This window comes from Sus scrofa, chromosome 17 (genome assembly GCF_054392235.1).
Source record: "Sus scrofa isolate SSC_HxYL_T2T_F1_AM1 chromosome 17, Sscrofa_HxYL_maternal_Yorkshire_Landrace_v2.0, whole genome shotgun sequence".
Lineage (NCBI taxonomy): Eukaryota > Metazoa > Chordata > Mammalia > Artiodactyla > Suidae > Sus > Sus scrofa.
The window spans coordinates 65,297,918-65,440,512 of NC_139399.1; the positions used below are offsets into that span (position 1 = coordinate 65,297,918).

Sequence of the window (142,595 nt, forward strand, 5' to 3'; positions counted from 1 at the left end):
CCCCGCATGACTCAGGAGTTAAGAAATGCAACTAGCATCCATGAGGACACAGGTTCAATCCTTGGCCTCACTCAGTGGGTTAAGGATAGTGCATTGCTGTGGCTGTGGTGTAGGCTGGTGCCTACAGCTCTGATTGGACCCCTAGCATGGGAAACTCCATATGCCATGGGTACGGCCCTAAAAAGACACACACACAAAAAAAAAAAAAAAAAAAAAGAAGAAGAAGAAAGAATGCGTGCCTATAAAAGTGCTTTGCTAATAAAGACAAATAACTCGATTGAAACACTCACAAAGGATCTGAATAGGTATTTTTCCAAAGCAGATGTACCAGTGGCCAATAGGCACATGAAAGGATGCTCAGCATCGCTAGTCACCAGGGGAATGAAATCAAAGTCATGACACGACAGCATCTCACACCCACTGCAATGGCTAGAATTAAAAAGACAGACTATAGCAAGGGTTGAGGAAGAAGTGGTGAAACCTGTACCATTTTTGTGCGGCTGGTGGGTATGTAAAATTGCACAGCCACTTCGGATCACAGTCTGGTAGTTCCTCAAAAGTTAAAACATAGGAGGGAGGTCCCGTCCTGGCGCAACGGAAATGAACCCGACCAGGAACCATGAGGTTACGGCTTCAACCCCTGGCCTCGCTCAGTGGGTTAAGGATCTGGCATTGCCGTGAGCTGTGGTATAGGTCACAGACACAGCTCGGATCTGGCGTTGCCGTGGCTCTGGCATAGGCCAGCAGCAACAACTCCGATTAGACCCCTAGCTTGGGAACATCCATATGCCATGGGCATTGCCCTAAAAAGACCCCCCCCCCCAAAAAAAATAAATAAATAAGGTTACTATATGAGCCAGCAATCCCACTCAGTCTATACCCAAGAGAAATAAAAAACATCCATCCCACAAAATCCTGTACATGAGTGAGTTTCCTGTGCACAGCAAGTTAAGGAACCAGTGCTTTACGGGCCATGGCCTGGGACTCTTACATGCTGTGGGTGCCACAAAAAAAAAATCTGTTCGTGGATATTTATAACAGCATTATTCATAATAGCCCAAAGTGGAAACAACCCAAATGCCCCCCGATCGAGGCGTGGATAAATACAATGTGGTCCGTCCATACAATGGAATCTATAATTTGGTCATAAAAGAAATAGGGTACATACTGCAACGAGGATGACCCATGAAAATATTATTCTGCATGAAAGAAGCCGGACAGAGCCCACCTCATGTAGGACTTGACTTACATGAAAGGTCTGGAAGAGCTTAACCCACAGACGCGGCCGCAGACAGAGGGGGTCAGGAGTTGGAGGTGGGTGGGGGAGAGGCGGCTGATGGGAGCAGAGCTTGTTTTCGAGGCAAAGGCAGTATCCTAAAATTGATTGTGGTGACGATTGCCCAGCTCCGTGATGTACTAAAAATACTGAGTTGTGTACTTTCAGTGGGTGAGTTGCAGGATGTTATATTTTTGAAAAGGTGCTTTGGAAATTCCAAAGAGCCAGACAGTGACGGTAGGATGACGGTGGCAGCACAGTGACCCCGCCCACACGCATGTGCATACACGCTCACACCCACGTGCACACACGTGGTCCCAGCTGCCTGTGTGCCAGACCCGCACCACTCCCCTGCTGGAGTCTCTGTGTTTATTCTTTTTCTTTCGGAAAACACATCTGCTGCCAAGGCCTCTAGGGAGAGGCCCCAAATCAATACACCCACCCAGGAGGACTCCCTCCTCCCCGCTGCCTACTCCATCCTGCGTTCCAAAGCAGAAACAGAGGTCAGAAAGGGTCTCTGGTGGACAGGTGGTGCGAATGCTCCAGAGCCTCCCCAGGGCAGGGACAGCTTTCTGACCTTACCAGGAGGTGAGCAGCCTTCTCACCTTAGTTCAGGCCATAAAGGATGGAGGGCCAAGGACAGTGGTGCCCAGATGGCGGGGCTCCCCAGAGCAGTCAACATTCAGATAAAGTGGCGACTCATGGGGCCATCTTCTCTCCACCTCTTGCTCTCTTTTCCTCTCTTTCCCCCTCACTCTTCTCCTAGATTTTGTGTGTGTCCATCTCGCACCCTCTGATTCTCTCCCTTTCTCTTCCCATGTCTCCCTTCGCTGGCATGTTTATCACCTCACAGTTGCAAGATGGCGGCTGTGCCTCCAGACATCACACCCACATTCCAGGCACAGAGGAAAGGCAGAAGGATCATTAAGCAATGCCTCAAGATATTTTCCGGGTGTTTGGGACAGAGACACAAATCAATAAAGGTTTGAGTACTGCTTTTATCTAAGCATCCCCGAACCACCACCATTGAAGAGAATTTTTACATTTTGCCTGCTCAGTGTCTGCTCCCCGCACCCCCCGCCGAAATGGAAGAAGGAGAATAGACAGACGCAGAGGGACTGGCGACTCAGGAGGCACAGGAAGTGGGGAGGGAGGGACTGACTCAGCTTGGGACGTCCTGGTAGTTGTGGCAGGTCTGGTCCTCCAGCCCTGTGGCCTTCTACAAACCTGCACTTACCGTGCCCGCATCCCTGGAGAGGGAGGCGCCTAGTTCATTCACTCACTCATTCATTCAATCATTCCTCCTCTCACTCCCCCCCTGATTCCCCCTCTCTTTTGCACAAGAACTAAGGGGCTCCTCAGAGGGTGATATGTTTGCCTTGGATGTCCCACTTGCCCGTGAGACTGAGCTCTCTGAGTCCCTGCCCGATTGCTAGACAAAGGAAGGGACGCAGAGATGTGCCCTGATGCTTCTCAGACATGGACCCCGGGGTGGGAAAGCTCAATTCATGGGAAATCTCTGGGCCAGAGGAGATGGAGATAAAGAACATAGCTGGTCAGCTTTTTCCACGACCCCTTCATGCCGGACTCGTGCTGCCCTTCCCTCGTCTGGTTCTCCACCACTTTCAGGACCACAAAGCTTGATGGGACCTCCCTCTAGCACCTGTGCTGCTACAGCGCTGGAGCATCACCTTGAGTGATGGAGGCAGTGGACGTGCTTCCAGGTCGGCTGGGTCCCCGCCCTCTCCCAGGATCTGCTGGGCGAGTCCTTGCTTGTTCCCTTTGTGTTATGCAGTATAGACGTGTCGCGGCTGGGGGCAGCAGATCGGGTTAAGGCTGGTTAGTTGAATTCCAATGAATTATGGTCTCATTCACTCAGCGGAAGTTTGGCTGAAGGTCTGCTCTTTTCCTGGGTGTGCCTCGAACATCTCAGGCAGTGGCGACAGCAGGGTGGGGACGATTCCCTTGAAGAATGGCAAAAGAAGCCCGATGATTATAACACCAACCAGCAAGAATAACACCCATCACTGTACAGTTATTTTGTTCCACCTTTTCATAACATGCCAAGCACATGGTATTTATTTTTCTTTTTAATCTTTACACAAGAGCTATGCAGTAGATGCTAGAATTACATCCATTTTGCAGCTAAAGAAACCGAGGCTCAGAGAGGTCAAAAACACCGCCCATAAGAGGGTGGGGCTGGGACTTAAGCACGGGGTACCCACCATCAGCCCCTCCTCTGCAGCCTCCCTCCTGCCTGCCCTCCAGCCACTGCCTTATGCTGGGCTGCCCTCCCACTTTGCGTAAATTAACTTGCTCTAAAGGGTGAGGGATTGCTAAGCTCAACTCATCATAAAAATATCTGCCTTTTAATTTTAAACATGCCAGTTCGTCCAAGTGCATGCTTAGTTGGTGGAGTACAGCGTAGCATCAACCCAACAAAAGGGCACCTTCCTCATGCCCGTTCCTGGGGGTGAAGGCAGATCGGGGGTGCTGGGGAAGGCCCGCTGACTCCCCTACAAATGCTGTTGCTGCAGAGACAGTGAGCACCTCACCGCCAGCCCTGCCCTGGGTTGTGAGTAAACCCTTCCAGGCTCCTCCATGGAGACTGTTAATCTCCAGCCCTAACGACCAGGCTGCTCTCTGCATTTCCAGGTCTTGTTTGGACTGGAACAATTTAAAATGCTCTCTTATAATTACAGAGGTTGTGCAGGCGGGGGCTGCGCCGCCAGGAGGCCACTGGACTTGCACGTCTCCGCTGCAGCCAGCAATTTCAGTAATGATAGTCGTGCATGCCGTTTATCTTTGGGGTTTCCAGAAATACAGGGACTTTTCCAGACACTTGTGAGTGTCTGCGATATGAGTGATTTGGTCTGCGTCATTCTGGGAGGCTGTGAGGACCTCCCCACCCCGGGTGAGCTGGGGCGTTTTCAGTGGCTGTTTGGGGACCCCCAAACGCAGATGGGTTCAGACGACAGGAGGGGCGAAGGAGTCTCCGAAGCTACAGCTGGAGGAAGACAGTTTTCCCAGGACTCAGGGATTTCCTGGGATGCAGGACTTCCTGTTTTAAAACCAAGAAAGTCCTGGACAAACCAGGACAAGTTGGTCACCTTCTTCCTGGTGAATCCAGGGAATTGAGCATATGTGTGTTTTTCTTTGCTCCATCCAGAGACTGTGCCAAACCTGTAACCAAGGAAATTTTAAGTAAAGGTATAAACCTAAAGAACAATATGAATAGAAGAGGGGACCACAGCAGCTGAAGGACACCCACAAAATGTTCAAAAGCTCAGGAGAGCCTACATAAGAAAAGCTGACCTCTAGGAAGCTTGGGTGGGCAACATCAGGGGCCCCAGAAAAGTGGACACCCTAATAATTCTAGTCCCTCTCTGGAAGGAGGGAGGTCAGTCCTGCAGAGATTAAACCTGAGACTCCCAAACCATGGAGGCCAGCACAGAGAAAGACGGAGGGAACCTGCTGTGAAAACGGGGATGCTTAAGCAAGGGGCACTACGGGAAACGGGGAGCCTCACCCCTTCCCATCCCAGGGGCCACCTCGATGTCAAAACTGGAAACCAAAACGAGCAGAAAGCAACAGAACTACAGCAGAAAGGATCACAACACTGCAAATCTACTATACTTTAATAAAATGCCAAAAAAAGAATAAAGAGAAAACAACAGGACATGAGGAGACAGACCATGCAGAGAGAAGAAACGCGCTTAAGAGAAAAACTAAAAACATGGTTAATAGTACCACAGAGCTACAAGACTGAATTGGTGAAACCAGAAGAAAGTGCTATTTAAAAAAAAAAAACTTTCAGAGAAGCAAGGATGTACTCTTGCCAAACTGTCATAAGCGAGTCAGTGGAATAATTGAGAGATAAAGTTGAAGAAATACCCCCAAAACTTGGCATAAAATCACAGATACGGAAAACTCGAGGTAAGAGATAAGAAAATTAAAGGTTCCATCCTGGGACACAACTTCCATTTAGCAGGAATTTTAGAAAGAGGAAATAGAATAGAGGGAGAAATTATCCTAGCGTTAACATTTTTCAGAAAACTGGAGATAAATAAAAGATGCTCTAAGTTTCCAAAGAGAAAGAAGGGGGGAAATTTCCTATACAAATGAACAGGAATCACAATAGTATTACTTCTTAAGAGTAATACTAGAACTATTGCAGCTATGAAGCGCATAACGCCAAGCCTTATTAACTTTCAGACACCTGGGGGGAAATTCTTCTCAAACTAGAATTTTATATTGGGTTAAACCACCCAAGTGTGAACTAGAATGATGATGTTTCAGATATCAGATGTTTCAGAAAGTTGCCTCCCATCTACCTCATCCCAGGAAGCTCCAGGGAAACTTGATTCAATCACCCACCAGTGTAAACCATGAAAGAAGAAGGCAGAGGAGCCTGGAAAGGGGGCCCCTTTGCAGAAGGGAGTGAGGGCAAGTCCCAGGCTGGGGTGAAGACAAGTCCCAGCAGGGACTTCCAGACCATCTTCCAAGTCTGAAGCCCCTGTGTGGGAACCAGGAGACCACACTGAAACAACGAAAACAAAAAGAAAGTCACCCAGTAGGTTACCTGATGTGTTTTTGCTGAGGAAAGGTTTAGAATTGTTTCCCGGCGTCTTGGAGAAAGACACATGATGGATACAAAGAAAACAGAGGGGATTATTTTCTAAAGGCGTCTTGGAGAAAGACACATGATGGATACAAAGAAAACCGAGGGGATTATTTTCTAAAGGCAACTATAAACTCCCGGAAAACAAAAGTGTGGACAGGGCAGGAAATGACGTCGTAATATCCTACACGGGGTGGAGGCCAACGGTATTGACAAAGCCGTAATTACGTGAACCCTAAAGATTCACTGCACCAAAAACTGGGATCAATCAATAGACCGAGAAGATGTGGGAGAAGAAGTCTCTGCAGGAAAGCAGTGTGAGGTTTCCAATGCTCATGTTTCCATACGAAAGGTCAATGGTTAACGTCTAAAACAGGAAATCAAGAAAGAACAGTATGAACATATTTTATGTAGAAAAACAGAGGTTGATAGGAAAAGAAAGAGCTCAAAGAGTAAAACGAACAACGGGTTTCTTCTGGAAGGCATTAATGTCCAGATTTCACATGCCCGTCAAGTAACTAGAACAATAAATTTCAAAATGATGAATATCAATCTGTATCCCACTGGGAGCAGGAGTCAGTGCGGGGCGGGGCGGGGGGGGGGGCTAGAGCACAGCTGCTCTTTATTATAAACCTCATATTATAGCTTAACTTTTTATTTACCTCTGCACAAATAGCAATTAAATTTAATAAGTAACAAAAGGATACTTTTCTATGGGTTAAAAAAAAAAGGAATAAAAAGAATTCATTGGTATATACATCTGCAATGCAAGCAGTAGGGTGGACGGGTGGGGTGGTTCACGTTCAGATGCAGCTGGATTCAGCAGCCTCCGTGATGTCACCAAGGGCGAGGGTGACCGACTCAACCCAGCTTGCTCAGGACTTTCTCAGTTTTAGCATAGAAACGTCCACACGCCAGGAAAGCTGTGTCCCTGGCACACCAGGGCAGTTGGTCACCTGAGCAAGAGCCCAGCTTTTCTGAGTCTCTACCGTCTTCCTCGGGGTCAGCATTCCTGACCCAAAGGTGGCCCCTCGAACATCTGTGTCGTCCTCCCAGGCCAGGTGCCCCCCACCGCTAACTTCATTACTTCAAAACAAAAACCAAGCAAACAAAAACCAACCCTCCCTGACTCCAGTTTTATTTGTAATCTTTGTATTTTTCACGTGTTCAAGTTTTTTTGGTTAAGCCTCCCACAAAACCTGTTTTGGGAAGCAGTCTAAATAAATCCTAAATAAATCAATCCCTCGGCGTCCTCGCCACAGCCGTCCCGGCGCGCACGGCGCCCGCGGCAGACCTGCCAGGCTTCCTGGTGGGGTGAGACCAATAGCAAAGTGAATTCTTCAGTCTGGATGATCGGGTTCGCCCTTCTGGGGCGTCAGCGAGCGGGATGCCGCCAAGTCCCCTCTTTGTGCTGCACTTGCTGGATGACCAGTGAGGTCACTTGTTTTTGTTTTAATTCATCCACATACGGGTTTGGGCAAGAAGCTCCTTCCCTGGACTCTGGTTCAAGTTCTCAGACGGTGGCCCCCGCATGGTGCGGCTCGTGGCCTTGGGCAGATGCCAAGAGAAGCAAGAAACAATCCTGGGTCTGGGAGTGGAGTCATCTCCGTCTCCCCGACCTGGGCCGGGGGCGCCTTTGCGGGGGCAGGAGAGTGCCAGGGTTTGGACGAGGACAGACCTGGGTTCCAGTCTCTGCCTTTAGCTGTGTGACTGTGGCAATCACGTACTTTCTCTGGGCCAAATCCTTTTCTCCAGGGCTATGGCTAAGTCTGCCCAGCGTCCCTCTGTGTGGGTAGGGGGAGTAGAGGGGGCCCTTCCCACAGCATGGGGGCCGTCACAGCACCTCTGTTAAGGCGTGGACTGAAGGGCAAGTGCAAGGACCCAGGCCAGCTGCAGGTGCACAGGAGGCCTGCAGCGCACAAAGCCACGGCTGGCAGAGCTTTTCTCTCTTCCACTCCTGGTCCTGCCCCTGCCGCTAAATACTTCGAAGACTTAATTCAAATGAGCAAATTCGAAATTTAATTGAGGAGTTCCCATCGTGGCTCAGTGGTTAACGAACCCGACTAGGATCCATGAGACACGGGTTCGATCCCTGGCCTTGCTCAGTGGGTTAAGGATCCAGCGTTGCCATGAGCTGTGGGGTAGGTCGCAGATGCGGCTCGGATCCTGACTTGCTGTGGCTGTGGCGTAGGCCGGCTTCTGCAGCTCTGATTAGATCCCTAGCCTGGGAACTTCCATGTGGCTCGGCTGCAGCCCTAAAAAATAAAAATAAATACATAAATAAACAAAATTCAGTTGAATAACTCACCAGCATATGTAAGATGAAAAAAACAAAACAAAACAAAACCCCAGATATATTAAGGGTTGGCAAGGATGTCCAGCAAATGGGACTCTCACCTGCTCCTGGTGAGGATGGAGCTTCAACCACCTTGCGATGCAGTCTGGCCAAATCAACCAGAGCAGGCAATTCACATGTCCTGCGACCCGGCTATGCTGGTCCATTCTCAAGACTAGATCCAACAGAGACATGTGTCTCCAAAGGCAAGAATGTTCACAGCAGCATTTTCTTTCTTTTTCTTTTTCTTTTCTTTTCTTTCCTTCCTTCCTTCCTTCCTTTTTCTTTCTCTCTCTTCTCTTTCTCTCTCTCTTTTCTTTCTTTCTTTCGGGCCACACGTGAGGCATATGGAAGTTCCTGGGCTAGCGATAGAATCAGAGCTGCAGCCGCTAGCCTACATCACAGCTACAGCAACGCGAAATCCAAGCCACACCTGCGACCTACACCACAGCTTACAGCAACACCAGATCCTTAACCCACTGAGCAAGGCCAGGGATTGAACCCTTGTCCTCATGGATACCAGTCTAGTTCATTACCACTGAGCCACAACAGGACCTCCTTTAAAAAAAAAAAAAAGGGACCAGAAACTACCAAATGCCCATCAACAGAAGAACAAATAAACAAATTTGCCAGGTTCACAGAGTGGAATATTATACAGTTATGAAAAATGAACAAACTACAAATAAACACAGCAAGATGGGTAAGTCATAATATTGAGGCAGAGAGGCCAGGTGCAACAGAACAAGTATTATACTATTTTGTTTGCATTATTTTATAAAACAGACAAAACAGTTTTAGGCAGTGGTTACCCTGGGGGTTGGGGGAGGACTAGAAGGGGGCCTCTGGGGACCATGATGCCATTTCTTGATTTATTCCAGGTGCAGAAACTGTCCCTTCATGTTCACCTTGTGACTATTCTGAATGAATATCATCTTTCAGCAGAAAACTAAAAATAAATACAATCACATAATCTTTTTTTTTTTTTATCTTTTGTCTTTTTTAGGGCCGTACCCACAGCATATGGAGGTTCCCAGGCTAGGGGCTTAATCAGAGCTACAGCTGCCGGTCTATGCCACAGCCACAGCAACACGGGCTCTGAGACCCGTCTTCGACCTACACCACAGCTCACAGCAACGCTGGATCCTTAACCCAAGGCCATGGATCGAACCTGCAACCGCATGGCTCCCAGTTGGATTTGCTTCCACGGCGCCACGTCGGGAACTCCACAATCACATAATCTTGATTGTGTTTCCTTTGCCCAAGGGTTGTGGGGACAAGGCTGCTGGAAACTCCCCATCATCCTGTCTCTGCAGAAATACAAGGAGCCTTCTCTGAAAACCTGTCCCACAGTGGCCAAGGCACCACCACCGCCCCATGAATGTTGACCGTGTCGCTGTCTCTGCTGGGGCCGCGTCCCCTGCCTGCTGGGTGGTCTCTTGCTTGTCTGGCTCCGCCGGACTGTCTCACCCTTCTCGCCCCCCGGCCCGTGAGTGTGGGAGAGCAGGTTCCTGTCCACCTGCCTCTCTGTTTCCAGGATAGCGCCTGGCGCAGAGGCAGAGCCGAAGGCGTCCGTGCAGGTGTCGGCCACCAGGGGATGCAGCCACAGAGCAGAGTGGAACTGTGCCGAGTGGTCACAGCCCGGGGGAGGAGCACACTGGATTGATGGGTGATTGTTCACCTTTTCCATGTGCGGTTCTTTATTTCCAAATCTAGCATCGGGAATAATCGACCTTTGCAAAGGTCGAGGACGAGGCGAGGACAGCCAGAACGAGGCCTGAAGAGTGACCTCGAAGGTGAGCTCGCCGCAGCCAACGGCAGGGACAGGAAGTCACAGCTGGGAAGATGTGCCCACCGGGTGAGCCCCCCACCCCGTGACGTCCCCGGGTCCACAGGCCCCGTCTGGATGGGGACAGGTGGCCAGGAGCCGTGGCGGGTCTCGGTACCCACGTGACTCTTGGTGGGTGTCATGGACCCTGCCACCAAGGTCACGCCTGCACACGCAGGCCTCCAGACCGCCAGACTATTTATACCCCTGGAATGTCACCAGGTCACCGGGAAGCAAAGACTTTTGCAACACGTCAAGGCCACGGCCACCGCCCCGTCTCGGCCCGGGGCATCCGAGAGGCCCCACTCAGCGTTATCAGCAAGCCCCTCTGAAGATAAGGGGCTTGGCCCCACTAATGGTATTATTTTAGGGACCACTCAGAAAGACAGGACGGGATGGAGGCCCGGGTCATCTGTCATTCCTTCCCTCATCAACACACAGAACAAGAACGGAACAAAGACCAGGGCTTGTTTGGGGGGCGGGGGGGAGGAGGCTCCACCGAGGGGAATATCAGCCCCCCAAAGGCACCTGGGAAAGGAATTTGCTCAGAACGACCCTCCTTCCCCCTCATAGCGCTTCTGGGCAACCCACCCACCCACCAGCCAAGGTGCCTTGCCAGCTGGAGGGGCTGGACCAAAGAAGTAGGATGACTGCGGCTGAAATGTCCTTGACAGAGAGATGACGGATCTGGATTCAGTTAGAAAGGGTCAGAGCTCAAATATGTCATTTCTCCGTCGGCTTTAGCCATTGAAACCAATTGTATTCAGCATCTCTCTAACTTGCTTAAGTTGGATGTGTACCGTCAAGGGTCAGGGACAAGGGTGTGGGCCTCGGAGCAAACTGAGGCAGCGTCTCCTCTGCCCCCACCTCCACCCCCACCCCCACGCCCATGCCCACACGCATGCACACGCCCACACGCGCGCGCACACACACACACACACACACACACACACACACGCTCTCTCCTGGGAATTACTTTGTTACTCGGCAGCTCGCTCGCCATCAAATAATGACGTGTGTTTGGGAAAACACGGATCTAAGTCAGGGTTATTGCTCCTAGTGCCCCAGCCACTTCCCTTCCTAGACCAGGAAAAGTGAAGACGACTGCCGGGTTTGAGGTGAAAGTCAGAGGGTCACTTGGCTGCTGCACAAAAGCACGTTTCTGGGTACACATGGTCCCCAAATGCTACCCAGATGCCAAAGGGGCCGGTCAGGTAGAGCAGACAGCGAGCCCGCAGCCCAGCCTTGATCTGCAGGGCAGGGGTCAGGGGCTGGGGGCTGAGCCCTCTCCAAGGCCCCCAGAGGCAGAGCCCTAGTCTCCTGATTCCGGGCTCATGAATGACAGTACAGGCATTTATTCATGGCATCCCGTCAAGGAAGCTCTGCTGCGGGCCAAGCCTTGGGCTGGGCCCTGGAGACCCCGCAGCAACCAGAACAGACAAATCCCTCCGGAGGGCCAGATGGAAGAGAGCCCACAGGTAACCAACACATTCCGTTTGCCAGGTGGCCAGGAGCTTGATGGAGGAAGACGAGCAGGAAAGAGGCCAGAGAGGCCGGGATGGAGGCTGTGGTTACCAACGGGCATCGGAGGAGGGTTCACAGACAGGGGGATGTGGGGCAAAGATCTGAAGGTGCTTAGGGAACAGCCTGCGCCTGTCTGGAGGAACAGCATACCTGGCGGGGTCCGGGAGGGGACCAGTGCAAAGGCCCTGAGGCAGGAGTGCACACCTGAGATGGAGACCAGCGAGGCGGGTGGTGGGTGGACTCTGTGAGGAGAGGGTGATGGGGTTGGGGTGCAGGAGGCTTGTGATGGCCCCCGAAGATGGCCGAGCCCCAGTTCTCCCAAGCTGTGACTGTGTCATCTTACCAAAGGTGACGTAAATTATCAACATCACTGTATCAACCACTTTCCCTCACACTTCAGACACCAAATGTGGGATGGGGCCATTTCTCCCCATGCCAGCAGGTGTCCAAACCTCTGGACAGCAACAGGATGCTCCACAAGTCAGTTTTGACACGAATCCCTGGCATCAGCCCAGACCCCACTGGTTCGGGCTCAGACACCAAGTGCAAACCCCAGGTTGTCACTTGTACTTGTAACCAACTAGTTATAAATCAGGGGGGTTTCCATAGCCCCCTCCTCAGGCTTGAGAATTTGCCAGGACCTTGGAGAACTCAGGAAGGTGCTTTACTTCCTATCACTGGTTTGTTAAGAAGGATACAACTCAGGATCAGCCACGGGAAAGAGCCATGTGGGGCGAGGGCCAGCGGGGAAGGGCACGCGGTTCCCAGGCCTCCAGCACATCCTCCCTGCACCTCCGCACTCCGCCCACCTGGAAGCTCTCCAAGCCTCTCCTGCAGCTCAGGAGGTGGGGCTGAAAGTTCCAACCCTCTCGTCACGGGCGGTCCTCTGCTAAGTCAAGCACCGGCTCATTAGCATAAACCCAGGTAGGGATGAAAGGAGCTGGTTATAAAAAATAAGACCATCCTAAAACTCCCACACTTCCCATCACTCAGGAAATGCCTTGGCTTTTAGAAGCTCTGTGCTGGGAAATGGACACAAAGACCAAATAGTTACTTTTTTTTTACTGTGTCCTGCCTTGCGAAAGGGACTTTGCAGATGTGACTAGGGATGTTGCGATGGGGAGATTTTCTGGGCTGTGTGGGCGAGCCCAGTGTAACCACCAGGATCCCAGGAAGAGGAAGGAGGGTCCACTGAGCATATCGTCCTTGCTCAAGACCTTGACCACAGCCCAAAGGTGCTCAAATGTCTTTGGTGAACAGTGAAGGTGGCAGAGAACAGACTGGACCCTGGGCTTGACACCAAAGTTCTTGTTTGGACCACTGGGCACCGGATTGGCTACAGAAGCTGTGGGACCCAGAGCAACATGGAAACGCAGGGCTTTTTGAAGCGCAGAGCCCCATGTGGGCCACACACGCACGAAGCCAGCCCTGGCCAGGGGTAGCTGGGACCATCTTGGACACTGGCCAGTGGTGCTAGGCCACGATGGTGGCCACGCTGCACGCCCACAGCACTCACGTCGGGCCAGCCCTGGGCCTGTGCTCCCTGGCCCACCTGGCCACCTCCTCTGCCACCATGTTCGTGGGTGGGTGGGTCGGTAGGATGTAGCATCGGGGAAGGCAGTGCTGCCTCCCGGCCCAGTCTGCTTTGCCTCCGTCCAAATAGCTGTCACGACTCCAAAGACTCTGGAGAGTTCTGTGTTTTTCCTCTTCTGTTTTTATTTCCTCAAATCTAAGACCAAGAGAACTTGGTGTCAGAGCCCTGATGGGGTCTGAGCCAGAAGGACCTGACCCACAGGGAAAGGGAAGGCGTGTCTAGCAGAAGTCACATGAGTGTGCTTAGAAGCGACGCACAAAGGGATGGAGGGGGTCCAACCTGAGTATGGGGACAGGGCCCTGAGAAGGGCTGGGTCCAGTGAAAGGGGGTCCATCCTGCCTTCGGGTACCCCAGCCTAGGGCTGGGCCAGGGCTGCCTCTTCGTGGTCCACCCTGGAGGGACTGGGTGCACGGCGCCTCCTGGAGGTGTGCAGCCCTGCACCTGCTGACATCGGGCAAACACCTCCCTGCATCTTCAGCTAACGTGGGAAGGGCGGTCAGAGGACATGACTCCCAGGCTGGTCCCAAAGATTCAATGAGCTCAAGCTTAAGGCACTTCATGTGACTTGGGCAGGGGGCCCAGAGGGAGTGTTCAGCTTGTGGTGTGTTTTACGAAGATCCAGACCCATCATCCCATCATCCTCCCCAAGCATAGGGGAGTAGCTGGGGTGACCAGTGGCTTTAGGAAGAATTTTGGACCATTCCCACTGTGGTACAACAGGATCGGCAGCGTTTGGGGACTGGGATGCGGGTTCGATCCCTGGCCTGGCAGAGTGGGTTAAGGATCCGGCGTTGTCACAGCTGAGGCTTAGGTCTCGACTGTGGTTTGGATCTGACCCTGACCCGGGAACTCCACATGCTGCAGGGCGGTCAAAAAAGGAAAGGAAGGAAGGAAGGAAGGAAGGAAGGAAGGAAGAAAATTTGGGGACTATGGGTAACGATTCAGGGCACATGAGGGTCACAACTCAAACTGTTCAGCTCCTTTGGTGGGGTGGGGGGGTTCTTTTTGGAAGGACCCCTCTATTCGGCTGTAGCCACTAGCTTTTGGTTGTGCATCGGCCACGTGCCTGGTACTTTCTATGTACATAGTGTTTCTAACACTTCTCTAGCCAGGGGTGTGTAGCACAGACTGGGTTTTGTGCGAGGCAGAATTCTAAGACAGGCCCCAGGATTTCTGCCCGATGTGTAATTATCACTTGCAAAAGCGAAGGGATTTTAGAGTTCCCTGGTGGCCTCGCAGCTGAAGATCTGGTGTTATCACTGCTGTGGTCCGAGTCTGATCCCTAGTGCAGGAATTCCCACATGCCATCGGTGTAGGGATTGTGCAAATATAATCGAGACCCCGAATCAATTGACTTTGAGTTCATCAAAGGCAGATCATCCTGGGTGGGTCTTACCTAGTAGGTGAGTCCTTAAAAGAGTTAGGCCAGTTCCTCCTGCTGGCTTTGAAGAATGAGGCTGCTGTGTCGTGAGATGGCCACACGGGAAGGACTTGATGGGGGCCTCTGGGAGCGGAGAGTGACGGGTGGCTGACAACCAGCAGGAGAGTGGGAACCTCAGTCCTACAACTGCATGGAGCTGAACCTGGCCCGAAACCTCAGTGGACTTGCGGGAGAACCCCAGCTGCAGGTGAAGGTGCAGCCGCGGATGCCTCGATTGTGGCCTCGTGAGATCCTGAGCAAAGAACCCAGCTACCACGTGCCTAAACTTCCGATCCACAGAAGGCATAATGAATGGCTGATGAGTGAAGCCACTGGGTTGGTAATTGTTACGCAGCAATAGAAAGCTAATACAGATGGCTAGCTGTTCATCTTTAGTATCCACGAATTTTTCACAGTAATGGGATCCTGATTGCTGATTTTTGACTGTGCAGCTTGTCAGCCAGCATAAAAGCCCATGACTCCTAGTCTTTCCTGTGGCTAGGTGTGACTCTGTGACTATATTTTTGCTAATGAGCAGTGACTGGATATTTTGTCTGCTCTCTGGGATGGCTGTTTAAAGGGAGCGCGCAGCCTAGAGTAGAGATATGATGGCTGGTGCTCCAGCAGCCATACTGAACCGCAAAGGGAATTGTGACGAGGGAAGCCATGTGTTAGGATGACATGGCAGAAAGACAGGAAGAGACTACATTCTGAACGGCACAGTGGAGCTGCCATCTTGACCTTGGATGACTGGCCTTCAGACTTCTTTTAAATGAGCTAAAATAAACTTCTATCTTGTTTAAGCCACTGTTCTTCTGCTGTGTAGTTAACATACAGCTGATTCTCACCCTAAATAACCGTGGTGAGCACCACACCATCTCCCAAGAGAAGAACCGGGGCCCAGAGATGGCAGGAAGTACACAGGGTGCCCCAGCTAACTAAGTGAGCTGGGCTTGAGCTGGAGCTGATCCTGGGCCCCTCTGCCCAGCACGCGCTCCTTCTGGGGCGTGAGAATTCACCTCTACCTCGAATAAATATTTGCGAGACGGCAGCATGGGTCTTTTCCTGGGGAAGTGGCTGAGCGTGCTCTCAGCTGCCTCCACGTGTGACCTTGACCGGACACCACTTCCCATCCCAAACACCAGATGGAGGGGTGCCAGCGCTCACCCCACCTCTGGCCTCTGCAGAGGAGGCCACAGGAAAGACTCCACTGGGGCCGGAAAGACTAAAATGCCACCTCCTCCTTGAAGGCTTCCCGCACTCCCTGGCCCATCCCTTAGCTCTTGCTGTCTTAAGACGTCCCCTCCCGCTCTCAGAGCTTTCCTACAACCCCACAGCAATGTCCTCCTGCAGCCCCCAAAGCTGTCCAGTCCCCCCCGCCCCCGTGGCCACCTCGCTGACCTCATTCCTGCCCGACTCGCTCTGCTCAGGCCACACGGGTGGGCCTCCTGCTTGCTGATCGTCCAACCTGCCCAGCAAGCCTCAGGTCAGGGCCTTTGCACCTGCCAATCCTTCAGACCAAAAACCTCTTCCCTATGGTGACCCTGTCGCCTTCCCTTCAGTCCTCCTCTGCCCACTCGCTCCAAGAGCTTGGCCTCTGTCACCACCCTCGCCCCCACCCCCGTTTCTTCCTAATGCTCATCATTCCTCTAAATGGCTGCACAGAATGACTCACCCTCAGAGCCGGCTTGCCCATCAGGCACAGGAGACACTGTGCCCGGGGCCCATGGTACTTTTAGGATCCCACAAAAACATTTTAACATCTTTTTTTGCTTTTTAGAGCCACACCTGCAGCATATGGAGGGTTCCCAGGCCAGGGGTGGAATAGGAGCTGCAGCCGCCAGCCTACACCACAGCCACAGCAATGGCAGCTCCCAGCCGCATCTGCGACCCACACCGCACCTCGCAGCAATGCCAGATGGTTAACCCACTGAGTGAGGCCAGGGATCAAACCCGCATCCTCATGGATACTAGTCTGGTGCGAAACCTGCTGAGCCACAATAGGAACTCCCTATTTCAACATCTTTTAAAATTAGTCGATAAGAAACCAAAGGATGCAGCCTGGTTTATGCACACCTTTGTACCGACGCAGTCCTAGAATAAGATCCGATTTCTTTGTACGGAGGAAGAGGCACACACAGCTGTGGTGCTGTGCCAGTTACCACTGGATTCCTGTGCTGCCGAGCACAGGTGCCCCTGATGCTCTGCCCTGCTCCTGCGTCTCCTGTGCCCGCAGCCTGGCCCACAGGCTATGCAGTGAACCAGTGAGTGAGCGAATGAATGAATGAAGGCTTCTAGCCAAAGAGGAAGGCTGTGCTGTCTTCAGAGTCACCTTTGTTCCCGTGAAGGGCACTGAGGTGTGGTCACCCCCAGCGGTGGCCACGCTTGCTTAGGTCAGCCCACTCCTCTGCGGCTGACCCAGCCTGGCGTTCCTGCATCTAGCCCAGTGGGCCCAGAGTGGCTCCAGCCCATGTGGGTGAACTGGTCAGGGTGTGGGGAGGTGCTGGGCTGGGCTCCCACAACCCCCTTCTAGTCGTGGGACAGGGCGAGGAGCTGCTGGACTCAGACTTCAGCACAGAGGCAGCCGGGGGCACTGCGCGGACCTCGGAGGCTGCCTGGGATCCTCTCCTAGGTCCCCAAACTCGGAGGCAGGAGAGGGGGCAAGGCCTCAGGGGAGGGACCTGGGGGTTGAGTGATGGTCGCCCCCAAAGGTATGGCCTCGTTCTGGTCCCTAGGACCTGTGACTGTGACCTTATCGGGAAAAAGATCTCTGTGGGTGTAATTAGGGATCTCGGGGAGAGGCCATCTGGGATTATCTGGGTGGACCCTAAGTCCACTGACAAGTGTTCTCAAGTGAGACGCACGAGGAAAGACAGAGAAAAGCGGAGAGGCCATGTGAAGGCAGCTGCAGGAACTGGAGTGGTGTGGCCGTAAGCCAAGCAAGCCGGCAGCCACCGAAGGCTGGAGGAGACGTGAAAGGTTCGTCCCCGGAGCATCTGTAGGGCGTGTGCGCCCCCCACCCCACCCCCGACACAATGAGTTTGGACGTAGAGTCCCCAGAACTGCGAGCGTATGTGTCTGTGACTTTACGTCACTAATTCGTGCTAGTGGCCCGTACACGTGGAAGTGTGCCAAGCGGATGGCCCCAGTGACCACCGCTAACCGCCCCCCATCTCCCAGGGCCATGCATATGGTCACCAGGCAACGGAGCAAAAATCGATGGCGCGGCAAGTGGGTGGGTGGGTGGGGGAGCTCAAGTTGGCATCGCCCCACAGACGGAGGCCCTCGGGCTGCTGGGAGGCAGGGGAGCCCCAGGCTCGAGCTCGCGGCCCCGGAGCTCGGCACGGATTCAGGGGCTGAAGAGGGAACTGGGGAGGGTTGCTTGGAGAGTCAGGGCTGGGGGCCAGCAATCCCCACATTTCACGAGCAGACCCAGGAGACTCCACGTTAGGTGAGCCCAGGGTCGAGCCTGGCTTGGGGCCCCAATTCCAGCGCCAGCAATTATAAGCTGCTGACTTTGGGTAAATGCCTTCACCTCTTGGCGCCCTCTCAGCACGGCCGGCGGCGACCTCGGGGCAAGTGTGGGAGTTACACCCCTGACACAGGTGCTCCTGAGCCAGGCTGGGGGGAGAGGCACCGACAGGGGATGCTCAGAGCAGAGCGGGGGCGTGGGGGGGCAAGGTGAAGGCCAAAGACGAGGCCACTGGTGGCGCTGCAGCCACAAACACACCTGCCCACGGGGACCCAGTGGGGAAAGTGCCCCCGAGAGAAACAAAAGGCTTGTCCTCTTTCCCCTGGAATGTATGGCCTTCCTAGCCCAGTTTTCACTTTCCGACTCTGGACAGAGACAGGGGTACAAATCAAGAGAGACCTGCAATTTGTAAAATGGCAGCTGACACTCACACCTTCCTGAGACAGACAATGGGGAGCAGTGGAGACTGCGGCCAACGATGGTGCTTTGGCTCCGGCTGGGAGCGTCTACGCAGGAACGGGGCCAGGCGTGGCCAGATCTGCCGATTGCTCAAGAGAAGCTGGAATTTGAGGGGTTTTTTTTCACCCCCATCTCCTGATTTTCAAAAACGTGTTGGCAACGAACTCACTTCAAAAAAATGCATAAACACCGTGCAGGAGGGGCAAGGCGCGTCTGCAGGCTGCATCTGGCCCTCTGGTTGGCGACTCGTCTCCAGCCTGGAAACAGAACAAGAGCTACATCACGCATCGGGACAGTGACAGCAGGGTTTGGAAATCACGGGGGCTGGAACTGGTTAGGAGCGGCCGCTTCATCTGAGGCAACGGGGGACGAGCCAGCAGCCTGGCCAAGTCATGGGCCCAGATCCTAACATCCGTCAGGTGACCTCAGTACGCACTTCAAAGCAGCAAGGGACCCAAGAAGCTGCTCCAGGCTGTGCGGCCGCGCACTGCTCTGCGCCCAGCGGGCCCCTGGCTGCCTTCGCCAGGCCGGCTGAGAGCCAGCTTCGGCTCAAGCTGGGAGCCAACGGCAGCCCCCAAACCGCTGAAATAATTTGCACCGGACACTGTCGGTTCTGGGGCTTGCGCTGCTTTCAAGTTTGGGGTGTTTACTCCCCCACTCCCACGACTATTTTTCTTCTTTCTTGTGCCTCTATTTTACTGGGATGACTAAACCTTTCAACTATGTTAGCAGTAAACACGGCTAATTTACCCCCTGCCTCTGTGAAACAGCTGCTGACAGCTGCACTGTAATTCAATCAAAGATCTTTGTAGTCGGGCCTACCAAATTTACATGTGCTGTTTGCTTCCACTTCTCCTGCCCGGAGCCCCACACAGCTGCACCAAACATTGACGGGCGCCCCTTGCCCCCCAGGACCCGGATGATAAAGAGCGTGTTAACGGTGGAGGCCAAGGCAGAGTCCCGGCAGACCGAGACGACTCCAGGGTCCGGGCGTTGAGGGAAAAAAAAACAACACAGACACACACACACAGGCCCCAAACCAGAACCAAATGTCTCCTTTTATTGCAAAGTCCAAACCCTTTTTATTTTGTCTATTTATACAGCGTTTTCTCTGAGGCCTGCTCGATGCCACAGCTGAAGGTACATTGGTCTGACCGTTAATAAATAGTCTTAAATACGAAAATAAACAGGTCGAAGGGAGGCGAGCTCCCCCTCGTGAACGAGGGATCCGAGAGGGTCTCGAATGGGCTTCCGATGGACATAAATAATTTCTTTGTCTTGTAACAACTATTTACATGTTTCAATGTACAAATGACACTAGCCAGAGGTCGGCTGCGGTGGACAGGGTGAGAGAGCGTGCATCAGGACGGAAGCGCACCAACATCCCCAAAGTTGGCAACAGACAAGACGAAATATAACAAAAAGAGCAACTCTTTCCCCTTGATCAGGCAGCATAAAGGCTGCAGCCCAAGCTACTGAAGAAGAAAAAATAAAAGAAAATTCAACCCGGGGCCTGGGGTTTCTAGGGGCCAAGGTGATGAACATGGAGAAGCAGGTCCCCGCTGGACCCGATCCCAGGGCCACTGGCCTCACCTGGGCAGCCCTGCTCTTTAGCACAGACAGCCCAGTCGTCTCCAAGGCCCGTGCTGCTGCTGGAGGCTGGGGCACACCACTTAGGGGACGCACCAGCTAAGGCCAGGGAGGCTGGTGCCAAGAGCCGTGTCAGAAACGGCACCTTGGAGTCGGGACACTTGATCAGGCCGTCAATCTCAAGACAGCTTCGGAGTCCTGGGTTTGCGATCCACATCGGCACCTCCTGCACCCAGCAGACCTCCCACCGTGTCACTGGTCCCTTCCTTTGGGGCCCATTCTTTCACAGAGTCCTCCGAGAGGGGTCTGTGAATGAGCAGAGGTGACCACGGAGGCCCTCGTTGGAGCCCAGACCCCAGGACGCTGCCACCAATGACCACGGCAAGCGCCTCCGGGGTGAGGGACCGAGCCCCTGCCTCTCCAGCCCTGCCAAGAGCTAGGTTCCTTGGCGCCTCTTTACACAGGGCCATACACTGGCCACAGCTCAGGGCGGAGCTCAAGTTCTGCCACTTCTCCCTGGCTTCCTACGGCAGCAGGGTTGGAAAGCTAGTGCCTAGCCTCTTCGGGTGCTTCCGACGCTTATCTGGATCTCTGCCACCACACACCCTGCTGAACCATGGAACCTCTTTTTCCTTCGAGGTCAACACACTCCCAACTCCAAGCAGAAAATTTCCCTCTCCCCTCCCGGGCCAATCCTGGATTCTGGGTGAGTCTCCATAAACAGTGAGCCTCGGCAGGCCTCAGAATGCAACCGGGATGGCGTGGAGAGGGGGCCTCCCTCCCTCCGCCGGCCGCAGCTTCTGTTTATGAAATCGGAATAAACCAAGAAATAGGGATAAATTGTTTAGGAAAATATATCTGTAACATCCTAACCATTTTCATTCATTCGTTTTATTGTGACATGTATTACAGGAGCCTCCGCATGAGTCTTCCTCTCGCACAGACACAAACGTGCCCACCCCCAGCCGCACCCTCTTCCTCCCACTGCCGGCGGCCTGGCTGACGGGCGCTCCTCATTACCCCTGGGACGAGTCGGTGCATGGCCGCGATTTCGCAGCCAGGGCTCGTGGCCGGGCGACTTTCCTTTAGCTACATGTCCTGCGGTTGGGTTTCGCCTGCAGCAACTTGTAGGATCTCGTCCGTAGGACGCCGCCGACGAACCACTGATCAAAAGCCACTCGCCTCCCAAATACCCTCACACGCCTGCACCGTTCAGGTTGGGGAGGGGGACAGACGGTCTGGCAAGGCAGCCGCTTTGGTCTGCGGGCTCCTCGCCACGGCGGTGGCCCTGGGTGGCCGGGCCTCGGGCAGGGCTAGTGGCAGCCGCAGGCCCGGACCACCATGTTCCTGTACTTCTTCAGGATGACGTTGGAGCTGTCGTCGAAGTAGAGGACGGAAATGGCGTTGAGCTGAGTCGGGGCGCAGCAAGGCTTGGGCACCGTCTCAGGGTTGATGAAGTGGACCTGGAACACACACCGAAACGTTGGTGGGCTGCGACCGGGCATCGCCTCGGCCTGGCCCCCGCGCGTCTGCTGGGACAAAAGCCACGGAGACAACACGTACCTGGCGCCCCCGGTTCTAAGCACCTGATGGATAACCAGCTCGGCTCCAGGCTTTATCCTTGGATCACACACAGGTGGGAGAACCCACGCACAGGGGTTTACGCAGCCGACAGCTAGCAAGCGGGTGGCCAGGTCCCGCTCTGTCTTGGGGCTGCCCTGTGCACTGTGGGAGGTCTGGCACCCTCGCTGGGCTGCACCCACTCAACGTCAGAGGCACTCGGACCCCGGCTCCCAACCCTGACAACTAAAACTGCCTCCAGACACTGTCAAACATCCCCCAGGAGGCAAAATCGCCCCAAGTCAAGAAGCACGGGGCTGGACCAGGGTTGGCCTACAGGCCGAGCCCTGCCCCGCCGCGTGTTTTTACGAATACAGTTTTATGGGCACACAGCCACACCCATTCATCACCACAGCATCTCCTGCTTCGGCATCGCAACAGCAGAGGCGGACAGCTCAACTGGGGCCGTTGACTCTCAAAGTCGAAAATATTTACTATCCGGCCCTTTTCAGAAAAAGGGTGCTGACCTCTGGGCCAGATCTGTCCTGCCCAAGAAAAACATCAAGCACATCACACAGGCCATTTAATGTGTTTTAGGAGCCACATTTTAAGAGATGGAAAAGAAAGAGGTGCAATTAATTTAAACAATCTATTCGATTGAGCCCCATATTTCAGAAATATTATCATTTCAACATATACTTAACCTCAGATATCACTAATGAGATATTTTATCTTTCTTTTTTGTTCTAAGTCTTCCAAACCCAGCTGCAAAACATCTTGGTTCCGACTGGCCACATGTCAAGTGCTCAAGAACCACACATTAAAAGTGGACAGCACTGGAGGGTGCAAGTCTAGACTACACGAGACGATTCTGCTTCTTGAGGAATAAAAATAAGAGGAAGAGAATTTCGGCAAACACTTGGGTGCACATCAGCAAGGAAGGAGAAGGTCCAGAAGCTAAGAATGAAGAAAGAGGAGTTCCCATCGTGGCTCAGTGGTTAACGAATCTGACTAGGAACCACGAGGTTGTGGGTTTGATCCCTGGCCTTGCTCAGTGGGTTAAGGATCCGGCATTGCCGGGAGCTTGGTGTGGGTTGCAGACGCAGCTCCTGTGGCTTGTATCCTGCGTTGCTGTGGCTGTGGCCTAGGCCGGTGGCTACAGCTCTGATTAGACCCCCTAGCCTGGGAACCTCCATATGCCACGGGTGTGGCCCTAGAAAAGATAAAAAATAAAAATAAATTAAAAAAAAAAAAAAGAATGGAGAAAGATGCCAGCCGGTTGCCCAGGTTTATTACTCCTTCTTGCTCAAGGGCTTCTGTGCACCTTCCGGAGGGTGAGGGTTGGAGGGAAACAAATTCAAATGCCGGCAGGGGCCACACGAGTGCCACTGATGACCACACTCAGTCAGGAGTCAGACAATAGGGGAGAGTGAGGAGTGGGGCAAACTAAAAGGAGACGGCCACTGCTGCCCACAGCCACCCAAGGCAGTGCCATCGGATGCGCCGAGGGTTCAGGACAGGCTGGCAGTTCAGCCCTGTTTTGTTTTTATGTGAAACTTCCAGGTTCCCAACACAGCGTGTGGACCGAGTGGAAACGCCACAGATGACCGCCTGCACTCCAGCCCCAGTCGGCGACCTCTCATGCCAGACGGCACCCTTCTCAGAAGGTTTGGGGGACAATTTCAAACCTTACAAGTCTAAACCTTCCCCCACATGCTCCGGCCTCGGATCATTTTACAGTAAACCCCAGATGTTAGCTCATTTCTTCTCTATTTCACTCGGATTCTCGGGAAGGCAAGGACTCAGATATGACCCTCGAGTTCCTGTCATGGCGCAGTGGAAACGAATCTGACTCGCATCTGTGAGGACGCAGGTTCAATCCCTGGCCTGGCTCAGTGGGTCAAGGATCCAGCATTGCCATGAGCTGTGGTGTAGGTCGCACACGTGGCTTGGATCTGGCGTGGCTGTGGCTGTGGCGTAGGCCAGCAGCTGCAGCTCCGAGTGGACCCCCAGCCTGGGAATTTCCATATGCCACGAATGCAGTCCTAAAAAGCAAATAAATAAATAACCCGCATTTTAGAATCATCAAAGGATTCATTCTAACCCTAGAGCTCACGGGTGAAACGTGGATTGAGTGTGTGGTCACTGGGCCGTGGGGCTCCTGCTCGTGGACCAAGAACGCAAGGCTCAGTGGAGGGTGCCGGGGTGCTCCTGGTGACCCGCGAGACACCCCCATCACCTCCGCTGGTCCTGGGACCAGGACGGAGCAGGGACGCTGGCACAGGGGACAGGAACAGGCTGGGGTGACTATTCTTGTCCAGCCTGACGACCGTCAATCCTGGAGAAGGTCTCAGAGTTTATTGTACTGGGAGGAGGCTCTGGCAAAGCGATGCTAACAAAGGGCAGAGCCTGGTCCAAAGAAAAGAAGTAGAGGAACTTTTTCCCTAAGAAGTAACACACATGGGGCAGGGACAAGGGAAGAGGGAGGCAGGTCACTAAATGAAAAGAAACACAGGAGTTCCCGTCGTGGTGCAGTGGTTAAAGAATCCGACTAGGAACCATGAGGTTGCTGGTTTGATCCCTGGCCTCACTCAGTGGGTTAAGGATCTGGTGTTGCCGTGGGCTGCGGTGTAGGTCGCAGACATGGCTCGGACCTGGTGTTGCTGTGGCTGTGGCATAGGCCAGTGGCTACAGCTCTGCTTAGACCCCTAGCCTGGGAACCTCCATATGTCGCGGGAGCGGCCCTAGAAAAGGCAAAAAGACACACACACACACACACACACAAAACCCCACCAAACAAACAAACAAACAAAACAAAATGAAACGCAGAGCTCCGGAGCAAAGAGACCTGCAGGATAGAGGGGGTGGCCTGGGTAGTGAGCTCTCTGTGCTTAGAAGTATTCATGCCGAGGAGGTTGACCAGTTGTCAGGAAAGGCCTAGAGAATGTTCACAGCAAGCAAGTATCTACCAAGCTCTCGGAAGCTCAGGTTCTAGGAACCAAGTCCCTAACCAATACCAGCATTGTTGTTGGTAAAGTGGTAAGAATAACAGGTCTTGAGTGTCGCTGGGCAGCTGTTAAGAGTGTTGATCTCACCATCACGGAATCCCCCAAGGACCCAGTGAAGGCTCTCAGAGCCCCATGGTAGCCTCACCTCTGTCCCATCACCCCTCACCTCTGTCCCATCACCCCTCACCTCTGTCCCATCACCCCTCACCTCTATCCCATCACCCCTCACCTCTGTCCCATGTCCCTCACCTCTTCCCATCATCCCTCACCTCTGTCCCATCACCCCTCACCTCTATCCCATGTCCCCTCACCTCTTCCCATCATCCCTCACGTCTGTCCCATCACCCCTCACCTCTGTCCCATCATCTCTCACCTCTGTCCCATGTCCCTCACCTCTGTCGCATCATCCCTCACCTCTGTCCCATCATCCCTCACCTCTGTCCCATGTCCCTCACCTCTTCCCATCATCCCTCATCTCTGTCTCATTGTCCTTCCATCTTCCTATCACTTCCCCTCCCTTTCCCTCAAGTTTCCTCATTTGCTTACTTGACCGTTTCCTCCCCTGGAAAATGAGGCTCTGAGGGCAGCGTCCTCATCGGTGCTGTTCCCTGTGTGCTTTTCCCTGCGGTGTCCCCAGTTCCCAGTGTGGGGTCTACATGCAGTGCTCAATAAACATCACTGAATGGCTGAGCCGTGAAGTTCAAGGCGAGGAGGCAAAGACAGGCGCTCTGGGAGGGAATGAGCTCTCAAGACTGCCCACCGAGGGGAAGCTCCGATGCTGGGGGACGGGGTGGGGGAAGCCTGTGGGCGTGGATGCCGACAGCCAGGAACAGCGGTACCCAGATGGAGCCGGGGCCAGGGCCACTTTGTCATGAGGCACAATGATCTCTGCCCAATACACCTTTAGGAGCCCATGAAAGCATTCTAATTTCTTTTAAAATTAGGAGAACTACATGAACTTTGGGGTTAAAGATCATGCATGAAGGTTATACAGGCACGTTATTAAATGCCATTTTTAATCTCATTTCATGGAGGAAAGGCCCACAAAAGCAAAAGTGCCCGGGGCTCCAGAGAGTCACCATGTGGCCATGGGCAGAGCTCTGCCGTGGGCCAGCTCACAGGAGCCCAGGGCAGGATCTGGAGGCCTCGCTCCCGCCAGCTGACCTCACCCCAGACGGCACCAGGCCTCACTCACCAGCGTCTGCACGATGGCATGGTTGGTGGCGTTCATGTACGAGTTGAGTGGGAAGGCGCACTCCCCCTCGCAGTAGTAGGCGGCATAGCCTTCGGGCGCGATGATCCAGTCCTGCGGGAGAGAGGGGAGGCCGTGGGGGGCGTGCTGAGGGGAGGGTGGGAGCGGCAGGGCTGAAACCCGCCTCCTGTGGGCCAGACTCCGAGGCCCCCGAGGTCAGAGGCACGGCCCACCTCCTCCCGGGCGGCTGGGGCTCCTGCAGAGGCAGGGGAAACAGGCAGCAGAGCCTTTCGTGGCCCCAGCAGACGGCAACATGAGGGGACGACCATGGGGCTGGGCTGAGCCCGGAATGGACGCTTGCTCTTCATTGGAAGCGGCACAGGACAGGGTGGCATCAACCTCACCCCTACAAAGTGGTAACACATGGGCGGTTTGCTTTAAACCAAACCTCTGGGCCTCACTTCACCCACCCGGGAGGCAGGTGACAGGGGTGCCTGGACCACACGTGCTGCTCGACAAAGGATGCATGTGGCGGGGTTCGCACAGAAACGTTCTGGCGAGAAGGACATCCTCAGTGACCCAAGGGCATCGGGGGCTTTGTTCCGGCACTAGAACGTAAGCACGGCCTGGCACCCCTCAGACCATGGCTGTTGTCGTAGGAGTGCTGACAGAATCACAGGAGAGCACCCAGCTGGCTGTGGGCACAAGCGCCCTGAGGGCAAATCTGGGACCTGAGCTACCAGCTTGCTGAGGGGACAACAAAACCAGAGCAGGTGCTCAGGCTCCGTGAGGGCAGGTTCACTGCTACACCCAAGGCGGCATCTCCGGTGCCTAGAAAAGGGCCTGGAACCACACAGGCACCCATGAATAGTTGCAAGATCCTTTGACCTTCATGCTTTTCCTAGGATTCACCCCCCCATCCTTGACCTGCTCCAGTCAAATGATTCCAGAGGGGGGGCTGTGGCCCTGTAACATGATCCCGCCCCTAAAACTGATGATTGGTTCAGGGACAAGCACCTGACCTGAGCTAGGCCAATCAGTGCCTTCCCTGGGAATCTTGTTTTTTTTTTTTTTTTTTTCCCCTTTGGTCTTTTTAGGGCCACGGCTTATGAAAGTTCTCAGGCTAGGGGTCAAATTGGAGCTGCAGCTGCTGGCCTACACCACAGGCATAGCAACCTGGGATCCGAGACACGTCTGCGACCTACACCACAGCTCGTGACAATGGCTGGATCTTTTAACCCACTGAGCGAGGCCAGGGATCAAACCTGGTCCTCATGCCTACTGGTCAGGTTCATTACCACTGAGCCATGATGGGAACACCTTCCCTGGGAATCTGAATCACAGGAGGGGAAGGAGGGGTAGACAGGGCAGAGCAAGGGAGCCACGTCCGCGAGAAGCAGCCAGCGCAGGGTGGAAATGGGGTTCACGTGGAGAATGAGGTTCATAGCGCACAGCGTGTGCGTTTCTGGTTCTAGCTGCTCTTGGGTTTCACGAGGCAGCCCTAGAGCCGGACCCTAAATCCTCTCTCCTAATTAGGGCTCTTGACCATGGAGTCTTGATGCTGGAGTCAGTCTCGATACCGACGTAGGTGAGAATCACAGCTCACTGCACATATGGAATGAAGCCCCCCTGCCGTGGGGAGGGGGCACGGGGGAGCCCACAGCCAGCCGCCACCTCCACTCACCTGCCAGCCCAGGTCCCGGAAGCTGACGTAGAGCTCATGCTTCTTACAGGCCTGCCGCTGGTCACTGCTGCTGTTCTCTGCATTGACAAGGACGGGAGGAGCAGAAGAGCGGAAAAGAAAAGGAAACACACCCGCATTAAAGCCTCCTCTGTCCAAGGCAGTGGTGTGAACACCGTCAAACGCTGAAAGTGGGATGGTGGCTTTCCTGACAAAATAGCCGTTCAAGCACCTGCAGCCTCAATCCTCAGCAAACAGCCTCTGGGAGGGAGGCAGCAGTGCCCCAACCCTCTCACGCAGCCTTAGCTGCCAGCTCTCTCTGTTCTCTCTTGTTTGGAGGCTGACATCTGCCCAGCTTCCCCATGGGGGGGTCCATCTCTAACCAGAGCCCACCACGCTGGCTGCAAGAGCCCAATCAGGGGCACCGCCTTCCCTCAACCTCCCCCCACCGTGGGGCCAGCCCCCCACCCGAGGCTTAGCGCTCTGCCCGGGGCAAGAGGGGATGCAGACAGGGCCTGCGACAAAGCCCCAGCCACCAAGAAGGAATGAGAGGGCCAAAGTCAGATCCCACTGACCTTCCAGAAAAACCCAAAGAATGAAAATTACGCCCTGGGGTTTTCCAGAAGTATGAAGAGTTTGTAGGCATTTGAGGTTAGGAACTGAGTGCTTGTAAACATGCAGAAATCTGTTTCTCTCTCTGTCGCCCTGTGTCTATGTCTCTTTTCTATCGTTCTCCCCTCCACCGCACCTCCCCACCCCCGACTGTCGCCACTGCACAATCTTCCCTGAGCCCCAAAGCTAGGGGGATTCATCTTTCCTTAACCACAACTTGTCTCTCCTCCACCTAGAACTTCCCAGAGGCCTTCTATCACACTTAGAGCAATGTCTCAGCTCCTATCCTTGGCCTGCAAGGCCCCACATGGCCCTGGCTCCCAAACCATCAACCACCAAGCTCCAGTCCCGCCAGCCTTCTTTCCACACCATGAATGTGCTGCCAAGACTATCCTGACCCCAGGGCCTTTGCACCTGCTCTTTCGTCTGCTTGGAATGCTCCTTCTCAGAATCTTTGTATGTCTGGCTCCGACTTGATAGTCAAGCCTTGCTCAAACGTCACCTCTTCAAAAGGGCCCTGTGAAAGCATCGTTGGACTTCCAAGTCCAAGGCCACCAGGACTTGCGGAGTGAACACACACGTAAGGGAGGGCCCCACGCCTGAGCTTCTTCCACTGCCCTGGCCTCCTCACGGCCCAAGTGTCCCCAGAAGGAAAGGAACACTCTGGGTGAGGGGCCCAAGAACTTCTTGCAGGACCTCGAGGAGAGCCCAGGAGATGAGTTGGGGCTGCCTGCTCACCAGACCTGCGCTCGGCTCCCCAGCCCAGCGGCTCTCTCTGATGGCCTGGCGGGTGGTCCTCCCAGGAGCCTGGGGTCGTCATGGCAACCCCAGCCCTTGCCAGTGATGAGTTTAGAGCCCAGTCCTGAGTTCAGGAGCTCACCTCCTGTCCCGAGGAGCACGGTGTCAGTTCAGGTAAAGGGCAAGTGGCCCAATCTAAGGACACAGGTGGAGGCACAGGTGGGGCCACTGGAAAAAGTCTCCTTGGGCCCAAGAAAGACCCACGGGAAGAGCTGGTCGTCTCCTCCTGGGAAGAGCTATGGCAACGGGAATCCACAGCCTTGAGGTGAAGCCAATGTGGATGGTGAGGCTGGGATGGAAAGACGAACCCGCCCCCCCAACCCAACCCCGCCTTCCCAATGCTCCAAGCCACTGGCCCTGGGCTTCCGTCACCTGCAGCCAGCCATCCCAGTGGGTCCCACCTATGACCGTCACCCCAGTGAGGGAGTGGAAGTAAGCTTGGGTGCAGGTGTAGACTCTGGAAGTGTAGGCCCTGAGCTCCCGAGTAGGGCTGGGTGCACAGCACACCATCCGTTCATTCATTCACTGATGCAAGTCCTTCCTGAGTGTCTGTGAGTTTACAGATGCTGTGAGTTTAGGCACTGGAGCTAAAAGTGTGAACAAAACAAACTCCTGCCATCGAGGGGCTTAGTTTCCAGCGAGAGAGGCAGATGATAACTGAACGAATACACAGATTACGTTCCGTCTACCTGGGCAGCGCGGGGACTAAGGGAGGCCAGGAGGCCAGGAAGGGCGTGTGGGGGCTGCTCTGGGATGGGCGCTAACCTGGGCCCGCTGAGGAAGTGAAGTCTGTGTAAGAAGCAAAGGAAACGAGAGGGAGGACGGGGGGGAACCCAGGAGGGGAGAGTCCAGCAGGAGGTCGGGTTAGCTGGGTGGGAGGGCTAGGTAGGACCAGGACAGGAGAGGTGGCTGGTGGAGGGATGGGTGGCTGGGCCCTGGAGCCTTCCAGGCACGAGGAGGAGGAGCTGGGGTCAGCGGCTGGCAGTGCGGAGGGGGCAGGGAGGATGGAGCCGTGATGGGGAGTCCTGGGTCCCCCTTTCCCACCTGGGGACCTAGCCTGAGGGCTATGAGAGAGAAAACCAGCTCTGGGGAGCAGGGCTGCTGGAGGGCTGGGTGGTTGTTGGCATGCAAAGGTCAAGGCCAAGGTCAAGGGAACCATCAGAGAAGAGCCTGGGCACCTCCTGGGCCATTCACTGCACCATCTGGGAGGCACAGACACTGAGCGGAATCCATCACTGTGACCACACCTGTGGCCCCAGGTAGCAACGTCAACCCCTCAGGCCTTCTCCCCCTCCTTCCCTGGGACGTAGCACGAGGCAGCCTGAACAGGACACAGCTCTGAGCACATTAGTTTGGGCTACGGGTGTAGCAAAGAAGCTGCATGTCGAGTGCCAACATTACTCTGAAGCTGTGTGAGGGCTGAGTGAGAAGAAAGCGCCATGATTGCTTAGTAATGTCTGCCACGAGCAGAGGAAGGGCGAGTTGGTGGCCTGAGTGCCACCTTGCCCAACCCTTTCTTAAAACGAAGCAATGATATTTGGCTTGACGTCAAAACCCAAGGCCCAGCAGACCAAGGCCCAGAGCAGCTCATGAAGCTAATTGTTGGCATGTCACTATCGGGGGCAGGGGACTGGCCCTGCCATCAGGGGCCCCAGACACCTGTCTCCTCTAGGTCTCCTTGGAACGTGGCTGCTCTGGGAGGGAGTAGTGGGAACCCCTAATTCACTCTGACTTCTTCCTAGCAGAGAGATGAGAAAAGAGAAGGAAAGATGCTCAGGAAGCAGGCGCCCAGCTGCCCTGTCCCTCGGGCCCTGCCCCCTCCGCCCTTGCAGCAGCGGGCGGGCAAGCAGGAGCCGACAGGCCGCTTCCTACACCTCCGCAAGCCTGGCCTGCGCAGCTAACAAGTCAGAACTGGTGCTGGGACTCGGCTCCACCCGCATGGGTCATCTGGCGAGATGGCTAGTGACCAGGGAGTTGGGGCCAAACGTGGGTGGGGCGAAGGAAGTGGAACCCAGTTTCTCAATCCCCAAACCGCGCCGTCTGAAGAGCAGTCCGAGGCCTCTGGGGGGCGGGGGCGGCCTGCAGGCACGCTGGCGTGTCCCCCGGCACCAGGGGCGCCGACTTGTGTGGCCCGGCAGCGGGACTCCCAGCCCAGCACTTGAAACGGGGCGGGCGTGTGTGCACAGCCACACTCACTCAGGGATTGGGGTTTACTAAGCCTGCAGAGCGGTCCAGGCACTAAACTTCCCGGGGAACTTCAAGCAGGGCCAAGAAGTGGAAATCCAGAGAAGGAGGCAGACCTCAAGCCAGGCCGAACAGCTGCCACGTGCGGTGGTGAGAGCCCTGGCCCGGGGGTGATGTAAGTGGCGATTGAGGGGGGTTTGGTGAGGACGTGGTGGGGGGACTGGGTGTCCAACGCTAAGATTCTGAGACCAGGTCCCCCCACTTCCTTAACCCAACAGACCCTGAGAACAGGAGTCTTTGCAGGGATGAAGTTTGCCAGCCCTTCCTACTGATTGATGAGGAAAAGCCTCTAAGGACTCCCCACACGACCCTCCCTGAGCGCCCCGCCCTGCTGCTCCCCCCTCACCCCGTGCTCAGAGCAGCCAGAACAAGCTTCTTATCAACCCCGCCCCACATCACAGCTTGAAACGCTGCAAAGCCTTCCAAATTTGATTTGGATGAAACTCAAAACTCAGGATGCGGCTCCGAGAGAGGACACTTGGCCCTGCTCACTCCCCAGCCCCACCCTCCCCACGCGTCCCAGCCACATGGCCTCTCCCCCTGCCCCCACCCAAGCTGCCACGAAACCTCCCTCCCCAGGCCTCACACCTGCAGGCCCCACTGCCTGGAGCGCTGGTCTCCAGCCCACCCAGCCTGGCCTCGAGGCACCAGCTGGCCCTCAAGCTCTCTGCTGGGAGGTCTTCACTGACCCACCCCCTAAAGAGTCCTTGTCACCGTCTCCTGACTCCCCGGCCTGCTGGTGTGGCTGTGAGTGGCGGCCACTTGCCCCTCCAGCCCGTGGCTGGGCTTTCACTGTCAAACCCCCTCCCCCAAGTGGCCAGCATAGAGGAGGCTCCCAATACAGATGAAGGGATCCGGTTGGTTTTTAATTTGGGGGAATCACAGGTCCCCTTTGAGTTGCCTAAAAAAGAGTGGATGCACCTGCCAGAAAAGAATTTGTACAAAATCTCTGCCCGCAAACTCTGGAGCCATTGCAGACCAGCCAGCAGCAGCCAGCAGGGAGCCCTGCTCTTAAAAACGACACCAGCCACAGAAACCATACTTTTTCTCCCCCTGGAAAAGGAAAAACGATCGGAAATGTCAAAATTGGCCAGGTGAGGCGAAGAAGCTGTGGACAATATAAGGTGACTCTGAGGGTGGGGCTGTTCTGCCATCTCCCCGCCCCCCTTCTCACATCCCCACCCCAGGCCTCTTCCGGCTCAATGAACCCAGAGCCAGGAAGCCTTCACAAAAAACCCTCCCGCCCATATTCAGCCAATTGTTGAGACCTGCCAGGAGTTTCAAGTGATTTTTCCTTGAAGAAATAAAATGAAAGCTACAGCAAAGCCCCGAATTTCCCCCTCGCCCCTCCCCGGGCACGGGTCAGTGGCTGGCGTGGCGTCTTTCCTCCCACGCATATTTTCAGTTTTCCCTCATTTACTGTTTTGTCTGTTTAGAAATTTGCAGGATTGGGGTCTTGCTAGACTCGTGTTTTGCCACTTGCATTCGAAATGAATTTATGGCACCGTTTCTACGGTGAAGCTGGTGCACTCCGTGCAGGAAGGGACTTGGGGGTTGTGCCTCCGGCTGCACTGGGTCCAGAACCATCTGTTGAGCACAGGCGTGGATTTCGAGTCATGCCTTGGCCGGGGTCCCGCGGGCGGGCCCGACCCTCCCGCCCGGGCATACCTGCGACGTTGGCCACCCGCAGGGCTTCCTGGTTCTTGGGCGTCTTGGAGCGGTTCTGGCTGCGCTGCTTGCCACCCGTGGAGCGGGTGCTGCGGAGGTGGACCTCAGTGGCCTTGAAGAAGGCCACCATGAAGGGCTGCTTGTTCTGGGGCCCTTGCCGCCCAATCAGGCCCGCCAACTTGGGGTTGATGCTCTGCCCTAGACGGGAAGCAGTCAAAGGCACGGGAGAGGCAGTTAGTGGGGATGCAAGCCTCACAGTTCACCCACACCCTCACCACTCGTCCATCACAAGTGTCCCGACGCCAGAAGGTTTTAGGAGCTTGGAACACAGCGGGTACCACAGAGAGGAAACTCCCTGGGCCCTGGGTGTGCACGCTGGTGGGGAAGGTGGGCAGCAAACACACGGGGCAGACAGACCAGGTGACACCTGTGCTTGCAGACAGGGGAGGGGTGGGACTCGAGTTTGCAGGACAGGCTGCTGTTCCACTCACTTCTCATTGGCCACATCAGGTCATGTGATCTACCTAAGCCCAAGGGGTGGGGGCAGTCCTGCTTGGTGCCAAGGAGGGTGGGAACAGGCAGCCCTAGGGACTGCTGCCTTCTGCACGGAGGGGCCATCTGAGCAGAGAGCCGGGTGGCAGGGAGGGAGGGAGCCCCTGGATGTCAGGGGAGAGGGCGCTCCAGGCAGAGGGCACCACAAAAGCTGGAGATGGAAGTGGGGTTGTTCCAGGAGTAGTGGGGAGACTGACTGCACGCTCGGGGAGAGACTGAGGGTGAGAAGAGGGGTGGGGACAGTGGGGGGGCCCAAACAACGCAGGGTCCTGTGGACCTTGGCTGGTTCTCTGCCTCCACTGTTTCCTGGATTGAACAGTGTCCCCCAGGTTCATGGCCACCCAGAATCTCAGGATGTGTGACCTTATCTGAAAGGAGCATCTTTGCAATTAGTTAAAGTCTCACTGGATTAGGGTGGGTCCTATTGCAATGACTGTGTCCTTAGAAAAAGGTCTCACACACACACACACACACACATACACACACACGCGCGCACGCGCGAGCAACTGGTGTGTGTCTGGTCACAAGGAGAGCAGGGACACCCTGGTTTGAGATCTCCAGCCTCCTGACTGGGAAAGAATAAAGTTCTGCCATCATAGGCCCCAGAACACACTCAGCCTCTGCAGGAAGTGGAACCACAGGCAGTCAGCTAAGGAGCAGGCAACTTGCTTGTTTGTGAAAGACCCCCCAGGCCCCCCCTGGAGACTGGACTGCAGGGGTCAAAGACAGAAATGGGACAGTCCAGGGAGAGGTGACGGGGCATGGACCCCGGGCAGTGGGGGCAGAGGTGGCCATAAATGGTTCGATTCTCAATGGTTCTTTTGTGTGTGTGTGTGTGTGTGTGTGTGTGTGTGTGTGTGTATCTTTAAGGCTGCCCCAGAGGCATATGGAGGTTCCCAGGCCAGGGGTCTAATTGGAGCTGAAGCTGCTGGTCTACACCACAGCCATGCAACGGGGGATCTGAGCTGTGTCTACAACCTACACCACAGCTCACAGCAATGTCGGATCCTCCAGCCACTGAACGAGGCCAGGGATCAAACCTGAGTCCTCATGGATAGGAGTCAGGTTCATTACCACTGAGCCATGACAGGAACTCCTCGATGGTTCATTTTTAAGTCCACTTTTAGAATGTATTTTATTTCCAATGCCTTGTTTTGAAGTAATTGCAGATTCACAGGAAGTTATGAAAAAAGGCATATGCAGGAAGGTCCCCTGTACCCTTCGGGAGGTGGGGAAACCAAGGCAGAGTTGGGGTGGGGAGGAGAACTGGTGGAGGGGGCGGCAGGGGACGAAACACAGCGGGAACGAGAGGCTCCTGTTTGAAATTCCCACCTGACGACAGAGGGAAGTGGGCAGGAGGGCAGCGGGCCTGGCTCCTGATCCGGGGGGACACACAGACTTGGAGGCAGACCTGTTCTGGCCCAGGACCTGCCTTCCCGGGCTCAGGTCCCGCTTCTGCCACTCAACACACCAATGCTTCTCCCAGCAAAGCTTTGCACAAAGCTTTGCCCAGTAAACACCAGCTAAGGGCAGTGGTCCACGCCGGCATGGAGACGGGATGCGCTGATCTGGGGAGGGCATGTAGCTGGGCAAGCACCGAGAGGTCTGGGAATGAGGCTGGCGGGGAAGGATGTGGGAAGAGCTTGAAGAGGAGGAAGGGGACGCCCAGAGTTACAGGGCCCTGGAGATGGGGCAGGGGGGCGGTTAGGCAGACGAAGCAGTCACCGCGCCCCCTGCTCTGCCGGTGGGTGGAGCGCGATGGGGGCTGAGAACAGGCTACTGTCTCCCGTAACGATGAGCCACTAGCCAATATATACCGCATACCATGTCTGCTGGGCACAAGTATTCTAAAGAAAGATAAAGCAGAAGGACAAAGGACGCCCATCTCACTCATGACAAGACAGCTCAGAGAGACTGAATAACCTGCCCAAGGACACCCAGCTTGGAAGTTGCATCTGAACCCATGTCAGGCTGCATAACCACAAGACTGGTGCCTGCACCTTGTGTGGGAGGGTCAGAGGGCAGTGACAGCAGTGCTTCCGGAGGCCCCGGGCTCATCTGCATCTGAAACCCACTTCACCCTGTGTCCCAAAACCCAGCCCCACAGGGACCAGGTTGGCAGCATGGGTTTGCTTTGCTTGTTCGACAACAAATGCTGCGAAGGACGAGCTCCCTCCCACCACTGCTTCCCCTTGTCCCCGTTCACGTTGGCTTCCGCCGCATTCTTGAGCAGGGTTTCCTCGAGTTCACTCATCTATAATTTGAACAACGATTCTATAAAAGAAACCATTAAAGCCAAGCCCCAAGGAATTGTGTCCCCCCTGGAAAGCTTTTAGGGCAAAATAAAAATGCCTCCCTGAAAACATGATGCTGTTCCAGACCCAGTAAATCCAAGCACTGCGAGCCATCACTGTGCCTCGGAGGGAGGGCGTCTGGCTGGCTCTGGCCCATGTCAGGACGGCCAAGGTGGGGACCCACGGCTGCAGCTGAGAAAGGGGCAGATGGACAGAGGGCGTGGAAGAGGGTCTCCCAGGGCTTCAAACCCACATCTGCCGCTGGTCAGCCTGTGTGGGCTGAGAGAGGTGGAGCTGCGGGCTTGCGCCTCCATTTCCTCACCTGCAAAATGGGATGATGCCATTTGTCTCACAGTACCTCCCTTTCTTGGTGCCCGACCCAATTTTATTTAGGCAGCTGTGCCTTAAACTGACTGCAGCCTGAACACAGGGGTGGAGCCTGTGATCTAATACTCGGCAACAATCCTCCAGCTACAATGATTGGTTCAGGGATGGGCACATGACCCCATTTAGCCAATAAATGGAGGAGAGGTATCCTGGAAGCTTCCAAGTCTGGGGTCCAGAGCAACCCTCTCTATCCCTGGACAGGACTAAGGGAGGAGGGATGGAGAGAGAGCGTCAGAAACTGCCACCACCTGGCAACCATGAGTGGACCACACTTCCAAATGGGGCTGACCTGGAAGCAGAGAGACAGACAGACATGCAATCTTTAGTGATGTCATGGAGCTGCTGGATCAAACCAGTCCTGATTCTCACCCCGACCACCAAAAGGAATAAACCTCTGATTGTTTAGTCTGAGTTGCCATCTCAGGGTTGTTCTTGCCCCTTTTTTAGAGGCTTGAGAACTAGAGAACATGGTGGCCAGCCGTCATGGGCCTGGAATAGGGCAGGCACTCAGAGGGCAAGAATGGATTAACCCCCTTCTATCACCAAGTATGAGAAATGATCAAGGCTTTCAAGGTCAACGCCGAATGTCGCAACAAGAGACGTTCACCTTCAACAACAAACAAGGATATGGAAATCGACAATGAAATATCACTTCACCCCCACTATGATGGCTAAAACAGACACAGACAATACACAAGTATTGGTGAGGATGTGGAGAGAGCAGAACCCTCATGCACGGCTGATGCGGTTATAAAAGTGGGGCAGATACTTTGGAAAACAGTTTGGCAACTCCTCCAAAGAGTTAAACACAGAGTGTTCATGTGACCCAGCAACTCCACCCCAGGCATAGACCCAGGAGAGCTAAAAACATAGGTTCACAAGTGTTCACAGCAGCATTATTCATAATAGCCAGGACGTGGAAACAACCCAAATGTCCGTTAGCCAATAAAAGGATAAACACAACGTGGTACCTGGGCACAAATGGACTATTACGCTCCGTAAAAAGAAATGAAGGACGGATCCATGTGACAACATGGGTGAACTTCGAAAACAGGCTGTGTGAAAGGAACCAGTCGCAAGACATCACGTACTGTATGACTCCATTCACATGAAATGTCCAGAGTAGGTAAATTCACAGAGACAGAAAGTAGACTAGTGGCTGCCAGGGACCGGGGACCGGGCAGGGGGCGGGGAGGGAGGGAGACCAGCGCTAGTGGACACCGAATTTCTTTGGGGGCGGGGAAGTGTTCTGGAATTAGACAGCGGGTGGCTGCACAACAGGGCGAGGTAGTAAAAACCACTAGCTCGTGAAGATCATGTTACGTGAATCATAGCTTTTTTTTTTTTTTTTTTGGTCTTTTTAGGGCCATACCTGTGGCATATGGAAGTCCCCAGGCTAGGGGTCCGATAGAAGCTGCAGCTGTTGGCCTACACCACAGTCACAGCAACACGGGATCTGAGCTGTGTCTGCCTCCTACACCACAGCCCAGGGCAACTCTGGATCCGCAACCCATGGAGCGAGGCCAGGGATTGAACCCACGTCCTCATGGATACTAGTCGGGTTCATTACCACTGAGTCACAATGGGAACTCTGTGATTTATATCTTAATTTCCCTTAAGTACAATTAAAAAATAAAAACACAGGCAGGGATGACCCATCAGCTGAACCCTGGGGGACAGTGTTTGCTAATACATAGTATGGACGCCTATTATAGTGTCTGGCACTCGTGGGCTCTTAATGACCACTTAGTAAATGAATGACTACTCCCCCCACCCCAGCCGACAGCAGACAGGGTGCTCATGGCCCACTCACCCCTCCCCAGGGACCCGCAGGGAAGCCAGTGATGTCACTTTTCAAAGAGGAACAAGGCTCCCGGGATGAAGGCCTTGCCGTGGGTCAGTGGTGAGGCCAAAATGGGTCAGAAGCCAAAGGCCGCATTCTCAGCTGTGATCCCACGGCATCTTGGAGCTGCAAACACCCCCAGCCTCTCTCCTGGGCTGCCCCATGTGCTAAGCCAGGGGTCAAGACCCCCCCCAACATGGGGTGGGGGCTGCACGTGAGCCCAGAGGTCCCCTTGACCCAGGACCACATCTCAAACAGCCACCCAGGGCTGTGGAGGAGGCACTTTCTGCCCAGGCTGGACGTCACCTTCCTGGTAGTTAGTCCTTAAACATCAAAGATGTGGCCACGGTCACTTGGAAGAATCTGGGAAAACGGACTCTGAACTGGGTCCCCTCCCCGCCCCCGGGCTTCTTGGGGTGGTAAGGTTACGCCAACACTACCTGGTATCTGCAAACAGCCAAGTGCAAAGCAAAAACTGTGTCCCTCGGCACCTCCTGCACAGAGGCCACCTGGGGTCCTGCAGGATGGATCCATCTCCCAGCCATCCCTGGGCACCAGGACTGGCCGCAGAATCTGCTGGGCCCAGGGCAAAACGGAAGTGCAGAGCCTCTTGACCGAAAGTGAATAAGAATTGCAAGATGGAAAAAAAAAAAAAAAAAAAAAAAGAGTTCCCATCGTGGCGCAGTGGTTAACGAATCCGAATAGGAACCATGAGTTTGTGGGTTCGATCCCTGGCCTTGCTCAGTGGGTTAAGGATCTGGTGTTGCCGTGAGCTGTGGTGCAGGTCGCAGACGCAGCTCGAATCCCCTGTTGCTGTGGCTGTGGTGTAGGCCGGCGGCTACAGCTCCGATTCGACCCCTAGCCTGGGACCCTCCATATAGCAGGGGTGTGGCCCTAGAAAAGGCAAAAAAAGACAGAAAAAAAGAATTTCCAGATGGGGATAGCAGAGCATCAAACCAAGCACGGGGTCCGAGGTACACGGTCCCAGGCCTGTGACGCCAGCCCGTCACGCGTGTACAGACCCACAGAAACACACGTGTGCAGCCCTCACGGTCCCTAACGAGGACTGTGCGGCCCTTGCTTCACATCAGGCTGGTTTGGGGCGACATCCTGCGGACACCTTTCCTCATCAATGAAACAGGTTGACCTCATCGCCTGCGGCTGCAGAGGAGCCTCCCATCTGGAAATTCTTTGCCTCACCCTCGTCTGTCCCGGGCTTGAGCAACCAATTCATTTTTTCATCTATTAGTTCATTCGACAACCATCTAAGGTGCAACCATGGTGTGCAGGTGCCAAGCTGGGTGTGGGTACAGGGGCGCACAAGAGCTGACCAGAGAGCGAGAGGTGCTCAGGGACGAGGGGGGACCGGGCATGTTCTGGGTGGGTGGGGAATGAAGTGGGCAGAGAGGAACTGAGCGGGGGTCCGCCAGGGAGCCCCTCCCTCTGTGCCCTCCTCTGGGCCCCCATGGCACTCAGGGCAGCCTCTCTGGCCCTGTACGCAGGGCCTCCTCCTCCTAAAGCTTGGCAACGCAGGGCAGGGATGGTCCCCATCCCTGGTGGCCCTGCACAGGATAGCGCGCCAAAATCGGGCCCAAGCCACTTGCCAAGCGAGCAATGGCAAACACAGCCGGCTTCCTCCCAGGGCCCTGGGCCCTGGGCTGGTGCTTCTCTGGGGCCCTCATGGGTCCTAAGGCCGCCTTAGTGCAGGGGGTTGGGTGGCAGCATCTCTCTGGCTGCTCCCAAAATGCAGCCCGCCAAAGTCTCCAGAGCCTTCCGATGTCCCCTGGGAGGCAAAATGTCCCAAGTCGAAAGCCAGGTGTCACAGACACTCGCTAAAGTAAGCCCGCGTCTAGACAGACACACAGACGTAGGTCAATGTGGTCAAGTTTTCTCACTGCAAAAGACCCAGGGACAACGTGATGCTTTACTGACTAAGAGGGCACGGCATGAAGTACCAAGCAGCCACCCAAACAATGTCTTCACTATTTACAAATATTCCTGGGCCACCTGCCCCGAACCCAGCATCCCTCTGCACCCTGGGGGTTCAGACGGGAACAAGACAGGTCCTGGCAGCGAGGGGCAGAACATGATACCGTGTGATTCCACACGGGAGAAGAGAAATCTGAAGCATCTACAACATATGCGGCTACGTATATACATACATAAAGTTTATTTTCGTTTTAATACGCCCCACAAAGGGCGGAGAAAGTGAGGGAGCGGACCGGACTGGCTGGGAGAGGAATTCCTCTGTTTTATGATGTTCCGCTATAGAGGCTTTACTTCACACCTGCAAGTATTTGTTGTGATAATTTGCATCCCCACGTCCAGGGCAGGCAGCACAGACTAGGGAGCCAGGCCAGCGTCTTTGGCAGGGGGATTGAGGTGCTGAATTAATGGATCAAGGCAGGAAGAAGAGCTAGACATAGTATTTTAACGCAAGTTGATATCTTTGGGAAACTGAAAAAGATGTATATTCTAGACAAGGATGAATAGGTTAAAAAGAAAGACCACGAAGACTTGCCCAAGGATAGGGTTGTCGGATTTCTGCAAGCAAATCTACAGGATGCCCCGTTAAATGTGAATTTCAGATAATTGAAGCGTGTTCTCAGTATGTGGGAATACGGAGATTCAGCAATTCCTGGCTGTCTATCTCTATCTTATCTGCCAAGGGGGCTCCTAAGAGAGCCTTTCCCGACAGATGAAGATAACTGACCGCTGGCCTCTGGCCCAGCCAACAGGCAGGTGACGACTTTGTCATTTCTTTGAAGAACTCACAGTCTGCCTCTCTGCAGGGTGCTTTGCTTCTATTTCGGTTTTTCGGCTTTTCTTAAATTTTAGTTTTCAAATTAACATAGAGTAAGACTGACTTTTTTCTGTATGCAGATCTGTTGGTTTTAGCGCGGGCATGGGCGGATATGGAGAGCCCCTCCCGCGTCCCCAGAGCTCCCTCCTGCTGCTTTAGCTCAGGACCTCTGGGTGAGCCTCTCCCACGGGACACGTGGCCGCAGTGGGAGACATCTTCCATCTTCACACACTCGGCCAGGGTGGCATCGAGTGGGTGGTGGTCAGAGATGCTGCTAAACATCCCAGGGCACCCGGGACGGCCCCTCCCCGAAAGGTCCACGGCGCCGAGGTGGGGAACTTGCCTCTCTGCTTCCCAGCCTCTGGCAGCTACCGACCCCTTCTCATACCTACAGCTTGGTGTTTTCTAGAATTTTCATAGACAGGCTCTCCCGGTCTTTGGCATCATCTTGTGTCCTCTTTGTGGGTCTTTAAGATTCACGGGGGCTGCTGCGTGTTTCACGGTCCATTCCTCCTGTATGTTCCACAGTGTGGAGGTACGACACCTGGTGACCCATTCAGCTGCAGAAGGACATCTGGGTGGCCTCCAGGTGGCTAAGTGTGAACATCATGAGAAACACTCGGGCACAGGTTTTCACATGGCTCTCCACCTCACATCTGGGACGTGAAGCCAAAGTGAACACTTGGCGCTGCCTGTCCCCACTGTCTCTGCACACTCAGAGTCCACCGGAGCCAGAATCCACACGCCTGCCATCCGAAGGGGCCAGGGAAGCGGGTCAGCCACTCTCGCTCCCCATCTGAGCAGAGGCCTGGTCCTAGAAGCGTTCAAAAAGGCTGACACCGCCACCGTGCAGCCCTCCATGCCCTGGACCCCTGCCACCCGAGCAGGCTGACAATCAGACCCCTCCCAGCCTCACAGGCCACCCCTTCTAGAATGGGTGCTACAGGCACCTCCCTAAAGAGGCAGAGGAGACCCTCCCTCATACAGCCCACCTGCTCCCCTCCTCCAGGCCGGGCACGGAGGCCGCTGGCCTGCCAGCAGGGGGGAGTCTCAGGGCACTGCCGACACACCCACGGCGGGGCCAGGGCAGGGGAGGGGGTCTTGACTGCTGTGGATGCCCCAACCTAGGGGCTGGCAAACTATAGCCCGTGGGCCGAAGCCAGCACACCGCTTGTTTCTGCAGATAAAGCTTGACTGGATCTCAGCCTTGCACTTCTGTGCCCGTCTTTACTGCCAATACAGTGGCCGAGCTGAGAAACTCGACAGAGGGTCTGACCCACGAAGCCCAAAACATTCACTGTCCAGCACTTTCCAAAAAAGGTTTGCTGACCTCTGCTCTGACCAACCCCAGATCCACTTCCTTCCAGACTTGTAAAGAAAACCATAAATGCCCCCATGAGATAAGACACACTTTAAGGTCTTTTTTTTTTTTTTTTTTTTTTGCTTTTTAGGGCTGCACCCGTGGCATATGGAAGTTCCCAGGCTAGGGGTCGAATCTGAGCTGCAGCTGCCGGCCTACACCACGGCCAGCAACGCCAGATCCCCAACCCACTGAGCAAGGCCAGGGATTGAACCCACATCCTCATGGATACTAGTCGGATTTGTTTCCGCTGAGCCACGACGGGAACTCCCTACTGTCTATTATTAAGGAAAGTATTCCTGGCAGAGCTGGTTCTGCCCGCTGCTGCTGCACAACAGGGATAAGCAATAAGCATCACGGAATGTGGGCTCTGCTCCACAGCGGAACTACGGACCCCCTGTTGACAGAGGGAGCGGGCTCCAGGCCATGGAACCTTCGCTGGGTCAAGGTGGATGGATGCAGAAAGGAGAGATGGCCCAGGTCCGGTGTGGACAATCTACGGGGCCTCCGAGGGAGGGAGGGATCCACCTCGGAGGGGAGGTCCTTCCAAGAGGCGAGCCAGGTGGGCAGTGGTGTGGATGCAGGACCCAGAGAGGTGAGCTGAGGACAGGGACGAGCCAGCGCATCAGGCCACCGCTGGCAGGCCCCGGGAAGCATGAGCAGAAACCACACACCCGGCCCAGAAAAGCCTCGAGAGCAGGCAGGGAGCACAAGGAGGCCTCTTGGGAGAGGAGGGGACCCAACAGCCCACGTGCATAGGGGCATCTTGGTTTCTCGTGACTTCTCTGTTTTCCAGGCCTAGAGCCATCAGGCACCCCCCGGGGGGCCAGAGCATAAGAGTGTTCCTCTTTAATTGTGCAAAACACATTAATCCAGCCGCTTCTCTCGATGGACCAAGGCCCAAGTGACAAGTGAGAAGGCCGTTAATGCTCGTGACATCTGCCTGGCCCAATGACCCACAGCCATCCTGGCCATCACTGCCCACCGGCCCTGGAAGGACCCACCCCAGCCTCTGGGTCACCGAGTCCTCTTGGTTACTCTCTTGCTCTGGCTTCTGGACAAACAGGATGTGACGCCATGGCAAAGCTGAAGGCACCTGGGAACCCGCTGCGCCGAGGCTGGGAGCACTCGCTGGCCTCGGCTGCATGGGGTTTGTCTCCACAGGCCCCGCGGGCGAAGAGCTCCCTCCTGGGCCCTGTGCCCAGCCGCCTCGGCCAGCGTCACTCTTGCGCAGCACCCGCCCTCAGTCCCTTAAATGCCCTGCAATCCCGTTTGATCCCATCCGGTATGGTACGCTCGAGGACAGAGATGCGTGCTCTCAATCCCCAGGAGAGAGGCCTGAGGCCCTCTGTGTACACAGACGTCCAGGGCGTGCCTGCCTCTGACTCTGGGGGGTCGGGGAGGGGCCAGCCTGGTCTCAGAGCCCGGCAGATGTGCAGCAGCAGCTGGAGGCCCCCAACAAGGGCGTGCGAGGGGGAGGTGAGGCCCCCATGCGGTTTTCTTGGATGGGAGAGGCTGGGCTGACGGGCGCTTCCTCCTGAGCCTCCCAGGGCATGAGGGCGAGGAAGAACTTGCAAACCTGGACAAGGAGCTGGAGTCCTTGTCTTGGGAACAGATGACTCGGGGCTTCTATGTCTGCAAAGACGCACGTCTCCAGGCCAATGCAGTCTTCCCCGCCCCGCAGCTCCGGGATGGAAGGCGGCAACAGGAACCGGTGCGTTGATCCTGAGAGCAGCAGAAAGCCCGGCGCCGGCCTCGGAGCCCAGAACCAGCCTGCACGGCCTCATCCCTGCCCTTCAGCTTGTGGTCCCCTGATGGTCCCCTCTTCCTGCGAGAATGTGAACAACACGACAGCCGAAGCCTGGTCCTGCTCAGGCTGTGACCCCGGTGCCTACAACCGTCCCTGGCACGTTGTAGCTCCATGCAAATGTTTGTTGAGTGAATAGATGTGCTTTCGAAGCAGGCAAAGAAGCTCTTGAAGGTAGGAGCCTGGCTCTGACAACCAGCGCTGGGGACAGGGAGGGTTTGGCATGGCTCTCCGGGCTGGGATGGGGGCCCAGCGCCAACCTGTCCTCAGGCACAGTGCCCAGGCCATGGTGCTTTCAGAGGCCCATGAAAAGATTTTAATGTCTTTTAAAATCAGAAGACAAAGCGTAAACTTTTTAGAGTCGCGGAAAATGTCTTAATATTGAGTCCCGTCAAGGTTACCTTCACTGTTATACCAAGATGGCCATAAACCTAATTTACAGTATTTTTGAAAGGAGGGAGGACCCGTGGCCATTCTGTGATGCTGGCTCCTCCAGGTGGTCCTGCGGGAAGTGAACTCTTTCCTCCCCAGGAACGGGGACATGGAGAGGGAACCAGGGTGCTGCAGGGGCCCAGGCTCTCGGCCCCCAGCAGGGGCTTGTCAGTTACACGCTGTCCCCAGGGCTGGTGCCTGGGAACCACTTTCCCAAAAGGCTCCCCAGCAAGAGCAACTCTGGGGACAGGATCTGCAGCAGAGACCTGGTCTACCCTGGGAGACGAGCAACTCCAGTCAAGTCGCTGGGCCTGGGTCTCCTCCTCCGTAAGGTGCTGGGATAACGGACATGCTGCCCGGGCGGGGTCGTTGTAAGAATCAAACACATCGATGGCAGCAATAATACCTAAAACTCATGAGCACGGACAGGGCGCCAGCCCAGGGCTCCGTGCTTTCCATGAATTCACTTCTCTTCCTCCCCAACCAGCTGTAATTATGGCCGAGGAACAGATGTAGGGACTAGGCAGCAAGAGGTTGGACCACCTGCCCAAGGTCCCGGGAGGCTGCCCCGAGGAGCAGCGGACTATTGGGCCCTGAAGTCCACTTCTGGCCCCGCCTGGGAGCCCAAGCTCGGGGCCTGGCCGGCCACGAGGGCTCAGCTCTCAGCAGCACCCGCAGAGCCCCCAGTCAGCTGGAGAGCCCTCCAAGCTGGCGTCAGGGTCCCTTCCGCTCAGGGCACCTCTTCTCCCCTCTCCCACTGCCCCGGGGAGGAGACAGAGCTGCCTCTTGTCTTCCCTACAGGCAAGGCCAGCAGGTGCCGGCCCTCCTTCCCGAAGCTCCCTGTCCTGGCTCCTGATGGGCCCCAGGTACCGGGGGAGTCTGTGGGCCTCTCCAGCTGCGCCCTCCAAGGGCTGATGAACACCCAGAGGGGAAGCTGGAGGAAGAGGGAACAGATACCGGCTCCCTGGGTGGTCTCAGGTAGCTTTTGGAGATCCTCAACCCGACCCAGGGCTCACCCTGTCTGGCACCAAGCACCAGGAAAGAAGGTCGTGAGGTCTTTGCCTCACCAGGAGGGAAGCGAGCTCCCTGTATGCCCGTCACCAACATGCCTGTTGTGTGGGTGAGCAAACCAAGGCTGAGGGTGTTGTGGCTGCATGTCCCGGCAGCCGCCCAGGGGCTGCAAGATGTTGCACCCCCAACTCGGTGCCCCACCTTCTCCCCTGCCAGATGGCGCCCTGGGAGAGGGCGTGGGTGCCAGGCACGAAACCCTTCCCTGGGTGCTGGCGAAGGTGGTGAAGCTCACTGAGTTTATGTTGATGCTAGTAGGTGGTCCCAGGGCAGGGCTCTGGCCATCTCTACAGGTGACGCGGGGCTGGCACCCAGTATGTTCACACCAGCCTGACCATCAAAAGGACCCCAGAATCCACGGGCTACCTAGCAGGCCCTGCTGGTTTTTAACCTACACTGGCACCCAGTGCAAAAAGGTTTACACTGAATGGGGCTTATAAACAGGGTACCCTAAACCTGGGGCAAGACCTTGCCAGGGTGTTGTCACTGGGCCAGACCCCAGGTTACCAAGGAGCTTGTGAGAAAAGGCAGATTCCTGGGCCCATCCGCAGGGACTCGCCATCAGGGGGCCCAGGGGTGGATCCCGGGAATCTGGATGCTCCACGTGCCACCCAAGGGATTCTGACGGACGTGGGGATGCCAGAGACTGGAATGTCAGGATTTCAGGAGTCAATGCGGAAAGCACTTACTGTGTGCTCAGCAGCCACTGCCTGTTAAGCAGTTAAGCTCTTCACTTGCGTGAGCTCATCTAATCCTCTGCAAGCACCCTGAGAGGTGGGAAGAATTATTAAGCCCATTTCCCAGATGAGGGACATGAAGGGACTCACCTGGGTCATGTGTAGAAAGAGCAGAGCTGGGATTTGAACCAACAAACGTTGAATGATTCTACTACCAAATAAGTTTGGAATCCTTCTATGATATGGACCCTATCAGGAGACTCACAATGGACACCAGCAAAATAAAGGCTCTGATAAGTCCTGCAGGGAAACCTATTTAGTTTATCCAACCTAGCATTTCTTGCACTTAACTGATCATGAACCCATCCCGTTTCCCCAGTGATACCCACGGACACTTCACGGAACACAGTTTGAGAAATTCTGGTATAGGCCAGAGGTTGCAAACTTTTTCCTGTAAACGGTACTTCTGAAAATAATATTTTCGGCTTTGGTGGCCATAGCAGCTCTGTTAGAAAAACTCAGCTCTGCTGGTACAGGACAAAAGCAGGCCCAGGTGATCCATAAACCCATAGGTGTGACTGTGTACTAATAAAACGTTATTTATGGACACCAAAATATGAATTTCATATAATTTTATGTCACAAAATATATGGGTTTTTTTTAATTTAAAAAATTTAAATTAAAAAAAAAATTCTCAACCATTTAAAAATGTGAAAACTCAAGAGTTCCCGTTGTGGTTCAGCGGAAACGAAACTGACTAGTATTCATGAAGATGCAGGTTTGATTCCTGGCCTCACTCAGCGGGTTAAGGATTTGGCATTGCCGTGAGCTATGGTGTAGGTTGCAGACAAGGCTTGGATCTGGTGTTGCTGCGGCTGTGGTGTAGGCCAGCAGCTACAGCCCCGATTCGACCCCTAGCCTGGGAACCTCCATATGCCGGGGGCGCAGCCCTAAAAAGCAAAAAATAAAATAAAATAAAATGGAGAAAAAGACTAACACCCTGTGTGAACAATGGGCAGAGGAGATGGGCTGAGGTACAAGGGGCAGGAAACTACAAACAGGGCACATGAGAAAGGGCCCAGCCTTGCACAGAGGAAAGAAAAGCAAAGCAAAACTGCAAGACCCCATGTGTCATCTATCAGATTAGCAAAGCCAGGTAAGTCTGAGAGCTTGTGCTGACAAAGAAGGGGACATGGGTGCCTCATGTGCTGCCGGTGGGGGTGCAGAGGGAAGGACCTCTCAGGAGGGTAAACTGACGACAGTGATCCAGGCCACAGACGGACCATGGCACTCTCAGAAACCGTTCCTTGAGCTACATCCACTCGAATGGCTGAGGACACGTGCACGGAGGTGTCTCACCACAGCCCTGTTCCTAAGAGTGGGCGACCCGGAAACACCTGCACGTCCATCCCCTGAGGACTGGCGAAGTCACTCTGGGTGGCAGTCACCATAACAGCAGCAGCAGCAGCCGCCACTCTCACTGAGGGCAGGTGTATTATGAGCTGGGTCCGTTCTCAGTCCTCACTACTCAAAGCTCGGTTCTGGGGACGGGCCGTCTCAGCATCACTTGAGGGCTGCTGGGGCCGCAGCCTGCCCTCCGCCCCAGACCTGCTGCACCAGAATCTGCATTGTGATAAGAAGCCTAGGAGATGCCTCGGTACCTCGGTGCCCTGTTTTTCAAACTCTTCCTGTTTTAATCTCAGAACAACCCAGTGGCCCAGACTCTCCTGTACCTGAGCGCTGGAGAGGAGGAGCCGAGGATCTGGGGCCTCAGGGAAGCTGTCCAAAGTCACGCAGTGAGTGAGCTGCTGACTCCACTCTCCCCACATGGACGCAAACATACAACAGCCTTTAAAGAACAAAGGAGCTCCTTTTTTTTTTTTTGGCCTCACCCATGGCACATGGAAGTTCCCGGCGAGGGATCGAACCCGTGCCATAGCAGAGATCTGAGCCACTGCAGTGACAACACTGGATCCTTAACCCCCTGCGCCACAAGGGAACTCCAACAAGGAAGCTCTTTCACAGCGGAAAAGGTCCCACCTCCGAGCTACACTGTCAGGTGAAAAAAGCAAAGCGAAGCACACTGTGTATGCTGTGCCGGGATTTGGCGGAGAGGGAGAAAAAATGGAAAACAGAATCTATATACAACTGCTTAAGAAGGCATCTCTGCAAAGAAAGATACCCCAAAACATGGAAATAGCTGCCTCTGGAAGGGGGAACTCAGCAGCTAGGGGAAGGAATCGGAAGGAAACCATATACCATTACACACGCCTGTGACTTTGGGATTTTGAGCCAGAGGCATGTATTACTTACTCTATATTTTTTAAAACTGGTGTAAAGAAGTTACTCGCCCTAAAACCACCCCCACTTAATAAGAAGTACACTTTGGGAAGGAGAAATGGCCCGCAGCCCAGCCCCCACTCGCCTTCCTGCCTGCCCTCTGAGAAGATGGATGCAGGTGTGGGGTGGGAGGTGCCAGGGTGGGGGGGTTCGAACAGCGGGTTCTCCAAGCACGTGGGGCTCAGTGCCACACTCAGGCTCTGAGAAGAGGGTGATGCTTTTGCACCAGTGTAGTGGTCCTTAACTGGGGTAATTTTTTTTTTTTTTTTTTTGCTTTTTAGGGCTGCACCCACGGCATAAGGAGGTTCCCAGGCTAAGGGTCCAATTGGAGCTACAGCTGCCGGCCACAGCCACAGCCACGCCAGATCCGAGCCGCATCTGTGACCTACACCATAGCTCATGGCCGGATCCTTAACCTACTGAGCGAGGCCAAGGATCGAACCTGCAACCTCATGATTCCTAGTCGGATTCATCTGACGACAGGAACTCCACTTAACTGGGGCACTTCTGCTCTGCAGGGGACACTTGGCAATGTTGGAAACATTTCTGGGCTGTCATAAGGGAGAGATGCTACTGGCCTCTCGTGGGTGGAGGCCAGGGGCACCGTTAAACACGCTGCAATGCCCAGAACACCCCAGAATGTCCTGTGTCCTGAGTGTGAGGAGCTGTGCAAGCCCATCTCAGATGTTTGCGTTTGGGCATCCGCTGGGGCTCAGTGAAAGTGCAGGTTTGAAGCGGTAGGCCTGGCACGGCCAGAAAGCCTGCATTTCTAACGGGGGAGGCCCCTAGCGCTGGTGGGGGCCTCCCTTTGAGCACCAGGGCCTTTCCCAATCCAGCTCCTGCCCACTGCGTCATCGTCTTATGCAAAAGGGGAAGGGACTGGTTTCCATTTGGGATCAAGAGGCTGGGCTTCACTGACTGGGCAGGCAGGAGGGGAAGCCTACCCTCGATGGAAGGGAGCGGGGGCACTGCTGCCATCCGCCCTAAGTCCACGGCTGAGGGCTGCACGGGCACGAGCGGGGGTGGCAGCTGGGGACTTACCATCCAGTGTCTCCACCGAGAGCTGCAGGCCCAGGTTGTGCCGTGGGTTGACCACCCAGTGGTTGCTGGTGGCCGTGATGTCGAACACCAGCCAGCCCTCCTCCGAGGCCCAGAGGGTGCGGCTGTCGAGCAGGAACAGGTCCGAGTCCCTGCAAGAGAGCAGAGAGAGGTGGGCTCCAGGTCAGCAGGTTGCGGGTCAGGCCCTGGACGAGCCAGCCCGCCGCACTGACGGAAAGGAGGGCCTCCTGAGGTGGGGGAGGTAGGAGGAGGCCGGCCAGCCCCCCAAAGGTAGTTCATCAGGCGGGGATCCCGCCATGGAGACCCCTGAGCAGCAGCTGGGGTGAGGACAGGCCGTGCAGGAGACGGAGCTGCTATGAGACAAATGTGTCCTTCAAATCTGTCAGCAGGGTGCCAGTGGGACAGAGTACAGGCGGCAGGAATTATACAGCCTCCACGCCTGGCAGTCTCCGGGCAGGGAGTCCACGTGTGCTGCCTGAGTCGCCTCTTGCCGGGCACTGCCCCGAGTGTTCCACGCACATCGTCTCATTCAAGCCTCATTGCCCTGAACTGTGGGGACGTTATCATCTCCAGGGCATCCGCGGTGAGACCATGACTGGCCCAAGGTCAGTCAGCCGGGAAGGTGCTGGACTGAGGGTGTGCTGGGCACTGGTGCACACGCTCCTCACGGCCCATGAGCCCAGCCAGCGTCATCATCAGCAGAGGGGGCATTCAGTTCTCTCTGCCTCAGAGAGGTGTACCAAAAATGGATAAAATCACAATTGGCCTTGTAGTGGATGGAAGATGGATGGATGGATGGGTGGATGAGTGGATGGGTTTTTACATTCCTAGATAGCACGATGCTAGTATATGAGCTATCCTAACATCTCTTTTGCACTTTTAATTATAAGGATTCAAAGTTTAAACTTTTGTCTTTGTAGGGCTGCACCCTCAGCATACGGAGGTTCCCAGGCTAGGGGTCCAATCGGCGCTGTAGCCTCTGGCCTGCCCTACAGCCGCAGCAACGAGGGGTCCGAGCTGCATCTGTGACCTACATCACAGCTCATGGCAATGTCCAATCCTTAACCCACTGAGCGAGGCCAGGGATGGAGTCCACGTCCTCCTGGATACTACTGGGGTTCGCTATCTCTGAGCCACGATGGGAACTCCTCGAAGTTTAAATATTTTGAGTCCTTTGATAGTTAATTAAAATAGCTGAACTCCTACGCTGTACCAGGCAGTGGGGTACAGTGATGAACAGCTCCCAACCAGCCTCTGCCCCAGGGTACTGTCAGCATCTATCCTACCCAGAGGGATCTAATCTTCCTGGGGATTAGGAGGAATTTCCTCTGCTCTTACATTATCAGATGAGCAACTATTTCCTGAGCACTGACCACGTGCTGGACCCTGGGTTGAAACGCCTGCCCAGACCGTGTCATTGAGTCCTTGCCTGAGGTGGGTAATATCAACTGCGCCGCTGTGCAGAGTGCACAGCTGAGGCTCAGAAAGGCACCCCTGCCTGAGGTGAGGACACAGCTGAGGCAGGACTGGAACCCAACCAGGCCACCTGCAAGGCTGGCAACCATTCAAGAAGACGGGTCTTCCGGACACTACCTTTGCTCAGATGTAGTTATCCTTTCAGAGCCTTTAGAAGTCAGGCTCACTGTAATATAACCCACTAAGCCATCAGCCAAAGCGAGCAGCAAGTACCCCCTTTAGATGAGGCACCCATCTCCCCCCTAACTGCGTCCCGAACTCCCCCTCCTCATACCAGCACCAGCCATCCCCCTTGATGTTTCCTGTGTGGCCAGGAGACCCCCAGATTTAGGAGGTTTGTCAAATTATAACTCGTTGTCTGCGGTAGCACCTTAGACATGTATGGACCACACCGATACGTTCAAGATTCAGAGAAGCATGCAGAAAACAAATCCATAACGTTAGCTAATGTCTCAAATTTACTTTAACTCAGAACCCAGTGGAAATGGACTGGTAGATTAACAGCTCACCCAGAGAAGTCCACACGGGGGTGGAGAACGGGGCTGAGAAACAGGAGCCAAGGCAGGGTCGAGGGTACAGGGCTGTCTCCTCAAGGCACAGTCATCAAAGGAATGAACTTCAACTCCATTTCCCTCTTTCAATATCTCCATTCAAAAATCTGAGAGCAGAGGATCTCATTGGCCTCGTCAGGTCCCTGCCACGGGAGGGCAGGACACCCAGGGTGATGGACAACATGAGCAGGACCACGGATGGAGGTCACTCCCCACCCCGCGTGCCCCCAAATCCCACATGTGAAGTGATATTCAGGGACTGCTGGAACCCAGCTGAGAAAATGCTGAATTACGCTGTGCCACGTGCACGGATGAGATGCCACTGCTGATTTGATGTGAACGAAACGTAGCCACAATACAAGACAGCACAACTGTCCCTCGCCGGCCAAACGGAAGTCCCCTCGGATGGAAGGACACTCACTGCCTCCCCAGTACAGAGGTCAGAGGAGCAAGGCCGTCTTTTCAGAGCCACAGAACATTTTGTGAGGCCAAGTTCGACTTCCACGGCCAAAGAGAATTTAAACAAGGTTCGTGACCTGTTTACTTGCATTTCCTCCTGGTGCCTTTTCGGAGGTAGTTTCAGAACCAACCTGGCGGGGTGGCGTCCACACAGATTTGAAACTTACAAATGAGGCTCTCTTCATCTCCAGTTTGCCTTGATGGCTTCCTGGCTATGAAGAGTGACCACGACTGTCCATGAACCAGTTAGTGGGGCTCCACAGTTATCGGATGAAAGAAGAAAGACCACTCCGAGTCAAAGCAATCCCCTCACCCACTCAGGCTCCCAGGGCCCCGTAGGCGACATCCGGATCACAGCACAGAAGTCACAAACCTGGGGGGTGGCTTTGCCGGAAAATTGTGATTTGTAGGAAAATGTGACCAGATATCCGGAGAGGCCCTGATGGACGGGAAAACAGTGAATAGTAACTTGGGGAACAGAACTGGGCCTTTGAAGGGTGCACGCCTTGCCAAACGATACTCAGCGTTCTCCTATTACAGCCCGGGACAGCAGGGCCAGATGTTACAGGCGAGCATTGACTCATCATGAATCAACACGCACGCCCGGACTCCGCTCCCGGGTCCTAGCTGGCGGTCTGTTCCAGGCTTGCTGGGAAGAGCCGAACCTTCGTGGAAGGCACGGGGGACAGGAAAGCCCTGTTGAGGCGGGAGGAGGGAGTCGCTTTGCCGCTGGACTGGCGGCGGGAACGGGACGGCGGAGAAACCGCTCAGCAGCCGGGTCCAGGCTGTCAGCTGGGAGCGTGGGACCTTGTCCCTGCCGCCTCTGGCATCTGTGAGCGTAGAAGCACAACGGTCTTCACACCTGAGACGGATGACAAGCCCCTTGGTGCTATCTGTCCTGACCTTGAACGCACCGGCCTCCGTGACCCCGCCCAGGTGACGGCAGTGGCAGGAACAGCTCGGGGTGGGGGCTCCAGGGAGCTTAATGCATTCTCTCCCCTTCCCCTCTGCTGGGAATCTGGGTGCTTTCCGCGCACCAATTCCCCAAGCTCCCCAACAGTCAGGGTATTGTTCCCATTTTATAGATGAGGAAGGGGAGATTCAGAGAATCGAGGCCAACTGTCCACACGGATAAACCTTCTAAGTCACAGAACCAGGACACAGCACTGGAAGTGTGACCTGAGCCCTTGGGCCCTTGAGTCAGTCCTGTCACCTCCCTAACGCGCCCTCTCGCCCAGGGGCCAGGAGACCCAGGGGGCTGCCGAATCCCACGTGATGCATGTTCCTGTGACAACACTGTGTGCAGCAGGGAATACATTCATCCAGGGGGCAGGGAATAGACAGGCGAGTGGGCACGGCAGCTAACTGGAGGCCGAGTCCCTGCTCTGCAAGGTGGCGGGAACATGCCATCTCCTTCAGCCCTGCGGAGGTCGACCCAAGACCAGCCTGGTGACAAACGCCCAAGGCACCTGCAGCATCGCCCTGGTCACTACCGGTCACTACCAGTCATGGAGGTGTCGCCGCTCGCTCCCTGCTGGACAGCAGGACATTCTAGGAGGGACTTCATCTCTCTTGGTGCCGGTCGTTACGCAACTTCCCAAGAGGCACCAACAGAGGAACAGACCCACGTCCATTTGCCCCGTGTTCGCCTCCGACCCCAACACTCACCAGATGAGTGTATCGGGATGTTCAGGGTTGTAGATTTCCTGCAAACGTCGCATCAACAAGCTCCCGCGTGAGCTCACTCGCACCTCTCAGGTCCGGGGTTATCTGACCTGCTGTGCCCAGTCATGGAGGGAAGCCCCTGCCATGTCCAGGGAAAGCTCTGTTCTCTCTGGCCTGTGGATGGGGGACGTGATTTTGCTGCCGAAGGAGATCACAGAGAAGGGAAGGGGGCAGAGGGTGTGGACAGGAGGAGCTGTGAAGGGAGACAGAGAGACCAAACCAGCCCCCGATGATAAGGTGCCCTCTTGGGCCCTCTGGCCTAGCCCAGCTCCCTGCTTCATCAGTGCAGGCAGCAGGTGCTACAAAGAGGAGAAAAACTGCCCGGCTGAGCCCTGCCCAGATTCCTGAGCAATAAAATGATTGTTGTTTTAGCCGCTGCGTTGTGGGTGGTTTGTTCACCACAGAGATAGAACCCAAACAACAGTCATACTGTGTTTGGAGCAGAAAAACTGAGAACGAGTCGTCTCCTGGGAGGATTGGTAAAAACATATAGTCCATCCAAGGGCCACAGGCTGTTGCAAAGGACAGACCTCCTGCCATGAGGGAAACGTGGCATGAAGTAAAAAGGTGTTATAAAACAGGATGGGCAGTATGCAAATTTCTGGGAAAACACAAAATGCTAAAAATGGTAAAAAAAAAAAAAAAAAAAAAAAACCAGAAAATATGAGTCACCAAATATGCATTAACAAATTGAAATAGGAATAAAAGGCCTTTCCCATCCCACATCCAGATGATTTTGCACTGTACTTTTTACCAAATTTACCAACTTATCAAGAGAGAATTCTTTCTTATTATGCAAATTGGTCAAGAAAATGGAAGCGGACAAAGTGAAAACCTGCAAAGTAAGGCAGCAGGTTGCCAACTCCAAAGATGGATAAGGCGGGGGAGCCCCTGTTGTGGCACAGCAGAAATGACCCCGATTAGTGTCCATGAGGACACGGTTCCATCCCTGGCCTCGCTCAGTGGGTTAAGGATCCAGTGTTGCCGTGAGCTGTGGTGGAGGTCGCAGATGCAGCTCGGATCCCATGTTGCGGGGATTGCAGGCTGGCAGCTCCAGCTCTGATTCAACCCCTAGCTTGGGAACTTCTATATGCTGTGATTGTGGCCCTAAAAAAAAGGCCAAAGGAAAAAAAAAAGATGGATAAGGCCAATTTGAATAGACAGTGCTCTAAAGATATACGAATGGCCAGTGCACATTTGAGAAGAGGGTCAACATCATTAGGCCGTAGAACACGCGGATCCCAGCCGCCAGCACGGCCAAAACTGAAAACGCAGACAGCAGCAGGTGTTGGCAAGGACGTGGAGGTACTGGAACCCTCAGACGCTGCTGGTGGATCGGATATAAACGGGGTGCAGCGACTTTGGAAACTAGGACAACAGTTTTTCAAGAGGTAGAACACAGAGGTGCCATATGGCCCAGTCATTTTACTACCCAAGACAAATGAAAGTCCTATACATGAATATTCAGAGCAGCATTCCTCATAAAATGCCCCCAAAGGGCAACAACTTAACTATCATCAAATGACAAACACATAACAAAACAGGCTAAGTCCATACAATGGAATACCATTTGGCAATAAAAAGCGCTAAAGCCCTGGCACATGCTAAGCTTACAGCCACCCACGGCCAGCCTGGGGCGCACACTCTGGGGTGGCAGCAACAAATCCCTCCAGCATGTTTCTCCCCCTCCACACACATCAACACAGTCTCAAGCAGATGCCCGCGACATCGCTTACATGTAGGATCTAAAATACGGCACAAATCAACCTATCTGGGAAACAAAAACAGACTCCCAGATGAAGAGCACAGACTTAGGGTTGCCAAGAAGGTGTGCGGGTGGGGGAGGGAAGGTCTGAGAGTTTGGGATTAGCAGAGGCAACTCCACATGGGATGGATAAACCAGGTCCTGCTGTACAGCACAGGGAGCTAGAATCAGTATTCCGTGAGACCCCATAATGGAAGAGTCCGCAAAAGAATGTGTGTGTGTGTGTGTGTGTGTGTCTGTGTGTGTGTGTCTGTGTGTAACTGAGGTACTTTGATGAATAGCAGAAATGAACAAAATCATAAATCAACTACACTTCAATAAAATTGCAAAAAACATTGCCTTAAGTTAGCAAGCACATCCTATTTCTGAAGAGACCGAACGGGGCCCCCATATTTCCACGTCGCCCTTGGTCTGTGGTACAAACACGGGCAAGGTGGCTGGCCTGGTGTCCCCCCTTCCCCGATGGGTGGGGACAGGTGGACCTGCTCTTCCAAGTTCGCACTGAGGCAGCAGAGCTGGGGCACAAACCTCGCCTTCCTTCCACCTTCTCCTGCTGCTCCCGATGAAAGGAACGCTGAAGCCCCCAGGAGGGCCTCTCCCCTCCTGAACCCAGGCTCCCCAAAGCCCTGCTCTCTGCCAGGCGTGAACCACCGGTGACCCCAACACCGGGGCGGGAGGGGTGGTAATATTTAACCAGCAGCCTGGGGACAGCCTGTCCCTGGCGCTTTCGAGCCCCTCCTCCCAGGGACACCGTGAGAACGGGCTGAGATCTAACCCACAAGGAGAGGCAGGACGCACACACATCACACACATCGTCACCAGACCCAGTTTCCAGCATCTCAGCCCACCTTCGCCTGGAAAGTTCCACTGTGACGGAAAAGTATTTTAAAATCCCAACGTGGGAAGGTGGAAACTCTTTTTTTTTTTTTTTTTTTTTTGCCCTCTGGCTCCTTAGAGGCTATTTAGAGACTGTGATCTCGAGGGCCTTCACCCAGGATGCAGGCTGCCACCCCCTCAGACCAGGGCCTCAGAGGAACCATTAACGCTTTGCATACACTCAGCAAGGGGGATCACAGCCCTGAAACCGGCAGGATGGGGCCCAGATTGGGAGCCAAGGATTCCTGGCCCCAGGACTCTGCAGGCAGGAGCCTGAGAAAATGCAGATTCCGACGGGGTCGCCTGGGACTGGCCCCTGTCCAGTCTCAGGACCCAGTGTCGTTCTTCTTCTCTCCGACCTTTTAGGACTGTGGGGATGACGCCTTCTTCCACCTGCGGCGGGGGGAGGGGGGGGAGCCATCCCAGCATCCAGGGTCTTCACAGCCAAACCGGGCCTTGGGTATCTATCCAGCTGCTTTAACTTTCAGCTCGGAGGCCCGAGTCTTGTGCAGAGGCTACTGGTGGCTCATGGGAGTTAGAACCCAGTCCCAGGCCTCAGTCAAGGGCAGCATGATGGAAAACACTCTTGCCATCAAATGACTCCCTCTGGGGACTGGAAGGGCCACATTCGGGGCCATCCAGGTCTCTCCAGGTCTCTCCAGGAGGTCTGGCTGGTGGCCGGGAGGCAGCAGCGCCACAGCAGGGCATCCTGGGCAGCTGCTGTGTGCGCAGCTCTTGAGCGAACATCCTTACCAGGGAGCGCCAGCCCCCGGTGGGAAGTGACATGAAGCCCAGGGGCCCATCCTTCGCCTCAGGGCCCCGGCCAGGGATCCCTCCCGGGCCTTTGAGGAGGCAGAGAGAACCCAAGAGAGAAGGTGGCTGGCCAGTGACAAGTGCCCTCCTCCCCCGTCCATGCCATCGAAGAAAGGGGAACTTGGGATTATGTGGTGTGCAGAACGATACTCCCCTCAGAGACAGGCACATCGAATCCCCAAATCTTATTCATCAAATGGTAAAAGGGACTTTGCAGAAGTTATTAAATTAAGGATTTTTTGGGGGGAGTCTTTTTAGGGAGGCACCTGCAGCATAACGGAAATTCCTGGGCCAGGGGTGGAATCAGAGCTGCAGCTGCTGGCCCATGCCACAGCCACAGCAATGCAGGATCAGAGCCACGTCTTCGACCTACGCCGCAACTTGTGGCAACGCCAGATCTTTAACCCAAGGAGCAAGATGATGGAACCCGCATCCTCATGGATACCAGTCAGGGTGTTAATCCACTAAGCCATAACAGGAGGTCTGAATTAAGGATTTTTGAGACAGAAGATTATCCTGGATTACCTGGGTGGGCCCCATGTAGTGACATGGGTCCTTGTAAGTGAAAACAGGGGACCAGGGAGTCTGAGAAGGAGATGCTGGGACAGAAGCAGAGGCACAATGATGCGACTGCTGGCGGGAGCCACAAGCCAAGGAATGCAGGTGCCTCTAGAGGCTGGAAAAAGCCAGGAACAGAAGGCCGGCAGCCCCAGGGCACACCTTGCTACTAGCGCAGAGACCCTTCTCAGGCTTCTGACCTCCAGAGCTAAAGAGAACAAACCTGTGTGCAGCCACTAAGCTCGCGGTGATTGTTACAGCAGCCAGAGGAACTAGTAGACTCACTCCTAAAACCCACTCTGCACACCTCCTACATTCAGCAGCCCCGCTGGGAACAGAGACACAAAGGCATCAGAGACAGCGCTCTGGGCCAGGGGCTGTGAGTGAGCCGCACAGTGACAATCAACACTGACTTGCAGGCGGGGAGGAGAGGAAGAGCCCTCTGGACAAGAAGACCAAGGAAAGCCCTGGAGTTGGGGCTGAGGCTGTCCGGCCAGGACCTTCTTGGGGAAGCATCTCCCAGGGGAAGCCAGAGGGGTAAGCAGGGCTGATGCAGCCAGGAGGGCAGGAAGGGTATCCCAGCAGAGGGAACAGAATGTGCAAAGCCTCCAGAGAGAGGCTATGGAGGAGGGCGCAGGTGCTCCGTGAGCTCAGCGGTAGGCAGGAACATGAAGCTGCAGGGTGGCCTCTGGCCACGGGAAGGTTCAGATGCTGGGGGAACTGGCGGCCGGGAACAGTTTCTTTTTTTTCTTTCTTTTCTTTCTTTTTCTAGGGCCACACTTGCGGCATATGGAGGTTCCCAGGCCAGGGGTTGAATGGGAGCTGCAGCTGGAGCCTACGCCACTGCCATGGCAACACCAGGCCCAAGCCCTTCATGGATGCTAAGTCAGGTTCTTAGCCCACTGAGCCACAACGGGAACTCCAGGCTGGGGAGAGTTTTAAGCAGCGAGTGCAGATGACTGGCTTTGGGCAATTCTCCTGGCCCCTGCTCTGACCCTACCATCACCCTCACCCTCTCTCTGCAGCTCTTCCAGCTGAAGGCTGGACATTTTACTTTTAAAAGCCTGCATGTTGTAAACTGCTTCTGGGCCTCGAGGACATTCCTCAGAAGACAGCGAGCGACGGAGAAGCCAGGGCTTTCCCAGGCTGACATGATGTCACGGAGGGGGGCAGGCCCGGTGCTGCTGAGGGTGAGTCAGGCTGGGAAGCCAGCAGCCCGGCGCACCTGGAGTCAGCCCAGCGCGCAAACACCAGCCCCTCAGGGAAGCCGGGAAGGAGATCAAAGCAGCCCACAGAGGAAGCAGGCGTGGCCGCCGCCGGGCTCCCGGTCCAGGGCGTGCCCCTCCTGGGCCCTGAGCAGGGGAAGGCCCAGCCTGGGTCGGGCAGCCCACCTGGGGCTTCAGGGAGTACCCGGCCTTTCCTCCAAGTCACCCAGACAGTCCCTGGCGTCCCCAGGACAGGAAGATGAAGTCAGGGAGTCCGAGGCTTTTTTAAAACACTTTTTAAGGTCTTGCATGTCCAGGAAGACTAAAATTAAGTCATTGGGAAGAAAGGTGGAAAAACACACAAAGAAGCACAATGTCCTCCTCCCGCAGCCGGACTGCGAGTCACCAGCCCACAGCTGCCCACACAGGACCATCTGTCTGTCTGTCTGTCTGTCTGTCTCACCCTCCTCTCTTCCCTTCTTCACCCCCCACCTGGGCGTTCACAGGAAGGTCAAGAACACTCCTGTCCAGGGTCCAAGAGGCCTGTGATGTCAAAGTCAGGAAGCAAGTCAGCAGCCATGAAGGTCTGGGTCTCGGTTTCCCCAACTGCAAAAGCAAGGGTCCGGGGTTTATCGAGGTCCCGAAAACTACCTCCCATGAGTAAGACATCCAGGAGAGGAAAATAAAAAGGGTCAAAAATCAAAAAGGCTCTGTATTCAGATAAGATTGGGAAGCATCACATGACCATTTCTTCTTAAGCGATTTCATAATGTACATTAGCTCTTTAAAGGCTCTGAGAAGTCCTGCTGCAAAGAAATGTCTATCCCAGCCATGGAGTGTGCTTGAAGAGCCTCTCAGACTCGTGTGCACGTGCAAATCACAGATCACAGGGGCAGGAGGTGGGGAGGGATGAGGGCTGCAGCTAAAAATGGGACGCAGCTACCAGCAGGAGAAAACAATCAGGAGGTCTAAGTGGAGCCCAGGATCCTCTCTGTGACGCAGTTCCCAGGGTGGCCCCTGGGTCACACTTTGACGGGGGGCGGGGGGGTGTCAGGGACGTAGACACTACAACACAAGGCATTGGGTCCTGGGAAAGTTGAAATCGAATCCCCATGGAGTGACCCTGGGCGAGGCAACGTCTCCACTTCGGGTTCTTTAGTTTGTAAAGTGAGGATAATGAAGAGGATTATTCCGAGGCTGCCTTAACGGGGATGGTTCAGTCAAGATGCCAGCGTGCAGCTGAAGGCTGAAGTCTCTGCGCCGCAGCGGACCACACACACACACTCACAACCGCCTCGTTCTGACCCTGACTGAGGTTAGCACAGCCCGGCGTGGAGACAGCTCTCCGAAGCCTATGATACCGGAGAGGGAGGTGCTGCTGTCCAGTCGCAGGTGGGAGGCTGGGGCTCAGGGAAGTCGGGCGGGGGCGGGGGGGGCACCTGGAGGAACCTCGGGAGCCCTTCCTCCCTCCTTATCCCCCAGGCCCCCGTCCCAGCAGCCTGTAACCTGAACAGGTAACCGCCCTGCCCTATACCCTTTGTGAGCTCTGAGGATAAAAAGCCAACATTCCCTAAGGTGTTCCATAATAAGGGAGACCACGGAACCATCCGTCCAAGGCAGGGAACTTTGGGGAGAGGAGGAAGGCAGTATTAATTCCAGGTGGGCACACAGGGGTATTCAGCCGCCCTACCTTTCAAGCTCTGGTGGTCTGGCCCCGTGCCTCCCCGAGGGCTCCTCTCACCCAGTCCCCTTTCCGCCCGGCCCCCAGTGCTCCCGCCACCCGGGGCCTCCTTTCAGGCTCTCATCTATACCAGTCTTCAGCCCACTCCAGCCTTAGTACATGCCGTTCCCACTGCCTGGAACACTCTTCCTTATCCTTTTAGCTCCGTCCCATCCTGCAACTCCCCAGAGAAGCTTTCGCCGATGCCCTGATGGACACGTGCTCATCAGACAGACGCCAAGCCTCCCCTTTTCAGCTCTCAGGCTGGAGTTTAAATGTGTCCGTATGGTTCTGCGGGTCTTCCTCTCCCCATCACATCAGGACCAGTCCTCCATGGCTCACCACAGCCAGAGCCCCAGCACCGAGCAAACCATGTAACACATAGTCGGTCTCAAGGGTGTGGACTGAATGTGCTGGTAGCCTTGGTGTTTCTTACCAACAAGGAGGGTTTCGGTTGTCACCGGCTGCAGTCGGCGTTGTTTAAAAAGGAAGAGAGGGGGCTTTTTCAAATGACTCAGGAGCCTCCAGAGACGGATCTGGCTCCAGTTCCCTGGGCCTCAGCGCCCCTCCCCACTCGTGCCCAGCAGGAGCCCCCTCCCACGTCATGGGCACTGGGTCCACTCACACGGGTCCGTCCCCAGGCCCCTCCACGCCTCCCACCTCCCACAGGGCCTGCCTGGGTAACCAGAGGGTGGCCAGGCACCCCAGCCGCCCCCCAGTTGGAGGCTGCCGGCTGCCTGGGCTTCACCCCCTCCAAGTCTGTGCCCTCAGCACTTGGTCAAGGGCACCTCCTCGATCCGCCTGTGTCAGGAGAAAGTAAGAGGATGCACGGGCAGGGGCTGCGGCTGGGAAGAAAGTCAATCTCAGATGCACTGTGGGACCCCACTCCCGTTCCTCCTTACTCAAGATTCCAGGTTTGGGCCCCAGAAGTTCCAGAAAACTGGAGGCCCTGCCATTTCGTTCAACCTGAGTGGGATCCATAAAGAAACCAAAGGATGAGAAGTGAGCCACACTGGGGATTTCAGCCCTCGGGGAAGGGAACGTAAGGTCCCCTGGTGCCCCCCACCCCTGGACCCCCGAGCCTCCCAGGCCTCGCAGGGAGCGTGTGGAGCGGCGGAGGCAGCCAGGAAATCCCATGGGGCCGGGCGGCTGCCCGCATCTGGCACCGTGGAGGTGGGCGGGCGAGACGCCGAGGATGCGGACTCATCTTTCGAGACTTTCCCCGGTTGCCCCATTTCCTCCAGCTCCAGACCAAAATAGCACGAGGTAAATTCAGCCTCTTTTACGAACACTCAAGGATTAAACACACCAACACAAACACAGTCTTCGTGCTGGGTCGTCTTTCCTACGTTTTTTTTTTGGAACCACAGACTGTTTTAAGATTCCAAACCCAGACGCACAAAAGTTCAGTGAAGCAGGCGGACGAGGGAGAGAGGAAGTGACCGCAGCAGTGAAGTCTGCGGACAGAAGCTAGTGCGGCAAGACCCGCAGTCAAGGTTTGTGAAAACAAAAGCCAATCGGGACAACTCAGGGTGCCGGGGACGGAGGGGGAGGTCTGAGACTGTGGCTCCTTAGAGCAAAGAGTGGTGGCAAGGAAGAGGGGAGGCTGGGGAGCTGTGGGCATCTGTGGCTCACCCCCACTGGGCCCTGGGATGCTGCTGGGGTGCGAGGAGCGGGGCTCCATATCCACCTGCCCCTGCCCACCTGCACGGGAAGGATGCTCTGAGGGCCTTGACTCCACAGAGGGTGGCACACATTCATAGGGTCAGAGAGGCTTGGGTGGGAGAGGCCAGGGCTGAGCAGAAGCAACCAGCCTGCGGCTCCAGTCGGCCCTTGCAGTGAGAAGAGACAGAGGCCCCGTCTGAGGTCACGGCTGGTGAGGTCAACACGGTGGGAGTGGCCCACCCTGGGCGGGAGCAGACCTTGCAAGAACCCCACCCATGATGACCTGTGGGGGTGGGGCCTGTGAGAGACCCCACGATGAAGGGGAAGCTGGCGGTTCCTCTTCCAGCCCAGGAATCAAGACTGTGGGCCTCACAGGTTCTTCTCCCAGGAACTCTGGGCCCCAGAGGTGCACCCTGAGCTCTGCACATGTACCGTGTACGGCCTGAGGAAGCAGGGCTCTGACAGCAAACCCTCCCAAGGAGAGGCCCCATCTCCTTTCCTCTGACAATGACAGGTTTCTCTGGGGGCCCCTCTTCTAACCCTTAGACCCACTTGAAAAGGTACAGGAGAAATCCCTGTACCTTCCCTTCAAGTCTGCCATGAACCTGAAACTGTTCTAAAAAAATCTTTTAAAAAAAGAAGAGGAGTTCCCGTCCTGGCTCAGTGGTAACAAACCCAACTAGCATCCATGAGGACATGGGTTCACTCCCTGGACTCACTCAGCGGGTTAAGGATCCGGTGTTGCCGTGAGCTGTGTGGCTTGGATCCCATGTTGCTGGGGCTGTGGTGTAGGCCAGCTGCTGTAGCTCCGATTCGACTCCCAGCCTGAGGAACTTCCATATGCCCCAGGTGCAGCCATAAAAAGCAAAACATAAAAATGAAAAGAAATAATAAAACAAAAACTTAAAAAGAAGAAGAATACTAACAAAGACTGCTAGCCCTACACCAGACAGGCTGGGGTTAGACCAGGAATCTGTGGTTTTCTCTTCGAATGTGGTTCTAACAGGTCAGCATGGGCCCTCCCATCCCAGACCTGGGCCTGATGGAGGCCTGTGAGCAGGTGCCGGTGGGAGAGCAGTGAGCAAGGCGAACAGAAAGGCGGGAAGGTGACAGGGGTGGGGAGGGAGCCTCCACTCCATGTCTGGGTCAAGGCCAGCAGCACCCTGGAGCTTGTGCGCAGGTGCAACATCTCAGATCCTTCCACCTGGGCCCCACGGCTCCCCAAGGCCTCCCCGCCCAGGCGCCAGCACCCCCTTCACCTGTGAGCGTCCAGAGCAGAAGCGCCCCTCCCCTTCCCCGGTGCGTCTCAATCAGGGGCCATTCTGCTCTAACAAGGGACCTGTGACAATGTCCGGAGACATTTTGGGTTCAGGGACCCCTCATGAGGGAGGTCAGAGAGGCCACTAAACACCCTCCAGAGCACAGGGGTGCCCCAAATGTCAGTAGCGCCCGGGCTGAGAAACCTGACTGGGGCAAGGGGCCCCCATAGGAGAAGCCAAAGTCACCTCCATGGGACTCAGCACAGCATCGCCCCTTGCCTGCTTCCTTCTTTTCTTTCTTTCTATTTTTGTCTTTTGAGGGCCACATCTGCATGGCATATGGAGGTTCCCAGGCTAGAGGTCGAATCAGAGCTGAAGCCGCCAGCCTACACCACAGCCACAGCAAATACAGGATGCGAGCCGTGTCTGCAACCTACCCCACAGCTCATGGCAGCGCCGGATCCTTAACCCACTGAGCGGGGCCAGGGATTGAACCCACAACCTCATGGGTGCTAGCTGGGTTTGTTACCACTGAGCCACGACAGGAACTCCTGGAAACATTTTCTAATCATTCACTTTCACACACAATTCTCTCTCTCTTTTTTTTGTCTTTTGTCTTTTGTCTTTTTAGGGCCACACTGGAGGCATATGGAGGTTCCCAAGCTAGGGGTCGAATCGGAGCTGCAGCTGCCAGCCTACACCACAGCTGCAGTTGCCGGCCTACACCACAGCCACAGCAACATGGGATTGGAGCCAAGTCATGAGCTACACCACAGCTCATGGCAACACCGGATCCTTAACCCACTGAGCAAGGCCAGGGATTGAACCTGCATCCTCATGGATGCAAGTCAGATTCGTTTCCACGGTGGGAACTCCCACACACAATCCTCATCTCAGCACCTGGCTTCAGGGAAACCTGACCTGAGACCACAGGCCAGCAGGCTTCACTCGATGGCAACTTCACTCAACTAGCAGTGGTTGCCTCACTTAGTGGGGCTGTACTGAGGATTCAGGCCAAGTTCAGGTGAGGCAGAAGGAGCACTGTGATCCATTAGCAATGCCTGCCCTGGGTCCCTGAGGGGAGGCAGTGGTATGTGTGCTGGATTGCAGGCCAGGAGTCAACTATCCTTCCTCCATTCTGAGTGACACAATGAAAAGCCATGGGCATTATTATGGGGGAAAAAGCAGAAAACGGTGCTGACCACGGCTGGCAATCAAAAGACAAAGGAAGAACCAGTGTTTGGAAAGAACCTTGAGCATTTACCCAGACACAGACTCCCACCCTGAACGTGAAACAAAGGGCTTCCCTAACAAAGGGCTTCTTTAACTCCCTGGTGAACTGCATGTCCCATCCTGAGTGCAGATCTGAGCGGGCACTTTTCTTCCCAGCTACAGATGATCGCTCATGACCAAACTGAAAAATAGTAATTCTCTCTGTCTCCTGCCAAAACGGCTAAAGCAATTACAGGCCCTGATATGAAACACAGATGTTAATACATTTGGAAAAAGAGACTCCTATGGACGAGCAGAGGTCCAAGTATGAAGTGCTTTTGGAATTAAAGTGCGGGGATCAAGTTATACGGCCAGCCCCCAACCCGAAAGCCTGTTCTTCCCAAATCCATTCCAGCGTCGGGAACCGAGGCCATGGCACACACGCTGACATGTCCCCTGTTTGCAGGCGAGAACTGATCCACCCTTGGGTACCCGCTGGCATGTACACTCGAAATAATATAATTAAAATCATCACAGGGAAACTTCCCTAGGATCGAGAAGTATTATAATTATGGGCAATTTTCACTTTTTGGAAATTGGGCTCAGATGCTGCAGAAAGGTCACAAATGAGGCATTCTCGGGTTTCAGCTCTGGAAGACAAACACTGTGGAAGGTTTGCTAGGACAGACGGACCCAAGGCTGGAGATGCAGGAAGTGGGCGGGGGCAGTGCTCAGTGGCCAGCGCTCCCTCGGCCAGCAGGTGCCTGTTTCACAGGCCTCATGCCAGCCGCCATGCTTGGTGCTGAAACCTTTCCATGCAAGGCGTCGCCGTGGTCTGCCGATTCAGGAAGCCCACGGTTAGAAGGCCAGGTCTTCCTCATTCATTCATGCACACATGCTTTGCTGAGCGCCTGCTAGAAGCCAGGTTCCAGGTACGAAGGATTCAAAACACACCGGATGCCTGTCCTCATGGAGCGTCCGTCCCTGCCCCTGCTGCTGGGCCACCGTCACGGTCACCACAGCTCCGACTCGTATTTTGCCGAGGCCCAGGGAGGCCCAAGTTCATGCAACTTCCAAGTGGGGGGCCAGAGGCGAGTCCAGTTGCTTCCCAAGTTCCTGATCTTTACTGGCTGTCCTCACAGCATCCCTGGGGCAGGCAGGGCAGGGCCTCCGTCTTCGCGGCCTCGGCCTCCTTGTGCGCAAAACACATTTCCTTCCCAGGCCCTGACGCCCAGGAGTGCCGCAAAGGGGAAGGGAATGCGCATCCACCAGCCAAGGAGGAAACCTTGCCTGGGCACAGAGGCAAATGTCCTTTCCTCAATCCCTCACCTGCTGTTGGGCCTCAGTTTCCTTGTCTGTAAAATGGGGTGGGTGATGGTACCTCCTGGGGGGCGGGCTGGATAGTACTGCATGCCGAGAGCTCAGGACAGTCAGCTTTGTCATTGTCACTGTGGGTGAAGGCAGTCCACCCTTCTCTCTGCTCAGAGGTCTTAACCAAACGGTTAACCAGTGCGGGTTACATCATGCATTTGGATGTGGCGTGAAGAGGCAGCCCTTTCCTGCGGGGCGGGTCGGCAAGGGGACCCCCCACGGGACATGTGGTCACCTTGCTCTTCAGGGTCATTAAGCCTTAGATCCACGTGCGGTGATGGGAACGGGGCCGACACAGAAGAAGCGCCTCATAAATGCTCCCGGGCGTGGTCACGTGCAATCTCCTCTCCCAGAAAGGCACCTAGGCCGCCACCGGCTCAGCCTGGCATCCCACGCTGGCACCCGCCAGCATCGTCCATGGCCCCCGCACTCCCGGGAGTTGCCACCCCCACTGAACGGAGGACGTGACTCCCGCAAGGCCCCTCAGCTCCTCGAAGGACCAGGACAGAACAGGGAGCAAGTCCACACTGGGGACTTAAAAAAACAACCCCGTGTCAAGGCGATACTGGGACCTGCTTCATCAGAACTCTGGGGGTGCGGCCCCAGCGCCTGAAATTTTACTTAGTGCCTGGTTTTGACTTCTACCTCTAGTGTGTGACCTTGGGAGGACCCCTTGACCTCCCTGAGAATGCGGGCGTCTCAAGGTTATCGTGAGGACTAAGGGAAGCGGTGGGCACCCCGAAAGCACTGGACGGACAGAACGTGTCAGCACGGGCTCCCTGACCACCACCCCTCCTCCCCTACGAGGCTGCTGTGGGGATGAAGTAGGGAAGGAAACGAAGGCACCAAGGCCCACAATGGACTTCGCCCGAAGGACAGGAAGCCAACGGGCATCTGGACGTTTGGTCCCGGCTGCCAAGCATGACAGGCAGCTGCACGTGGACCGGCACCTCCTGCACTGGGTCACGGCGGCTTGCCGTCTGCTCAGCGGGGCGCTGCTGGATGCAGGCTTTCTCCGGAGGGATCCCCTAGGACGTGTGAGTGGTCCCCAAGGGCTCTGGTCCTGGGATCTGGAGGGGCCCCTGGAGGAAGGCAGCCAGGACGCGGGCCCGGGTGCCCTTGAGCAGGCCGCTCTCCTATGACCTTCCAGGACTTTCGGGCCATCCCTGGGCAGCCAGCATCCCCTCCTTGCCGTCTAGGGAGCTGACCCAGCAACTTCTGAGAAAGCAGCTCAAAATGACAGCACACACCCTGGGGCTCATTTGTAGCAGCACGAGGTGAAAGCCAAGAGATGTGGAACTGGGCAGAGAGGCTCTGGAAGCCTCCAGAAGCCTCTAGAACCGGAACCTGACAGGCTCTGCACCCTCGGCCTGCCCCTTCCCTGTGCCACTGTCACTCGGTACCTGGACCACGTAGGGGGGCTCAGTCAGAAGGAAGAGAAACAGCCTTCTTGAAGAGATCAAGCCACAGGGAACCTGGCAGCCTTTCCAAAAGAAATCTCTCTGCTTCCCTCTCGGGTGGAGAAGAAGACCCACAGATGAGAGCAGTGACCCCAGTCAGCTGTGCTCTGCTCTGGCTACACAAGGAGTCACCTGGGAATTTCAAAACTACGGATGCCCAACCCCACCCCAGACTCTGGTGTATCCAGAGTCGTCAAAGCCCCCCAGGAACTCTAACGCCCAGCCAAGGGTAGGACTTGCTTGGGACTCATGGTCGCCCAGTTTGAGCCTGCTGCCTCCAGGGGACGAAGCCCATGCAAGCAAGAAGCACCAAGAACATGAGCCCTGGGATCTAAGAGACCTGAGGTCGAGGCCCGGCGCTGCCATGTTCGAGCTGTGTGATCTCAGGGAAGTTGCGGCCCCTCTCTGAGCCAGTCTCTAGGCCTGTAAATGGGGCATCGTCTTCCCACGCTCACTTCAAAGGCACCCAGCGAAGGCCAAGGGCCTGCACACGGTCGCATCCAGGAAGCACCAAACAAGAAGCCTCGAGTACCCTGGATGGTGACCACATCCCTTGGTCCAGACATGCTCAGGAGACTGAAGTCCAACTAAAACTTAACCTTGACTTGACATGACAAAGACTCAGAAAGGGGCCGAGGCCCCGCCGCCGCTGCCCTGGGTTGCCCCGGGGTGTGGGGACTGCGAGGGTCCCCAGTAAGACCTCCTCTCCCCCCAGCACTTCCCCCCGACCCCAGCTTGTCAGAAGCGCAGAAGCTCAGGCTGCACCCCAGCCGTCTGACCCGAAGGGGCGTTCTCCGCTGATGCTGGGAGAGCCGTTAAAGCTCCAGGTGAGCCCTGGAGGCAGCTCCTTCTCAAGAGGTGAGAGCTGCAGCAGGTGCACCTCCCTGGAGGGCTGGGGGTCCTGGCTGAGGAGACCCATGACCCCCCCTGCGGTGGGGGTGGGGTGCTCCGGGCTACAGGTTACAGAGCCTCCCCCGCCCCTGCCCCAGGGGCAGCAGGGCACAGCGCCTGCCCCACCCTCCTCTGCGGCCCTGGGCTGAAGGAACAGCCTGCAGCAGCAGCCCCTACCCCGCCCAGGCCCCTCCCGGGGACACTCACTCTTCCTCAGAGTGACTCAGGCTGTGCCTGATCCAATCTTGGCCCTGGAGACCACTCTGAGGTCACCCTCCTGGCAGCCAAAGTCCCTGAGACAGACCAAGGGACATTTTTTCATCCAGCCGCCAACTTCAGCTTGACCTTGGCAGTGGCTGATTCCCCCAGGCCAGTTCTGCTGGCCTGGCTGGCCTGCGGCTCCCAGGGTGTCTCACTGACCAACTGCACCCCTACAGGTGGGGTAGCACGGTGTGGGGGGGTGGTTGGTGGGGGTTGGACCTGCGAGGAGAGGGAGGGGGAGGAAGGAGGATGGAAATTGCCATCGAGTCCAAATTCCACGAATGAAACCCAGCGGGCTGCAGGACCCCCACCCAATCCCCCTCACCTTGAGCTGGAACTGGAGTTTGAGCCACTGGGGACAGAAGTCGGACGAGCTCCTGGAAGCTGAGTCCTGACTGGTCAGCCGCAGGCCCAGGGAGCAGAAAAGGAGGGCAAGACTCGATCCTTTAGCCCCCTGCCCACCCCCCCCAGCAAAGCTCCTGGAGCCAAGGCCACCATCCCCAGGCCTGCCTGGCAGCCCCCTCACCCCACAGCCGCCAAGGGCGGCCCCGCACGCCTCTCCAGCTGTCCGGCCACGATGCAAGCGGAGCCCGAGGGCCATGGAAGGCCTCCAGCTCGGCTCATTATCGGAATTTAATCTGGATTCCAAGAGATCAAGAGGACTCTGTGGAAAGTGGCTGCCACAAGGAGGGGAGACGCGGAGGCCGATGCAAAGCCAGCTAAGCCCCGGCACCCCCGGGGCTTTCCCGGAGCTCAGGCGGAGGCTCGCCAGAGAGCCAGATGTTCCAGCTCCGAGCTCTGCACAGCTGGCCAGCCGGCATCAGGGAGGCCTCAGCTCCCTTCGCAGAGGGAGAGGCGGCCACACAGCAGGGCGGGGGGTGGGGGGGGGGCAGGACCAGGGCTCTTCTCAGGGGCCCAACTGGCCCGAGGCCTTCGGCCTGAAGAGGACGCGTGGCCCAGGCTGGGGGAATGCAAACAAGCGTCCACTGCAAGCAGGCTCAGGCCTCCACCTCCACCAGAGACGGCAGAGTTAGCAGATGCGCCACAGACGGCCAAGGCGGCACCACGGCCAAGCCCAGGCCCTTCACCTACCTGAGAAGGGCTCTGCGGGGAGTTCCCGAGGTGGCTCAGCAGATTACAAACCTGACTAGTAACCTTGAGGACACGGGTTCGATCCCTGGCCTTGCTCAGTGGGTTCAGGATCTGGCGTTGCCGTGAGCTGTGGTGTAGGTTGCAAATGCAGCTCAGACCTGGGGTGGCTGTGGCTGGTGTAGGTCGTAGCTCTGATTTGACCCCTAGTCTGGGAACTTCCATATGCCGAGGGAGCAGCCCTAAAACAAGAAGCAGCAGCAGGGCTGGGCACTGCCAATGCTGAGGATGCGGGTGGTGCCGTGAGGATTCGACACGAACAGCCAGTAAAGCTTTACTGAGTGCTTACTACGCCAAGTGGACTCCCTTTATCCTCGGCACCCCCTGGGGGGTGAGCCCACCGTTATCCAGTCTACACGGAGGGGAAGCGAGGTTCTGGGGGTGGCTTCCAAGGCTACACTGGCATACGGGGTTGGGATTTGAATCCACCCGCTTCATAGCTGGGTCATCGCATCTGGGGATTACATAATAGGATCATTTTGCTTCTAAATTCAAAAATAAAACCCAACTGGGGAAAAAAAAAAATCAGTTGTTTTTTGGGGGAAATTTTTAATCCTTCAACTTTTGGAGAATAAGCGTCTTGCTTCTTACAAGTTCAGACAGAAAGCTCAGAACCCAAAGCCAGCAGCCCACCCGCCCCGCCCACCTCCCTCAGTCCCCTCCCCGCTCTCCTTTATACCCTGCACCGCACAGCACACTGCAGGTGCTCAAACATTTGCTGGCGGGGGACTGGGTATCCCAGCAGAGCCCAAAGCCCACGAGGCAGGAGCCCAGCGCTGGGCTGAGCATTCTTGGAGGAGGCTTGTGGCCAAGCTGCTGGTCAGACAACCCTGCCACAGCTGTCTCCCCTGTCCCTCTTCCAATGCGGTGACATCGGCCTCCCCCGCTCCCAGGGCCCCTGGATCCACCCCCAGGGATCTAAGGCAGGGTTGAGAGGGTGGCCACTTCAAACTGTGACAGGAGCAGGTGCCCATGAACCCGCAGGTTGACACAGGCAGAGAGACGAGGAGCCCCGTGTTCCATCTAATAAACAAGGACCAGGTGGCGCCCCATCCTGGCATCATCACCTCCCTCTGCCCTCCGACGACCCAAGCTGGTCCCCGCCGAGGACGGTGACCCTTCCAGTTCCCTGAAACCCTCTCCCCAACCACATTGCTCAGATCAGTGGGTCCATCATTTGCTTGCTTGTTTCTTTTTTTCTTTTCTTTTTTTTTTTTTTGTCTTTTTAGGGCCGCACCCGCGGCATGTGGAGGTTCCCAGGCCAGGGGTTTAATCAGAGCTATAGCTGCCAGCCTACACCACAGCTCACGGCAATGTCAGATCCTTAACCCGCAGAGCGAGGCCAGGGATTGAACCCCCAACCTCATGGTTCCTAGTCGGATCCGTTTCCACTCCGCCACAACGGGAACTCCCTGCTTACTTGTTTCTGCCCGTCTTCTTCCGCCCCTGCTGTGGGTGGAATCAGATCTCCTAAAAAGGTGCACTCAAGCCCCACCGCTGGGACTTCTGAATGTGACCTTATTTGGGATTAGGGTCTCTTCCGACCTAATTGGTTAGGTAGTGAAGTCAGACTGGAGCAGGGCAGCCCCTGATCCAGAAGAGCTGGTCTCTTTATCAGAGGAGGACAGAGGCACACAGAGAGGGCGCCAGAGACAGAGCCGTGTGACAACAGAGGCAGAGATGGAGTGACGCCGCTGATAGCCAAGCAAGCAGTCGGCGGCCACTGCCAGAAGCTGGCAGAGACAGGCAGGCCCCGCCCCTGCACACGGCCCCGGCCCTGCGAGAGGACACTGCTACTGTTTCAAGCCACCCTGAATCTGCGCTTTGCAAGGGCAGCCCCAGGAACCCGGCACACCCCTCACCCTCGTTCAGACAAGGCGGCTAGTTTTTCAGCGGTGGCTGAGGAAGCGCCTCTCGGGGCTCCCCCAGGGCTCTCCGAATGCGGTGGCCTCTGACCCCGCGAGGGAGGCAGGTGCCCGCCTGGCCCATCCTGCCAGGTGCTGAGTCTCTGCTGCTCTTCCCAGTACGTGGAGCAGAAGAGTACACAGCAGGTGTGGGACCCATGGGCCGGATGCCCCCCCACATGCAGAGCAGTGCCCCAGGGTGCTCCAGTCCCACTCGCAGGAAGAAGGGGCCCACATCACCAGCCTCCCAGCTGACCCTGGTGGCCTGGGCCGGGGAGGGCGACCAAAGCCCTGTTCAGAGAACTCGGGGGAGAAGCCTCGCAGGCGACACCCATCAGCCCTTGGGTCCTGCTCAGCCAAACCCATGTGGCGCAGCTACATTCCTGAGGATCAGCCTCCTAATGGAGGTTTCTTTTCTTTTTCTTTTTTCTTTTTTTGCTTTTTAGGGCCGCCCCCATGGCATATGGAGGTTCCCAGGCTAGGGGTTGAAGTGGAGCTACAGCTGCCGGCCTACACCACAGCCACAGCAACATGGGATTCAAGCCGTGCCTGTGACCTACACCATAACTCACGGCAATGCCAGATCCTTAACCCACTGAGCGAGGCCAGGGATCGAACCCACAACCTCATCGTTCCTAGCCGGATTTGTTTCCACTGAGCCACGACGGGACCTCCTGATAGAGGTTTCTGAGGCAGGTTTGGGGAGCCTACCAGCAGACCTGGGGTGTGAGCTGGGCTCTGAGTTTGCGCAAGGGGGCTGATGCAGTGCTCTTGATGAATCATAGCCTCTGGGTACGTGGCTTGCCTCCTGCTCATCAGCCTTCACGAGAAAAGTTAAACTCTTGTTCAAGAGTCCTGGGGGATTCGTCAGAGTACAGAACAAACGTAAGTCACCCTGAGGAATGAACTCAGTGCTTCTTGTCATCACTGGGTCTGGGGGCCAGCGCCCAGCCCGCCAGGGTTAATGGGGGCACCTGAGTGCCTTTCGTAAGATTCCGAGGTACCCAGACACTGGCGGTCAATTAATCTTCGACAAAGGAGGCAAGAATGCAAAATGGGAAAAAGACAGTCTTTTCAGCAAGTGGTGCCAGGAAACCTGGACAGCTGCATGCACATCAATGAAACTGGAACACGCTCTCACACCATGCAAAAAATAAACTCAAAATGGCTTAAAGACTTAAACATAAGACGAGGCAACATCAAACACCTAGAAGAGAACATAGGCAAAACATTCTCTGACATCAACCATACAAATGTTTTCTTAGGTCGGTCTTCCAAGGCAACAGAAATGAAAGCAAAATTAAACCAACGGGACCTCATCAAACTGACAGGCTTTTGCACAGCAAAGGAAACTGTAAAAAAAAACCAAAAAGACAACCTACGGAATGGGAGAAAACAGTTTCAAATGATGCAACTGGCAAGGACTTAATCTCTAAAATATACAAACAACTTATACAACTCAACAGCAAAAAATACCAACCACCCAAATGAAAAATGGGCAAAAGATCTGAACAGTCATTTCTCCAAAGAAGATACACAGATGGCCAACAGGCACATGAAAAAGTGCTCAACATCACTGATTATTAGAGAAAGGCAAATCAAAACTACTATGAGATGACACCTCACACCAGTCAGAATGGCCATCATTAACAAGTCAACAAATAACCAATGCTGGAGAGGGTGTGGAGAAAAGGGAACCCTCCTGCACTGTTGGTGGGAATGTAAATTGGTATAATGACTATAGAAAACAGTATGGAGATACCTCAGAAAACGAAATATAGAACTACCATATGACCCAGCAATCCCACTCTTGGGCACATATCTGGACAAAACTTTCCTTGAAAAAGACACACGCACCTGCATGTTCACTGTAGCACTGTTCACAATAGCCAAGACACGGCAACAACCTAAATGGCCATCAACAGATGAATGGATTAAGACAATGTGGTATATATACACAACGGAATACTACTCAGCCATAAAAAGGAACAAAATAATGCCATTTGCAGCAACATGGATGGAACTAGAGACTCTCATACTAAGTGAAGTAAGTCAAAAAGAGAAAGACAAATACCATGTGATGTCACTTATATCTGGAAACTAATTACAGCACAAATGAACCTTTCCACAGAAAAGAAACTCATAGGCCTGGAGAACAGACTTGTGGTTGCCAAGGAGGAGGGGGAGGGAGTGGGATGGACTGGGAGTCTGGGGTTCATAGATGCAAACTATTGCATTTGGAGTGGATGAGATCCTGCTATGTAGCACAGGGAACTATATCTAACACTTGCGATGGAACATGATGGAGGATAATGTGAGAAAAAGCATATGTATGTACGTGTCTGTATGTGTGTGTGTACGTGCGCGTGTCAGAGAGAGTGGGTCACTTTGCTGTAGCGTGTGTCAGAGAGAGTGGGTCACTTTGCTGTACAGTAGAAAATTGACAGAACACTGTAAACCAACTATAATAGAAAAAACAAAAATTGTTTATTTGAAAAAAAAAAAAAAAAGATTCCGAGGTGATGGCCAAGGCTGTCAGCCACCTCCCCTGAGCCACACTCCCATTCCAGAAAGGTACCACCCCTCCAGGAGGGTCTGCCACCCTCTCTCCAGGGGAGCAGTGCAGGGCAGGGCATTCAATCGGGGACTCTAAAATGCAAATTTAATCCTCACTGAGTTGCCATTTGTCACCCACCAGACAGACCAAAATCAACACAGTCTGATAAGAAAGAGCCTGTGCACGTGGGAAAACAGGCCTCCTGTGTGGCTGCGGGGCTATAAACTGACAGAACCTCCTATCAGAGTTACCGATGTGAGCATCCCATAACTGACCCCACAATTCTGTCTCTAGGACTGTATCCCATGTTATCTGCCCCCCTCCACACCTTCACATCGTCTTAAACTGGAAAAACTGAGAGCCCTCCACCGCGTGGGCACACAGGACACAGGTTAAACTCCTTACAGCACAAGCCCCACGATGGAATTGAGTGGGGATTAAAAGACAAGGATGCCCCTGGGAAGTGACACAGAAGGACCATGCTGGTTTACTGCCAGGGTGTACTGTCAAGATGGGCAGCTTTCGTGACCGAAGTGGTTGCAGAGAGACTAGACGACGAGACATCATCTGTGGACATTTTTAAACACAAATATTTTTGCTGATTTGAGAAAACTCAAGAAACCCAGGGCAGAGGCAATTAACGAATGCAAAACACTAGAAACACTCAAGAAAACTTGGTTTTCTTAGTATTTAAGATGATCCCCAAAGGACCGTGTCCGCCAAATGGGGCGCTGAGTTCCTATGTCCCCAGATACGCCAACAGTCCCCTTTCCAGCCGAAGATGGTAGACGCCCAGCATAAGGGAGCGTTCACACCACCTTTCTTCCGTTTAATGAGGAGGAGTGGCAGGGGGTGGTGAAAGTCCCCCAGCCCTGACATCCCCCTTAGTCACATCCACTGGGGACCACAGAGGGTCCTTGTTCGATGCTCCGGCTCACTCGCTAAGCCTCTGACCTCTCAGAGGGCTTTGAAACTAAAGGGGCTCAAGAAATTCAAGTCTTTCAACACAAGCTTTTGGTTCCTGACCTCTAGAGTCTTGGAAGGCTAAGAGTCTTCTGCCTGTTTATCTTTGGTTTGGGGATTTTTATCCTCTAACATTTTATTATAAATGTGGCCACTTTCGTTGGTGGCCTGACATCCTGTGCTGGGCTTCGGCAATGAACGGGAGCAAGGGAGACGGTCAGAAACGGTCCTTCCTCTTCCTCATCCCCTAAACGCATGCACCACTGCACCCACATGAGGCCACGGAACCCCAGGCCCACCTGGCCGTCCCCTACACCTCACTCCATCTGCTGATCGTGACTTTTTTTTTTTTCTTTTTAGGGCTGCACTGTGGCACATGGAAGTTCCCAGGCTAGGGGTCAAATCGGAGCTACAGCTTCAGCAACAGCAACATGGGATCTGAGGCATATCTGCAACCTACACCACAGCTCATGGCAACGCCGGATCCTTAACCCACTGAGGGAGGCCAGGAATTGAACCTGCGTCCTCATGGATGCTCATCAGATTTGTTTCCACTGAGCCACGACGGGAAATCCCATGACCATTTTAAGACATATCTTTCAACAAGACACAGGGCCTGGCACAAGGCTGGTGCTCCCTGGGGGAGGCAGCCGTGTCTGCCCCTGCCCCTGTGGGGCCGTATCCTCTGGCCTCCACCTCCTCTGCAGCTGGAGAAGCTCGGGACCCCTCCCAGACACCGGCGACAGCACCCACCTGCCCAAGTGCTCCTGCAGCACCTGGTACACGCTGATGCGGAAGGTCTCGTTATTGAAGTGCTCCCGGATGTAGTCCTTGTAGATGCGGAATTCGGCAGCAGTCACGGCTTCCCCTTCCGGGATCTTGGACAGATCAAACCGGAACTCCCGGTGGTGGTAGCGCGGGTGGAAGAACTCTTTGTCGTGCTCCACTGGAAAGGGAAGAAAACACACATGGGCACTGACGGTGCATCAGGGCTGGGCTGCACCCTCCCGGCTGCAGACCAGTGGGTCACAGGCTCAGACCTGTGGTCACGTGGACAAGAGCAACGACTCTGCGGCGACCTGCTGGGGCGAGTGGGGCGCTGACCAAGGCAGTCTGAACATGGGCATCGTTATCCTCCCTCACGGACGGCTGGGAGCGTTACAGGATCTAACTCACATAACAGGTTAACCTCTGGTAGGACTAGATTACTGAGCTACACTGGTAAACATAAACCTTCCCGTGCCCATCACAGGGAACCGCAGGCCCCTGGTGCTCAGCCCTGGCCGCGGGTGAGAATCACCAGGGAAGCTTTGAAAAAATACGGATACCGGAGTTCCCGTTGTGGCTCGGTGGGTTAAGAACCCGACTGGCATCCATGAGGATGTGGGTTCAGTCCCAGGCCTCGCTCAGCGGGTTAAGGATCTGGCGTTGCCACAAGCTGAAGTGTAGGCTGCAGATGTGGCTCAGATCCAGCATTTGTGGTGTAGACCTGCAGCTGCAGCTCCAATTCAACCCCTAGCCTAGGAACTGCCATATGCCACAGGTGTGGCAGAAGGACGGAGGGAGGAAGGGGAAAAAAAAAGAAAATATTGATGCCACAGCCCAGAGGTGGGCAGGTAAATGTTTAGTAACTTGCTCTCTGGGACCCGATCTGTAGTGTTTGCCAGTTTCCATCGTGGCAGATTTCAAGCTGCCAAAGGGAAGTCACTGAGGCTGGAGGCGGGAATACCGGCCCACAGTGGGCTCCAGCGCCCCGCTGCCCTCTCAGAGCCACATGAATCGGTACCTTAGGGGAAGGGCTCCAGAAACCTGTACTTTTTAAAAGCACCTCAGATGTTTCCAATAGCAGCCAGGGTTTACAAGCAGTCTTAGACTAAAAGCAGAAAAAGAGGTGAATGGCAGTGGGGGGGGGGTGTCGGGAAAGACAAAATAAGTCAAAGGGACTCAGCCCCTCTCCCTCATCCTAGCGGTGGTACTAGATTTCATTGGTGATAAGCGCCAAGATGGATATAAGTCCAAGAACTCTGCCTCTTAGACCCCAAGCATCATGCATCCTTTGGACCAAAGTGGAGCCGCCACGGAGGCACACGTCAAGTGCCTCAAAGACGCAGAACGGTCAAGGTTATTTGCAGCATCTGCAGAGAGCTTTCACCTCCTGGGAGATACGGCCCCGTCTCCACTTCCCGCCTGGGGTGGGGAACCAGAGACAGAAGGAGAGAAGGTGGAACCGGCTTGGCCAGAAGAGAGGAGAACGCGAGCAGCCTGCTTCAGCTCTCCGAGCCCTGAAAGCTCCCCTGCTGGGTGAGGGTGGCCAGGGTGGGGGCAAGCAGGACGGGAATGCCTTTGAGGAAGGAGGTTCAGAGCACGGCGGCCCAAAGACCTTTGTGAAACCCAAATCTGTTTGAAACTTTAATCATAGTTCCTAAAAATATTGGGCTGAGGCCAGGGGAGCTGGGGAACCCTCCATTCATCAGGCTTCTCCTCACGGGACAGAAGAGACGGGTGAAGTCCTCAAGGGAGGGGACTCTCCAGAAACCCGTCCCACTGGACGGTGCCATCCTCCTCACACCCGCCCAGCTTTGTACCCACACGGGACACTCCTGCCCCATCCACGGATGGCAAAGAGTGATGGCGGGAATGCCACTGGTCCCCACACTGATCTATGGAGGGAAGTCTACTCTGGCACCTTCTGTGAGGGGCGGGCCTCGGGAGGGGACCCCAGGGTGAGGGGCCCTCGCTCACTATGGAAATGCCCTGGGCCAGTCCTCAGCCACCCTTCAGCTTATCCAACCTTCCCGTCCCCCGAGGAGGAGAGCACAGTGCCACAGTGGTAGGAGGTGCACCTGACGCCCAAAAGGTGTGGAGGGGCTGCTGGCCAGATGGCGGAGAGCTGGGACTCGAACCCGGGTCCACCCAACCAGAAGACTTAGCCATGCCTTTCAGTGGCTGTGCTGACAGTTCGGCAAGGAGAGTCCCTTTGCTTGGCCGTCAGAACTTTTTCACCGCGTGACAACAAACTCATAGCACGTACACAACTGTACGTGTGCAGCTCAGTGTGCTGTCATGGTGAACCCACCTGCGGAACCTTCTCCCAGGTCAAGAAACAGGAAGTGGAATCCCCATTGTGGCGCAGCAGAAATGAATTCAACTAGTATCCATGAGGATGCAGGTTCGATCCCTGGCCTTGCTCAGTGGGTTAAGGATCCGATGTTGCCACGAGCTGTAGGTCACAGACAGGGCTTGGATCTGGTGTTGCTGTGGCTGTGGTGCAGGCTGGCAGCTGCAGCTCTGATTCAACCCCTAGCCTGGGAACCTCCATATGCTATGGGTATAGCCCTAAAAAGCAAAAGCAAAGCAAAGCAAAACAGGACGTCTCCAGCGCCCACTTCTCAAACCGGAAGTTAGTTTTGCTTGCTTTGGAACACTATGAACAGAGACTGGACCAGCATCTATCCCCTGAGCCGGGCTTCTCTTACTCGGCAGCGTCTGTGTGATGCATCCACGTGCCATGGATGTTCCTGCTTCCTCACAGCTGCATGACATCCCACAGCTGGATCACACCACAGTCCACGGGTCCATTCTACAGGTCATGGGCACTGGGGGACGTTCCAGTTTGGGGCTCTGGGGCAGTGCTGCTTGAACACCTGGGCACCCGTGTTTGGGTGGGTGGGCACCCCCAGAGGTGGAATTGTGCGTGTTCAGCATTGCCCCTGGGTGTGTTATAAGAGTGAGCCAGGAGGAGTGGTGGGAGACAAGCCTGTCCTGTGAAGGACACGGGTACAGTCTGGGGACGACTCCTGGCTTCCTCGAGTGCTCTTCCACAAGGGACCAGGGGATGGGGGTGAGGCCGCAGTGAGGCCACCACTCCTGGAGAGAATCCCCGCACCCCCACTGAACTCACCAGCACTGCCCCAGCCACCCCTCCACCCCCACCGGCCAAGGTCAAAGACCATCCAGCACCAGATGAAGGGACATCCCATGGTCGTCATCTTGCTGGGCCTCCAGCCAGGAGCAGCCAACGCTTGGCTCCTCCATCCTTCCTACAGCTCCCTTGCCCCCCATGAACGCTTAGCTCGCCCCCACCCTTCATTCTGGCCACCCCTTGAAAATCCCCTCAGACATTCCCATTTCAGGACTTGACATGAGCAGTGGAACATGGAGGGGTCCCCGGGCCAACGCCCCTCCCCGCATGCTGACAGGTGCAGAGACAGTCTCCTCTGCAGCCACCTGCTCTGCTCCCCCAGCAGAGCCAAACCCCGAAGGCCAGGAAGAAGTGCTGAGGTGTGCAGTGCTTCGACATTCGGCAAAGAGGGGTGCTCTGCATGGTGCACGGGAGCCCCAAGCACCAGGCCTGGGACTCAGCAAGACCCCCGCTAACCTCAGTCCCCTGCTCCCAGAGCGGGGCCAGACCATGCCTCACAACAGCTCCCACGGGCTAACAGCCATCAGCCTGAGCAGAGAACGGGGGTGTGGGCGTCCAGTACAAATGAGGAGGGCTAGAGAACCAGAAGTGCAAATACGCAGGCTGACCGAGCGCGTGCTCCGTGACGGGTCCCGCGCTGAGCCCTGCTGGCCACCCCGGGATGGAACCTCATGAGCCAGCACCAAGCCCCATTTCACAGATGAGGAAGCCAAGGCTCGGGGAGGCCAGGTCACTGGCCCAAGGTCACAAGTTAGGTGAGCGGCGGAACTCTGAAACTCACACCCTTGACCTCAACTCTCCCTGGAGCCAAGGGGCCTGAGGTCAAATCTCAGCTGTGCCACTTGCGGTCTTGGCCAAGTCACTTAACCTCCACGGGTGTTCCCTTCCTCCAGGGGTATACTTGCCTTTTCTCAGAGACTGCTGGGAAGAACACCGGAGGCGGCACTGACAACAGCGCCCGGAAAATGGAAAGTATTTGTGTCTGTCGCTATTTCGGGGCCTCTCCAACAACGAGCTATAAGAGTGACCATCAGGAGTTCCCATCGTGGCACAGCAGAAGTGAATCCAACCAGGAACCATGAGGTTGCGGGGTGGATCCCTGGCCTTGCTCAGTGGGTTAAGGATCTGGCATTGCTGTGAGCTGTGGTGTAGGTCCCAGACATGGCTTGGATCTGGCATGGCTGTGGCTATGGCATAGGCCGGAGGCTATAGCTCTGATTAAACCCCTAGCCTGGGAACCTCCATGTGCCACAGGTAAGGCCCTAGATAAAAAAAGAAAAGACCAAAAAAAGCATGACCATCAGTGCAAAAGAAGTAATACGTGCATGTGAGCATATACATAGTTCGGTTACGATAACTTTATTGGAAGAAATAACAATAGATCAAACAGAAAAGAAATGTTTGAATAAGCATGGTATTAACACAGGTATAATCACTAAAGTCCCAAGCAAGGAAGAAAGAAAATCTCGAAGATTGTCTGTTGCAGCAGGTGTATATAGAACTTTTTTTAATGAGTTAGCTAAAATGTATCTTATCTGCTAAAACAGTAAAGATATCAGGGTTATACGGTTTCTCTCTCTTTTTTAGTAAAATATAAACGGATAAAGTGTCCGACTAAATTTCTTGCAAACATTTGCAGATGCTTTCGGATGGCTTTCTGAGTGAATTTCTTTCCTAATTATTTTAAGACAATGAGAGGCATGAACCATGTCACTATTCTGTTCTTCCTAAAACCCACATAATCTTGTGATTTATCAAGCAAGAACATTTAAAAAAGAAAAAAGAGGGAGTTCCCTTTGTGGTTCAGTGGTCAACGAACCCAACTAGGATCCATGAGGTTTCGGGTTCGATCCCTGGCCTCGCTCGGTGGGATAAGGATCCGGCATTGCCATGAGCTGTGGTGTAGGTCGCAGACATGGCTTGGATCCTGAGTTGCTGTGGCTGTGGTATAGGCCAGCAGCTGCAGTTCTAATTCAACCCCTAGCCTGGGAACCTCCGTATGCCGCAGGTACGGCCCTAAAAAGGAAAAAAAAAGAAAAAGAAAAAAGAACAGTGACTAGTTCCAAGCTCAAACTAAATCCCAAATCTCATCTCCCTGAGGATTCTATTTTATCTGTTTGTTTTTGGCTATGCCTGTGGCATACACAAGTTCCCGGGGCAGGGACTGAACCTGTACCATAGCAGCCAGATGGGCCACCGAAGTGAAAATGCTGGCTCCTTACCCACTGTGCCACTAGGGAACTCCCCAAGGATTTCATATCATATGGAAACCACCGCAGTGTGGAATCTACACCGTTTCAGTCTCAGGGATCAAGACGGTTTAACCGTCACCGTTAAGGCTGATAGAAGCATGCACGTACAGGGGGAAATTACCCCTTTACAGCTTATTGTTTAAATTACCATCACTGAGGACCCAAGACTTGAGGTTTTTTGGTTGTTTTTTTTTTTTTTTTTTCTTTTTAGGGCCACACCTGCAGCCTATGGAAGTTCCCAGGCTAGGGGTCGAATTGAAGCTGCAGCTGCCAGCCTACACTCCAGCCACAGCAACACCAGATCTGAGCCCTATCTGCGACCTACACCATAGCTCACAGAAATGCCAGATCCTTAACCCACTAAGTGAGGCCAGAGATCAATCCCGCTTCCTCATGGATACTAGTCGGGTCCTTACCCTGCTAAACCACAACGGGAACTCCCCAAGACTTGAGTTTTAAAATAAATGTGTAGAGTTGATATTTCCCTGAGCCCACTAAGAAAAGATACTTAAGGAAGCCCAGAGCCCAGGAATCCCACTTTTTCTCCTATCACCCTGTATTATTATTATTATTGGTCTTTTGTCTTTTTAGGGCCATGCCCGTGGAATATGGAAGTTCCCAGGCTGGGGTCTAATCGGAGCTACAGCTGCCGGCCTACACCACAGCCACAGCAACACTGGATCTGAGCCGCATCTGTGACCTATACCACTGCTCACCGTAACGCCGGATCCTTAACCCACTGAGCGAGGCCAGGAACCGAACCCGCAGCCTCATGGATCCTAGTCGGATTCGTTTCCCCTGAGCCACCTCGGGAACCGCCCCCCCTCATATTCTAGAACACCTCGGACAGAGAGGACTCACAGGCATGAACAGAGACTTTCATCCCCAAAAGACTAAAAGGCCCAAAGACCTGAGGCCAAAAGATAAGTCCAAAGAAAAGAGATTCTGGCAACACCATCCTCACAGCAACCAGCCCCATGACTGTCCCCAGTGCCAACTCTAGTGTCCTTCTTTTATGGAAGCCTGAAACAAGAACCCTAAGGCTGGCCCTGGGAGGGGACATTCTGGGCTACAAGGGTCAGTAAAAGGTAGAGGTCACTCACCTGCGTGTCCCCTCAGGACCCTCTGACATGTCAGGCAAGGCCTCTGATCCCTGACGTCACCCACACACTCTCACCTCCTCTCAGCATCTGAGGTCCCCTCCCATGTAGTCCCACCAAATGGACCGGTGTGCCTCTCACTAAGTCAGCATCCTCTGCATAAGTGGATTACAATAGTCAAACGCAGCTCGCTGTGTAGACGTGTGAAGGGCAGCAGGCATTTAAAGGGTGCCTAAGGGGAGGCATTCAGAGCTATGCTTTAAAGAACTGTATTTAACACCCTAAAAATTAGGAGTAACACACCCCCATATACACATGCTTAAGTGCATACAGAGCAATACAAAAAGACAAATGAATACAATAAACTCTTACACCCATGAGAAAAGGTATTCAGAAGATAGAGTATTTCTCCCGCTCCCTAGGGGGTCATTTTGTGTTGGGACAGACCTCACTGGGATGTCACCAGTAGGTGCCACCTGCATGCCCTCTTGGAGAGTCTCAGCATGGCCCTTCCTGTCGGGCCAAATGGTCCCAAGGGAGCCTCCGTCTTGTCCCGTGACCCCTTCCCCAGAGGTGAAGGATGGGAGGGAACAGGCCCCAGCCGGGCCAAACACAGGACCTCTTTTCTCTTCACTGGCACCGCGGGGGAAAGAGCGCTGAAGGTTTTCTCTGCCTTGGACCCTAGGGATATAGTGCAGCACGCTGGGCAGCCACTGGCCACTGCTGTGCCAAGAAAGCCGGTCGATGAGAAAGCAGACCACAGGCGGGGAGGGCAGAGCTCCGAATGGAGAGGGGCGCCTTCCAGGTTCGATGCCCTGGTCTGGTGGTCCCCATCCTTCCTCAGGTGTGGAGTTTGAGTTCTTCTAGTTTGTGAGTGATGCAGAAACCCTTCAGGCACGTGCCCTTTCGCGGATGAGAGGCAGGTTGCTAACCCGTGCCACCGAGGCAGGTCTGAGCAATACAGCCGGGCCCCGTTGCTTGGACACCCAGAAATGGACGGGCGGGAAACTCGCCCAGGTAACTGTGGGTGTCTCCGGGTGGCCGTCGGCTGAGAAAGCTGCTTTCTTCTGACCTGGAGAGTTGCCAAGTGTGAGAGGACCCCTCGCCTGAGCTCTGGGGACACAGCAATGACGGTCTCTCGATCGCGCACCTCCAGGACCCAGCGCAGAGTGACACTTAGTAGGGCTCCGTTCCTCCATTGGAGTCAATGTTTTACTCTCGGTGTCATCCCTTTCTGGTCTTTCAGTCGCTACTGTCTTGATTAACATCCGTGCAGTAAAGCACAGAGACCCTGAGTGTCCGTGACGCTGGATGAACTGTCTTCGCACAAACATCCGCAGAGCAGGACACAGCAGGTTTACTACGAGCACCAAAGACACCCCGGCAGGGCCCTCTCCCGAACACCAGCCCCTCGCTCATCCCAAAGGTGACTGCCATCCGAACACTCCACACACAGGCCCCCTCTGCCTGCCTGGCGCGTCCCCTCTGCCTCTGCCTCCTTCACTCGTGTTCCCACCCAGCCCCGTGGCTGCGTGCAGTGGCAATTCGTTCATGTCCATTGCTGTATTGGCCCCACTGTATCAAGAGCCCACAGTTGGTCTTTCTATGGGCATGTGGGTTGTTTCCAGTTTGGCACAATTACAAAGTGAGCTACAATGAACACTCTGGCTTTTGGGTGAACACAATCCTACTGGGCAAACACTTTGAAGAAGTGGGGGTGGACGGAAGTCAGAAGATGGGTCACAGGCCAGCACTGGGAGGGAGGGAAATTGAGAAGGGCTGCCAGCTTGGAATGCCTACTGGGCAAGAATGCCACCAGCCCGGGGGGAGAACTCCCTGGGGGGAGCCGCAGGAGGAACGCACCAGTGGGTGCAGACGCCTAAGCCCAAGGTGACCTGCAGAAAATTCAAGGGGATATTTCACTGGACAGTTGGTAAGAGAGACCTCTGGAATGCTGGCGAGAATGTCCAGTTAGGGGCTGGTGAGTTGTGCATCTGGATGAAGTTTCGTGGGGAAAAATGCACATACGCAACGAGCAAGAGGAGCAGAGCCGGGGCCATAGTGTGGCTGCGTGCGAGATAGAGGACACGCCCACTGACCGCCGGGAGAACTGAGTGCAGGAGAAGAAGCAAGGCCAGGGACAGGCAAGAGGCGGCCAGACAGTGGCCAGATTCAGGTAACAGGGACAGGAAGGCCCTGCGCTGGGTTTGGTCATCAGCTGCTCAGGGGCCCCAGGAAGTAGTAAAGGGTGGGGACAGTCAGGTGGGAAGGACTCTTCAGAGCAAGACCATGGACAGCTGCAGAGGAGAGACGGTTGCATGGGGGAGGGCGACTGTCGCCCTCACCAAGCTGTCCATGTGCCCTCCTCGAGCTGCCGCCCTGGCCAGGCCCAGGAGGAGCTGCTATCACCCAGCAGCTCCTTCCAAAACTTTAAGGTTTCCAGAAAACCTCATCATTCCAAATGATGTGGTCCTTTCACTGTCCCCAAAGATGCCACTATGAGAGGGGACGAAATATTTTCTAGGCAAAGGGACACTTTCCAAGCAAAAACTGCAAGCCCAGACTGAAAAGTCTGCTCCCCACGCAGAGTCCAGCTTTCCTGAGCTCAGCCTGGACCATGGAGCCCCCGTTATGGGCTGGGGACAAACCCTCCAACCCCTTTCATGAGAATGAGGCTCTGAGAACCGAAAGAACCAACCAAAGTGCTCGAAGCAGCCAGAAACTAGAACAAGCTTTCAGATTCTTGACTGCTTAGGGTCCCGTGGCTCAGAATCCCCCATCCCGATTTCAGGCTGAAACGTTCAGCCCAGGCTCCTTCCTTCCTGTCCTGCTGGGGATACAATTCATCCAGAAGGTTCTGGCACACGCCAGAACTCACTGGAGCTGATGTTACCAAGGCTGCTGTCACCAGGCGATTTACAGCCCTGCAGCTTCAGAGACATGAAACTCGATGATGGCTCCTCATTCATTCAAAGATTTACATGGCGAGATTAAGGAGCTTGAAAAAGCTGCCAGAGGCATGCCATAAATTGGGAGTTCTAGCAAACTGAACAGACACACCAACCACTCTACCCAGGAGATGGTCTCTCACTAACATGAGCGTTGATACACGGTGCTGCTCTTAGAGAAGGGAGGGACCTCCCTAAACGCAGAGAAAAGGAACAGCGCATAAAAGTCTAAAATGATAGATGCTGCCAAGAAAATATTTCAGTGTCTCCTCGTCCGCACGGCCGTCATCCTACAAGTATCCCCCGACTGCCCGCGATGGGTGAGAGAGCCCTCTGTTGTCCTGTCGTAGGACAGAAGCTGATCAAAGCTGTCACTTACCTAACCTGAGCTAGGTAACTATTTTTAAATGTTTACCTTTTTTTTTTTTTTTTTTTTTGGTCTTTTTAGGGCCGCCCCTGCGGCACATGGAAGTTCCCAGGCTGGGGGTCAAATGGAAGCTGCAGCTGCCGGCCTGCGCCACTGCCATGGCAACATGGGATCTGAGCAGCATCTGTGACCCACGCTGTAGCTTGCAGCAACTCCTAATCCTTAACCCACTGAGTGAGGCCAGGGATGGAACCTGCATCCTCAGAGGTACAAGTCAGGTTCTTAACCCACTGAGCCACAATGGGAACACCCTAAATGTTCACTTTTAACTGTGATAAAATACACACAACATAGAAGTTACCCTCTCAACCATTCAGTTCAGTGATGTTAAGTCCATTCGCACTGCTGAGCAACCAATATCCGAAACTCTTTTCATCTTGCAAAGCTGAAACCCTGGCCCTAGACACAACTCCCCACTTGGCACCCACCCCAGCCCCTGACACCTGCCATTCTACCTTCTGTCTCCAAGAATGTGACTGTTGTACGTCGCTTGCATAAGTGGAATCGTACAGTATTTATCCTTTTGTGGCTGGCTTATTTCACTGTGCAGAAGGTCTCCGGGGTCCATCTATGTTGTAGTGTGTGTCGGCACTGGTTTCATTTTCAAGGCTGAATAATATTCCAGCCTGAGGTTACACTACCGATTGTTTATGCCGTCACCTGTCAGCGGACACTCGGGTTGCTTCCACCTTTTGGCTATTATGAATAACGCAGCTAAGAATACGGGTGCGCAAATCTCTCTTTGAAACCCTGCTTGCAATCCTTTTGGACATGAGCCCAGAAGTGGAATTCCTGAGTCATATGGTACGTGTATGTTTAAATTTTTTGAGGAACTCTCATACTGCTTTCCACAGAGGCTACGCCATCTTATATTCCCATCATCAGCACCCGAGGATTCTAATTTCCCCACATTCTCTCGCCAACATTTGTTATTTTCTGATGTTCGGTTTGGTTTTGATAGTAGCCATCCGAGTGATGTGATTATAAAAGCCCTCCCGCCGGCCTGGAAGCCACATCCCGTGTGTCACACATACCTCACCTCCTTGATTTCTTATAAACCCCTGCTCAGAGCGAAGCACGTGCATCGGTCCATTTTACAGATGAGAACACTGAGGCTCAGAGAGGTAAAGTCGCTTGCCTGCAGCCACGTGGCTGGTCTGAATACCTCACCACTGGGCCATACCCTCTCCCTCTCGCCAGGAACCACCGCCAGCCCCTTAGCCGTGGAGACTATTAAATAAAGACATCTCTGAAGTTTACCCCCAGCTTCCAGCACACATGACATGCTCACGACATTAATCTCCTTAAAAGCTCAACGCAGAGAGTGAAGGCTGTGGCCCGCCCAGGTCCTTCTCTGGTCTGTAAATTTTGCTCCTGCTCGATGCCAGCGTCACCCAGAAGGGAGGCCGACAGCTTGAAGATGGTGTCACATTAACCTGTCTCCCCATCATCCCACCCCGGTCCCCCCACATCAGGACGCGAGGCCCTGCCTGGCAGAGGGCACACAGGCAGCACTGTCTCCCTGAACTGCTGCTTCAACTCTCGAACTTTCCACCAAATGCTTTTGGCTGCCGACGAGACCACCTGGAGTCCCAGCGCCGGGCGCTCCAAGAGGGTCTTCGGAGACACTGCCTCCTTGTTAGATGCAGGGGGGCGCGCCCAGAGACGCGGGGCGGCCAGGCTTTTTGTCACAGGCCCCGCAGCCGTGCAGATGTGGGGTGGGGGTGGGGCGGGGAGATTACTGTACCGCAAGATTAAACACTTCGGTGTCAACATGTGTGCCGTTGCTCTAACAATGTTATCATTGTGAATTGAATGGACCAAAGGGTTTAGGGGATGGGGTGGGGAGAGGGAGAAAAGATGGGTTTAATTATCTCTAGGGCTGAAGCCAGTTGTTTGCCTGAAAAGCCCAGACGCTGGTAGAGCGGAAAAGAAAAACGGGCTGCAAGTTTCTATGGATCTTTCTGCCATGAACCGAGGCAGACACCCCTTACCCATGGGTACCCTATCTCCCGGGGGAGGGGGACACAGCCCCCAGGGATCTCTGGGGCCCTACTCCATCCTTGAATAATTGAAAATGAGGGCAGAGAATGGAAGCGCGTTGCTATTTTCAGCTCAACTAGTGATTCTCAACCGGCGAGTCTGGCCCCCTGCCCCCAGGGGACTCTGGGCAATGAGTGGACTCTTTTGTTTGTCACAACTAGGAGCATGAGGTGCTGGCGTCTAGTGAGTGAAGGCCAGGGATGCTGCTAAACACGCTGCGATGCCCTGGACAGCACCCCGGCCATAGGGGATGGCTCAGCCCCAACTGCCAGCCATGCCAAGTTGGGGATCTCAGAGCTAACAGACACACGAGCCTCGCGAGAGTCAGGAAACCTCGGGTTTGGCCCCACCTGGGCTCTCGTCTGCTGGGCACGGACCCCAAGCCCACGGGGCCTCAGTTCTTCCCACTCTAACAAAGGAAGGGATGAGTAACCTGAGGTCCATTTCACCCTCATTGGGATGCGCCACAGAAAGCCGCCATCCTTCTACCCCTGCTGATGATGGACGTGCCAGTGAACTGGAATTCTACACAATGACGACTTCCACTCGGGTCCCAGGGCCACCTGGGAGCTTGTCACTAGGCGAGTGACATCAGGCGGCATCACACACATCAAGCGGCATCACACACATCAAGCTCAGGGGCAGGGGAGGGATTTGCTCCAGCCCCCGCCCCCCACCCGGCGCTGGTACCGAGACCCCTTCCCTGGGGCTGAGCTGGGCTGCTCGTGCTCCCTAAACACCCGCTCCGCGCTCACCCCACTCAGTTCCTTCCGAGAACTTAACCGCTCCGAGTGTTTGATTGATGGGACCGTTGACCTGTTATTAACTGTCTTCTCTTCAAGGTTGGACTCCAAGAGAGTGAGACCTAGAGGGCACAGCACGTGAGGTTCCCACGTGGAGCTCGGCTGGGGTGAGTCCCGGCCCTGAGACCCTCAGGCTCTTGGGCAAGTTCGTCCTCCTCTGTCAGATGGGGGGATAATGAGAATGGCCCCGACTTCAATGGGTTGGTGTAGGATTAAAACAGGCCGGGATCCTCAAGCTTCGGCATGCTCAGAATCACTGGGGAGCCTGTCAAAACACAGACCGCGGGCCGACTCCCCGGAGATCCGGGGTGTGGGCCAAGAACTTGCATTTCTAAAAGGTTCTCGGGAGACGCTGATGCTGCAGGTCTGGGGTCCCCTTTGAGAACCGCCCAGACCAGACACCATCTGCGGAGTCCCTGGCGCGTGGGAAAGTCCTCAACGATGACAGCAATGATTCTTTGGTCTTTCTCCATTGTTCCATCCACAATATTGACTTGCCTGGCACATGGCAGGTTCTTGAGTGTCTCAGGGAACCAGCTTTGGGAACTCTGCTCACAAAGCTCCCTTAGGAGGGCAGAAATCCCCTCCCGGCCCCCCTCAGCCCAAGAAGCAGTAGGGGGTTGGGATTCTGCCAATGGTCCATCAGCAGTGACTCAGGACGAGTTAACCCTGAGTTCCCCTTGTGGCTTAGCGGGTTATGAACCCAACTAGTATCCATGAGGGCACGGGTTCATTCTCTGGCCTCACTCAGTGGGTTAAGGATCTGGTGTTGCCGTGAGCTGTGGTGTAGGTCACAGACAGGGCTTGGATCTGGCATGGCTGTGACTGCGGCGTAGGCCGGTAGCTGTAGCTCTGATTCGACCCCTAGCCTGGGGACCTCCATATGTGGCGGGTGCAGCCCTAAAAAGACCAAAAAAAAAAAAAAAAAAGGACAAGTTAACCCTCCTCTCTGGGAGACTCCACTTTGCCTTCTATAAAACAGGGACATTAAAAAGCCCCCGGTTACAGGACCATTGTGCAAATTCAAGACAGAGAGGTTAACAGTCCTGGGGGTGGCAAGGACACGGGCCAGACCAGAGCAGGCCCAGGAGAGGCCAGGGGTGGGGCGAAGAGCGAGGCAGCCTGTACCTGCTTCCCCAGGCCAGGGGGGTGCCTGCCAGACCTTCCCCCAAAGCAGCCAGAGCCTCCTGGGTCAGCTGGGCAGGCACAGCTGGTTTAAGGTATTTTAGAAGCAAATCAAATCAAATGAGAATTTATAATCCTTCCTGGGGTCTGGGTTCCATCACCCTAAACTCATTAGGCCCGAGCAGTGCAGGTGCAGCTAAGAAAGAGATTGTTCTGCGTTTCCTTCATGCTGGGCTCCCATCTCCCTTTCAAAGTAAGAGTCTGCTCTAAAACCCCGTACTTGAGGAAAGCACTTGTCGCAGAGGCGTCAGCATCCATTTCTACAAACAGGACAGTAAAGGGATGTTCAGAAGCCGCGCCAGGGGCAGTGGGCCGGGGGGAGTTTGGTGGAAACCAGCCTCCTTCAAGACCCTCGCTCACGTCATGCTCACGTTTGAACAAACCGAACTCAACTTCCCAAGCTGCGCCATCAAAATATCCTTACAACTGTTGTTGCCCCTTGAACCCATTTCTAGTAAGTGAAGGAGAATCCGGGATCAAACCAAAGAATGGTTTTGGAGTTCCCGTCGTGGCGCAGTGGTTAATGAATCTGACTAGGAACCATGAGGTTGCGGGTTCGATCCCTGCCCTTGCTCAGTGGGTTAATGATCCGGCGTTGCCGTGAGCTGTGGTGTAGGTTGCAGACTCAGCTCGGATCTCGCGTTGCTGTGGCTCTGGCGTAGGCCGGTGGCTACAGCTCCAATTCGACCCCTAGCCTGGGAACCTCCATATGCCACGGGAGCGGCCCAAGAAATAGCAAAAAGACAAAAAAAAAAAAAAGAGAGAATGGTTTTAAGATTATGTTTTAGATGCTCTGTTGAAGGTAACGGGCGGAGATGCCCAGAGATTTCCAAAGTGAGTCTCCGGTTCATGTGCCACGGTTCTAAATGGGGTCACCTGCCCGAATCGACAGAAACGAAGGACAGAGGTTTCAGAGACCACGCCGGCAATTAAATGGATGGGTTTAAACCGATGAGCGTAAAAGACAGGCGTTAGAAGACAGGTCAGCGGTGGCCCTGGAGAGAGGGCTCCTGGGGGACTTCGGGCAGCTGGTCACGTTCTCTTCTTGGTCTGTGTCCACCTTGTGAAAATCCCTAACTGTTCTAGATGTGTGCCCTGTCCTGCGCCCACACTGCACTTCAGTAAACAGCTTTGCTGCCAGGCCGCACTGGCCGGCGGTATCCATCTCCAGTTCGACTCAAGAAGCATCTGCTATCATGACGCCTATTGTGAGAAGTGCGATCAATTTCATACTTGCTCTTTGGGGAAAAGCTACTGACACCGTTATCAGTTTTAATACAGCTGAGTTTCTGAAGTCCTGATAATCAAAGACGGGGGATATTACGCCAAAAGCATATACGTGAGAAATATTGACGTGGCATCCGACTGCCCTGACCTAGGACCCTCCCACGAGCAACGCAGTTTAAGAACCTGCTCCCAATCCATCCTTCAAGCCTGAGGACCAGTTCTGGATCAAGTTTAAGAGGGAGAGCTCAGTAACTGGACTTCCAGATTCAAATACGCTTCCTGGCCATGTGCTCTGGGCCAGCAACTTACTTCTCTGTGCTCAGTTTTCCAGTCTTTAAAACAGGGAGGCTGACAATAGCCCCACCCGGAATGGCTGTTAATGAAAACACAGCAAGTAATGCAGGTAAAGAGGAGAGAGGGTGCGTGGCACACAGTAAGCCCTTGACAGATGTTAGCTACTAAAGTTATTCTCGTGGTGAACACAGCTGTAATCAAATAATACACACACCCTGATCCCCCAACCAGCCACAAGCAGCCAAAGGCCGACGCCCAGGAACCTTATTCATGTAGCATCATCTGCCTTCTAGACTCAACTGATTCATGAGGGAACATGTAATTCAAGCTGCCTAAGAGTCCCTCCTCAGGAGTTTTAGGTGGGTGCAGTAGCTCAACCATGTCATCAAGACTTCAGGTTTCTTCTGTCTTTTTGCTCTGCCATTGGCTGCATACTGACTTTTGACCATGAGGCGTTATCGCCTAAGGGTCACAAGACGGCTGCCATAGTTCCAGATATCTCATGCAAACTTCACAGAAGCACATTCAAGGTAAGAAAGGATACGAGTGTCCCGTTTGTTCATCCGTCGCTCATCAGGAAGCAAAGTATTTTTCAGAACCACCTCCCACTCGTTTCTACTCCAGCAGATTTCCTCTTGTGTCGCACGGGTTAGAACAGCAGCCCGTGGCCATTCTAACCTGCTCGGGAAGCTGCTAAGGCAAGCATGTGCCTAGCAGAGAGCCGCAACTGCAAGTTGCCGTGGGCGGCCCCCTTTCTCCCCATAGGAAGGGTAGCAGAGGAATCCAGTGAGACAGAGGGCTAAGAGGGAACCTGTTCGGTGGAAGAGATGAGAAACACAGAAAGAATAACCCCCGGATTGCCTAAGGACCTTCTAGTCGCTTTCTCAAGGCTTGGGGATGCACTGACTTCCTTAAACTGGTCTGAATATATATTTGCCTGCAACCAAAGAATTCTGTTTCATGTAATTCTGTCACACACCAAACACACTCCGCCCACAAACGATGCCTGAAAACACCCTCTATCTCCTTGTCCTCTGATCGTCTTGTCCAACCAATGGGCCTGAGGATACAACCAGGCCCTCCTATCAGCCTCTCTTGGAAACAAGCAGAAGCAACCCATGTGCCCAGAACCCTCTTCCAGGCTTTCAAGGTACAAACAAGGCTCTCCCAGGATGGGCAGGTCTTCCCTCCAAGCAGCTCTCCACCCCTGGCTAGCAAACAATGACAGAGATTCTTAAAATGCCTTGAGCATCTCCATCTGTTCATCCTCTTCCCAGAGGAAAACAGGGGCACCTGTTCCAAGAGCAGAACTCAGACCCAGACACAGCCTGGCCTCAGCTTCCTTCCAGGGACAGTGATGCTGACTTTTCTTGGGTCCTTTTCAAGAACTTTTGACACTTGTCAAGGAGAGGATGATAAAGATTGTTCTCAGTGAACAACTGGCTATTGGCTGGAATCTCGTGAAGTCTTCAAAGTCAGGGCTAGAGGTGTACCTACTCACAGGTTTGACTTTAAAGCAAAGCTAAAGTCTCTCCAAGGGCTGCAGAGGGTCTGGCTGAATGGATGCCAACACACAACCTCCTTTGTGCATATGTGCACTGCAACACACTACTATTTGGAGACTCTGGAAACTCACTTGGGGCCCCTGTTTATCTGTGCATAGTGGAGCCAAACAACTCGTGTAAATCTAACTATACACCACATAGACATCAACAACAAAGAGGGTGAGAGAAACAACTTAGAGCATTTGAACGTGGCTACCCAGTGACACTTCCAATGCGTGTTCCTTCCCCACTTTTACCCTCCTCCCGTGTGGGTCAGAAGCCACTTTCCTACCTTCCATCCTTCTTTGCAGCTAGATCTGACCTTATAAACCAGGTTGGGCCAAGAGAGTTACAAAGAACTCTTCTAGGAACTCCTAGGAAGCCAGGAGACAGGCAAGCAAGGAGAGCTCTTTGGACCCTTCCTCTTTCTCTTGCCTTGAACGTGAGATTGCATGAGATTGTATGTGATGGCTAGGGCTGCAGCAGCCACCTTGGAACCATGAGGTAAAAGGCATAAGGACTTTGAGGATAGTGAAGGCAAGGTGGAAGGCTCATGGATCCCTGGATGATATATAAACCTGAGCTGCCACCCCAAACTTGGAATCACTTCTCTGAAGACTTGCTGTTGTAGGAGACAATGACAGGTTTTAATGCTTAAAGCCACTGTGAGGCAAGGGCACTGAGACTTAGAACAAGTCCTAAAGGAGACATGATTCCTCTCTGCAGAAGCACGGTGCAGTCTTTGGGGGCATATGTCTTGCATCACCTCCTGTTCATGAGGGCGCTGCTAGTAACAGCAAGTATTTCGGTACCATATGGCACCACACTTAAGCCCAGTTTCATGCTATGAACCCCAGAAGAGGTAGGCCCCACCTCAATGCTGGGAGACGTGACACGCAGAGACATGTCACGTCATGTCATGCCATGCCACGTATATCAGTAGGGACTTGACATACAGAGACAGAGTGTGTCTATCTCCAACACAGCACCTTCTTAGAGGATCTCGAGGGTAATTTTCTCTCTCTCTCTCTTTTTTCTTTTTTTCTTTTTCAGCCCTACTCACAGCATATGAAGTTCCTAGGCCAGGGATCAAATCGGAGCTGCAGCTGTGACCTATGCAATGCCAGACCCTTAACTCACTGTGCCAGGCCTGGGATCAAACCCCTGCCACCTCAGAGACAACATCGGATCCTCAACTCACTGTGCCACAGTGTGAACTCCTCAAGGGTAATAATGTTCTCTCTGCTCAACTTCTATCTGACCCACTGCCTTCAGCTGGCCCCCACCAAGAGGCAAATGCAGCATCTCACGTTTTAAAAAATCCCCGGGGCCTCGGCAAAATCTAAAATGGGTGTTGAATAAATAAGCATGATTTTTCAAATATGAAGCTGCTTAGGAAAATGCACAGACTTAAATGTGAGGACCCAAGGTGGACTTGGGGAGGAACTTACAGACATCCCCAGTGAGGACTAGTCAGGACATCAGGCCATCACCAGGTCCACAGAAGGACCTAGAAGACCTGCAGCCAGACTGGGCTTCAAAGGCAGTCCCAGGAGCAGTCACTGCCATCATCTCACGTAATCCCAGCTGCCCTGAGCAGCTGCCCTGAATCCCACCTCTTATTAGAGGGAAACGGCTATGAACTATGGCCCGTGCCCCCAAACCCATGGGTTGAACCCAACCTCCAACATGCTGGTACTAGGCGGTGGGGGTCTTTGGGAGGTGATCGGGTCTAGACGAGGTCACGAAGGGGGAGCCCCATGATGGGACTGGCACCCTTCTGAGAAGAGCAAGAGACCAGAGCCCCTATCTCCGGGCCATGTGAGAACACAGCGAGCAAGGAGCAGCGTCTGCAAGCCGGAGAGAGAACAGAACAGACTTGATCTCCACTCCCAGCCTCCGAAACGGTGGCAAGCAAATGTCTGATGTTTCAGCTGCTCAGGCAATGGCATTTTGTCACTGGAGCCCAAGCTAGGAAACTGGCGCCCAGAGCACTTGGACGCCTCAGGCACTTGCATGAGGTCACGCACCAGTGACCCAGGACTCAAAGCCAGACAGAGCCGCTGTCCCCTGAGCCGCAGCCTCCTCACACATAAAAAGCAACCAGTGGATGAACGCCAGGCCTGAGTGGGTCCTCATTGCACATGGAGGAGCGCCAGCTGCCCATATCAAAAAGCGGGGCTCTAGGGAAATGCCACCCCACTAAAGCGGCCATAAACAGCGTTCAGGGGAAAAAAGAGAAAGAGAAAAGGTACTATTTTACTGTGGGTTTTTTACTTATTTACTTTTATTTTGTTTTGCTATTTTTTTTTTCTTTTTAGGGCCACACCTGCAGCACATGGAGGTTCCCAGGCTAGGGGTCGCATCAGAGCTACAGCTGCCAGCCTGCACCACAGCCACAGCAACATGGGATCCGAGCCTCATCTGAGACCTACGCTGCAGCCTGAGGCAACGCCAGATCCTCAACCCCCTAAGTGAGGCCAGGAATCGAACCGGCATCCTCATGGACACTATACTGAGTTCTTAACCCACTGAGCCATAATAGGAACTCTGATTTATTCTTTTTTTTTTTTTTTTTTTTTTTTTTTTAAGAGTAGGCCAGCCCCTAGTCAAAGATTGAAACCTGAGGGGCTGTTTGTGCCCTAGGCTGGCGAGCATGCAGAGAGCCTGTCCCGGTGGTTCCGTGTTTCCCTAAAACTCCGCATAGATAAATACAGATTACAATCAGCAAGAAGCAAGTTTCTAGTATAACAGGATTTGTAATAAGAAAACCAGATTCCTGGTTTGCCTCGTGCTCAGTCAACAGAGACCAGCTTCTGCCTCATCACAGGGTACCCCGGCCAAGGAAGACCCTGACCCAAATCCCACAGGGCTCAGTCCCTGGGACACGGGCACGCACTGCTCCTGTTCCCGGAAGCTGGAAGCATCCCACTGCCCACTATGCCCAGGGGAGCTGCACTTAGGGCATGCAAGGTGGGCTGGCTCCAGAGCTGTCCCAGCTTCAGCCGGACAAGTGACAGCATCGCTGCCAGCTGCTGACATTCCTGGGTATCTGCTGCCACGTGGACACCGTGCTCTCCTCCTCCTGAGGCTGCAAAGGGGACGGATCCAAACAGCAGCCCAAGAGGCAGGTGCCAACATGAACCTGGCATTCAATGACTTGCCCAAGGTCGCAGAGCTAAAGAGTAGAGGTGGGATTTAGACTCATGTCCTATCCCAGAGCCAGTCTTAACTACTACCTGACACGTTTTAGATTTTTTTTTTTTTTAAACATAACATGGGACAGGGCTGCTGGGATGAAGTGAATGCAGGAAAAGCTGTGCAGTATACTTGACCCCCTTGGTAGGAATTCACGGTGCATGCCCACATGAAAGACGCCGGGAAGTTTACAGAGGAGAAAGCTGTTTAAATCAGAGTCTGTTCACGGAGTTCCCATTGTGGTGCAGCGGAAATGAATCCAACTAGGAACCATGAGGTTGAAGGTTCGACTCACAGTGGGTTAAGGATCTGGCGTTGCTGTGGCTGTGGCTGTGGCTGGCAGCTACAGCTCTGATTAGACCCCTAGCCTGGGAACCTCCATATGCCAAGGGTGCAGCCCTAAAAAAGATAAAAGACAAAAAAAAAAAAAATCAGAGTCTGTTCAAACTTGGAGGAGCCCCTGTGACATCCAGGAAGAGATGGGGTGTCTGTGTCACTGGATGTCTGCAGAGGACAAAGGGGCAGACAAAACTCAGGCTTTTTACTGTTTCCCCGTGCCCAGGTAGAGGGTGCAGACAGCTAAAGCAGGAATCATCAAGTTTCGCTAACAGGCCGGGTGATAAATACCCTAGGCTCTGCTGCTGCCACTCACCTCTGTCCATGTAGCGGGAAAGTGGCCACAGACAAGACACAAACAAAACGGGTTCCAATAAAGCTTTATAGACACTGGAGTCTGAATTTCATCTTGCACATCATGGAATAGTCGTCTTCTTTTGATCATGTATCACCTTTTAAAATATATATATATATATAAACCATTCTTGCTCAAGGGCTGTACAAAAACCAGCGGGTGGCCCTGCTCAGAACCGTCGTGAGAGATGAAAAGCACAGCTTCCCGCTCAGCAGCCCTGCCCGCAGCAGGGGACCTGCTGGAGGGGACCGAGGTAAGAGAGAGGTTTGCCTATTTCCCCCGAGGGGCCTTAGGGGGAGGGTATAAAAGAGAGACCGGTTCTAAGTGTGTATTTAATCACTGTTTAGGACCGTCGGGCAAAAGTGCTGTAAAAGCATTTTGGTTCTCAGAAGGACACTGGCTCTTTAGAGATGTGACCTCCATTTCCGTCTCCAGGGCCTTTCAAACCCAGGCGGAGCCACGTTCCCAGGAGAGGGCTCGCGTTCTGATTGCAAGCTGTCTTCCTTCCAACCCGAAAACAATCCGGCAGTCTGGAAACGGTGCTTTGCCCACGCGCCGCCGTGGGCCGATGGCTTCGAAGCAAAGGTTCCCAAATCAATTTCCAGGTGTGAGCCAAGTTACCCTAAACCAGTGGTTCTCAACCGGGGACAGTTCTGTCCCCCAGAGCACATCTGGTGATGGCCAGAGACCTGGTGGATGTCTCCCAGCAGCCAGTATGCCCAGCTCAGGGATGCTTGCCGTTCACTGTCCCCACGATAGGGGACAATTTGGCCGAAAGTGTCAGCAGTGCCAAGGCCGGGACACCTGGCTCTAAGCCACCACAGAAGGGCACTTCCAAGTTCGGAGGTTGTTGGAGGCACAGGGGACCCAGCGACTTCCGGACCCCGTGTTCCCCATCCCCGCCCCCAGCGCAGGATATTGAGACAATTAGGAGCTCAGGGTTTGAGGAGGTAAAAGGCAAAGTCGCTTCATTTGCGGTTTCCTCCTAAAGGAAACGACCAACCAGGGCCTCCACCCTATAAACATTTACTAGCCCTGGAAGGTTCTGAGGCCCCACTGCCATTTTGAAGGGCTTCGCTCCCAACAAACGTGGGTCAGGTCGGTCAGAAAACGGAACCTGAGAAGGAGTCGGATGAGGGGGGTGGGGGCGCATCTCACAAAGTTCAGGCCAAGAGGAAAACGGAAAGCCCTCAAAGGACCCCCGCCCCCTCTGTTTTGCTTATAAACGAAGGACTGCTTCACGCGGGGCATCTCGTGAGCAGAGGCGGAGAGGGTTTTAAGGGTCTCGGGACACGGCCACGCGGGGCTTTGGGTTGCTGGCTGAGGCCCCGGCGTGTTCACGGGTCTGCAGATTGATGCCTTATTGGCCTCGGGGGCGCGATTCCCGGAACGGACTCCAGGACACGGGCTCTCGGCCACACCAGCAAGAGCCACCTCAGGGCTGACCTCCCAACCAAGACCCTCCCGGGCCCAGCAGGAGGGGTTCTGGGTCACGGGGGCTGGAAGAAAATTAATCACAGAGGAAAACTGTGTAACTGACATCCAAGGACTCCCAGCGAAGAATTTGTAGGTATTAGTATCAAGCTTGCTTCCTTTTTCTCCTCCAACAACCTTCTTATCTTAGGGTACCTTTCGAGTTACAGAAAAGTTGCAAAGTTAGTATAAAGTTCCCGGGCACCCTCACGCAGCTTGCCGCACAGCTCGCGTCTCCTGCCAGGGTGGCACCCTTGTCCAAACTAAGAATTTAACATTGATGTGCGCCTACCGACCGAACTCCAGATCTTTTTTTCCGCCACGAGTGTCCTTGTTCTATTCCAAGAGCCAATCCATGATCCCACACTGCACCTCCGAATGGTTTCCAATTATTAAGATAAAAGAGGCGGTCCCGTTGTTCGGCGGGTTACAAACCCGACTAGCATCCACGAGGATGTGGGTTCCATCCCTGACCTTGCTCTGGGTTCAAGGATCCTTTGCCATGAGCAGTAGCATAGCTCGCAGACTCGGCTTGGATCTGGCGTTGCTGTGGCTGTGGTGTAGGCCGGCAGCTGCAGCTCCAATTTGACCCCTGGCCTGGGAACGTCCATATGCTGCAGGTGCAGCCCTAAAATAAAATAAAATAAAATAAAATAAAGGAAACTTGACCGGAAGAGCTGGAGTTTATTTAAAATTCCTCCCCGATCCCATCCCGTCTCTGCCTTCCCAAAGGCGGCTGGCATGTGTCCTGCTGTCCCTGTTCCCACAGTGTTACCACGCAGGTACAAGTCCCCTAGAGAAATACGGTCATTTGGTGCTCGTGTGGGTCCTGACCCAATGACGACTGCTTCTGCCACAAGCAGCCTCCCCCCCCCCCCCCGCCCCTGACATTCTGTTTGGCGTCTACGGTGATGATACATAAGCAGCCCTTGCCTTCCCTTCTGGTCTATTACGCACTTGCAAAGAAATGTATTACAAATTTCCTTCTCCAACCCCCTGCTCACAGGCATTTAGACTGTTGGTGATTTAAACAATATGCAACATATTCTGGTACATACAGCAAAAAACCATCTCTCTGACCTTTCCCACGCGGTGTCCTGAGATATTGTTATTAACATGGCAGTCTCCAGCTGCTTCTGGAATTTCCCCATCAAGGAGGTTTGGGGGGGGGCGCGGGCCACGGAAGAGCCCCAGGACTTGGGCACTCGGGGCCCCCTGCCCAAACAGTCACTTCTCAGCCACAGAGACGGAGGAGAGGGGTAACTGTAAGCGGAGTGGACAATGAGGGCGAGGTGTGTGCTGCTTATCTTCATCCTCCCTTTCAGAGCCCAGAACCACCACGCAAGGTCAGGGGCTTGGAGGCTGCCTGGGGGTCTCAGCACGCCTGCGCTTGCGCCCTCTCTCCCCCAGTCACACACCTACACAGGGCGGGGAGTTAGGAGTGAAGGGGGTTACATTCAGGCGGAGCCGAATTCAAATGCTGACTCTACCACTTCCTCGCTCTGCTGCAAGTTCAGGCACCTTCAGTTTCTCCTTAAAATGGGAATGATGTGACTTGCTTTGCAGAACTGGAGAAAATTAAATAAGGAACCTGATAAGGAAGGCTGTTATAAATCCATTACTGCTACAGAAAGATCTCAGCCTTCCCACGTTATCACTGTGACTTATTTCAGCGATGCATTTAGATAACGAAGGGGTCTCCGAATTCAGTTTCTAGACTCAACCCTGCAAGATCCCGCCTGGGCTAGGAACTGCCTCCCAACCCCTGGAACACAAAGCAAGACTTCGTGCCAAGGCGGTCACCAGCACGGCCCAGACAAAGACCAACCCAGGGCAAGCGCCTCTTGAGCCAGACCAGGTCAGGTAGTGACCCGGAGTGCAGCTGAAGCTTGCTTTTGCTGAAAGACAAGTCCTAAAGAGGCGAGTCATTTTACAAGTGGGAACGGAGAGAAGTGGTTATTCTTGTTGAACCACGAGAATACCTCAGTGATCAGGAAGCTTCTAGAAACACTGGTCTCCAAATTCGGGTGCATACGCTCGGGGGAGGCAAGAGAGATCCACTGGGGTACAGGGCAGGAAACGCCATAATCACAATCAAGTGTCAAGAACTGACGGAGGGCAGGGAGGATGGGAATTCACCAGCTGAGCTTCGATGAAAATCTCCGCATAATTGGTGAATGAGACTGAGAAAATACAGATCTTATTTCAGTAACGCAGCCAACAATTCACTTGCTCCCTGGCCATCGTGTTGCCTTGTGAGAGAGCCTTCACCTAGATAGTGTGGTCACCACTAATGCCATTTCCCAGGTTCTTTCTGGTGCTCCCCTTTCCAAACTCGGGGTGGAGCTAAAATCTCCTGCCACCAGGGTCTGATCATGTGACTGGCTTTGACCAATGAAACGTGGGCAGAAGCGCCTGTGTCACTTCCAGCTGGAAAAATGAAAAGCCCAAGAACAAGTCACATTATCTTTCCCTGTGGGACAGTAATTGGTGACATTTGAGAGGGTGGCAGTTCCATCAGCCTGGAGATCTGAGCATCTTCTCACCTGCCCAGTGGGCAGAGCCCGTGCCAACCCACCGTGCAGCCATAACAAGAGAACAACAGAGCCCTGTGGTCTTGGGCTGACCAAGATTTCAGGTTCTTCCAAAGCTCCTGGTGAACTCTGCTGATGCTGACTGGTTGAAGGATCAAAATAATCAGTTTCAGCCCAGACCTTTAGCTCACTGATCCCAAATTGTTGAGCCATGACTTTTGAAAGATCAGATTCCATCACATTGAAAACTTCAGTGATAGCAACATTTAATTTGTCTTGCTAATGAATTAAAACTATTCTTGGCATTAATTCCTAATAACACATTAGTTACGATGTGTATTAATGAATCCTAGAGTTTTGTATTTTTCTATCTTTAGTGCCTCCTACTTAAATCCCTATTTTAGTCCTGGTCTTATAAGGTACACGTCATGCTAAAACAGGAGTAGTTACATGATTTCTTTTTTTTTTTTTAATTTATTTTAAGCGAGAATTGCAACGATTCTTAATTTTTATTTATTTATTTATTTATTTAGCTTTTTAGGTCCGAACCTGTGGCATATGGAGGTTCCCAGACGAGGGGTCCAATGGGAGCTATAGCTATTGGCCTGCACCACAGCCACAGCAACGCGGGATCCGAGCCTCATCGGCGACCTAAACCACAGCTCACGGCACGGCCAGATCCTTAACCCACTGAGTGAGGCCAGGGATCAAACTCACAACCTCATGGTTCCTAGCCTTGGATTCATTTCCACCGCGCCAGGATGGTAACTCTATGGTTTATTTCTATTTAGGCCGTACTCAAAAATGTATTACTAGGGATGCAACGTTAAACTTAACACTCAGGAGGAGCTCCTGCTGCAGTGCCGTGGGTTAAGGATCCAGAGTGGTACTGGTTCAGTCACCAGTGGGGCCCTGTGGGTTAAGGATCCGCATTGCCGCGGCTGAGGCGGAGGTCGCAGCTGCGCCTGAGATTCGATCCCTGGCCGGGAAACGTCCATATGCCGAGGGGGCAGCCGGAAAAGAAACCGTGAAAACCCCTCAGAAGGTGCTGCCTTGGAACACTGTCACCTCTCTCAGGTGTGCGAGCTGCCGGCATCTGCGCAGCTCCCACGCCACGCGGGGCCTGCGGGGCAGTGCGGGGGCGCAGCAGTGAGAATGTCTGAGAGAACCAGCAGGAAGAGAGTCCTTTATCAAAGGCCCAAACACGAGTCATCGAAACCACAGGACGACCTGCCTTTGAGCGCATGGCTGAACCCTGGGACCATGCTGGGCCGACTGTCACGCTAAGTGCTCAGATTCTTTTTTTTTCCCCCAAACGACATGAAAGCAAGAGAGAGGCCGGCATTACAAGACGGCACAGGCCTCCCTCCAATGTTTAAAGACAGGCAAGTCCTTGATTTTGGAAACAATGCAAGTTTTCTATTCACAGCCAAATTTAATTAAGCCAGACAACAAAAGATTGAAACTTGAAAGCTATTCTGGGGAGATAAAGATGGCAAAGATGGGGGGGGGGAACCCTTAAGCGTCGCTAAGGCGGAGTTTTCAAATGTTCAAATGGGATAGAGAGAGCTCAAGAGAATTCATGGGAAGCCCGGGAGAGAAAGCCCACCTCTCGTCTAGGCCCTGGAGACCTTCTCTTGTGTCCTCTGGTCTCCAGAGGCTTCTAAAGGCTTCGTGGTAGCCCCGCCCAGGTGAGGCAGCGGGGGTGAGGGGCAGCCTTGCACCTGCTCCCATAAAACGAGGGTGCTGTTCTGTTAATGAATGCCTGGGGCTCGTCACTCCCTCCGGGGGAAAGACAATTTGTACTTTGACCACCTTCCAGGAAGGGGTGGGAAGAAATACATCAGCATTGCGAGTTTTTCCAAATTCGAACTTCTTATTTTGGAATGATTTTTGATTTAGAGAAAAGTGGCGAAGATAGTGAGGAGAGCGTTCCTGTACAGCCCTCATTCAAGGATTCATTTTCCTGCGGTACAGTTTCAAGGAGCCGTAGATGCTAAAATTGAGAGAAAGCCAGCAGGAGACTCCACTTGTGCTCAAGTAAGTTTGGTGTGCTCAGATTTCACTGATCTGAAAGAGGAGGAAAATGCAAGTGTCGGGGGGGGCGGTATTACATATACGAAGATATACACACCTTGGTGGGCAACTCTCTTCACATCCCTAAAATAACACGGGTGGCTTAATCCCAGCCTCTGAGATCACGGACTTAAACACTGAAATGTAGACTCTTATACTGACGTGAATGGTGATCTGGCCACCAAAATAAAAACAAGAGTTACCGTTTCCGGTGCACTAACTACGTGCCCGACTCCGCACACGCGAGAGATGGTTTGTCTTCGTGGGGGTCTGTGGAGGAGGCGATGATTACCCAGCTTTATAAGATGAGGAGACAATCTCAGAGATGTCAAGTAACTTGCTCAAGGTCACACAGCTCATAGGCAACCACAGTAGATTCAGACACATGGGTTTAAGCTGTGTCTAAAGAGAATCAGTGTGGATGCCGTTCCGGTCTCCCTTGCCAAGTCACACCCTCTGTTGTCACCGCGAACTTCCGTTACACAGCCGTGAAGCCCCCCAACCCCCCACTCCATATATCACCCAGAATTAGCTGCAAAGTGTCAGGAAACTTGGCCAGGCAGCCCCAAGCATCAGCGAGGGCTGGAAGCCTTCACCGTGAAGCCCTTTATAGAAAGCCGCAGTTGGCAGCCCCTGCTCCTGCATGGGAACAAATTAACATTGGCATTCCAAACACAGGAAAGGAAGGAAATTGGAAACACAGTTTATACTTGGCCAGCTCTTTGAAATACTGTACCATGCTACCGACATCAATTAATGAAAAGCAGGGTTGTGCTGAGAGGCTCTGGTTTGCAAATGCATTAACACACGTTAAACATGTTTGTACAGGAACCGGATTATAAGCACCCTGGCTCCAAAACAATAAAGCAATTACCCTAAAACTGGTGCTTTCGGAGTTGTCATTAATTCAATCCACTCCACGCGGATCAGCAAAGGCTTTTCTCGGCTCCCAGCAATGCCTCCCGACACGAATGTTGAAAGGACAGCATCACACATGCTACTCTGAGTTTCACATAAGTAAGTGTCAAGCTTCATGCACTGCTAATATCCCCCCAAATCATAAACACTCCACTTTGGGGTGGTGGGGGGGGAGCAGAGCGGCAGCCCTGGCATTCGTCGGCATTGCCATTTCACATCGGGTTCGAGCAGTTTTTCACGGAGGAAGGTTAGCTGAGAAATATCTGTTCCATATTAAGAAATACCAAGTCACATTTTTGTCAAATATTATTTGTCAAATGCCATTTGCTGCAAAACCCAGAATTCAATTGCAGCTGAACACACAGCTAATACCGAACGGTTCACATAATCGCTGTGGTTGTACACGGGATCATTTGCAGTGAAAGCACCCCCCCCCTTCCTCTATAAACTGTTTCAGGACTTGGAAAGAAAAGCATCTGAAGCTCTGGAATAAATAAAGCACTGTGCCTTGAGCTGCCCAGCACAAAGGACCCAGCGTGCCGGGAGAACAGACTCAAAACAACCAAAAAGGCAACTGCCGCTTCGCTTCCCAATTTTGCAGGAATGTTTCAGAAAAATGATTTGAGATGACGGGGGGGGGGGGTGAATCGCAACATACCTCGCTTGCAAAGGCAGGCTCGGCCAGTTTCCTGAAAGACCAGCATCTTCTCCCGCTGCACTCACAGGTACAGGCACCTGCGGCCACATCCTGAGTCCAGGCAAAAAGCCCCGTGGATGTCGCCGCCCTGCTGCCTCGCCCAGGTGACGTCACCCCTCAACTCCACGTTGATCTGGGATCCATCAAGTCGGAGCAATTTGGGTGTGCAAAGCTAAATGTGTTATCATTTTCACCACAAATTAACAGTTTCTGTGTAAATATTGGTATTTCCTCGCCCCATGAAGGCGCGAGGAGGCAAAATGGCACTGGCGCATTTGATTTAAACTAATTAAAAGCAGAGGGTCCTGCAATTCAATATATTGATTTTACCAGTGGGACTTAAATCTTTTATAATAAGTGTACACAGCTGCAGCGCTCTCCCACCACCACGTTTTAAAGGCTAATCCGTGCATTCCTTCTGACAATAATACGACAGGTCCCACACATCCCTGCCTGTGCCCTAACCCCAGTGACACTGCCAGAGTGCATTAAGGCGAAGCACTGCAGGGACCCGCCAGAAAACGGCCGCGCCGACAGCCCCCAGCTAGGTCCGCAGGGGGATGGAAAAAGAACGGACGTGGCCAGCCAGGTGGTGCAAAGGCTCTCCATTCAAAACATCAGCTGGTGACAGAGATGGGCAGGGAGGGAAGGGTGGAGACTAGGGGAGGGTTAGGACACGCTGGTTCATGCAATGGGCCAAATATGACCTTACCCAACAGGGGAAAAAAGATATTAAAGTGATGGGGTGATCAATCAACCTAGATGAGGCTCTCCCTGGAACGAAGTCGTCCCTCGCCTCTGAGCTCGGCTGACATGTGATATTCGCTCACGTCGCAGGCACGCCGGTGGTCAGGGGACCGCGGGCCAGCTGTGTTTATCAGGCAGAGGCCTGATGCACTACTCCACGCTCGCAGGGCTGCACCTCCAAAGCCGCTTCCTCCAGAGAATCCCCGCTCTCTCTCTCTCCCCAGGCCTCCTCCCTGACCCCTTCGGCGGGCCACCCGGCAGCCGCCGAGGGACGACCCTGGAAGGAGACCCAAAAAGAGCCACGCACGCTGACACCCAGGGCTCGGCCTTAACCTGCTCTGATTCCAGACGGCGAACAGAGAAGATCAAAAAAGTTCAAATCTGGGTCACATATATGCTTGGGAAGAGGGGGAGAAGATCTTTGATTTATATAAGCAGGAAAATGAGGTTTAAAAGAAGCGATTTTGAAAGGGTTACTAAAAACACAGCTGTTGGTGCACTCCTATGGCGAAGGCACTCTGCAGAACGAGAGAGAGAGAAAGAGAGAGAGAGAGAGAGAGAGAGAGAGAGGGGAAGGCTGTGTGACATCTATATTAACCTCTGGCTGCTTACCAGTGAGGGCCGCGCTCGAGTGCTGGAATGTGGAGCAGCCCCTTCCAAATTTTAACACAAGCCAGGTTACAGCTGCGAACGCCTGCAGCCCGGGGCTCCCTCGGCCAGCACTCCCTGAAGGAAATTTTTAAACTGTAACAGAATCTTTTTCTAATACTCTACAGTGGTAGGGCCTGTTCTGAGGGGCAAAAGGAGAGATCTTAATGCCAAACACTTGTCAACAAAAAGGATCGCCAGATGGTATAAAATAAAAGTAAAACGGAACAGCCTTCTCTCTGCTCTTCGGCTACATTAACAAAAGCCACTTTTATACGCTGAGCCCAATAATGATAGGTTTCCAACTTTCTCTTTTTTTAATTTAGCTTTGGAGATGAAACACACTTGGGTCCTTTATAACCTGGACCAGAGATAAACGTGCATCACCCCCCCACCCCCCCAGTGCCAGCCAAGCTTCTTTAGAAGCTCCCGAAAGGAACTGCTGGATGTCTCCAAAGAAAGAACGGGGTGGGGTGGGGGTGGGGAGTGGCGATGGCCCGATTCAGTCTGCAGCACTCACATGGCCCAGGGACAATTTAAGAGAGGGTAGCCTGTTTTGAATTCCAAAATTAAGTCTACGCAGAGGAGTTGGGGGCTTGTTAATCCAAACCAGTTTACAAATCTCGCCATTGAACTTAAGGGGCCCAGGCGGGGAAGATGTGAGTCTCCCCTGGCGGCACAGCGAGCATCACGCGGGCTTTATGGTACAGGCTGGTCTTTGTCATGAGGTGCGGTCTGAGGTCCTCATTCTCAGCACCTGGTTTTGTCATAAATTCTCCTCTGCTCTCTCGCTAGTTTAGATCCTGCTCAGCCTGGCAAAAAAAAAAAAAACTTGAATGCTGAAGAGAACGACTTATAGGGACAAAAACCAGTTTGGCTGCAGACAGCAGGAAGAATACAGGCACCAGGTCTGCAAAAGCCTTCAGAATTCAGGCCGAAGCCCTGCAGGAGAGCAGGGGGATGCGGGGGAAGGAAGGAGGGGGCCGGCTGGGGGGCCGTGGGGGAGGTCAGCCTCCCTTCGAGATCTCTGTCACCAGCCCCCCCACGTCCCCTGCATGAGAACAAGTCATGGCTGCATAGGAACCCAGGACATTTTCTCAGTCTGGGGAAAGTCAGACGAAATCCACCTTTAGAAACCTTTGTATGTTGCAGGCCAATGGGACCTGTCATCCAAGGAAAAACTGTGCTCTTTCTCAGCTCCCAGGTCGCCTACACCCCCCTTCTGCACCACTGCTACCCCAGCCTCTGCTGTGGAGAGATCCGGAACCCCACAGAATGGGAGGGGCAGGCGGTCCCCTCCCACGCGGCCGCTGAGCAGAAATTACAGGCATTAGAAGCATGTCCAGCAAGAGTCTTGCCCAACCGCGGTCCAGGTCTTCACCCAACTAATTACCTCGAGTTTAGGGACCAAGAAAGAAAGAAAACAAGGTCAGGGCACTCTCTTAAAAGCCACTCTGCCATCTAATTTGGAGTGATGTTCAGAAAGCAAGAGCTGAGAAAGTCAGGACTGTCATACAAAGCCCAAAGCCGGCCCGACTGATTAAGAGGCTCAGACAAGCCGGTCTTTGTCCTTTCAAGATGAAAGAACTGGGACTAACGGGTTGAAAGGTGTGTGTACAGCCAGGGGAGGAAAACCACCCAGCTGTGGCCTTCCTTCCCAAACAAGTCCCAGCTTGCTCGCGCCACCAAGGGGGGGACAGACAGCCCTGCCCCAAGTTTCCCAGAGGCAAGCAGTTGGCAACCTCGTGCGTGTCTGGCATGGGAGAAGCCTGGGTCTGGCCACACTGCTGGTCCATAAGCACCAAGGTGCTTTTTGAACGGGGTGTGCAGAGCACAGAAGCCAGCGCTTGCAAATACCTTTTTAATGACCTCAGCCAGGCTCTGAAGGCTGCCACTGGGACCTGTGGCATTCACCCAGAGTCCCAGGTACCCAAGAGAACAGACGACACCATAAATCCCCAGTCAGGGAAAGGTCCATGTTTAATCTCTGGCTTCAGGATGATTGCAGAGCTCTGCTGTAATTAATTCATTAACATGTATGCATTTGGAATTTTCTTTAGTTTCTGGTATAGGGTAATAAATACACATTGAAAAAACAAAACCACACAGACATTGAAAAAATCAAGCCCCAGTCCCAATCCCTAAAGGCCCTCCTCCCGCCCAGTTTTGCTAAACACGCCCCCCCCCCACCCGCCCCAGTCCAACCTCTTTCCAGTTCACCGTCTTCTTCCAGCGGGAAGGGATGATATACAAGCGTATAGGTAACTTCACTGATCTGCACCTTGCTTTTTTCCACCTCATACATCTTGGAGATTGTTCTAAACCGGGACATATGGAGCTGCCTCATTCTAACAGGCTGCCTAGTATAATTTAAAACTTTCTTGAAGTCATTTTGGCATCTAAACCTCCCACCCCTTGCTCGCTGAAACTCTCTATTTGATTTGGGGCTATTATTCAGGGCAGACAATGGCGTCCTGGGAACGAGGGGACCTTATCTGGCGAGGGAAGCATTAAGGCTGATCCGAGCGTCCCTGGGCCCTCCATCCACGCCCCGGGGGCCCTGCGGGGGGCTTCGGGATCATTATTTCCCTGTTGACACAGCGCGGGTGGGCGTGAGTTTGCAGTTCTGACTTCGTATTTTCGCAGTAAGTTACACATGTAGAATGAAAGCGGCTCAGGAAACAGCGTTATCGGGGCATGTTATCTCAGAAACCAAATATTTGATCATCAGCCCTACAGCGCGCTACCGGGGGTTAGTTTGAGCAAGTCTGGTGAATGTGCGGGCACAGATGGAGGGGGGGCACCGCGCTCTTGCCGAAGCACCAGCCTCCCGTCCCCGGGGCGGTCGCGACTCCAGTGGGAAGCTGGGTCTCCCAGCCACCCCCGGCGGCGTCTGCTCGGAGATTCCTCGCCACCCAATCGCCAAAAGCCGTGGTTTGCGCGCCACACGTGATAAACGCTGAAAATGGATTCTGCCCGCCCGCGACCTATCATTAAATATTTAAAATAGAAAGGTCGCAATGGCAACGCTTTTCTCCAGCTCCAGGCAGGAGAGCTGAGAGCGAGGGGGGCGCTCAGAAGTCAGGAAAGGGGCCCCGGGGCGCTCGGGGCGCGCAGCACGCTAAGGCGGGCGCATCGCGAAGGGACAGGTAGGGCTTGCCAGGGCGGGGAAAGGAGCGCGACGCCCGCGATGCCAGGGCCAGGCAGGGCTGAGAGGGGCGCAAAAAGGGCGGGAAGGCAGCGTCCCGATGCAGGGCCCTTTAAATCCAGGTAGCGCGGGCCGAGCCGCCCGGCACAGCTCACATGACCGGGCCCCGCGCTTTGAACTGAGCCGCGGCCCGCCGGGCGCCTCCTGCCCCAGAGGTGCGACCGCCAACTTAACCGGGAGAGGGCTTCGGACCCGTCCTTACTCCCCCCACCCCCCCTACACACACACTCCCACAAGCCAGACGAGCCCAGGTCCCCCTACCTGGGGCGCGCACAGCTTGGGGTCCACTAGGACCGGGGGTTGGGGAGGGGGGAGACCTTCGGCCAGGCACTGCGTTTTGCAAACGGCTGGGAGTGGAAAGATGGGCGGGTGGGATGTGAGAAGCGGCCCCCTCCCTGTCCCAAAGCGACTGCTAACCTAGATGCGCACCCCCTCCCTCCTGCCTTCACTCACCGAGGTTGACGAAGCTCATGACCATGTCGGCGTCGGTGAGGAAGTGGCTATCCTGCAGGCTGGCCAGAGGGGGGCCTTGGGTACTGAAGACGGCCTTGTAGGGGTAGGAGAAGCCCTGGCCGTCGGGCCCGCCGCCCTCCTCCACCGCCATGGCATTGTACAGGTCCAGCATGAACATGGGCGCCGAGTTGTGCTTGCCCTGGAGGTGGGGACGCGGGCGATGGGGCAAGCCCAAGATGGAGAGGATCTCGCGCTGCATCTCCCGCCGCTCCTGGCTGCGGAGGCGCCGGTGGATGAAGCTCGAGTGCACCTCGTTGTCCAGGCTGAAGTCGGCCAGCGCGGAGCGCAGCAGGAACAGGGGCGCCCAGAGCGCCACGAAGCTGTGGGGCGCCGCGGCGCGCAGCGAGCGCACGTGCATCGCGCCGGCTCTACGCGCGACCCGGGCTCCCGGCACCCGGCACCGGGGCCCGCGCCGCCCCAGGTGGCGGAGGGGGGCAAGCGGCCGTCCAAGCCGCTCGGTCACTTGCTGCAGACGGGCCCTGCGGCGCCCGCGCCGGACATGGCCCCTCCCCGGCCGGCTGCGCTCTGCCCGGACCCCCGCCCCCGGCTCAGCGCTGGCCCCGGGGCCCCTCGCCCCGCACTCGCCCGGGCGCACCGCCGGGCTTGGAAACCCGCTCGAGCGAGCGAGGGAGCGAGCAAGGAGGCGGGCGCGGGTGGGAGGAGCAGCCAGCAAACCTAGGAGCCGGGAGAGCGAGCGCCGGGGAGGCAGAAAGGCGGCCGGCGAGCGAGCGCTCCTTCCTCCGGTTCCTCTAGCGCTTTTGCTCTGGGGCGGCGGCCACCCACCCTCTTCCGAACTCCGGAGCCCAGAGTAGGGGCCCCAGCTCGCCCTCCCAACCCTGCGCGCCCTTGATCGCACGAGAGGCCGCCTCGGGAGCCCCAGAATGGTACGCGCTGGGGCCTGGGAGAAGGGAGGGGGAGGAGGAGGACGGGCTTCCAAGGGCCCCTCCCGCGCCGGCGGCCTCCCACCTGCCCTCAGCCCCGCCCTCCCCCCAGCTGCGCCCAATGGATTCATTCATTCCTTCTGGAGCGCTCTACAAATATTTACCAAGTGCCCACAGGGTGCCCAGCGCCGGTCTGGGCGCTGCGGGGATGCGGAGAGAGGAATCCGAGCCGGCCCTGCATTCTCCGGACTCGCAGTCCCGGTCGGAAAGGAGGCCTGAGCGGGACCCTGGGATTGGGGCTGCGGTAGAACAAGCTGGGGGAGTGTGGCGGGAGCAGGAAAAAGAGAAGGCATCCGGAGGAGGTGGCACCTGATACCCTCTTGCCCCTTGCCCCCTTTTTACTCCAGCCACGCTGGTCCCTCCCCGAACTCGTTGCCAGCTTGTCTTTGCACTTGCCAGTCCTTCTGCCTGGAACTCCCTCCCCACTATGCATCCCTCCCCACCCCACCATCTGAACAACCCTTCAACTCCCGGTGCCACTCAAGTGCCACTTCCTCCCAGACCAAGGTAGATACGGTCCCTCCCCCTCCTCATCCACACACGCACTTGTTTTCTTTAACTCCTCCCACTGTCTGGAATGAGGTTGCTATTCGTGCTTCTTTACTGTCTAGTTTCCCCACTAGAAAGGGAGCTGCTCCCAGGGGGCCAAGGCAGGCCTCCCTCAGATGCCCTTGAACCCAGGGCCTGGTAGGCACTGCGGCTGCACAGTCGTTATTTGTTGAATGACTGAAATTGTGTGAGCTGGAGAATTCTCCCCCACCTCCTTCCCTTGGGGCCCCAACAGCTCCTCCACCTCTGATACCCTAGAGCCAACACCATTTGACCTTTCCCACCCGCCCTCACCTGGTGGCATCTGAGGAGTGTGCAGCTGGCCAGCTGGCGCTGCATCCAGTCACCTCTGAGCATCTGTGCCTGAGACCCCACCAGACACTCCTGGCCTGTTCTCCCCTCCCCTCATTCACTCATCCCACGTGACCCTGAGCTGCCTGCTTGGGGCCCAGCTCGCACTGGACAAGGCACACAGGTGCCCCAGACAACTCAGAACCCGCTGTGGGACCTTAAGTGAACCGCTGGTCTTCACAGCCTCGGCTGCTTCATCTGTAAAAATGGGAGCAAAATAACACTTGACCCAGAGTGGCAGTGAGGACCACGGGATAAACCTCAGTCCTGCCTCCTTCCTTCCCTGGGGCTGCCCCAAGGAGGCAAACGCACAGACCAGTGCTTCCCAGATGCTGGGCTCGATGGGGGGCAACTACAGGGAGTTTGAGATGAAAGGCAAGGGGCTGAGTTTGGACACGAGGGTTTCCTTTGAGGGGAGGGCTCTGGCTAAGCCTCACTTCGGGGAGGCAGAAGGCTCCCGGGCTGGTGAGGAGGAACCTGCTCTTCTGAAGGTTTCTGGAGCAGAGGTGGTTCTGCCATGCAGCCCTCTGGGAGCTTTTGGATAAGACGGCAGCCTGAGGGGCCACATGGGTGGCGACAGGAGAGGCCGGAGGCCAGGCGAAGAGAAGAGGGCCACAGGCTGCAGGTCCTGGCACTCGAGTCACATCCTGGCCCTGGTTCACATGCCCAGGCTGTGAGATGAAACAGGTCCTGCGCCTCTGCCCACCTGTCAGTCAAGGCACCGTGAAAGCGCCCCCACCTGCCCTTTGTCCATTAACTCCTTCCTTCCACAAAGGTTTCCCGAGCACTTCCTGGGTGTCAGGCAGGGTGGGCTGCACAGGCATGTGACCTGGGCAGGTGCCTGGCAGAGCCCCACTCTTGCCTCATGCTCTGCTGTTGCCATGTTTCAGCTCTTGATAATCTATGAACAGAGGGTCCCTGCTTTCATTTTGCACTGAGCCCTGCAAATTGTGCGGCCCATCCCGGGGCCAAGCGCAGTGCTGGGCTGGGGAGTACCGCTGAGTAAGCACACAGTGGCCTCCGTCGCGAGCTGGCTTTCCAGCCAGGCCAGACAAAGCAGGAAACTTAAACATGGCTTGGGGGTAGGAGCGGACTGCCCATTGTCCATTGACTCTCTCCGGATGGACAGGCAGGGCTTCCACACTCATCTGCCAGAGCTGAGCGGAGCGGTTCCCCCGGGAGGGTCGCGGGGGAAGGACCCAGGATGGTGTCTGTGGAGGGTGAGCACTAACGCAGAGAGCTGCTGAGGCAGCCGGAGGAGCTCTGGCTGGTCTGGGGTCCACGGGAGAGCGTGCAGCCCGGATCATTTCAGCCCGCGATGTGTGACAGGAGTAAATAAACAGGGAGCGGTGGTGGGAGGCGGGAGGAGGATCTCCTGGAGCACATGCCACTGACCCGAGTCCTGGGAGGACCAGGAAGGGAGGCTTTCCCAGGGAAAGGCATCCTAGGCAGAGTGAGGAACAGGCACCGGGCTCCGTCCACCCAGAGCTGCCTGTGCCCCCGGGGCTGGCTTCCGGGGACCAGGCCACTGCAAGTGCTAGGCTACCTCCAGCCAGCTGAGAGGAAGGGGTGCCTTTCCTCCAAAGTCTAAAATACCATGGTCCTGCCCTCTCTGCTTTTTAATCCACTGTGAAATATGGGGGGGGGGGATTTTAAGAAGCTGTGGGTGGGGGCCACAGGTATAGGTGCCCCCCGTCTCCATCTGAAAACACCTGATTGGTCAGCATCTGCCCTGCAACAAGAATTATAGTTTACCCCTCTCTGCATCTCATTTGAGCCTGGCACACGGCAGGGGCTCCGTAAGCCCTGTTGAATGAGTAGTAATGGGCACGGCCCATACCTAAACAGCATAGTGGATGGAGGGCTGACTGCGCAAGCGCCAGGCCGAGGCCTCTCGCAGAGCCCTCCCAGCGCCACCCTCCCTCTGGATGACATCTTTTCTCATGTGAGATGGAGACAAAATGCTCTCCAAGTCTGAGACCCAGGAGAAACAAGGTTCCCAGTGAGTCCCCACCACCCACTATTGAGCCTTATCTTTCCTGTGTCCATGGGGGAGGGAGATTCTTTATTTTCCCCAAGACTCCACAGGCACCCAGTGAGTGCTTGCTTGATTGCTGAATGAATGCCTGCATGCAAACCAGAGTATCTGGCTGGGGGTTCCCACTGTGGCTCAGCAGGTTAAGAATCCCACTAGTATCCATGAAGATGTGGGTTCAATCCCTGGCCTCACTCAGTGGGTTAAGGATCGGGCACTGCTGTAAGCTGCGGCACAGCTCATGGTTGCAGCTGGGATCTGGCGTGGCTGTGGCGTAGGCCGGCAGCTACAGCTCAGATTTGACCCTTAGCCTAGGAACCTCCATATGCTGTAGGTACGGCTGGGTTTAAAAAAGAAAAAAAAAGAAAAAAAAAAATCTGGCTGGACCAGCAAAGGCTTCAAGATGTTTAGAGGAAGTCTTGAGTAGGAGCTAGCAGCCCGGTTTCTCTCCTCAGCTCTGCCACTTGCAGTCTCATACCAGGGATTTAATCTGGGTACCTCAGTTCTCTCATCTATATAATGGGAGGGGGCAAGCACCCGTCTCCTAGGGGTGCTGGGAGGATTCAGAGCCTCACTGAATTCATGTAAAGGACGTCCCAAGTGCCTGGGGCACAGAGAAAGCATTTGATAGATGCTAGTTACCATCTGGATGAAAAGAGAAATATGTTAACATGCACACTTCCTAAGCTTAAAAGTAAAGCAGCTCCGGTTTTCATGATGGTCTGCTTTTTGGGCCAAGCAGAGGAAAGCACATTTATCCTGACTCTGTGAGATCCGGGGCTGGAGGGAGAGCCTCAGAGCAGGGACATGGGGGCAGAGGGAGAGAGGCATCAGAATTGAAAGCATCGGCCTGCATCCGGGTCCAATCTCTGTCCCCAGCACCCCCCCCCCCGCCCCCAATGCGGTCCAGGGCCCAGGAACCTCCCTGGGGCCTATCTCGTTTCCCCAGCAGACACCCCCACCCACCACCCACCCCCTACTGCGGTTCCCCAAGCAGGGCACCCAGCGCTGTAACCCGATCTCCCCGTCTGCTCCACACCTGGGGCCAGCTTCCCGGGATGAAAGATGGCCTGGAAATGTGAGGTGTATTTACTGTGTCTGGCCAGCCCCCCAGCCCAGTGTCCACACCCCTTGCTCGCCGGCCTCCCGGCCCTGGGTAAGGAGTTTTCATTTCATACATCATCAGTCACATCTTGCCAGAGCGATTTTGACCAAGTCAGCATATGTCTCGAATGCAATAAAAAGAAGGAAAGAATTCTGCTGACGCGCACGCTCAGTGGGCGGCAGGGACCTCATCTTCATGGGCAGGACTCCTAGACCATCTGCCCTGGGGGCGCCGCGCACAGCCGCCCACCTGGCCAAGGCCGGAGGCCCTGGGCCTCAGACCCCGGTAGGGAACAGGGGGCCGAGAGCCTCCTCGTGCACAGACTTTAAAATCCTTGTGTGCAAAGAGATTGAGCCTGAAGAGGAAATGATTTTAGCACACCTGTAGCTAAATGCTGCTTTCTGTGCAGAGCTTTCAATGGCACTGGAGATAGAGACTTGGGCCCTCTTACTCTGGGACTTTGCACAATTTTTGTAAACAGGGGAGTAAAACACTAAACCATTTCTATCAGTCTTAAGTACACGTGGCAGTAGCCACAGCTCCAAATGGAAAACGCAGACAGAAACACACACATACACACACACCCTCTGAGAAAGTTGATGCCCAAGGTGGGATTTCCAGGATCTCCCAGACAGCGAGTGGGAAGCTGCAGTTTGTTGCTAGCATGGCTGCTATTTCTTCCTCCACTGGAGAGAATCTGATTTGGTTTTGAGAATTTCCTAGTCTTGGTTCAGCTTTAGAGAGACCCCTTTCCGCCCTCCCAGGTGTGAAGAGTGGCTGAGAAGCCTACCGCTCTTCCCTCCGCCAGGCACCTTCGAAGCCCCACACTGCCTTAGCCCGTGTCACCCTCTGACACGGAGGGGCCTATTCTGCTTCTCAGACCACGGAGGAGACCACGATTCTGAGAGTGCCTTGCCCAAAGTCACACAGCGCACCCGTGACAGAACCATTAGCCAAAGCCACATCCATCCACGTAGCCCCGGCTCCTCACCATCTGGCGGCTTCGCGATCTGGGAGGAGAGCTCTCCACTCTGCTTGATCCTATAAAGCACCCCCTCCCATCTGACTGTGTACCTGCATTCCTGGGGAGCGGTCAAAATGCAGATTCCCAGGCAGCCGGCCCCAAGGGGGCCTGTGATGCTGCACTTTCGCCCCGTTCCCAGGGGATGCTGGGGCTCCTGGTCTGAGGACCACAAGGCTCTACGTTGCTATAGTTACAGCTAACTCTCCTCCTTACTCCACTCATGGGGACCATGGCCACAGGCATGGTGACATGTGGCCAAGGAGATGGGGCCCAGACACAACCGGGGAGATGCGGGGACAAGTATGCACAGGAAGGCACCTTCCCACGGGTGATACTGTCAGGAATTTGGTTCCAATGTTACCAGACAGTTCTAATTTTCAAGAGAAGCTGGAAATTTGGTTTGTATGTACAACTCTCAATGTGCATTTGTGAACAACGAATTCCATGTATTTCTGAATTCTTAGAACAAAGAAAACACAGCTACCTCCCAGTCAGACGTGGGGATCCAGTTTGCCTCTGGCCTTAAAAGGGCTCCGCTGCTTCAGGAGGAGTACCCAGCCCACCCCAGGACCACCAAGGTTGGGGGATTTCTCAGCAGCTCCATTTAATTCACTGTTCAAGGCATACTGAATGCGAGGCGGAAAAGACTGAACCTGCCACTCCCTACCCCTCCACCCCGGCAACGTCAGACCCTAACCCTCTCCAAAGTCCCAATGACCCCCTGCTCTAACTGATGTTCTGATAAACCCACCACCACCCCCCAGGTCAGAAAATTCACCCAGAAATACCAAAACCCAGAATTCTTTCTTTAGGAGCAAGCGTGTTGGTTGCTGTTGCTTCTAAGCCTCCCCCTCCTTCCGGTGACATCTGAACCCTTTCCTATATTTGGGAATTCCCCATCCTGGGAAGCAGCCCTTCCTCCCCAGCCCACCCGCACCCCCCGGAGGAGCTGAACATCCCCAGATGCGCTGTCCCAGCCTGCTTAGCAGCCAGAGCCCTGCCATGTGATCAAGCCCCAGCCAATCAGAGGCAGCCCCCCCCAGAAGCGATTATCCTGCAGAGCACGTTGGGGCCATGTGCCCAGCTGCAGAGCCCCCCAAGCCTGCTTCTTTCTGGGGTTCCGTAAGCCTCCCAAGATCCTCCAGTAAACACTTTTCCCACACCAGTCAGCCCCAGATGACTTCTGCTGCCCGTAGCAATGAACTTTGCAAGATACAGCATCAGGGAGCTAGAAGGGGCCGTGGAAATCGTATCAATCTCAAGTTTACAGACTTTCTCTTTTTTTCAGCAGCTGAAAATTGCGGTCAAGAAGCTTCTCACAGATGCCCAACACAGAAAACAGAAACAGTTTCTCTGGTTCAACAGAACAGGAAAGGGGGCTAGGGTTGCTATAGTTGCAGATAAAAATATAGGATGCCCAGTTAAATTGGAATTTCAGATAAACAAGGAATAACTTTTAGTATAAGCACGTCCCATGTGTTGTTTGGGACCTACTTAGGCTGAAAGTTTATTTTTATGTTTATTGAAAAATGTTTGATAGTTTAAGCCGTTGTGTAATGAGTTTCTAGTCAGTTACAACCAAAGTCCTGCCAACCTGTGGTTCATACCTTTCATCTTGCCGATGGGGAAACTGAGACCAGAGGAAAACTGTGGGGCTCCAGGTCTTCCAAGGACCAGGGCTCCTGGCCCCCGGGAGCCCCTCAAGGTACCACACCGTCCCAGCGTGCTTCTCTCCGTCTCCACTTCTTCTTCCTTCTCCACCCTCCTTCACGGTGTTTCTGCCCACTTTTTAAGAATTATTCTTTCTTCTCCTCTGGGTCTATCTTTACTGCCTCTTCCTTGGCACGCCCTCGCTCTAAACAGGTTAGTTCTGACTCATGTAAAAAGGTAATTTGGGAAGATGAACAGATTTGAGCTCATCTCCCATATGATGTGACGCATGATAACAGTGCCATTAATGACACGCCTGTCTGGCACCAAACACACTGCAGATTATCTTGACTCTTCTGGCAGCCCTGAAATTAGAGGCTATGTCTCCCATTTCACAGATGAAGAGATGGAGGCACAGAGGTCCAAGAACTTGACCACGACCACACAGCTCACGAAGGCCAGCATTCAAATCCTGTGCGACCTGCTTCTGACTCGCTTACTTCCTCCAGCCACGCCTCTCCATAAAGCCAGCCCATGACTTTTATTTCCATAGCTCACACGCTGACTGACCGCTGAGTAAGGCTGCCAGGTTTAGCAAGTTAGCAAGTAAAAATATAGGTCATCCAGTTAGATTTGAATTTCAGGTGGCCAGATTCGTTTTGAAACATAAGTATGTCCCAAATCGTATGGCATGTGCTTATACTAAAACTGCGTCATTGTGCGCCTGAAATTCACATTTAATTGGGCATCCTATACTTTATATCTGGCACTTTGACACGAAGGGGCGCTTCTAGGTAAAGCAAGAAGCATCCGTTGTGTCCCAGGTTCTCTCATGTAAAATGCCCATTTCAGGGCCTTTGCACCTGCTGCACCACGTGCCTGGAAGGCTCATCCGCCAGTATCCACACAGCTCCATCCTTCACCTCCTCTGAGCCTCTGCACCAATGTTACTTCACCAGGGAAGACATCCCCACCCGCCCCACCAGAAATCGCTGCCTCCCCCACTCCTGCCTTCCTTAGCCTTCTCTCCATGGTTTCTTTTTCTTTATAACACTCGCCAGCACCTGAAATATTATATAGTCCTGTGTTTGTTGTTGCTCTGCCCACTGGCATGTGGGCATGGATTTAGGTTCTGATTTGTTCACGAGAGCCCAGAATAGTGTCTCGTATTGAGTGGATGCTCCAAGTTTACTCAGTACATGAATCAACTCCCTGAGAGCAACTCTCAGCTTCTGTCTAGAACACCGCCTGACTCAGAATCAGGAGTTGGGATTGTCGCTGACACCCTGTCACAAAGGCAAGGCCCCTGAGGGGCTCATCACGTGGCCCAGCCTCGCCAGGGAGATCAGGTGACAAGTCCGCCTCGACAGTGGCTGCAAATCGGGGCAGCCACATGCTCAACTATTCCAGTGTGTTTTCCCCTCTCCTTCAAGGGCTCAGGCCCCCAGATAACTGGGTCCCAGGGATATAAACCCTAAAAGCCAACTTTGCTCTTTTTCACCCAGTTCAGAGTGGGTGCAGCCACCCGCCCCCAGCAGCCCTGCAGATGACGGTGTAAGGTCCTTCCGTGTCAAAGGGAAGGAAAACACAGACATTAGCAGCCACAGGAGCTAAATAGTCTAAGTTTTCAGGCGCGTTATCTGCGTGACCACATCTAATCCTCACGGGCTCTTGTGAAGTCAGTATTTTGTTCCCTTTCTATACACAAGGAAACTCAGGCTCAGAAGGAGTTAGCGGTGTTCCCAGGGTTTCACCACAAAAAGCAATGGGGTCAAATAGGAATGCAAACAGCCTGCTATCAGGCTCTGAGCCCATTTCCTCACCTGTAAAACAGGTGTAATCACAGTCATCCGCCACCCCCTGACTGGGATGTTGTGTGAAGCACCTGCGTGGGCCCAGGTGCCACCACAGGCCACTCTGCTCCTTCTCCAGCCAGAGATGACTAGGCTGGAGGCGGCCACCCGAGGGCCACCTTTCCAGGCTGGCCAGAGTGATCAATGACATGGCTTGGATCAAGAGCCTAGCCAGACTTAGCAGACTCATTCTCTTGGGTATTTAAAGCAGAAAATTCCTGGGGGGAAAAAATGAGGCTCATCGTGAGAAAATGGGAGGGAGTCCAGGTGAGGCGGTGGAAAGTGAGGCCAGCATAGAGCCGTGATGGTCCGTGAGCAAGCTGGCATCGTAAAGGAGCTCAGGGCCACTGTGTGCGGTGGCTCAGGTCACACACTGTACTCCCTTGGATCGCCATCCCTCGTCTGGGAGTGGTGACCTCTCGACTCGTGCAGTGCACACCCTGACTGGCTGTACCTGGCAGGCCTGGGATTTTATTTATTCCTGATTCATTCACTAAATGTATTTCGTTCCTGCCATGGGGCAGTCTCTCTATAGGCCCTGAGATAGCAGCAATGGAAAGACATTCAAAATGTCTTACATTCTAGCTGGGGGAGACAAACGAGGAACAAGAGCGAGTGACAAGTTCCAAAGAGGGAAAGAAAGCCAAGAGAGAGGCTGGAGAGCGAGCAGCAGGAGGGGGAGAGATCTCAGAAGAGAAGATGTCTGAGAAGAAGCCAGGCACGCGACAAGCATGGGAGGGCTGCTCCTGGAGGAATCGGCAGCAGGTGCAAAGGCCCTGAGGCGAATCCCAAGAGCATCCGGGCTACTTGACTCCAGAAATAACTTCTACCTCCAGCTTTTCCTGGGGTCTGATGGCTCCCCGTGCTCAGATCCCCAGACACCAGTGTCTTCACGACACCAACAAATTCCTTGGGTTGGCTTACCAGGTGCCTAATTCTTAGAGCCAAGAGCTTTCGCCCCCAAGCCCCCAGCCTGGGCCCTGCCTGCCAGCAGAGTTCAGACATGGTATTGCTGATGCCCACCCATTTCTCCTGGTCTGAAGCTCAGCGCCCTCACCAGCCAGACCCTTCCCCAGCCGCCTCTGAAGCCTGTTTCCAGCAAGCTATCTGCAGCTGCAAAAGCCCAGGAAGCATGATGGTCCCAGACATCAAAGAGCTTCCAGAGACTGCCGTCACCTCAGAGCCAGACCTTTTCCTGCAGCTGCTGCTTAGTTGCCGAGTCTGACATTTTTTCTTCAGGGCTTCAAGGAAGGGCAGAAGCTACCGGTGGCTCAAGCCCCCTTCCCCCACCCTCCCCCCGCTGTAACCTGTGGCTCCCATGTCCCTCCATGGCTCTGGCACTATGGCCCTGATTTTGCTTTTATGGGGTAATATTCTTTGATTCCCAAATGCCTTGTGGGAATTGGCTGGGGATGGGAGGTAGGAACCAGAGAAACAAAAGGATGATTTACAGGGGTTCAAAAGCCTCATTATAACCAGAAAATTTAATTTACAGACTTTTGGTCCTTTCATTTCCATTTTTGAAAGAAGAAAAAAAAAATCAATTGAATGTGGTCACAGTGAGTCCTCCTTGCTTGGAGGTTAGTTCAAGGCATCTGTAACTTCAGAAAGTCTTCTCGGCATTAAGCAATAAACAGGCCAAGCAGATAAAACCATCCTGTGTTAAAAGCTGGTCTGTCTCCGAGGCAGAATTTTTATAGATAAAACAACGGACTGTGACTCAGAGAATTCATCTTGTAAAAATGGTCCCGTGTGGACACAGATCTCCTTGCTCAGGAGGTGAGCCCTACAGGAGACAGAAGGTTTGGGGGATTTAGATAATTCTCTACATCTGGCTTCAAGATGCTACCTTGCAGTCCCATTTCCCAGATGAGTTAGATGTTGCAAATATCACCTTCACACCTCCGCTGTCTCATCAGCTGGAAAGCCCTGTCTCCCTCCCCGGTCATTCAAATGGCTGTATGCACCTCATGGGAAAAGGAATTTCTGGTCAATGAAGTTTAGGATATGATGAGCTCAGAGTTCCCACTGAACCCTGGCTCCGCGGTTACAAACCAGACTAGTGTCCATGAGGTTGCGGGTTCAATCTCTGGCCCTGCTCAGTGGGTTAAGGATCCAATGTTGCCCGTGAGCTGTGGTGTAGGTCACAGACTCGGCTCAGATCCTGCATTGCTGTGGTGTAGGCCGGCAGCTACAGCTCCGACTCGACCCCTAGCCTGGGAACCTCTGTGTGCTGCAGGTACAGCCCTAAAAACACAAAAAGAAAAAGAAAAGAAAGAAATGATGAGCTCAGGAAAGAAAACCGCAAACTCCCTGGTCTTTGGTTGGATGGCAGCGCTCCCCTGAGCTGCTCAGTCAGGGCCCATCAAGGGCCAGTGAGATGGGCCCGAATCGAAGCACTGCTGCTTAAAAGGGACCCACGCTGGGCCGGGGTTCACAGTGCTTCTTCTCTGTGGCTTTGTTTCTCTCTCTTCTGACTCAGCATCTGTCTGCATGTTCATTATTTCCCACCACAGATAGGCTTCCTCTGCAGGGCAGGGGGTCTCAGCCACTGACTGTTCCAGACCTGCAGTGTTGGCTGGAGACCCGGGGGCGGGGGGTGCATCCCACTTCCAGGAGAGGACATCCAGGCCTTGGCTCACCTCTTGGACCAGAGATGGGGCACCTGCATTTCCTTCTTAGGTCACGTGATGGCCCCTGGCTCAGGATGGGAGTCAGGGCACTAAAAGTCCCACCAGAGACCCATGTCTGCTCTGGGGCAGGAGCAGTTCGTCCAAAGCAGTTTGGGATGGGGGAGGCGGCGTGGGGGGGCAGGGGGGAGGTTGTTGACAGCCACTGTCACCAGAAAAAGCAGGGAAGGGATACCCAGTGGGTGAAAATGCAATAGCAGATACCAGCACCAGGTTTGATCAAAGAACCCCCTTTTGGGAGTTCCCAACTGTGGCGGAGAGTGTTAAGGATCAGGTGTCTCTGCAGCAGCTCAAGTCACTACTTAGCCATGGGTTCGATCCCCAGCATGACACAGTGGGTTCAGGATCCGGTGTTGCCACAGCTGTAGCATTGTTTCAACCTCGGCTCAGATTCAACCCCTGGCCTGGGAACTATATGCTGCAGGTGCAGCCAAAAAAAAAACAAAAAAATTTCAGCATCTGGAGTTCCCATTGTGGCTCAGTGGAAACAAATCTGATCAGCACCCACGAGGACACAGGTTCAATCCCTGGCCTTGCTCAGTGGGTTAAGGATCCTGCACTGCTATGAACTGTGGTGTAGGTCACAAACGTGGCTTGGATCCCTTGTGGCTGTGACTGTGGTGTAGGCTGGCAGCTGCAGCTCCAATTCAACCCCTAGCCTGGGAACCTGCATATACTGCAGTATGGCCCTAAAAAGACAAAAAAAAAAAGAATTTAGCATCTAATTCCTCTTGGGGTTTGAGAGCTGCCCGAGTAGGGAGCCCCTCACTACTTTAACCAGCTGCCCATGTGTTTCCGAGGTCCCAGAGGGCACATGCCATAGGTGACTACCTGAGCTACAGTCATCAGGTAAAACCCTCTTGGAGAAGATGTGTCTGACCAGAGACTGCTGGGGGCTGTGGGAAGGGAGCCACTCACATTCCTAAGGAAAAGCATTCTAGGTCTAGGGAACAGAAAGTGCAAAAGCCCTGAGGCAAGACGCGCTTATGTGTTTAAGCAAGAGCCAATGCTCCCTGTGGCTGGAGCATTAGAGGGCAGCCTTTGGCTAATGGCCTGTAAGGAGCCATGTGCTGTCAACGCCACCTAAACTGGGAAGCAGATCTGTCCACAGCTGAGCATTCAGATGAGAACCCAGCCTGGCCAGCACCCTCGCTGCAGTCTCACAAAGGACCCAGTTAGGCCAGCAGAGACCCCGGACTCACAGAAACTGTGAAATAATCAATATGTGGGTTGTTTTTTTGTTTGTTTTTGTTTGTCTTTTGTGCTTTTAGGGCCGCACTTGCGGCATACAGAAATTCCCAAGCTCAAGGTCTAACTGGAGCTGCAGCTGCCTGCCTATGCCACAGCCACAGCAATGCCGGATCCAAGCTGCGTCTGCGACCTACACCACAGCTCATGGCAATGCTGGATCCCTAACCCACTGAGCGAAGCCAGAGACTGAACCCGGAATCTCTTGGTTCCTAGTCAGATTCGTTTCCGCTGTGCCATGATGGGAACTCCCTATGTGTGTTGTTTTAAGTCACTATGTTTGTGAAAATCCTGAGTTGGTTGAATTCTGGATTCTTTTTTTTTTTTTGTTAGGGCCACACCCACGGCATATGTAGGTTCCCAGGCTAGGGGTCTAATCAGAGCTACAGCTGTTGGCCTACACCACAGCCACAGCAATGCAGGATCCAAGCCACATCTGCGGCCTACACCACAGCTCACGGCAACTCTGGATCTTGAACCCATTGAGTGAGGCTGAGGATCGAACCCACGTCTTCACGGGTACCAGTCAGGTTTGTTAACCACTGAGCCATGATGGGGACTCCGAACTCTGGATTCTTTTTGAAGGCAGATCAACAGGATTTCCGGATGGGCTGGATGTAGGGTGCGGGAGAGACAGAGCCCGAGGATGACGTCAAGATTTTTAGCCTGAACGACGAGGTGAAGGGTGTGCCCTTGACTGAGGTGGGGAACACAGGAGGAAGGGGAGGCTGGGGGGTGGGGGATGCCATCAAGAACCATGCTTCCCAGACTGAGAAAGGTGTTCTATAGAAGGCAATGTGTGTTGGATGTGTTTGGCTGCAGGGAAACCCTGGCTAGTGTCTAAAATAATAAAGCTATTTAATGTTCTCAACAACAGATAAGATAAATGGTTTTAGAACTGACTCAGAAGTTCAAGAGTCACCAAGGACTCAGGCTGTCTCCATCTCCCCTCTCCACCCTCTCTCTGAATGGCATTGGCTTTTCTTTCTCTGCCTTGTGACCTTAAGGTCGCAAACAACTGCCAAAGCTCCATGTGTTATGTCCTCAAACAACCTGCTCCAAAGATAGAAGGGAGTGGGCACAGGAACCTCTCCTCTGCCCCTCTCTCTTTTTACTGGGGATGAAGATATTCCCAGAAATCCCCAGTGGACCTCCCTTTCGTGTCATTGGTCAGAGCAGGTCACATGGCCACGCCTGGCTGCAAGGGAGTCTGGGAAAGTTAAGTACCACATTCAGCTCCTTTGCTGTTGTAGGAAGCCCGTGGAGAGTGGCTGCTGGATGGTCAAACAACAGTGATGCCATGGGAGCGAATTAGTCAGGCTCCTCCAGAGACAGAGAACCAATGTTTACTGAGACTTATTATAGGAATTGGCTTATGCAATTATGAAGGTCAAAAAGTCCCACAGTCTCCCCTCTGCAAGCTAGAGAAACAGGAACACTAGTGGTGTAATTCAGTCCCAGTCTGAAGGCCTGAGAACCAGGAGTGCGGCTATCCAAGGGCAGGAGGAGATGAGGCCCCGGCTCGGGCAGAGAGAGTGAACTGGCACTTCTTCCCAGTCTCACTCCCGTCAGCGCCTCAGCGGATGGAGGTGTCCGCCCACACTGGTGAGGGTGATGCTCCTTACTCAGTCCACCAATCCAGAGACTCATCTCTTCCAGAAACACTCGTACAGCCACACCCAGAAAAAATGTTTAACCAGCTGTCTGGGCATCTTTTTAGCCCAGTCGAGTTGACACTTAGAATGAACCATCACATTGGGCAAGAAGGCTCCACCCCCAAACCTCTACAAGCATGCGGTGGGGGAGTTGCAGGTACCAGTCCCCAGGGGCACAGGGATGATTCAGACAGAGGTCAACCATGTCTTAGGGGAAAGGATGATTCTGTCGGCATGGGAATGACTACGGCCTGGCCCTCTCCCCTGCTTTACCCACCTCCGAACTGCTCTCTGAACAGAAGGGGGAAAGGCATTAAAATTAATCCCATGCCAAAACGTGTCACCTTACCACCCTCCCCATCATTCAAGAGGCCCGAGAGGGTGAAAGATTTCTCTTCCGACATCACCAACACTGGATGTCAATCACTTATCAAGTACTCACTACGTGCCCAGCCCTGGACTCAGTATTTGAATTGGTAGGACCGCGTGCGGCTCTGTTAACAGAAACATGCCCATGATGACTCGACCAGAAAGAGGGTGTATTTTTTTCCCACACAGAAAATGTACTGGCAGGAAGGCCGAGGCTGAGGCAGCTTCTCCAAAAGCACTGCAAACACCTTCCTCTTTGTGAGCTTTCTGCTCTGCCGCCGAAGCCTGGGGTTTGCTTCCTTAGGATCTCACTATGTTCCAGGATGCCCAGCTCCGGGCATCCCATCAGCCTTCCAGGCAGGATGAATGGAAGAAGGAGGGGGGACAAGGGGAAATAACAGCTTTTCTTGATAGCCACACATCTCGTCAGCCAGCACAGGGCCACGCAGGCATCCTTGGCACCAGGGGGGCTAACCAGCGGGCATTGCTAACAGGGATCATGTCAGTTCTGGCAGGAAGGAAGGCGGGGAGAAGGGACACGAGAACAGCAACCAGCAGCACGTGCCACAGCAGGCCTGACGCACCCTGCCTATGTCTCTGTGTTGAGGTAGGGACTGTGCATCGAGTCTAGGGACTAGATCAGGGGTCAGGGAACTACCGCCCATGGGCCACATTCCATCACCTGCTTCAGTTAACACAGCTTTACTGGAACACAGCGACAGCCCTCTCTTCTTCCTTCCCTCCCTCCATCCCTCTCTGCCTTCTTCCCTTTCACCACATCTGCGACATGTGGAAGTTCCCGGGCTAGGGGCTGAATTGGAGCCGCAGCTGCCGTCCTACTCCATAGCCACAGCAACGAGGGATTTTTGCCGAATCTGCCATCCACACCGCGGCTTGCCATAATACCAGATCCTTAACCCACTGAGCGAGGCCAGGGATCGAACCCGCATCCTCGCAGATACTAGTCAGGTTCTTAATCCACTGAGCCACAACGGGAACTCCAAGGCCATTTCTTTACATATTATCTGTGCTATTTTCAGGCTGCAACAGCAGAGCAGAGTAGCTAGGACAGAGACCACATGGTCTGCAGAGCCAAACCTATTTACAATCCGACCCTTTACAGAAAACATTTACCAGCTCCTGCATTAAATCCTTGGGGTTCCAAGGGTGTGGCTGGTGGACCCACAGCCCTGCCTCCCTCGGGAGCAGAATCTCAGCCTGCCCAGCCTGCTGATCAGGACCTGCCACCTACTCACAGTGGGAGCCGCACAATTATTGAACCTTCCCCAGTCTCGACTCTGCCATCTGTACAATGGACAGAATTCTTTCTCTCATTTATTGTCCCCATGTTGCCAGGAAGAGTCAGAGAGATGGCCATTGAACGTGCCTCTTGTAGGCTAAACAGTTAAGAAGTGGCGACTAGTCACTAGCACGGGTCTTCATGTTGGCCTCATACCCCACCCCGCCCGGGAAGGGCACTTAGGAATTCCTGGAGGCAGGCTGTAAAGACAGACAGGGCCCTGGCCCGCCTGGCTGCTGGGCCCCGGGAGAGAAACAGTGGTGACATCAACCTGGTACTGAATTCCCTCTGGGGCTTTTCTTCGACCTCACCCAGAAATGCTTCCATCCAGCTGTGGTCCATGCAGCCTCTGGCAAGTTCTTCTGGGTCGGCCCTGGGGGGTCCTCCTCAGGCCTCAACAGGCACATTTTCCTCCAAGTTGAATCCAAAACAGTAAGCCTCGTTCCCTCGACTCCTTTTGTTCAGATCTACTCATGCGCTTGAATGAACATGGTTCTGAGCTGCATCAGGCCCGACCCAGCAAGGAGCGCCCACGGCCCCCAGAGCCGACCCTCCCAGGGAAATCTGGGCGAGGAATCTCAAGGTCAAACAAGATGAGCTTCCGAAACGAGTCTCCCTGGAGATTTTATCTCCCAGGAAAAAAAATAAAATTAAGAACTAGTTTTCAAAAGCCAAAAATGTAAAAATAACTTCTTTTAGGCGGTCCAGGCCAAAGATGAGGTGGCAATGAACTCATTTGATACCCCAGAAAGCTGGCCATACAAATTCCCATCCCCCATGACACAAGCAGCTCCACTTTGGGGGCTATTCGACCTGTTTCCGGAAGGTTCTGGGGGCTTACCACAAATGCCCCTGCCTGTTAGGCACATCTCAGCAACAGAAGATCGCTGACCACCAAGCTTCCAAGGCAGGCATTTATTTATTTATTTAAAAAAAAAATTTTTTTTTTTTGGCTGCACCTGCAGCCTATGGAAATTCCTAGGCCCGAGGATAGAGTCCAGGCTGCAGCGGCGACCCATGCCACAGTGGCAGCAACGCCAGATCCTTTACCTTTAAGGCACTGCTCCGGGACAGGGATCAAACCCATGCCTCAGCAGTGACCTGAGCCACCACAGAAACAACGCTGGATCCTTAACCTGCTGGGCACAGCAGGAACTAGGCGAAGTTCCCCTTTCACCCCTTTCACATGCTTCTGCCTCCACATGCTATTCACGGTCCGGTGCCATACTGCTCCTCGCAGACAAGGCCAGCGTCCCAGCCAGGAATTCCTTTAAGGTGCTCTGTACACACGATCACCTGGAGCTTGTGCAGCAAAAAGCACTCCAGTTACCAGGGCTTGAGAAGGCTTTTAATAGGAAACATTTGTGCCAAATAAAAAGGCTTCTCCTTGTGTTTTGCTTTCGTTGTAAATTATCTGCTCCAAGGATCCATCCAGAAATCTCTGTTGAGGGCGACTCTGAGGCCTGGCTGGATCCGGAGCGGCTGCTTAGTGCAGATAGATTTTCAGCTGCTGCATCCAAACTGCAACCAGGGGACAATAAGAACAGAACTTCTTTTGTTCTGATTAAACTGTTTTTAATGGTCCCTTCTAGGCCGGGCCTTAGTGGACGTCTCAACAAGGCCCCTCATTGAGACGTCCTTGAAAGAGCCAAGCGGAGCAGAGCGCGAGGGAACCCTCGGGAGGGGCTGGCGGCCCTTTGCTCAGCCTTGGTGGTCCTGCCGCAAAGGGGAACTGGGCTATTTTATTTGTTGTCTAAAATGGAAAAGGGAAGGGGGTTGGTGTAAGGACTGTCCCACAGATTTCCATAATTAGTGCCTGCAACGTGTTAGGAACACACACACACACTTACACACTCACAGCAATGTCAAACGTCATCCCAGAGGGACAGAGGTTCCCGAAAGCTGAAAACCCAGGAACTTGTGGAGCCAGCACACTGACTGGAACAACACGTGTTCCCCTGGCCGAAAACTCAAACTGCGCCCGCCCGGGCTGCCTTCTGATCACTTCGCTTTCCATCTGGAGCCCCAGGGGTCCCCCTGGTTGGGACAGGATCCGGAATGCAGAGGGAAGAAGAGGACTGGCACGTACCCGCCGCTCATGGGGCACATGTGCTGCCTGCCCAACACCCCTGTTAGGACCAAGGTCACGTGTGTGTCCTTTGAGGGGCCCCCTGAGTGGACCTGAAGGATGCTGTCTGTGTAACAACAGGGGCCAAAGAGACAGGGAAGCAGAAGCTGCTGTTTATCCCTTGGAGAAAGTTCCCCCACTTCAAGCTGTGTACATGCAAGGGAGCTTTTAAACGTGCTTACAGGTTCGCTGAGGTCTGGATTGGTTGTTCTCAGCCAGGGGCAGATCTGCCCCCCCAGGGGGCAGGGGCCAATGCCAATGTACGGGGACATTTTTAGCAACTGACAACTGGAGGGGGCACGCTGGCATCTGGTGGGTGGGGCCAGGGATGCTGCTCAGTGACCTCCAGGGCACTGGACAGCTTCCCCACCCGACCCCTGGCAGGGAGGGATCCAACCCAAATGCCCAGAGTCCCGAGGCTGAGACGCTCTGGGCTAGAAGAAAGTGACCCAGACCCATGGCCAAGGTTGGAAGGATCCGAATCCTCACTTGGTTAAGGGTTGGGAACGATGGAACTGCTTTTTGCAGGGCGGGGGCACAGCCCCTCCCTCCCAGAGCAGCCAGGGGGCCTGCCGCTCTTTGAAGCCAGGGCTTTGGGGTTAGTCTTTATGCGGCACTAAATCATCTTAAATTGCACGGGGAAATGGAATACAATTCAAGTTATATTACTAATCAATCTTTCACTGCAATAAATCATGTGGAATGATATTCTATTGAATCTGTAAGTAATTAAAGGTCATGTGGACTTTGTGGGGAAAATTCTGGACTTTCATCAAGTCTCCCTCATGCCCACCTCCCCCCCTCAAAAAAAACACACCTGCTTCTATCACAGGGGACTGTCTGGAGGTGGACCGTGCTTATTATTTGACATATTGATTTATTAATCACATCTCTTTTTCTCCAAGAAGTAATGGAAGCGGGCTGATAGCAGAGAACTCTGAAGAGAGAAGAGAGTGGAACTTGGGGTCCAAGCCCTGAGGTCAGAGCCTCGCCCGGCCAGCTGGGTGACCTTGAGCTACCCGCCTCCGCCCCTGAAACTTGGGACTCTGGGCCTCGGGACTCTGGGCATTTGAGTTGGATCCCTCTCTGCCGCGGGGGGTGGGGGGGAGCTGTCCAGTGCCCCGTAGGTCACTGAGCAGCATCCCTGGCCCCGGCCACCAGATGCCAGTAGCGCCCCCTCCAGTTTTCTCATTTATTAAAGGGGAATCAAATTCCTTCTTTTCTCCTCAGGTTCTTACCAAGATAGAAGTGGGAACATGGATGGAAGCTGCCCAGTTTACTCCCGGGCCCCCGGGAAGAGATCAGGAGATGCTGGCCATGTTTATGGTCCAGCTTTGTCCCTCTGAGGTCCAGGGAAGCCTGCAATAATGAAGGCCCCCCCCACCCCGTATTCTTTTTTGTTGTTGTTGTTGTTGGTGTTGTTGTTGTTTTGTGGTTGCTATTTCTTGGGCCGCTCCCGCGGCATATGGAGGTTCCCAGGCTAGGGGTTGAATCGGAGCTGTAGCCACCGGCCTACGCCAGAGCCACAGCAACGTGGGATCCGAGCCGCGTCTGCAACCTACACCACAGCTCACGGCAACACTGGATCGTTAACCCACTGAGCAAGGGCAGGGACCGAACCCGCAACCTCATGGTTCCTAGTCGGATTCGTTAACCACTGCGCCACGACGGGAACTCCCCATCACCCCGTATTCTTGAGGCACCTCACTCCTCTACACCCACATGGTACAGGCCTTTAGGACATCTGTGATTTGGAATCTGCCTTCCCCTCCAGAATGTAAGCTGTTAAGAGTTCCCTGGTGGCTCAGCAGACTAAAGACCTGGCATTGTCACTGCTGTGGCTGCAGTCACTGCCATGGTGCGGGATCGTTCCCTGGCCTGAGAACTTCCACATGCCATAGGCACAGCCTCCCCCAGAAGAATGTAAGCTGTATGAGGTGGAGCAGGTCTGCACAGGCACACAGGAAGCATTCAATAAATGCTTGTGAAATGAATGAATGATGAAGAGAACATTCGACCGATCTCAAGAGCCTGGACTTCTAGTCCTTTCTCTACAACTTACCAGCTGTGGACCTGGAATACCAAAGGCAAGAGCCTTCTCTTTCCTGCACTCCTCATCTAGCAGCAGGTCCCGCCCCCTCTACCTTCAAGGTAGAGTCTGACTCCACCCACTTTTCCCACCTGCACCTGGACCCAGGCCACCGTCACCTCTGCCTGGATGGTGGCCCTAGCCTCTTCCAGAAGCCCCCACGGCAGATTCCAACTGCTCCGCCCTCCCGGCTGCCCTCACCACTCCTGCTCCATTCCAGATGCTCCAGCCATCTTGGCCTCCCCCCATATCACCACGCAGACCACCCTATCAAACAGCCTCTTCTACTCTGCAGCATCACAAACTAAGGGCACTGCCCTAACTTAGTCACTCCTCAAATTCGTTTAAGGTTCTTCAAGAAGTTGATGATACTGATCCACAAAATGAGACAACCTGGCCCCCTTGGTTTCAAAAGTCTCTTGGCTCTTCCCTCCCCTCACATGGGTTACTTTCTTGGTGACTGGAGGTCTTGGGGGTATTCTCTGTGGTCCTCACAACTGTCCCTTTATGGGTGGCTTTGAGGCTGGTCACCAAGCTCAGATCGACTGAAATCTGAGCTTGGTTTAGCATCAAGGTCCAACCCAGCATTCTCTTTTAATTTCATTTCAGCAATTACAGACAACGATAACCAAAGTATTATATATTTTGGGTTTTTTCATATTAGTTAACATTTCCTTATTATGCAGCCAATGAATCAGCTCCCCAGGAGTTGGATCCAACTGAATTCCATTGGCAAACTTAACCTGTAGTAACTGATTGCAGCACCCCTGCTGTTCCATACCGTGGGTGACCACATGGCCACCCAGGAACTAAAAGTTCCTCATCCCCTCCCCCAAAATAAATAAGATAAAATAAAACATACCACAAAACTTGAATTAAACAGATTCAGCATGCTACTTAGAAAAGAACAACAATGAGCTGTCCATATAGCCATATGCCAAGCTATGGGATCCATCCAAAAGTAGGCTCAGAGGAAAACTAGTAGCCCTGGTTAATTTCATTAGTAAATAAGTGTACTCAGCATTCAGTTCTATACACTGGAAAAAAACAGATAAAATGTAGCATAAGAAACTTGACGGGGAGGGGGGAGGAAAAAGCTTCAATAAGCAGGCTTCTGTCCTAACCTGAGAAGGAGGGACATCTAGGTTCCCACTTTGTGTATACATGAACAGATGCATAAAATAAAAGTGTGGATGCTTGAAAAAAAAAATTCCTCATCCCCATTCGTTCATCCTCTCCCTTCTCAAGCCACATGTTTCTATGAGCTGGGGCTGTTCCAACAAATCCCACTTCTGACACCAACTATATGCTCTGTTTCTGCTTCCGGCATTTCTGACACCAAATGTGCGTATGGTTTTTTTTTTTTTTTTTCCTACACCAACCAATTCTCCAACTCTATGAATACCCACTGGATATTCCACAATTCAATTCAATCCTGACACTAACTACCTGGAATTAGATCCCACTAGTTAAGGGCTTGGTCCCAAAAGACGGCCCTGACATTAGATATTGATCACAAGTCCTGGACCTCCTGTACTTCTGACCAGCAAGCTATAAACTGGGGGTTCCCATGACCCCCCTCCCCTCAGGTTCAATACTTTGCTATAACTGCTTACAGAATTCAGGGGCACACTACTTACATTTACTGATTTATTATACAGGATCTTATAGAGTAAAAATGAACAGCCAGACAAAGAGGTACACAGGACAAGGTCTGGAAGAGTCAAACCAGGAGCTCCTGTCCCCGTGGAGCTGGAGTGTACCACCCTCCCAGCATGTAGATATGTTCACTACCCTGGAAGCTCCCTAGCATCATCATTTAGGGCTTTTTTTTTCATGGAAGTTTCATCACATAAGCATAATCAATTCTTAACTCAATCCTCAGCCCCTCTCCCTCCTTCTGAGGTTGGGGGATAGGGCTGAAAGTACCAAGCTTCTAATCAAGATGTGGTCTTTCTGGTGACCTGGCTCCATCATGAAGCTATTTAGGGATCTGCCAAGAGTCACCCCATTAGAGCAAAATATGTTCCTATCACGAAATTCCAAAGGATTTAGGAGCTCTGTGTCAGGAACCAGAGCCAAAGACCAAAATTTTATAACAAAAAGATGCTCCGATCACTCCTATTACTCAGAAAATTCCAAAGATTTTAAGAGTTTCCCACCATATGATAGCCTATCCACCTCCCCCCTTATCTTCCTTCCTGTTACTACCATTATCTGTAATACTTTGTATCCATCTGCTGGATGTTGTCTTTCTCTCCCCAGGGGAGCAGGGACTTTATCTTCCTTATCACTGTATTCCTAATGCCTAGAACAATGCCTGCACCATTTAAAAAACTCAAAAATATTTACCGAGTGAATATAAAGATTTTTTGAAATAACTGATGATTGATTAATTAATGAGGAATAGCTTTTGGGTTCCGAGGCCAGGCTGCTCGAGTTCAAATTCTGGCTGCTCTACGTTCTGTTAAACGTCTTGGGGTATGTGATTTTGGCTATATGCACCTCAGTTTCCTCATCCATAAAAGGAGAAGCAAGTGCATCCATCTCTGAGGTTGTTGCAAGGATTAAGCAGTGTCCACAGGACATGCTGACTTAGCCCAGTGCTGGCATCTCAAAGACATTTAGTGACTGCTTGTGGAGTGAGTTAAAGCCTTGCATCAGTACAAGACTAATGCATTTCCAAAACACTCCCGTGCTCTTTCTTTTTTAACTGATTTGGGTAGACCTTGTGAAATTATGCTATTTGGCCATTTTGACCTTTTAAAAAACAGAGTCCAAGAGTTCCTGTTGTGACTCAGTGATTAACGAATCCGACTAGGAACCATGAGGTTGCGGGTTTGATCCCTGGCCTTGCTCAGTGGGTTAAGGATCTGGAGTTGCTGTGAGCTGTGGTGTGTGTCGCAGACGCGGCTCGGATCCCGTGTTGCTGTGGCTGTGGTATAGGTAGGTGGCTACAGCTCCAATTTGACCCCTAGCCTGGGAACCTCCATATGCCGCGGGAGCGGCCCAAGAAATGGCAAAAAGACAAAAAAAAAAAAAAAAAGAGTCCAGTCTAAATATGTGGCCAGAACAAGTATGTTACCGATCCTGTTTTGCGGAGATATAAAATCACGGTCAAGCCAAAGCCAAGGACCTTTCCCCAGGCCGCACAACTGGGAAACACTGGAGCAGGGCTGAGTCCAGAACTTCTGCTCTGCGTTCTAACTGGGACCCTTTGTGCCTTTAGAAGAAGCTGGCATGTGATGCCAGGAGAACTTCAAAATCCCTTTGTTTTCTCCTGGGTGCAGGAAAGAGACAACTGCCAAAATAGAGGTGCCAGCAAGGGGTAGGAGCAACAGGGGGCGGGGGGCGGGCGCCATGGTAGGGACCACCTTCCAGCCGAGTGGGAAATGCACTCATTCGGTGATAAGAAGAGATGTTGTTGAGAGCCCCGTCCTCTAAGCACACCTCATTGTTGGCTTCGATTCGCCCCTTCCCCGTCCCTCCCCCACCCCTCCTTCCTCTTTCCTTCCTTCCTTCTTTCCCTTCTTCATTTTTTAATTAAACAACAACGAGATTCCTTTCTAGCAGTTTCACAAGAGGTGAAATCACTTAGCAACCTTAATTATTTTCAACTTAATAACTTCCTGGGGTTGGGGGAGAGGCCAAGCCCCCCGTGGGTGAAATGCCTTCTTTGCTGGTTAAGCTGCTCAGAGGCAGGCTTGGGAGCAAATGAAGCATTTGACCAAATACTTCTCATATTTTCCCTCTCCCCGGTAAGCGCCTTTGTTTGGAGTGAACCTTTTTTTTTTTTTTTTTTCCTCTCGGTGATAAACATGAGTGACTACAGTTGACGGCAATTTTTTCAATTGGCTGTAGCTTCAAAGGTTTGTGGGTTTTAAATTCCAGGCTTTTAATTTTTTGTTTTTACTCTCAGACACGTCCATAGTAGATAGCAGAGATATGAATTTCATCTTCAAATAAAAGGGAAATGGGGAGGTGTGCTTTGGGGAGTTGCGATCAAATGGGATCAGAGCAGCTTGGGCAGTTTCTACTAGAAGAAACCCTGGAGGTCACTGTCACCCGCTAAGCAATAACCGGGGCCTGGGCCGCCAGAGTCCAGCCTGTCGCTGCCAAATCATCTCAGGAAACAGATACGGAGCCCTGACCATGAGCCCCGCGTGGAGACAGAAAGTCATTGAGTCTCAAACCATCCTCGAGGTAGGTGCCAGGTTTACCGATGGCGAAGCTGAGGCACAGAGACGTTAAACAACTTATCCTGGGTCACACAGCTCCAGAGCAAAGCCGAACCCCAAAGTGGTTTGCCCCAAAGCCTGCCTGCCTCCCCAAAGACACTCCTTGTACCGAAGGACTAACACTCTATGAGCAAGCAGCTATAAATCAAGACTAATAAAACACCTGCTTTGAAGTGCTGCCATGGTAATTCGTTGAGATAAAGGGCATGAAAGATTCTGGTACGTGATTCCTTAAGAAATTCGCCCATTTCCTGCCTCTCCCAGCTGGCAAGACACATTTGCAAATACCAAAGACAAAGATTCAGACAGATTAGGGCGCGAACTGGGCACTCATCCTTTCCTGGCCACGTGTCCTTGGGTGAGCCACTTAACCCTTTCTGAGCCTCAACATTCCTCATCCGGAAAATGGAGCTAAGGACAATACAAACCTCGTGGGGCCGAGGTGAGAATCAAGGGGGAAAGACCAGGTGGGATGGGATAAACGTCAGCTATATACTAAAAGAAAAATTTAAAAACCAGTAACAAGCTGGCAGAACTCCACAGAAGGGCTGATCCTGGAGCGCACAGGCCAGAGGGTACCTTGGCTGAACTGGGAATGTCGTGACACAGCCTGGAGACAGCCCCAGAGCTCCTTTATTTGGCATCGGCTTGTGCCAGGCACTGCGCTGCACACCACGCGTGACCTGATGCAAGAGCTCCGCTGGGCTTCTCTCACTGAAGCCTTGCGACCATCCTGGAGCTAGGTCCACGTGTCAGCCCACTTTACAGGCAAGGAAACTGAAGCTCCGAGAGAAGTCACTTCTTCAAGATCACACAGCGAGGGTGGGTAGAGCGAGGACTCAAAGCCAGGCCGGCCTACAGCCCCCTTCCCACTGCCCAACCCCAGCTGGCGGCCACTCCACCGCGGTCACTTTCTGCCACATGGCCACTCATTAAAGGTCTCTTATCCACCGTGCTGTGTCAGCTGCGGAGTGACCCACACCAGCATCAGACGGCCCAGTCGGGAGCCCCTTACTGGACTCTGCGGTCTAGAAATGATTCAATAAGGAGCAGATTTTCAGGACAGCTCTGGGATTCTTTTGATAGCTACTCCCTTCCCCATACGCCTTGTCGTGCTGCTACCAGAGGTGAACACAGGTCAGGGTTCTTAAAAAAACCCCGAATCCCACAAAGCAGCCGGCTTAAGACCTGTACAAATGTGCCCCCCACCCCCACCCCAAACAGAGCAGAAGCAAATCCCCCGCATTCTTGCAGCCCCCCAAGAGTGCAGGTCTGGTGGGATCTTCCAACCTCCTGGCTGGTGTCAGGAGACCAGGCCGTTCTTTGTCGTGTTAATGACTCATGTTAACAGGGTGTTTTAACAGAAACATTCATCACCTTTTGTGCATCCAGGCTTTCCTTTTTTGTTCAACCTAAATGGTTAAGTAGGTAATAAACGCCTATCAGCTCTACCACCACTGGCGGGTAATCCCTCCAAACCGTAAATCATCCGAAAGGTTATTACTGTCCTGATAATTAACCCGGGTTTGGGGCTATCTGTCCAAAGGAGCGAGGAAGAAGAGCTGGGTTTTCTCTGAGATGGCATCTGCTGACCAGGACGGGTCCCGGAAGAGGAGACCCCACTCCTACCGACGGGGCTGTGATGCCAGCCTCGTGAGGGCCACTCCTCTCTCCCCTCGAACCCCGACCCCTTTGGTCAGTTACAAGAAGCCCTAAAACATGCCCGGCACTTTGCTAGGCCTGAGACAACTAAGAGAAGCAACCAGAGAGAGCCCTGGTCTGCCGGAGTAAACGGTTCCTGGGGGAGCCGGGCAAGGATGCCTCACAACCCAAAGTGACTTAGTCGTGCATGAATGGCACCAAGAGCTGGGCAAGGACCCAGCTCAGGTGGTGACGTTTGTCTGAGAGGCTGGGTGGCTCCGATGTGCAGACGTGGCCAGGCCACGTCTCCTGGAACGCCCTTCTCCGCTGGAGCTTGGGTGGGGGATTTGCATTCATTTCCTGCAGCTGCTACACCCAAGTACCAAACCTTAGATGGCTTAAAATGACACAAATTTAATCTCTCACAGTGATGGAGGCCAGATACCCAAAATCGAGGTATGCGAAGCCTTTAGGGAGAAGCTGCCAGTGGCCCTGGCATCTCTTGGCTTGTGGCTGCATCCCTCCGGTCTCTGTCTCCACCGTCACCTCATCTTCCTTCTGTGTATCTGTGTCCAAGTTCACATCCCCATTCAAGGACACCCAGCCCACTGGACTAGGAGTCCACCCTCCTCCAACATGACATCATCTCATTACCTCCACCAAGTACCAAATAAGATCTGCATCCACCTGCTCTCCAAATTAGACACGCCCTGAGATCCTGGGGGTTAAGACTTCAGCACATCTTCTGGGAGGACACCATTTGACCCATAACTGCTTGCCATCGATCCCCCCCTCCCCTGGCTCCTCCTTCAGCTCCTCTGGCTTCTTGGCCAGATGTGTGTTCAGCTCCTTGGTGAAGGTCCCGGGGGGCCGGGGTAAGACCCCCTCCCACCACAGCCAGAGGGGCTGAGGACCAGCATGAGTTCCCGTCCATCTCCCCAGGCTCCAGCTCAGGCTCGTGGGTTCCGGCACATCCCTCCCCCATTTGAGAGTCACCGTCCCTTCCTGACGGTCTGTCCTGCACACCCCAAGTGCCAGCATCTGCCGAGGGCTTTCAGATTCTGTGCTCTCCTCCCGACTCTCCAAGGCCCTGGAAACCTTCACTCTCTTCAGAGGATGGCAGCTGGGCAGCTGCTCCTTCACAGGCACAGAAAACAACCACCCATGTCCCAGCAGCCCTGAGCCAGTGGCCCAAGTCCAGCCCGGCCTCTGCAGGCTGAGCCCCGAGGGTCATTCACACTCCAGAGCTCCCAAGAGGTTGGATCCTGAGCTTGGCATTGTGCTGGAAACCACCCCAAGCTTGGCATCTTCCTGCCTTGTCCAGCTGCCCTGGACACACATGCTCGGGAAATCACAGGCTCGTGACCCAGTGTCTCAGGCTCTGCTTTCTGATGCAGAGACACTGAGCAAAGTGGTTTCAAATGCCAGGTTACAGGTCAAACTGATGATGTTAAAGTTTTGAGAAGCCCCGACCAGGAGCATCAGTGAGCCAACATGTGTGTATTCTGAGTAGCTCCCCGACCAGGCCCCACTCTGTACCCGCGGACGCCACAGGGGGCTGGAGGGCGGACAAAGGAGAGACCCTGACCCAAAGGACCTACAGGGCCAGTCACACAGGCTGCCCTGCCCAGGGGACCAGTGGGGCCTGAAATCAAGCCCACAGCAGGACGGGACGGTTGGGAGGAATGGGCCCTTTTCCTTGTAAACATTTTGTTCTGGAAGTTGTGGTAAACTTGCAGCAAAGTTGCAGCAACAGCACAGAGTCCCTGCACCCCCCCTGCCGCCACAACCCCCCGCCCTGCTACCCTCCTGCAACATCTCACATGGTCATGGCACAGAGGTGTCTTTAAAGAAATTTTTTTTTTCTTTTACAAATTCACAGAAAGGTACCCCACCCAGGGGGGAGGATGAGTCAGGGAGATGGCTGTCTCAGGAAGGGGTAATCCTACCTGTCCCTGGCCGGCAGAGGGGCCTCCAGGAAGACAGAAGGGCTTGTTTGGAGGAGAAACTGGGCGCAGCTGGAGCTGGGGTGCGAGGGACATGTGGGGGTGTTTGAGGAGGAAGGACCGTCAGGTCCCAGGCCCATCATGCCGAGCAGTGTGGACCTGACCATGCAGGTGGGGATACCAGGCGGCTTCTCGGGGTGCCACCCCACCCCAGAGCTTGCTGTCTTTACCCCAGAGAGTGAAAAGAAAGTGGGCAGGGAGTGGGTGAAGATGTGCCAGAGGAGATACAAAAATCCACAGATAAGGGGTTCCCGCTGTGGCTCAGCAGGTTAAGAACAGGACTATGAGGATGCAGGTTCGATCCCTGGCCTTGCTCAGTGAGTTAAGGATCCAGCACTGCTGTGAGCTGTGGCGTAGGTCACAGACGAGGCTCGGATCTGGCATTGCTGTGGCTGTGACTCTGGTGTAGGCCGGCGGCTACAGCTCCGATTCGACCCCTAGCCTGGGAACATCCTTACGCTGCAGGTGCGGCCAGAAAAAAAGACAAAAAAAAAGTATCCGCAGAGAAGCTGGGCACCCAGGACCTGTGGCTTGCGGGGGGCAGTTCACGGCCTGGCAGGGCAGCCGTGGCCCTTCCTGACACAGTGCAGGCAGTGGCCTTGCCACCCCGAGGGCTGTGCGGTGGCCCAAGCCATTCCCCCTCCTCCAAGCCATCCTCCGTCCACTCCAGCTTCCTTGGACGTGGCACCCCCCTCACTCCAGCCGCTCCCTTCCTCCTGGAACTCCCCGAGGCAGCTCAGTCTCCAGGTTCCCCGCCTGGTCCCCCACCCCCATCAGCCTCAGGCGCTCTCCCTCAGAAATAGGTCTGTCTCCCCTCTGATAAGCTCTGGGGGGCAGGGGGAGGGCAGGCATCCAGGAGGCAAGGTGCCAATCTAATTAGCTGAGTAAAGCAATTGACACTCAGGTGTGAGTGACCGAGTGGCCTCACCTAGACATGGACCTCTGCAGGCCACAAAGGGACTTGGGGGGTGGGGGGCATGTATGCAGTGTGCAGTGGAGGGGACAGAGGATGGATGGGGAGGGCGGGGAGGGGCGTGGAGGTGGCCGTTCCAGGAGTGCTGGAAACTCCCAGAAAGGACTTGCCAGACTGCCTTCTGCAAGAGGAAGGGTGGCTCCCCTCTGTCGCCTTTGCAGGGGTTCTCTGCCCCCGGCCCTTCTAAGGACATCAGAGCCTCGCCCTGGAAGAGCCTTGCCCTTCTGTGCATGAAGTGCCACCCAGCTCTGTGTCCAAGTCATCCCAGCCGCCCCTAAGGACCTCCAAAGGCATGTCACCTCCAGCCACCAACTACACAACTCCCTCAACGACACATGCGGGGAACGCCTGGGGAGGGGGCTCCCTGAGGGGTCCAGGAGCCCCTTGGGTGGCCATGGACTTCTTCAGACCATCTGTATGTAAGTTTTCTTTAATTTGTTCAACAGACGTCCTAATTCCCAAGATCTGGGGGATCTGAAGCAACCATTTAACCTCTGCGTCTTGCTCCCCGGTCAGTGGAGGGGCGTAATCACAGTTCCTGCTTCGTGGGGTGGTTGTGAGGTTCATGGGACGATGCATGGAGCACTGGTAAACCTCTGGTAGTGAGCTGTGGTCCTCAAGGCCTGGAGGCAAGGCACGCCCGATTCGGCCTTTCTGGAGGTCAAGGCTGGAATACAGCTCCATGTTTAGAACGCCTTCTCACCAGCTGTGTGATTAGAAATGCTTAACCTCCCTGTGATGCAGTTTCCACAGCTGTAAACGGGACTAATGGGGACTGTGTCACAGACGACGGTAAGGATTAAACTGACTAATAAACAGAAAGCACCTTAGACAACGCCCAGGACCGAGTCAGTGCTTGATTAGTATTGCGATGGCTAATTTGACTCAAGGATTCTACCTTTCCGATGCTAGTTCCGACGTTCAGTTTTCTGACTCCTCAGGCGCCTCACAATACAGGCATCAGGCAGCGATGGCAGCGATATTTATAACAGCAAAGAACGATAAGCCTCCTAAACGTCTACCCCTAGGGAAGGAGTAACAGACCGTGGGTCATCCTATAACGCGTTCCTTGCAGCCGTCAAAACACAATGACTTGATCTGGAATGAAATTCAAGATGTACCTAATGTTTAAAAAGGAGATGACTGGAGTTCCCGTCGTGGCGCAGCAGGAACAAATCTGGCTAGGAACCATGAGGTTGCGGGTTCGATCCCTGGCCTTGTTCAGTGGGTTAAGGATCCGGCATTGCCATGAGCTGTGGTGTAGGTTGCAGACGTGGCTCAGATCTGGAGTTACTGTGACTGTGGTGTAGGCCGGCAGCTGTAGCTCCAATTGGACCCCTAGCCTGGGAATTTCCATATGCCGCAGGTGCAGTCCTAAAAAGCAAAATAAATAGATAAATAAATAAATAAGGAGATGACTAAATAATATGCATAGTGTTATCCCATTTTTGTTTAAAAAATATTGTCAGGACATGCAAAAAAAATGTCTAAGAGAGTTTTCACAAACTGCTGATTTCTGGGGAAAGGGATTTACTTTGACATGCATGTTTCAGTATTTTTACAATGAGACTATATGGCTTTTGTGATCCCCAAATAATAATACAATAATGAAAACACACTGAAATGCAACAGGCCATAATTGCACTGGTCAGAGGAGGGCGGAGGCTGAGCTTCTCAGAGGCGGGTGGGAACAGACTGGGGAGAAGTCTGACCCTGGGAGAAGTGGGAGAGCTGGGATCCAGGGGTCAAATTCCACTGCAGTGACCTGGAAAGGGCTGTCACATACTTTGCAAAAGGAACCTCAGTACATCAAGTGTGACTTTGACCTAGGTGACGTGCAGGCTGGGCTAGGAGACGCTCTGCTATTCAGACGGAATGGGACCTGCAGTATCCAGTGTCAGCCCCCTCTGGCCACCTAGAGAGACCACGGGCTGCTCAGACCAGGGAGACTTCGGAGCTGGCACACCAGGCTCCTCCACCTTGAGATGCGGCTGCTTCCAGGCGGGACAGGGGGTCCTCCTTTCCTGTGCATTTCCCTTGGCCACTCCTTCCCCCCAACCATTCAGATGGACGAGATGACACAGCTGTCCGGCTCATAAGCATAACCAGGGTGAGTGCTGCTGTGGGCTTTCTACGGGCAGGCACTGTGTGCCCAGTACTTTCTAAGGTTCATTTTATTTCATCTCCCGAATGAGTCTATGGGTTAGGCTGTTAGCTCCCTTTATACAGAAGTCAAGAACCCGAGGCTCTGAGACTTGGGTAATTTATCCCAAACCACACAAACTGTCAATGGGAGGATTTACAAGTTAATCATATGTACGTCTTTTTACACATATCACAGTTTTTATAAGTCGTAAAATCTGGAATTTAAACTCATCATTATATGTTGAAACTATCACACACATCCCCCAATAAATCAACCAACCAACATCCGAGAACGGCATGGCTACAAAGCTCTTTAGAGATTCATTTCATTGCCCAACAAATACCGATGGAGCATCTTCCACATACAACACACTGCTCACCTGTTCTAGTCTTGAGATGCCTGCGACTACTTTGAACAGAGCCTCACTCCTAAAAGGACCTTAACCTGTGTTTTTGAATGAATAAATGAAGTGAATGAATGAATGAATGGATGATGTGAATGGCAATTTTTAGCTCACACGTTTAACACCGAAAACTCTAAAATTCCTGGGTCAAAAATCTGGTAGCTGTACCCTCTGGAGGAGCTGGGAGAGAGACAGGCTTTGTCTCAGAAGACTATGACAACACAGAGTTCCAAAATGTAAACGAGTGAGTAAAAGAACTCTCCATCCACCCTCATCCTGCAACACCTCAACCTATTAAATGTCAGCATTTATCTAAAACTTTTCACAATAACTATTAAAACTGAAACTTCCTTAGACTAATGTCTGCAACTCACTTTGAAATGATTCCAAAAAAATCAGACAGGGATGATGG

General features: G+C 54.0%; 1 protein-coding gene across 5 annotated transcripts; it reads right to left on the reverse strand.

Annotated features, from left to right (window-relative positions):
• Positions 1–2,254: 2,254 nt before the first annotated feature.
• BMP7 (bone morphogenetic protein 7) lies at positions 2,255–110,697 on the reverse strand. Of its 5 annotated transcripts, none has more exons than XM_021077320.2 (8): positions 109,730–110,697; positions 76,095–76,287; positions 49,484–49,632; positions 32,880–33,077; positions 27,561–27,637; positions 25,880–25,990; positions 18,696–18,783; positions 2,255–3,240 (listed from the first exon to the last, which is right to left on the reverse strand). In XM_021077320.2, the coding sequence occupies exons 1-7, from the start codon at positions 110,145–110,147 to the stop codon at positions 18,697–18,699; spliced, it is 1,233 nt and encodes a 410-aa protein (XP_020932979.1). In that variant the 5' UTR covers positions 110,148–110,697; the 3' UTR covers positions 2,255–3,240; position 18,696.
• Positions 110,698–142,595: the final 31,898 nt, after the last annotated feature.

Coding starts and splice junctions, on each gene's coding strand:
- BMP7 (XM_005673044.4), bottom strand. CDS start 110,147: ATGCACGTGCGCTCGCTGCGCGCCGCGGCGCCCCACAGCTTCGTGGCG. Junction 76,288..109,729: donor CATGAGCTTCGTCAACCTCG/GTGAGTGAAGGC, acceptor TTCCCTTTCCAG/TGGAGCACGACAAAGAGTTC. Junction 49,633..76,094: donor CTGCAGGAGCACTTGGGCAG/GTGGGTGCTGTC, acceptor GCTCTCTTGCAG/GGACTCGGACCTGTTCCTGC.